Source organism: Phalangium opilio, unplaced genomic scaffold (assembly GCF_054372755.1).
Source record: "Phalangium opilio isolate 3A_F unplaced genomic scaffold, DU_Popi_V2 ptg000003l_1, whole genome shotgun sequence".
Classification (NCBI taxonomy): Eukaryota; Metazoa; Arthropoda; class Arachnida; order Opiliones; family Phalangiidae; genus Phalangium; species Phalangium opilio.
The window spans coordinates 432,627-567,236 of record NW_028324145.1 but is presented as its reverse complement, the minus strand read 5'-3'; the positions used below and the strand labels follow the sequence as shown (position 1 = coordinate 567,236).

The window sequence follows — 134,610 nt, the reverse complement described above, 5'->3', positions numbered from 1 at the left end:
TATTAAAAACATTGAGCTACAACAAACAAGGGCCGAGATATTAAGCAAAATGTTCGTCAACTTTGGTATCGTCTCACTTATTTTTATTATGTTACTTATGATTTTTGCACTAAACTTTGGAGGCTCATAACTCTTGTTCTACAAGAGATAGTGGGATCTCCTTAGGATATGTTATAGTACTCTTTGCTCCCCATACAAGGATACTTTAAACTTGAGGCTACCTCAATATCGTCGTCAACTTATTTTTTGTCTCACTTATTGTTAGAAGGTTACTTTTGATTTTTGAAAATAAACTTTGCAGGCTCGTAACTCTGGTTCTACCAGAGATACGGGGATGTAAATAATGTGACCTTGACACAAATGTTCGGATAATTATAAAGGTCTTTGCATGTTCCAAGCAAAAAAAAAACTTCGCGGTTTCAAACCTGTGGCCTTCCGGGAGTGAGGCGGATGCGATAACCGCTACACTAAAGATATGTTATTATTTTTAATTGAAAGAACAGGTTCAAGTAATTAAGCAATACATGAACAAACAAACCCCTCCTTGTTCACAGTGGCTGGTGCTCTGAAGTGTGAAAAATTGATATTCCAAATTTTTCGTCGGTTGCTGATAAAATAAGAGATATTCGATTTTATTTTTTATATAGCGGGCGTTGAATGTTTCACGAAAGTACGTTGGTCTTGAATTTACACGCCAGTTTTTTTAGGTTGCGACGCAATAACAGAAGATTTTTTAACACGGTTTGCTAGTTACTCTTTTTTGATGGGGCCGGATTTGGCAACAAAACTAATCGATCACGAGCGAAAGCGAACTGACTTCTCACAAGTAGGGCACAACAGAAAGATAGCAATAATCACGGTAGTGGGAGCGTCGAGAATGCAGTTAGATCTTGTTACCAGTGACTGAAGCTCCAAAGCGTTGAGGTCACAATTTAAATCCTCGGTTGTAGATGAGATAAGCGAGAGTAGTTCCTTTCTTTTTTTTTAGAAGCGGGCGTTGATTTTTTTAAGAAGACCGATGCTCTTGGCTTTGCACGCCAGGTCTTTTTTAAGTGACGCAAGAACGGATGTTTTTTGTTTCAGCACGGATTGTAAGTTATGCGTTAATGGTACTTATCACGAGGCAAATACGGGTCTTGGAGAAAGCTGTCCACCAGCAAAAGCGGGATGACTTACGACGATTTGCAAGTAGCTAAGCCGACGGTAGCGATCACAGTGGAAGGCGAGACGTTGAATACGTTAAAGGTGATCATTCATACCTGAAAGATAGAATACAGTTAGTACTTGTTCACAGTGGCTGGTGCTCTGAAGAGTGAAAAATTGAGATTCCAAATTTTTCGTCGGTTGCTGATAAAATAAGAGATATTCGATTTTATTTTTTATATAGCGGGCGTTGAATGTTTCACGAAAGTACGTTGGTCTTGAATTTACACGCCATTTTTTTTGGGTTGCGACGCAATAACAGAAGATTTTTTAACACGGTTTGCTAGTTACTCGTTTTTGATGGGGCCGGATTTGGCAACAAAACTAATCGATCACGAGCGAAAGCGAACTGACTTCTCACAAGTAGGGCACAACAGAAAGATAGCAATAATCACGGTAGTGGGAGCGTCGAGAATGCAGTTAGATCTTGTTACCAGTGACTGTAGTATTTCTTCACTATTTTCAAATATGTTCACTGAAACCATTATTTTTATACTTTTTGCTTTAATTCAAGCAAATGTAACGATATTCAATCAAAAAACTGTTAAAATTAAATTTTTCAATCAGAAATCGTTGTCACGGATTTTGTATCTTGAAGAAGAAAAACATGCGATTTTTTCGGTACTTTTTTGAATGCATTTTTTTCTGGAGAAATTTTTGACCCAATTCAGCTTAATTCCCTATAAAACACTCATTAAAAGTGATTTCATCTCGATTGAACAATAAATAAAAATGTACCTCGATTTTTAATAACATTTTCAAAATCGACGTTTCACGGCCAAAGAAGCATATTTTGAGTATTTCTTCACTATTTTCAAATATAACCACTGAAACCATTATTTTTATACTTTTTGCTTTAATTCAAGCAAATATAACGATATTCATTCAAAAAACTGTTAAAATTCAATTTTTCAATAAGAAATCGTTGTCACGGATTTTGTATCTTGAAGAAGAAAAACATGCGATTTTTTCGGTACACTTTTGAATGCATTTTTTTCTGGAGAAATGTTTGACCGAATTCAGCTTAATTCCCTATAAAACACTCAATAAAAGTGATTTCATCTCGATTGAACAATAAACAAAAATGTACCTCGATTTTTAATAACATTTTCAAAATCGACGTTTCACGGCCAAAGAATCATACTTTGAGTATTTCTTCACTATTTTCAAATATATTCATTGAAACCATTATTTTTATACTTTTTGCTTTAATTCAAGCAATGTAACGATATTCATTCAAAAAACTTAAAATTCAATTTTCAATAAGAAATCGTATTCACGGATTTTGTGTCTTGAAGAAGAAAAACCTGCGATTTTTTCGGTACTTTTTTGAATGCATTTTTTTTTTGGAGAAATTTTTGACCGAATTCAGCTTAATTCCCTATAAAACACTCATTGAAAGTGGTGGTTCGAGCCCACCCGGGACCGGTGTTGTGGGATCTCAAATGTAACGTAAAAACCAAAGTTTTTCCACAATACCTGACAACCATTTAATTTTTGGGTTTCCGTGCCGCATTGGTTAGCGCTTTCGGCTATGAACCGAAAGGTTGGTGGTTCGTGCCCATCCGGGAGCGGTGTTGTGAGGTCTCAGATGTGACGTAAAAAGTCAGAGTTTTTCCACAATACCTGACAAACATTTAATATTTGGCTTCCGTGGCGCAATGGTTAGCGCGCTCAACTGTTATTCAAAAGGTTGGTGGTTCGAGCGTACCCGGGAGTGGTGTTGTGATGTCTCAGATGTGACGTAAAAAGTCGAGGTTTTTCCACAATACCTGACGACCATTTAATATTTGGGCTTCCGTGGCGCAATGGTTAGCGCGTTCGGCTGTTAACCGAAAGGTTAGTGGTTCGAGCCCACCCGAAAGCGGTGTTGTGAGGTCTCAGATGTAACGTAAAATGTCATAGTTTTTCCACAATAACTGACGAACATTTAATATTTGGGCTTCCGTGGAGCAATGGTTAGCGCGTTCAGCAGTTAACCGAAAGGTTGGTGTTTCGAGCCCACCCAGGAGAGGCGTTGTGGGGTCTCAGATGTAGCGTAAAAAGTCAAAACTTTTCCACAATACGGGACAAACATTTAATTTCTGAATTTCTGTGGCTCAATGGTTAGCTCGTACAGCTGTTAACCGAAAGTTTGGTGGTTCGAGCCCTTCCGGGAGCGGTGTTGTGAGGTCTCAGATGTGGCGTAAAAAGTCAAGAGTTTTCCACAATACCTGACGACCATATAATATTTGGGCTTCCGTGGCGCAATGGTTAGCGCGTTCAGATGTTATTCAAAAGCTGGTGGTTTAAGCCCTCCCGGGAGCGGTGTTGTGAGGTCTCAGATGTGACGTAAAAAGTCAGAGTTTTTCCACAATACGAGACAACCATATAATTTCTGAACTTCCGTGGCTCAATGGTTAGCGCGTTCGGCTGTTAACCAGTAAGTTGGTGGTTCTAGCCCACCCGAAACCGGTGTTGTGAGGTCTCAGATGTGGCGTAAAAAGTCAAGGTTTTCCACAATACCTGACGACCATTCAATTTTTGGGCTTCCGTGTGGCAATGGTTAGCGCGTTCAGCTGTTATTCAAAAGAGTGGTGGTTTGAGCCCTCCCGGGAGCGGTGCTGTGAGGTCTCAGATGTAACGTAAAATGTCAGAGTTTTTCCACAATAACTGACGAACATTTAATTTTTGGGCTTCCGTGGAGCAATGGTTAGTGCGTTCAGCAGTTAACCGAAAGGTTGGTGGTTCGAGCCCACCCGGGAGAGGTGTTGTGGGGTCTCAGATGTAGCGTAAAAAGTCAAAACCTTTCCACAATACGGAACAACCATTTAATTCCTGAGCTTCCGTGGCTCAATGGTTAGCGCGTTCGGCTGTTAACCAATAGGTTGGTGGTTCGAGCCCACCCGGGAGCGGTGTTGTGGGGTCTCAGATGTAGCATAAAAATTCAAAACTTTTCCACAATACGTGATAACCATTTAATTTCTGAGCTTCCGTGGCTTAATTGTTAGCGCGTTCGGCTGTTAACCAATAGGTTGGTGGTTCGAGCCCACCCGGGACCGGTGTTGTGGGATCTCAAATGTAACGTAAAAACCAAAGTTTTTCCACAATACCTGACGACCATTCAATTTTTGGGTTTCCGTGGCGCATTGGTTAGCGCGTTCGGCTATGAAGCGAAAGGTTGGTGGTTCGTGCCCATCCGGGAGCGGTGTTGTGAGGTCTCAGATGTGACGTAAAAAGTCAGAGTTTTTCCACAATTCCTGACGAACATTTAATTTTTGGGCTTCCGTGGCGCAATGGTTAGCGCGCTCAACTGTTATTCAACAGGTTGGTGGTTCGAGCCCACCCGAAAGCGGTGTTGTGAGGTCTCAGATGTAACTTAAAATGTCATAGTTTTTCCACAATAACTGACGAACATTTAATTTCTGAACTTCCGTGGCTCAATGGTTAGCGCGTTCGGCTGTTAACCAATAGGTTGGTGGTTCGAGCCCATCTGGGAGCGGTGTTGTGAGGTCTCAGATGTAACGTAAAAAGTCAAACGTTTTCCACAATAACTGACGAACCGAAAGTTTGGTGGTTCGAGCCCATCCGGGAGCGTTTTGTGGTGTCTCAGATGTAACGTGAAAAGTCAGAGTTTTTCCACAATACCTGACGAACATTTAATTTTTGGGCTTCCGTGGCGCAATGGTTAGTGCGCTCAGCTGTTATTCAAAAGGTTGGTGGTTCGAGCCCCTCCGGGAGCGTTTTGTGGGGTCTCAGATGTAACATAAAAAGTCAGAGTTTTTCCACAATACGAGACAACCATATAATTTCTGAACTTCCGTGGCTCAATGGTTAGCGCGTTCGGCTGTTAACCAGTAAGTTGGTGGTTCGAGCCCACCCGAAACCGGTGTTGTGAGGTCTCAGATGTGGCGTTAAAAGTCAAGGTTTCTCCACAATACCTGACAACCATTTAATTACTGAGCTTCCGTGGCTCAATGGTTGGCGCGTTCGGCTGTTAACCGAAAGGTTGGTGGTTCGAGCCCATCCGGGAGCGGTGTTGTGAGGTCTCAGATGTGGCGTAAAAAGTCAAGGTTTGTCCACAATACCTGACGACCATTCAATTTTTGGGCTTCCGTGGCGCAATGGTTAGCGCGTTCAGCTGTTATTCAAAAGAGTGGTGGTTTGAGCCCTCCCGGGAGCGGTGCTGTGAGGTCTCAGATGTAACGTAAAATGTCAGAGTTTTCCACAATAACTGACGAACATTTAATTTTTGGGCTTCCGTGGCGCAATGGTTAGTGCGTTCAGCAGTTAACCGAAAGGTGGGTGGTTCGAGCCCAACCGGGAGAGGTGTTGTGGGGTCTCAGATGTAGCGTAAAAAGTCAAAACTTTTCCACAATACGGGACAACCATTTAATTCCTGAGCTTCCGTGGCTCAATGGTTAGCGCGTTCGGCTGTTAACCAATAGGTTGGTGGTTCGAGCCCACCCGGGAGCGGTGTTGTGGGGTCTCAGATGTAGCATAAAAATTCAAAACTTTTCCACAATACGTGATAACCATTTAATTTCTGAGCTTCCGTGGCTTAATTGTTAGCGCGTTCGGCTGTTAACCAATAGGTTGGTGGTTCGAGCCCACCCGGGACCGGTGTTGTGGGATCTCAAATGTAACGTAAAAACCAAAGTTTTTCCACAATACCTGACGACCATTGAATTTTTGGGTTTCCGTGGCGCATTGGTTAGCGCGTTTGGCTATGAAGCGAAAGGTTGGTGGTTCGTGCCCATCCGGGAGCGGTGTTGTGAGGTCTCAGATGTGACGTAAAAAGTCGAGGTTTTTCCACAATACCTGACGACCATTTAATATTTGGGCTTCCGTGGCGCAATGGTTAGCGCGTTCGGCTGTTAACCGAAAGGTTGGTGGTTCGAGCCCACCCGAAAGCGGTGTTGTGAGGTCTCAGATGTAACGTAAAATGTCATAGTTTTTCCACAATACCTGACGACCATTTAATATTTGGGCTTACGTGGCGCAATGGTTAGTGCGCTCAGCTGTTATTCAAAAGGTTGGTGGTTCGAGCCCCTCCGGGAGCGTTTTGTGGGGTCTCAGATGTGACGTAAAAAGTCGAGGTTTTTCCACAATACCTGACGACCATTTAATATTTGGGCTTCCGTGGCGCAATGGTTAGCGCGTTCGGCTGTCAACCGAAAGGTTGGTGGTTCGAGCCCACCCGAAAGCGGTGTTGTGAGGTCTCAGATGTAACGTAAAATGTCATAGTTTTTCCACAATACCTGACGACCATTTAATATTTGGGCTTACGTGGCGCAATGGTTAGTGCGCTCAGCTGTTATTCAAAAGGTTGGTGGTTCGAGCCCCTCCGGGAGCGTTTTGTGGGGTCTCAGATGTAACGTAAAAAGTCAGAGTTTCTCCACAATACCTGACAACCATTTAATTACTGAGCTTCCGGGCGGGCTCGAACCACCAACCTTTCGATTAACAGCTGAACGCGCTAACCATTGCGCCACGGAAGCCCAAAAGTTAAATGTTCGTCAGGTGTTTTGGAAAAACTCTGACATTTTACGTTACATCTGAGACGTCACAACACCGCTCCCGGGAGGGCTCAACCACCAACCTTTCGGTTAACAGCTGAACGCGCTGACCATTGCGCCACTGTAGCCCAAAAATTAAATTTTCGTCAGGTATTGAGGTAAAACCTTGACTTTTTACTTACCATCTGAGACCTCACAACACCGCTCCCGGATGGGCTCGAACCACCAACCTTTCGGTTAACAGCCGAACGCGCTAACCATTCGCCACTGAGGCCCAAAAATTAAATGGTCGTCAGGTATTGTGGAAAAACTTTGGCTATTTACGTTACATTTGAGATCCAAAAACACCTCTCCCGGGTGGGGTCGAACCACCAACCTATTGGTTAACAGCCGAACGCGCTAACCATTGAGCCACGGAAGATCAGAAATTAAATGGTTGTCACGTATTGTGGAAAAGTTTTGACTTTTAACGCTACATATGAGACCCAACAACACCTCTCCCGGGTGGGCTCGAACCACCAACCTTTCGATTAACAGCTGAACGCGCTAACCATTGCGCCACGCAAGCCCAAAAATTAAATGTTCGTCAGATATTGTGGAAAAACTCTGACATTTTACGTTACATCTGAGACGTCACAACACTTCTCCCGGATAGGCTCGAAAAACCAACCAATTGGTTAACAGCCGAACGCGCTAACCATTGAGCCACAGAAGCTCAGAAATTAAATGGTTGTTAGGTTTTGTGGATAAGTTATGACTTTTTACGTTACATCTGAGACCCTACAACACCTCTCCCAGGTGGGCTCGAACCACCATCCTTTCGGTTAACAGCCGAACGCGCTAACCATTGCGCCAAGGAAGCCCAAAAATGAAATGGTCGTCAGGTATTGTGGAAAAACTTTGGCCATTTACGTTACATTTGAGATCCCAAAACACCGCTCCCGGGTGGGCTCGAACCACCAACCTATTGCTTAACAGCCGAACGCGCTAACCATTGAGCCACGGAAGCTCAGAAAATAAATGGTTATCACGTATTATGGAAAAAGTTTGACTTTTCACGCTACATCTGAGACCTCACAACACCGCTCCCGGATGGGCTCGAACCACCAACCTTTCGATTAACAGCCGAACGCGCTAACATTGAGCCACGGAAGCCCAAAAATTAAATGTTCGTCAGGACAATAAATAAAAATGTACCTCGATTTTTAATAACATTTTCAAAATCGACGTTTCACGGCCAAAGAAGCATATTTTGAGTATTTCTTCACTATTTTCAAATATAACCACTGAAACCATTATTTTTATACTTTTTGCTTTAATTCAAGCAATGTAACGATATTCATTCAAAAAACTGTTAAAATTCAATTTTCAATAAGAAATCGTATTCACGGATTTTGTGTCTTGAAGAAGAAAAACCTGCGATTTTTCGGTACTTTTTTGAATGCATTTTTTTCTGGAGAAATTTTTGACCGAATTCAGCTTAATTCCCTATAAAACACGAATTAAAAGTGATTTCATCTCCAGAAAAAAAAATTTCTCCAGAAAAAAAAGAAGGTTGGTGGTTCGAGCCCACCCGGGAGCGGTGTTTTTGGATCTCAAATGTAACGTAAATAGCCAAAGTTTTTCCACAATACCTGACGACCATTTCATTTTTGGGCTTCCTTGGCGCAATGGTTAGCGCGTTCGGCTGTTAACCGAAAGGATGGTGGTTCGAGCCCACCTGGGAGAGGTGTTGTAGGGTCTCAGATGTAACGTAAAAAGTCATAACTTATCCACAAAACCTAACAACCATTTAATTTCTGAGCTTCTGTGGCTCAATGGTTAGCGCGTTCGGCTGTTAACCAATTGGTTGGTTTTTCGAGCCTATCCGGGAGAAGTGTTGTGACGTCTCAGATGTAACGTAAAATGTCAGAGTTTTTCCACAATATCTGACGAACATTTAATTTTTGGGCTTGCGTGGCGCAATGGTTAGCGCGTTCAGCTGTTAATCGAAAGGTTGGTGGTTCGAGCCCACCCGGGAGAGGTGTTGTTGGGTCTCATATGTAGCGTTAAAAGTCAAAACTTTTCCACAATACGTGACAACCATTTAATTTCTGATCTTCCGTGGCTCAATGGTTAGCGCGTTCGGCTGTTAACCAATAGGTTGGTGGTTCGAGCCCACCCGGGAGCGGTGTTTTTGGATCTCAAATGTAACGTAAATAGCCAAAGTTTTTCCACAATACCTGACGACCATTTAATTTTTGGGCCTCAGTGGCGAATGGTTAGCGCGTTCGGCTGTTAACCGAAAGGTTGGTGGTTCGAGCCCATCCGGGAGCGGTGTTGTGAGGTCTCAGATGGTAAGTAAAAAGTCAAGGTTTTACCTCAATACCTGACGAAAATTTAATTTTTGGGCTACAGTGGCGCAATGGTCAGCGCGTTCAGCTGTTAACCGAAAGGTTGGTGGTTGAGCCCTCCCGGGAGCGGTGTTGTGACGTCTCAGATGTAACGTAAAATGTCAGATTTTTTCCAAAACACCTGACGAACATTTAACTTTTGGGCTTCCGTGGCGCAATGGTTAGCGCGTTCAGCTGTTAATCGAAAGGTTGGTGGTTCGAGCCCGCCCGGAAGAGGTATTGTGAGGTCTCATATGTAGCGTGAAAAGTCAAACTTTTTCCATAATACGTGATAACCATTTATTTTCTGAGCTTCCGTGGCTCAATGGTTAGCGCGTTCGGCTGTTAACCAATAGGTTGGTGGTTCGAGCCCACCCGGGAGCGGTGTTTTGGGATCTCAAATGTAACGTAAATAGCCAAAGTTTTTCCACAATACCTGACGACCATTTAATTTTTGGGCCTCAGTGGCGCAATGGTTAGCGCGTTTAGCTGTTAACCGAAAGGTTGGTGGTTCCGCTCCCGGGTGGGCTCGAACCACCAACCTATTGGTTAACAGCCGAACGCGCTAACCATTGAGCCACGGAAGCTCAGGAATTAAATGGTTGTTCCGTATTGTGGAAAGGTTTTGACTTTTTACGCTACATCTGAGACCCCACAACACCTCTCCCGGGTGGGCTCGAACCACCAACCTTTCGGTTAACTGCTGAACGCACTAACCATTGCTCCACGGAAGCCCAAAAATTAAATGTTCGTCAGTTATTGTGGAAAAACTCTGACATTTTACGTTACATCTGAGACCTCACAGCACCGCTCCCGGGAGGGCTCAAACCACCACTCTTTTGAATAACAGCTGAACGCGCTAACCATTGCCACACGGAAGCCCAAAAATTGAATGGTCGTCAGGTATTGTGGAAAACCTTGACTTTTTACGCCACATCTGAGACCTCACAACACCGGTTTCGGGTGGGCTAGAACCACCAACTTACTGGTTAACAGCCGAACGCGCTAACCATTGCGCCATGGAGCTAGAAACTTATATGGTCGTCAGGTATTGTGGAAAAACTTTGACTTTTTACGTCACATCTGAGACCTCACAACACCTCTCCCGGGTGGGCTCGAACCACCAAACTTTCGGTTAACAGCTGTACGAGCTAACCATTGAGCCACAGAAATTCAGAAATTAAATGTTTGTCCCGTATTGTGGAAAAGTTTTGACTTTTTACGCTACATCTGAGACCCCACAACGCCTCTCCTGGGTGGGCTCGAAACACCAACCTTTCGGTTAACTGCTGAACGCGCTAACCATTGCTCCACGGAAGCCCAAATATTAAATGTTCGTCAGTTATTGTGGAAAAACTATGACATTTTACGTTACATCTGAGACCTCACAACACCGGTTTCGGGTGGTCTCGAACCACTAACCTTTCGGTTAACAGCCGAACGCGCTAACCATTGCGCCACGGAAGCCCAAATATTAAATGGTCGTCAGGTATTGTGGAAAAACCTCGACTTTTTACGTCACATCTGAGACATCACGACACCACTCCCGGGTACGCTCGAACCACCAACCTTTTGAATAACAGTTGAGCGCGCTAACCATTGCGCCACGGAAGCCAAATATTAAATGTTTGTCAGGTATTGTGGAAAAACTCTGACTTTTTACGTCACATCTGAGACCTCACAACACCGCTCCCGGATGGGCACGAACCACCAACCTTTCGGTTCATAGCGCTAACCAATGCGGCACGGAAACCCAAAAATTAAATGGTTGTCAGGTATTGTGGAAAAACTTTGGTTTTTACGTTACATTTGAGATCCCACAACACCGGTCCCGGGTGGGCTCGAACCACCACTTTCAATGAGTGTTTTATAGGGAATTAAGCTGAATTCGGTCAAAAATTTCTCCAAAAAAAAAATGCATTCAAAAAAGTACCGAAAAAATCGCAGGTTTTTCTTCTTCAAGACTCAAAATCCGTGAATACGATTTCTTATTGAAAATTGAATTTTAAGTTTTTTGAATGAATATCGTTACATTGCTTGAATTAAAGCAAAAAGTATAAAAATAATGGTTTCAATGAATATATTTGAAAATAGTGAAGAAATACTCAAAGTATGATTCTTTGGCCGTGAAACGTCGATTTTGAAAATGTTATTAAAAATCGAGGTACATTTTTGTTTATTGTTCAATCGAGATGAAATCACTTTTATTGAGTGTTTTATAGGGAATTAAGCTGAATTCGGTCAAACATTTCTCCAGAAAAAAATGCATTCAAAAGTGTACCGAAAAAATCGCATGTTTTTCTTCTTCAAGATACAAAATCCGTGACAACGATTTCTTATTGAAAAATTGAATTTTAACAGTTTTTTGAATGAATATCGTTATATTTGCTTGAATTAAAGCAAAAAGTATAAAAATAATGGTTTCAGTGGTTATATTTGAAAATAGTGAAGAAATACTCAAAATATGCTTCTTTGGCCGTGAAACGTCGATTTTGAAAATGTTATTAAAAATCGAGGTACATTTTTATTTATTGTTCAATCGAGATGAAATCACTTTTAATGAGTGTTTTATAGGGAATTAAGCTGAATTGGGTCAAAAATTACTCCAGAAAAAAATGCATTCAAAAAAGTACCAAAAAATCGCATGTTTTTCTTCTTCAAGATACAAAATCCGTGACAACGATTTCTGATTGAAAAATTTAATTTTAACAGTTTTTTGATTGAATATCGTTACATTTGCTTGAATTAAAGCAAAAAGTATAAAAATAATGCTTTCAGTGAACATATTTGAAAATAGTGAACAAATACTCAAAGTATGCTTCTTTGGCCGTGAAACGTCGATTTTGAAAATGTTATTAAAAATCGAGGTACATTTTTATTTATTGTTCAATCGAGATGAAATCACTTTAAATGAGTGTTTTATAGGGAATTAAGCTGAATTCGGTCCAAAATTTCTCCTGAAAAAAATGCATTCAAAAAAGTACCGAAAAAATCGCATGTTTTTCTTCTTCAAGATACAAAATCCGTGACAACGATTTCTTATTGAAAAATTTAATTTTAACAGTTTTTTGATTGAATATCGTTACATTTGCTTGAATTAAAGCAAAAAGTATAAAAATAATGGTTTCAGTGAACATATTTGAAAATAGTGAAGAAATACTCAAAGTAAGCTTCTTTGGCCGTGAAACGTCGATTTTGAAAATGTTATTAAAAATCGAGGTAAATTTTTAATTATTGTTCAATCGAGATGAAATCACTTTCAATGAGTGTTTTATAGGGAATTAAGCTGAACTCGGTCAAACATTTCTCCAGAAAAAAATGCATTCAAAAGTGTACCGAAAAAATCGCATGTTTTTTTTCTTCAAGATACAAAATCCGTGACAACGATTTCTTGTTGAAAATTTAATTTTAACAGTTTGTTGAATGAATATCGTTACATTTGCTTGAATTAACGCAAAAATTACAAAAATAATGGTTTCAGAGTTATATTTGAAAACAGTGAAAAAATACTCAAAATGTTTTTCTTAGGCCGAGTTACGTCGATTTTGAAAATGTTATTAAAAATCGAGGTAAATTTTTAATTATTGTTCAATCGAGATGAAATCACTTTTATTGAGTGTTTTATAGGGAATTAAGCTGAATTCGGTCAAACATTTCTCCAGAAAAAAATGCATTCAAAAGTGTACCGAAAAAATCGCATGTTTTTCTTCTTCAAGATACAAAATCCGTGACAACGATTTCTTATTGAAAAATTGAATTTTAACAGTTTTTTGAATGAATATCGTTACATTTGCTTGAATTAAAGCAAAAAGTATAAAAATAATGGTTTCAGTGGTTATATTTGAAAATAGTGAAGAAATACTCAAAATATGCTTCTTTGACCGTGAAACGTCGATTTTGAAAATGTTATTAAAAATCGAGGTACATTTTTATTTATTGTTCAATCGAGATGAAATCACTTTTATTGAGTGTTTTATAGGGAATTAAGCTGAATTCGGTCAAAAATTTCTCCAGAAAAAAATGAGTTCAAAAAAGTACCGAAAAAATCGCATGTTTTTCTTCTTCAAGATACAAAATCCGTGACAACGATTTCTTTAAGAAAATTGAATTTTAACAGTTTTTTGAATGAATATCGTTACATTGCTTGAATTAAAGCAAAAAGTATAAAAATAATGGTTTCAATGAATATATTTGAAAATAGTGAAGAAATACTCAAAGTATTCTTCTTTGGCCGTGAAACGTCGATTTTGAAAATGTTATTAAAAATCGAGGTACATTTTTATTTATTGTTCAATCGAGATGAAATCACTTTTAATGAGTGTTTTATAGGGAATTAAGCTGAATTGGGTCAAAAATTACTCCAGAAAAAAATGCATTCAAAAAAGTACCAAAAAATCGCATGTTTTTCTTCTTCAAGACACAAAATCCGTGAATACGATTTCTTATTGAAATTTGAATTTTAACAGTTTTTTGAATGAATATCGTTACACTTGCTTGAATTAAAGCAAAAAGTATAAAAATAATGGTTTCAGTGGTTATTTTTGAAAATAGTGAAGAAATACTCAAAATATGCTTCTTTGGCCGTGAAACGTCGATTTTGAAAATGTTATTAAAAATCGAGGTACACTTTATTTATTGTTCAATCGAGATGAAATCACTTTCAATGAGTGTTTTATTGGGAATTAAGCTGAATTCGGTCAAAACTTTCTCCAGAAAAAAATGCATTCAAAAAAGTACCGAAAAAATCCCAGGTTTTTCTTCTTCAAGACACAAAATCCGTGAATACGATTTCTTATTGAAAATTGAATTTTAACAGTTTTTTGAATGAATATCGTTACATTGCTTGAATTAAAGCAAAAAGTATAAAAATAATGGTTTCAATGAATATATTTGAAAATAGTGAAGAAATACTCAAAGTATGCTTCTTTGGCCGTAAAACGTCGATTTTGAAAATGTTATTAAAAATCGAGGTAAATTTTTAATTATTGGTCAATCGAGATGAAATCACTTTCAATGAGTGTTTTATAGGGAATTAAGCTGAATTCGGTCAAACATTTCTCCAGAAAAAAATGCATTCAAAAAAGTACCGAAAAAAATCGCTTGTTTTTCTTCTTCAAGATACAAAATCCGTGACAACGATTTCTTATTGAAAAATTGAATTTTAACAGTTTTTTGAATGAATATCGTTACATTTGCTTGAATTAAAGCAAAAAGTATAAAAATAATGGTTTCAGTGGTTATATTTGAAAATAGTGAAGAAATACTCAAAATATGCTTCTTTGACCGTGAAACGTCGATTTTGAAAATGTTATTAAAAATCGAGGTACATTTATATTTATTGTTCAATCGAGATGAAATCACTTTTATTGAGTGTTTTATAGGGAATTAAGCTGAATTCGGTCAAAAATTTCTCCAGAAAAAAATGAGTTCAAAAAAGTACCGAAAAAATCGCATGTTTTTCTTCTTCAAGATACAAAATCCGTGACAACGATTTCTTTAAGAAAATTGAATTTTAACAGTTTTTTGAATGAATATCGTTACATTGCTTGAATTAAAGCAAAAAGTATAAAAATAATGGTTTCAATGAATATATTTGAAAATAGTGAAGAAATACTCAAAGTATGCTTCTTTGGCCGTGAAACGTCGATTTTGAAAATGTTATTAAAAATCGAGGTAAATTTATATTTATTGTTCAATCGAGATGAAATCACTTTTATTGAGTGTTTTATAGGGAATTAAGCTGAATTCGGTCAAAAATTTCTCCAGAAAAAAATGAGTTCAAAAAAGTACCGAAAAAATCGCATGTTTTTCTTCTTCAAGATACAAAATCCGTGACAACGATTTCTTTAAGAAAATTGAATTTTAACAGTTTTTTGAATGAATATCGTTACATTGCTTGAATTAAAGCAAAAAGTATAAAAATAATGGTTTCAATGAATATATTTGAAAATAGTGAAGAAATACTCAAAGTATGCTTCTTTGGCCGTGAAACGTCGATTTTGAAAATGTTATTAAAAATCGAGGTAAATTTTTAATTATTGTTCAATCGAGGTGAAATCACTTTCAATGAGTGTTTTATAGGGAACTAAGCTGAATTCGGTCAAAAATTTCTCCAGAAAAAAATGCATTCAAAAAAGTACCGAAAAAATCGCATGTTTTTCTTCTTCAAGATACAAAATCAGTGACAACGATTTCTTATTGAAAAATTTAATTTTAACAGTTTTTTGATTGAATATCGTTACATTTGCTTGAATTAAAGCAAAAAGTATAAAAATAATGGTTTCAGTGAACATATTTGAAAATAGTGAAGAAATACTCAAAGTATGCATCTTTGGCCGTGAAACGTCGATTTTTAAAATGTTATTAAAAATCGAGGTAAATTTTTAATTATTGTTCAATCAAGATGAAATCACTTTCAATGAGTGTTTTATAGGGAATTAAGCTGAATTCGGTCAAACATTTCTCCAGAAAAAAATGCATTCAAAAGTGTACCGAAAAAATCGCATGTTTTTTTTCTTCAAGATACAAAATCCGTGACAACGATTTCTTATTTAAAATTGAATTTTAACAGTTTGTTGAATGAATATCGTTACATTTGCTTGAATTAAACAAAAAGTATAAAAATAATGGTTTCAGTGAATATATTTGTAAATAGTGAAGAAATACTCAAAATATGCTTCGTTGGCGGTGAAACGTCGATTTTTAAAATGTTATTAAAAATCGAGGTACATTTATAATTATTGTTCAATCGATTTGAAATCACTTTTAATGAGTGTTTTGTAGGGAACTAAGCTGAATTCGGTCAAAAATTTCTCCAGAAAAAAATGCATTCAAAAAAGTCCCGAATAAATCGCATGTTTTTTTTCTTCAAGATACAAAATCCGTGACAACGATTTCTTATTTAAAATTGAATTTTAACAGTTTGTTGAATGAATATCGTTACATTTGCTTGAATTAACGCAAAAAGTATAAAAATAATGGTTTCAGTGAACATATTTGAAAATAGTGAAGAAATACTCAAAGTATGCATCTTTGGCCGTGAAACGTCGATTTTGAAAATGTTATTAAAAATCGAGGTAAATTTTTAATTATTGTTCAATCGAGATGAAATCACTTTCAATGAGTGTTTTATAGGGAATTAAGCTGAATTCGGTCAAACATTTCTCCAGAAAAAAATGCATTCAAAAGTGTACCGAAAAAATCGCATGTTTTTTCTTCAAGATACAAAATCCGTGACAACGATTTCTTATTTAAAATTAAATTTTAACAGTTTGTTGAATGAATATCGTTACATTTGCTTGAATTAACGCAAAAATTACAAAAATAATGGTTTCATTGGTTATATTTGAAAACAGTGAACAAATACTCAAAATGTTTTTCTTAGGTCGAGTTACGTCGATTTTGAAAATGTTATTAAAAATCGAGGTACATTTTTATTTATTGTTCAATCGAGATGAAATCACTTTTATTGAGTGTTTTATTCGCAACGTAAAGTTACTATAGGGGGCGCCACTGAAAATTCCAATATGGCGCAAACTAACGGAAACAAACCATCTGTCGTGTACTAAGAACTCGATCTTTCGGGTGTGTTTTAATAGTGATTCATAGATTATACAAGCGAAATTAAACTATGGTTACTTACTGCTGCGTTTATGGATGTAAAAATAATGGAACAATGGAGAATATTCATTTCCATAGATTTCCGCGTGACGCGAAATTAGCAAAACAGTGGGATATAGCATTAAAAATGGGCAAACCAAACAGTAAAACTATGGTAGTCTGCTCCCATCATTTCGAGGGAAAAGATTACCGCCCTAAGCCAATTTTTCCAAATAAAGGTAAGATTTTGTACTCAAGTTGTATTGTGATAGTCTGTTAATTAATTTTATGCTATAATTATAGATCAGTCAACGTATCTACTAAGGTTACGCCCGTTGGCCGTTCCATCGGCTAACCTTCCTTTGAGGAAATTTGAAAAGAAAGCTATTAAAGTTAATGGAAGGTTAGAAAGATTGAAGAAGAGACAGTGATATCCGCTATCATTAATTTGTCAACACCAGTTTTGGCCAATGATAAGTTCTAAGATCAATGTAAATAGGCGAACGAAGAACTAGATAAGACATTGAGCTTGTAAAAATCACAACATTTTGAACTTTATTTTTTATCACTACTCTTTTTTGAGCTTAAAAAACATCAGAATATTTTAAATTTCATTGAATAAAGATCTTATCACAGTTTTAAGAAACCTAATTACAGCTATTTTTTAATTAATTTTGTACTTAATAAAAGATCTTAAAATCACACTTGGTAAATAGGAAATAAATTAATTACACCTTGCTTTCTTTACTCCATTTCAAAAATGATGGTAAATAATACTTGAAATATGTGATTTGCAGTCTAGTTAAAAGTGTGTCAATAAATTTTTGATCACGAAGAACCTCAATGATGGAACAGTCGTTTTCGAATTTGGAATAAATGGTAAAATGGCAATTATTGACGCCTAAAAGAATCATTTTGACCCTATGTTTTGATGGCTATGGCTACAGCTTTTTCAAAAGATAATGCTACTTCTTTATCATAAAATAACTTCTCCTCATCTGTCAATAACAGAAGACTAGATGATTTATTTTCTTCTAAATTTAAATGAGAGAAATCCACACGGTCGGTCATTATTGAAAAAAACTGCGTCATTGTTGCTCTTTTATTGTTCATAATGTTTCTATTCTTGGTCTGGCTTTCCACTAATTCACTTTCCTCGGGTCTCTCATTACACTGTCTTTTTTTGACAATATTTTTGAAGTTTTCGCTGGGTTTGATATGCTTTTGAAGAGCTGTCTCGTGACTAGAACTTGTTAAGAGGATTCCAAAATTGTCTTTTGTTTTGATTCTTCAAAGTGAACAACATTGAACTTGGGAGCAGAAATACAGCATAATGTATCTATTGGTACTCCCTTATGCATCTCTAGAATAGATTTTTTGAGCTTTCCCCAAGATTGTTTCACATCAGTACACGTTTCATCTAACCTAGGCAACTTTTCTTCTAGTAATATGGCAATGCAATGCTTGCAGTAACCTCCACCTCCAGCGGGGCAAGAGCAAGTTATAATGAAGTCACTATTGTCACTCAGATCCATCTTAAACTTATGAGGTTCGTTAGAAAGTCCTGATGTTTGCAAAACTAAAGCTTCGATGTAGCTTCCCGAAGCACGGCACATTTTATAATGTGGTTTTTCTTCAATTTTTGTTCATCCTGCTGCAAACAGTTCTTTCTTTCTCCAATATAGTCCATGATTTTAACCAAGGAGAGTGCAACAGGTAGTAAAAAACATTGAGCCATTTGCATTAGCATAACAGAATCCAAGCAACTTTGTCAACAGACAAGGCTTAACTTTATCGCGTTTTTAATAACAAATTAATGATCTAGGCTAAATTTATTTTAAACAGCGAAGAATAAATCACTTACCATTAACATCTGTTCACTCATGAATATCGTTCATCATAAATTTCAATTCTAAAAACTAATTTTCTCAAGAATCAGCCGCGAGACCGACGACAGACTCTGGCTGAAAGTTTGATTTGTTTCCTTGAGTTTGAGCTTCCAAAATCGCCCGCTAAGTGGCGCTAGTGAAACTTTACGGTACGAATAGGGAATTAAGCTGAATTCGGTCAAAAATTTCTCCAGAAAAAAATGCATTCAAAAAAGTACCGAAAAAATCGCATGTTTTTCTTCTTCAAGACACAAAATCCGTGACAACGATTTCTTATTGAAAAATTTAATTTTAACAGTTTTTTGATTGAATATCGTTACATTTGCTTGAATTAAAGCAAAAAGTATAAAAATAATGGTTTCAGTGAATATATTTGTAAATAGTGAAGAAATACTCAAAATATGCTTCGTTGGCGGTGAAACGTCGATTTTGAAAATGTTATTAAAAATCGAGGTACATTTTTATTTAATGTTCAATCGAGATGAAATCACTTTTATTGAGTGTTTTATAGGGAATTAAGCTGAATTCGGTCAAAAATTTCTCCAGAAAAAAATGAGTTCAAAAAAGTACCGAAAAAATCGCATGTTTTTCTTCTTCAAGATACAAAATCCGTGGCAACGATTTCTTATTGAAAATTGAATTTTAACAGTTTTTTGAATGAATATCGTTACATTGCTTGAATTAAAGCAAAAAGTATAAAAATAATGGTTTCAATGAATATATTTGAAAATAGTGAAGAAATACTCAAAGTATGCTTCTTTGGCCGTGAAACGTCGATTTTGAAAATGTTATTAAAAATCGAGGTAAATTTTTAATTATTGTTCAATCGAGATGAAATCACTTTCAATGAGTGTTTTATAGGGAATTAAGCTGAATTCGGTCAAAAATTTCTCCAGAAAAAAATGCATTCAAAAAAGTACCGAAAAAATCGCATGTTTTTCTTCTTCAAGATACAAAATCAGTGACAACGATTTCTTATTGAAAAATTGAATTTTAACAGTTTTTTGAATGAATATCGTTACATTTGCTTGAATTAAAGCAAAAAGTATAAAAATAATGGTTTCAGTGAACATATTTGAAAATAGTGAAGAAATACTCAAAGTATGCATCTTTGGCCGTGAAACGTCGATTTTGAAAATGTTATTAAAAATCGAGGTAAATTTTTAATTATTGTTCAATCGAGATGAAATCACTTTCAATGAGTGTTTTATAGGGAATTAAGCTGAATTCGGTCAAACATTTCTCCAGAAAAAAATGCATTCAAAAGTGTACCGAAAAAATCGCATGTTTTTTCTTCAAGATACAAAATCCGTGACAACGATTTCTTATTTAAAATTAAATTTTAACAGTTTGTTGAATGAATATCGTTACATTTGCTTGAATTAACGCAAAAATTACAAAAATAATGGTTTCATTGGTTATATTTGAAAACAGTGAACAAATACTCAAAATGTTTTTCTTAGGTCGAGTTACGTCGATTTTGAAAATGTTATTAAAAATCGAGGTACATTTTTATTTATTGTTCAATCGAGATGAAATCACTTTTATTGAGTGTTTTATTCGCAACGTAAAGTTACTATAGGGGGCGCCACTGAAAATTCCAATATGGCGCAAACTAAAGGAAACAAACCATCTGTCGTGTACTAAGAACTCGATCTTTCGGGTGTGTTTTAATAGTGATTCATAGATTATACAAGCGAAATTAAACTATGGTTACTTACTGCTGCGTTTATGGATGTAAAAATAATGGAACAATGGAGAATATTCATTTCCATAGATTTCCGCGTGACGCGAAATTAGCAAAACAGTGGGATATAGCATTAAAAATGGGCAAACCAAACAGTAAAACTATGGTAGTCTGCTCCCATCATTTCGAGGGAAAAGATTACCGCCCTAAGCCAATTTTTCCAAATAAAGGTAAGATTTTGTACTCAAGTTGTATTGTGATAGTCTGTTAATTAATTTTATGCTATAATTATAGATCAGTCAACGTATCTACTAAGGTTACGCCCGTTGGCCGTTCCATCGGCTAACCTTCCTTTGAGGAAATTTGAAAAGAAAGCTATTAAAGTTAATGGAAGGTTAGAAAGATTGAAGAAGAGACAGTGATATCCGCTATCATTAATTTGTCAACACCAGTTTTGGCCAATGATAAGTTCTAAGATCAATGTAAATAGGCGAACGAAGAACTAGATAAGACATTGAGCTTGTAAAAATCACAACATTTTGAACTTTATTTTTTATCACTACTCTTTTTTGAGCTTAAAAAACATCAGAATATTTTAAATTTCATTGAATAAAGATCTTATCACAGTTTTAAGAAACCTAATTACAGCTATTTTTTAATTAATTTTGTACTTAATAAAAGATCTTAAAATCACACTTGGTAAATAGGAAATAAATTAATTACACCTTGCTTTCTTTACTCCATTTCAAAAATGATGGTAAATAATACTTGAAATATGTGATTTGCAGTCTAGTTAAAAGTGTGTCAATAAATTTTTGATCACGAAGAACCTCAATGATGGAACAGTCGTTTTCGAATTTGGAATAAATGGTAAAATGGCAATTATTGACGCCTAAAAGAATCATTTTGACCCTATGTTTTGATGGCTATGGCTACAGCTTTTTCAAAAGATAATGCTACTTCTTTATCATAAAATAACTTCTCCTCATCTGTCAATAACAGAAGACTAGATGATTTATTTTCTTCTAAATTTAAATGAGAGAAATCCACACGGTCGGTCATTATTGAAAAAAACTGCGTCATTGTTGCTCTTTTATTGTTCATAATGTTTCTATTCTTGGTCTGGCTTTCCACTAATTCACTTTCCTCGGGTCTCTCATTACACTGTCTTTTTTTGACAATATTTTTGAAGTTTTCGCTGGGTTTGATATGCTTTTGAAGAGCTGTCTCGTGACTAGAACTTGTTAAGAGGATTCCAAAATTGTCTTTTGTTTTGATTCTTCAAAGTGAACAACATTGAACTTGGGAGCAGAAATACAGCATAATGTATCTATTGGTACTCCCTTATGCATCTCTAGAATAGATTTTTTGAGCTTTCCCCAAGATTGTTTCACATCAGTACACGTTTCATCTAACCTAGGCAACTTTTCTTCTAGTAATATGGCAATGCAATGCTTGCAGTAACCTCCACCTCCAGCGGGGCAAGAGCAAGTTATAATGAAGTCACTATTGTCACTCAGATCCATCTTAAACTTATGAGGTTCGTTAGAAAGTCCTGATGTTTGCAAAACTAAAGCTTCGATGTAGCTTCCCGAAGCACGGCACATTTTATAATGTGGTTTTTCTTCAATTTTTGTTCATCCTGCTGCAAACAGTTCTTTCTTTCTCCAATATAGTCCATGATTTTAACCAAGGAGAGTGCAACAGGTAGTAAAAAACATTGAGCCATTTGCATTAGCATAACAGAATCCAAGCAACTTTGTCAACAGACAAGGCTTAACTTTATCGCGTTTTTAATAACAAATTAATGATCTAGGCTAAATTTATTTTAAACAGCGAAGAATAAATCACTTACCATTAACATCTGTTCACTCATGAATATCGTTCATCATAAATTTCAATTCTAAAAACTAATTTTCTCAAGAATCAGCCGCGAGACCGACGACAGACTCTGGCTGAAAGTTTGATTTGTTTCCTTGAGTTTGAGCTTCCAAAATCGCCCGCTAAGTGGCGCTAGTGAAACTTTACGGTACGAATAGGGAATTAAGCTGAATTCGGTCAAAAATTTCTCCAGAAAAAAATGCATTCAAAAAAGTACCGAAAAAATCGCATGTTTTTCTTCTTCAAGACACAAAATCCGTGACAACGATTTCTTATTGAAAAATTTAATTTTAACAGTTTTTTGATTGAATATCGTTACATTTGCTTGAATTAAAGCAAAAAGTATAAAAATAATGGTTTCAGTGAATATATTTGTAAATAGTGAAGAAATACTCAAAATATGCTTCGTTGGCGGTGAAACGTCGATTTTGAAAATGTTATTAAAAATCGAGGTACATTTTTATTTAATGTTCAATCGAGATGAAATCACTTTTATTGAGTGTTTTATAGGGAATTAAGCTGAATTCGGTCAAAAATTTCTCCAGAAAAAAATGAGTTCAAAAAAGTACCGAAAAAATCGCATGTTTTTCTTCTTCAAGATACAAAATCCGTGACAACGATTTCTTATTGAAAATTGAATTTTAACAGTTTTTTGAATGAATATCGTTACATTGCTTGAATTAAAGCAAAAAGTATAAAAATAATGGTTTCAATGAATATATTTGAAAATAGTGAAGAAATACTCAAAGTATGCTTCTTTGGCCGTGAAACGTCGATTTTGAAAATGTTATTAAAAATCGAGGTAAATTTTTAATTATTGTTCAATCGAGATGAAATCACTTTCAATGAGTGTTTTATAGGGAATTAAGCTGAATTCGGTCAAAAATTTCTCCAGAAAAAAATGCATTCAAAAAAGTACCGAAAAAATCGCATGTTTTTCTTCTTCAAGATACAAAATCAGTGACAACGATTTCTTATTGAAAAATTGAATTTTAACAGTTTTTTGAATGAATATCGTTACATTTGCTTGAATTAAAGCAAAAAGTATAAAAATAATGGTTTCAGTGGTTATATTTGAAAATAGTGAAGAAATACTCAAAATATGCTTCTTTGGCCGTGAAACGTCGATTTTGAAAATGTTATTAAAAATCGAGGTACATTTTTATTTATTGTTGAATCGAGATGAAATCACTTTTAATGAGTGTTTTATAGGGAATTAAGCTGAATTCGGTCAAACATTTCTCCAGAAAAAAATGCATTCAAAAGTGTACCGAAAAAATCGCATGTTTTTTTTCTTCAAGATACAAAATCCGTGACAACGATTTCTTATTTAAAATTGAATTTTAACAGTTTGTTGAATGAATATCGTTACATTTGCTTGAATTAACGCAAAAATTACAAAAATAATGGTTTCATTGGTTATATTTGAAAACAGTGAACAAATACTCAAAATGTTTTTCTTAGGTCGAGTTACGTCGATTTTGAAAATGTTATTAAAAATCGAGGTACATTTTTATTTATTGTTCAATCGAGATGAAATCACTTTTATTGAGTGTTTTATTGCGAATTAAGCTGAATTCGGTCAAAAATTTCTCCAGAAAAAAATGCATTCAAAAAAGTACCGAAAAAATCGCATGTTTTTCTTCTTCAAGACACAAAATCCGTGACAACGATTTCTTATTGAAAAATTTCATTTTAACAGTTTTTTGATTTGAATATCGTTACATTTGCTTGAATTAAAGCTAAAAGTATAAAAATAATGGTTTCAGTGAATATATTTGTAAATAGTGAAGAAATACTCAAAATATGCTTCGTTGGCGGTGAAACGTCGATTTTTAAAATGTTATTAAAAATCGAGGTACATTTTTAATTATTGTTCAATCGAGATGAAATCACTTTTAATGAGTGTTTTATAGGGAATTAAGCTGAATTCGGTCAAACATTTCTCCAGAAAAAAATGCATTTAAAAGTGTACCGAAAAAATCGCATGTTTTTTTCTTCAAGATACAAAATCCGTGACAACGATTTCTTATTTAAAATTGAATTTTAACAGTTTGTTGAATGAATATCGTTACATTTGCTTGAATTAACGCAAAAATTACAAAAATAATGGTTTCAGTGGTTATATTTGAAAATAGTGAACAAATACTCAAAATGTTTTTCTTAGGCCGAGTTACGTCGATTTTGAAAATGTTATTAAAAATCGAGGTACATTTTTATTTATTGTTCAATCGAGATGAAATCACTTTTAATGAGTGTTTTATAGGGAATTAAGCTGAATTCGGTCAAAAATTTCTCCAGAATAAAATTCATTCAAAAAAGTACCGAAAAAATCGCAGGTTTTTCTTCTTCAAGACACAAAATCCGTGAATACGATTTCTTATTGAAAATTGAATTTTAACAGTTTTTGAATGAATATCGTTACATTGCTTGAATTAAAGCAAAAAGTATAAAAATAATGGTTTCAATGAATATATTTGAAAATAGTGAATTAAGCTGAATTCGGTCAAACATTTCTCCAGAAAAAAATGCATTCAAAAGTGTACCGAAAAAATCGCATGTTTTTTTTCTTCAAGATACAAAATCCGTGACAACGATTTCTTATTTAAAATTGAATTTTAACAGTTTGTTGAATGAATATCGTTACATTTGCTTGAATTAACGCAAAAATTACAAAAATAATGGTTTCATTGGTTATATTTGAAAACAGTGAACAAATACTCAAAATGTTTTTCTTAGGTCGAGTTACGTCGATTTTGAAAATGTTATTAAAAATCGAGGTACATTTTTATTTATTGTTCAATCGAGATGAAATCACTTTTATTGAGTGTTTTATAGGGAATTAAGCTGAATTCGGTCAAAAATTTCTCCAGAAAAAAATGAATTCAAAAAAGTACCGAAAAAATCGCATGTTTTTCTTCTTCAAGATACAAAATCCGTGACAACGATTTCTTATTGAAAATTGAATTTTAACAGTTTTTTGAATGAATATCGTTACATTGCTTGAATTAAAGCAAAAAGTATAAAAATAATGGTTTCAATGAATATATTTGAAAATAGTGAAGAAATACTCAAAGTATGCTTCTTTGGCCGTGAAACGTCGATTTTGAAAATGTTATTAAAAATCGAGGTAAATTTTTAATTATTGTTCAATCGAGATGAAATCACTTTCAATGAGTGTTTTATAGGGAATTAAGCTGAATTCGGTCAAAAATTTCTCCAGAAAAAAATGCATTCAAAAAAGTACCGAAAAAATCGCATGTTTTTCTTCTTTAAGATACAAAATCAGTGACAACGATTTCTTATTGAAAAATTGAATTTTAACAGTTTTTTGAATGAATATCGTTACATTTGCTTGAATTAAAGCAAAAAGTATAAAAATAGTGGTTTCAGTGAATATATTTGTAAATAGTGAAGAAATACTCAAAATATGCTTCGTTGGCGGTGAAACGTCGATTTTTAAAATGTGATTAAAAATCGAGGTACATTTTTAATTACTGTTCAATCGAGATGAAATCACTTTTAATGAGTGTTTTATAGGGAACTAAGCTGAATTCGGTCAAAAATTTCTCCAGAAAAAAATGCATTCAAAAAAGTACCGAAAAAATCGCATGTTTAACAGCCGAACGCGCTAACAATTGAGCCACGGAAGCTCAGAAAATAAATGGTTATCACGTATTATGGAAAAAGTTTGACTTTTCACGCTACATCTGAGACCTCACAACACCGCTCCCGGACGGGTTCGAACCACCAACCTTTCGATTAATAGCCGAACGCGCTAACCATTTAGCCACGGAAGCCCAAAAATTAAATGTTCGTCAGGTATTGTGGAAAAACTCTGACATTTTACGTTACATCTGAGACGTCACAACACCTCTCCCGGATGGGCTCGAACCACCAACCTATTGGTTAACAGCCGAACGCGCTAACCATTGCGCCACTGAAGCCCAAAAATTAAATTTTCGTCAGGTATTGAGGAAAAACTTTGACTTTTTACTTCACATCTGAGACCTCACAACACCGCTCCCGGATGGGCTCGAACCACCAACCTTTCGGTTAACAGCCGAACGCGCTAACCATTCGCCACGGACACCCAAAAATTAAATGGTCGTCAGGTATTGTGGAAAAACTTTGCCTATTTACGTTACATTTGAGATCCAAAAACACCGCTCCCGGGTGGGCTCGAACCACCAACCTTTCGGTTAACAGCTGAACGCGTTGACCATTGCGCCACTGAAGCCCAAAAATTAAATTTTCGTCAGGTACTGAGGTAAAACTTTGACTTTTTACTTCACATCTGAGACCACACAACACCGCTCCCGGATGGGCTCGAACCACCAACCTTTCGGTTAACAGCCGAACGCGCTAACAATTGAGCCACGGAAGCTCAGAAAATAAATGGTTATCACGTATTATGGAAAAAGTTTGACTTTTCACGCTACATCTGAGACCTCACAACACCGCTCCCGGATGGCCTCGAACCACCAACCTTTCGATTAACAGCCGAACGCGCTAACCATTGAGCCACGGAAGCCCAAAAATTAAATGTTCGTCAGGTATTGTGGAAAAACTCTGACATTTTACGTTACATCTGAGACGTCACAACACCGCTCCCGGGAGGGCCCGAACCACCAACCTATTGGTTAACAGCCGAACGCTCTAACCATTGAGCCACGGAAGCCCAAAAATTAAATGTTCGTCAGGTATTGTGGAAAAACTCTGACATTTTACGTTACATCTGAGACGTCACAACACCGCTCCCGGGAGGGCCCGAACCACCAACCTATTGTTTAACAGCCGAACGCTCTAACCATTGAGCCACGGAAGCCCAAAAATTAAATGTTCGTCAGGTATTGTAGAAAAACTCTGACATTTTACGTTACATCTGAGACGTCACAACACCGCTCCCGGGAGGGCCCGAACCACCAACCTATTGGTTAACAGCCGAACGCGCTAACCAGTGAGCCAAAGAAGCTCAGAAATTAAATGGTTGTTAGGTATTGTGGATAAGTTATGACTTTTTAAGTTACATCTGAGACCCTACAACACCTCTCCCAGGTGGGCTCGAACCACCAACCTTTCGGTCAACAGCCGAACGCGCTAACCATAGCGCAACGGAAGCCCAAATATTAAATGGTCGTCCGGTATTGAGGTAAAACTTTGACTTTTTACTTCACACCTGAGACCTCACAACACCGCTCCAGGATGGGCTCGAACCACCAACCTATTGGTTAACAGCCGAACGCTCTAACCATTGAGCCACGGAAGCCCAAAAATTAAATGTTCGTCAGGTATTGTGGAAAAACTCTGACATTTTACGTTACATCTGAGACGTCACAACACCGCTCCCGGGAGGGCCCGAACCACCAACCTATTGGTTAACAGCCGAACGCTCTAACCATTGAGCCACGGAAGCCCAAAAATTAAATGTTCGTCAGGTATTGTAGAAAAACTCTGACATTTTACGTTACATCTGAGACGTCACAACACCGCTCCCGGGAGGGCCCGAACCACCAACCTATTGGTTAACAGCCGAACGCTCTAACCATTGAGCCACGGAAGCCCAAAAATTAAATGTTCGTCAGGTATTGTAGAAAAACTCTGACATTTTACGTTACATCTGAGACGTCACAACACCGCTCCCGGGAGGGCTCGAACCACCAACCTTTCGGTTAACAGCTGAACGCGCTGACCATTGCGCCACTGAAGCCCAAAAATTAAATTTTCGTCAGGTACTGAGGTAAAACTTTGACTTTTTACTTCACATCTGAGACCACACAACACCGCTCCCGGATGGGCTCGAACCACCATAACTCTGTGTCTACTAGAGATACGGGGATGTCCTTACGATATGATATAGTCCAAATTGTCCCCCATCTTACCATACTAAAAACATTGAGCTACGACAAACAGGGGCCGAGATATTAAGCAAAATGTTCGTCAACTTTGGTATCGTCTCACTTATTTTTATTATGTTACTTATGATTTTTGCACTAAACTTTGGAGGCTCATAACTCTTGTTCTACAAGAGATACTGGGATATCCGTTGGATATGTTATAGTACTCTTTGCTCCCCATACAAGGATACTTTAAACTTGAGGCTACCTCAATATCGTCGTCAACTTACTTTTTGTCTCACTTATTGTTAGAAGGTTACTTTTGATTTTTGAAAATATACTTTGCAGGCTCGTAACTCTGTTTCTACTGGAGATACGGGGATGTCTTTTGAGTATGTTATAGACCAATTTGTCCCCCATCTAGCCATACTAAGAATTTGGGCTACGACAAACAGTAGTCGAGTAATTAAGCTAATCGTAAACAAACAAACCCCTCCATAGGAAATACATTAGACTAAATTCTGGAGGCTCGTAACTCTGGTTCTACCAGAGATACGGGGATGTAAATAATGTGACCTTGACACAAATGTTCGGATAATTATAAAGGTCTTTGCATGTTCCAAGCAAAAAAAAAAAACTTTGCGGTTTCGAACCTGTGGCCTTCCGAGAGTGAGGCGGATGCGATAACCGCTACACTAAAGATATGTTATTATTTTTAATCGAAAGAACAGGGTCAAGTAATTAAGCAATACGTGAACAAACAAACCCCTCCATAGAAAATGCATTAGACTATACTTTACAGGCTCGTAACTCTGTATCTACTGGAGATACGGGGATGTCCTTTGAGTATGTTATAGACCAATTTGTCCCCCATCTAGCCATACTAAGAATTAGGGCTACGACAAACAGTAGTCGAGTAATTAAGCTAATCGTAAAAAAACAAACCCCTCCATAGGAAATACATTAGACTAAATTCTGGAGGCTGGTAACTCTGGTTCTACCAGAGATACGGGGATGTAAATAATGTGACCTTGACACAAATGTTCGGATAATTATAAAAAAAAACTTCGCGGTTTCGAACCTGTGGCCTTCCGGGAGTGAGGCGGATGCGATAACCGCTACACTAAAGATATGTTATTATTTTTAATCGAAAGAACAGGGTCAAGTAATTAAGCAATACGTGAACAAACAAACCCCTCTATAGAAAATGCATTAGACTATACTTTTCAGGCTCGTAACTCTGTTTCTACTGTAAATACGGGGATGTCCTTTGAGTATGTTATAGTCCAATTTGTCCCCCATCTAACCATACTAAAAACATTGAGCTACGACAAACAATGGTCGAGTAATTAAGCTAATCGTAAACAAACAAACCCCTCCATAGGAAATCCATTAGACTAAATTCTGGAGGCTCGTAACTCTGGTTCTACCAGAGATACGGGGATGTAAATAATGTGACCTTGACACAAATGTTCGGATAATTATAAAAAAAAACTTCGCGGTTTCGAACCTGTGGCCTTCCGGGAGTGAGGCGGATGCGATAACCGCTACACTAAAGATATGTATTATTTTTAATCGAAAGAACAGGGTCAAGTAATTAAGCAATAAATGAACAAACAAACCCCTCCATAGAAAATGCATTATACTATACTTTGCAGGCTCGTAACTCTGTTTCTACTGGAGATACGGGGATGTCCTTTGAGTATGTTTTAGTCCAATTTGTCTCCCATCTAACCATACTAAAAACATTGATCTACGACAAACAGGGGCCGAGATATTAAGCAAAACGTAATGAAACAAACCCCCTCCATAGGAAATGCATTAGACTATACTTTTCCGGCTCGTAACTCTGTTTCTACTGGAGATACGGGGATGTCCTTTGAGTATGGTATTGTCCAATTTGTCCCCCATCAAACCATACTAAAATATTTGGGTTACGACAAACAGGGGCCGAGTAATTAAGTTAAACGTATACAAACAACCCCTCCATAGGAAATGCATTAGACTATGAAAAAAGCAAACATATCTTCATTTTTGTTATTGTTTTATAAAGATGAAAGTTAATTAAATTCAAATTATTAACTTGCACTCTCGGCAACGGCCATATCACGCTGAATACACCGGTTCTCGTCCGATAACCGAAGTTAAGCAGCGTCGAGCGCAGTCAGTACTTGGGAGGGAGACCACTTAGGAACACTGCGTGCCGTTTTTTCACTTTTTTTCCCTCTTATAAATTTTAATAGATATGAAAAAGCAAACATATCTTCTTTTTTGTTATTGTTTTATAAAGATGAAAGTTAATTAAATTCAAATTATTAACTAGCACTCTCGGCAACGGCCATATCACGCTGAATACACCGGTTCTCGTCCGATAACCGAAGTTAAGCAGCGTCGAGCGCATACAGTACTTGGGAATACTGCGTTCCGTTGGTTTTTCACATTTGTTTCCTCTTTTAAATTCCACCCAATATGAAAGAAGCAAACATATCTTCTTTTTGTTATTGTTTTATAAAGATGAAAGTTAATTAAATTCAAATTATTAACTAGCACACTCGGCAACGGCCATATCACGCTGAATACACCGGTTCTCGTCCGATCACCGAAGTTAAGAAGCGTCGAGCGCAGTCAGTACTTGGGAGGGCGACCACTTAGGAACACTGCGTGCCGTTAGCTTTTTCACTTTGTTTTCCTCTTTTAAATTCCAATAGATATAAAAAAGCAAACATATTTTCTTTTTGTTATTGTTTTAAAAAGATGAAGGTTAATTAGTCTCACTTAATTTAAGTTCGAATTATTATCTAGCACTCTCGGCAACGGCCATATCACGCTGAGAACACCGGTTCTCGTCCGATCGCCGACGTTAGCAGCGTCGAGCGCAGTCAGTACTTGGGAATACTGCGTGCCGTTGGCTTTTTCACTTTTGTTTCCTCTTTTAAATTCCACCCGATATGAAAAAAGCAAACATATCTTCTTTTTGTTATTGTTTTATAAAGATGAAAGTTGATTTAGTTCAAATTATTAACTAGCATTCTCGGCAACGGCCATAACACGCTGAATACACCGGTTCTCGTCCGATCACCGAAGTTAAGCAGCGTCGAGCGCAGTCAGTACTTGGGAGGGAGACCACTTAGGAACACTGCGTGCCGTTGGGTTTTTCACTTTTTTTCCTCTTTTAAATTTTAATAGATATGAAAAAAGCAAACATGTTTTTTTTGTTATTGTTTTAAAATTATGAAGGTTAATTTGTCTCACTTAATTTAAATTCGAATTATTAACTAGCACTCTCGGCAACGGCCATATCACGCTGAAAACACCGGTTCTCGTCCGATCACCGAAGTTAAGCAGCGTCGAGCGCATACAGTACTTGGGAATACTGCGTGCCGTTGGCTTTTTCACTTTTTTTTCCTCTTTTAAATTTTAATAGATATGAAAAAAGCAAACATATCTTCATTTTTGTTATTGTTTTATAAAGATGAAAGTTAATTAAATTCAAATTATTAACTTGCACTCTCGGCAACGGCCATATCACGCTGAATACACCGGTTCTCGTCCGATAACCGAAGTTAAGCAGCGTCGAGCGCAGTCAGTACTTGGGAGGGAGACCACTTAGGAACACTGCGTGCCGTTTTTTCACTTTTTTTCCCTCTTATAAATTTTAATAGATATGAAAAAGCAAACATATCTTCTTTTTTGTTATTGTTTTATAAAGATGAAAGTTAATTAAATTCAAATTATTAACTAGCACTCTCGGCAACGGCCATATCACGCTGAATACACCGGTTCTCGTCCGATAACCGAAGTTAAGCAGCGTCGAGCGCATACAGTACTTGGGAATAGTGCGTTCCGTTGGTTTTTCACTTTTGTTTCCTCTTTTAAATTCCACCCGATATGAAAGAAGCAAACATATCTTCTTTTTGTTATTGTTTTATAAAGATGAAAGTTAATTAAATTCAAATTATTAATAGCACTCTCGGCAACGGCCATATCACGCTGAATACACCGGTTCTCGTCCGATCACCGAAGTTAAGAAGCGTCGAGCGCAGTCAGTACTTATGAGGGCGACCACTTAGGAACACTGCGTGCCGTTAGCTTTTTCACTTTTTTTTCCTCTTTTAAATTCCAATAGATATAAAAAAGCAAACATATTTTCTTTTTGTTATTGTTTTAAAAAGATGAAGGTTAATTTGTCTCACTTAATTTAAGTTCGAATTATTATCTAGCACTCTCGGCAACGGCCATATCACGCTGAGAACACCGGTTCTCGTCCGATCGCCGACGTTAGCAGCGTCGAGCGCAGTCAGTACTTGGGAATACTGCGTGCCGTTGGCTTTTTCACTTTTGTTTCCTCTTTTAAATTCCACCCGATATGAAAAAAGCAAACATATCTTCTTTTTGTTATTGTTTTATAAAGATGAAAGTTGATTTAGTTCAAATTATTAACTAGCATTCTCGGCAACGGCCATAACACGCTGAATACACCGGTTCTCGTCCGATCACCGAAGTTAAGCAGCGTCGAGCGCAGTCAGTACTTGGGAGGGAGACCACTTAGGAACACTGCGTGCCGTTGGGTTTTTCACTTTTTTTCCTCATATAAATTTTAATAGATATGAAAAAAGCAAACATGTTTTTTTTGTTATTGTTTTAAAATTATGAAGGTTAATTTGTCTCACTTAATTTAAATTCGAATTATTATCTAGCACTCTCGGCAACGGCCATATCACGCTGAACACACCGGTTTTCGTCCGATCACCGAAGTTAAGCAGCGTCGAGCGCAGTCACTACTTGGGAGGGAGACCACTTAGGAACACTGCGTGCCGTTGGCTTTATCACTTTTTTTTCCTCTTTTAAATTTTAATAGATATGAAAAAAGCAAACATGTTTTCATTTTGTTATTGTTTTAAAATGATGAAGGTTAATTTGTCTCACTTAATTTAAATTCGAATTATTAACTAGCACTCTCGGCAACGGCCATATCACGCTGAGAACACCGGTTCTCGTCCGATCGCCGACGTTAGCAGCGTCGAGCGCAGTCAGTACTTGGGAATACTGCGTGCCGTTGGCTTTTTCACTTTTGTTTCCTCTTTTAAATTCCACCCGATATGAAAAAAGCAAACATATCTTCTTTTTGTTATTGTTTTATAAAGATGAAGGTTAATTTGTCTCACTTAATTTAAATTCGAATTTTTAACTAGCACTCTCGGCAACGGCCATATCACGCTGAGAACACCGGTTCTCGTCCGATCGCCGACGTTAGCAGCGTCGAGCGCAGTCAGTACTTGGGAATACTGCGTGCCGTTTGTTTTCCACTTTTGTTTCCTCTTTTAAATTCCACCCGATTTGAAAAAGCACAGATATCTTCTTTTTGTTATTGTTTTATAAAGATGAAAGTTAATTAAATTAAAATTATTAACTAGCACTCTCGGCAACGGCCATATCACGCTGAATACACCGGTTCTCGTCCGATAACTGAAGTTAAGCAGCGTCGAGCGCAGTCACTACTTGGGAGGGAGACCACATAGGAACACTGCGTGCCGTTGGCTTTTTCACTTTTTTTTCCTCTTTTAAATTTTAATAGATATGAAAAAAGCAAACATGTTTTCATTTTGTTATTGTTTTAAAATGATGAAGGTTAATTTGTCTCACTTAATTTAAATTCGAATTATTAACTAGCACTCTCGGCAACGAGCATATCACGCTGAATACAGCGGTTCTCGTCCGATCACCGAAGTTAAGCAGCGTCGAGCGCAGTCAGTACTTGGGATGGAGACCACTTAGGAACACTGCGTGCCGTTGGCTTTTTCACTTTTTTTTCCTCTTTTAAATTTTAATAGATATGAAAAAAGGAAACATATCTTCTTTTTTGTTATTGTTTTATAAAGATGAAAGTTAATTAAATTCAAATTATTAAATAGCACTCTCGGCAACGGCCATATCACGCTGAATACACCGGTTCTCGTCCGATCACCGAAGTTAAGCAGCGTCGAGCGCAGTCAGTACTTGGGAGGGCGACCACTTAGGAACACTGCGTGCCGTTAGCTTTTTCACTTTTTTTTCCTCTTTTAAATTCCAATAGATATGAAAAAAGCAAACATATTTTCTTTTTGTTATTGTTTTAAAAAGATGAAGGTTAATTTGTCTCACTTAATTTAAATTCGAATTATTATCTAGCACTCTCGGCAACGGCCATATCACGCTGAGAACACCGGTTCTCGTCCGATCGCCGACGTTAGCAGCGTCGAGCGCAGTCAGTACTTGGGAATACTGCGTGCCGTAGGCTTTTTCACTTTTGTTTCCTCTTTTAAATTCCACCCGATATGAAAAAAGCAAACATATCTTCTTTTTGTTATTGTTTTATAAAGATGAAGGTTAATTTGTCTAACTTAATTTAAATTCGAATTTTTAACTAGCACTCTCGGCAACGGCCATATCACGCTGAGAACACCGGTTCTCGTCCGATCACCGACGTTAGCAGCGTCGAGCGCAGTCAGTACTTGGGAATACTGCGTGCCGTTGGCTTTTTCACTTTTGTTTCCTCTTTTAAATTCCACCCGATATGAAAAAAGCAAACATATCTTCTTTTTGTTATTGTTTTATAAAGATGAAGGTTAATTTGTCTCACTTAATTTAAATTCGAATTTTTAACTAGCACTCTCGGCAACGGCCAAATCACGCTGAGAACACCGGTTCTCGTCCGATCGCCGACGATAGCAGCGTCGAGCGCAGTCAGTACTTGGGAATACTGCGTGCCGTTGGCTTTTTCACTTTTGTTTCCTCTTTTAAATTCCACCCGATATGAAAAAAGCAAACATATCTTCTTTTTGTTATTGTTTTATAAAGATGAAAGTTGATTTAGTTCAAATTATTAACTAGCATTCTCGGCAACGGCCATAACACGCTGAATACACCGGTTCTCGTCCGATCACCGAAGTTAAGCAGCGTCGAGCGCAGTCAGTACTTGGGAGGGAGACCACTTAGGAACACTGCGTGCCGTTGGGTTTTTCACTTTTTTTCCTCATATAAATTTTAATAGATATGAAAAAAGCAAACATGTTTTTTTTGTTATTGTTTTAAAATTATGAAGGTTAATTTGTCTCACTTAATTTAAATTCGAATTATTATCTAGCACTCTCGGCAACGGCCATATCACGCTGAACACACCGGTTTTCGTCCGATCACCGAAGTTAAGCAGCGTCGAGCGCAGTCACTACTTGGGAGGGAGACCACTTAGGAACACTGCGTGCCGTTGGCTTTATCACTTTTTTTTCCTCTTTTAAATTTTAATAGATATGAAAAAAGCAAACATGTTTTCATTTTGTTATTGTTTTAAAATGATGAAGGTTAATTTGTCTCACTTAATTTAAATTCGAATTATTAACTAGCACTCTCGGCAACGGCCATATCACGCTGAGAACACCGGTTCTCGTCCGATCGCCGACGTTAGCAGCGTCGAGCGCAGTCAGTACTTGGGAATACTGCGTGCCGTTGGCTTTTTCACTTTTGTTTCCTCTTTTAAATTCCACCCGATATGAAAAAAGCAAACATATCTTCTTTTTGTTATTGTTTTATAAAGATGAAGGTTAATTTGTCTCACTTAATTTAAATTCGAATTTTTAACTAGCACTCTCGGCAACGGCCATATCACGCTGAGAACACCGGTTCTCGTCCGATCGCCGACGTTAGCAGCGTCGAGCGCAGTCAGTACTTGGGAATACTGCGTGCCGTTTGTTTTCCACTTTTGTTTCCTCTTTTAAATTCCACCCGATTTGAAAAAGCACAGATATCTTCTTTTTGTTATTGTTTTATAAAGATGAAAGTTAATTAAATTAAAATTATTAACTAGCACTCTCGGCAACGGCCATATCACGCTGAATACACCGGTTCTCGTCCGATAACTGAAGTTAAGCAGCGTCGAGCGCAGTCACTACTTGGGAGGGAGACCACATAGGAACACTGCGTGCCGTTGGCTTTTTCACTTTTTTTTCCTCTTTTAAATTTTAATAGATATGAAAAAAGCAAACATGTTTTCATTTTGTTATTGTTTTAAAATGATGAAGGTTAATTTGTCTCACTTAATTTAAATTCGAATTATTAACTAGCACTCTCGGCAACGAGCATATCACGCTGAATACAGCGGTTCTCGTCCGATCACCGAAGTTAAGCAGCGTCGAGCGCAGTCAGTACTTGGGATGGAGACCACTTAGGAACACTGCGTGCCGTTGGCTTTTTCACTTTTTTTTCCTCTTTTAAATTTTAATAGATATGAAAAAAGGAAACATATCTTCTTTTTTGTTATTGTTTTATAAAGATGAAAGTTAATTAAATTCAAATTATTAAATAGCACTCTCGGCAACGGCCATATCACGCTGAATACACCGGTTCTCGTCCGATCACCGAAGTTAAGCAGCGTCGAGCGCAGTCAGTACTTGGGAGGGCGACCACTTAGGAACACTGCGTGCCGTTAGCTTTTTCACTTTTTTTTCCTCTTTTAAATTCCAATAGATATGAAAAAAGCAAACATATTTTCTTTTTGTTATTGTTTTAAAAAGATGAAGGTTAATTTGTCTCACTTAATTTAAATTCGAATTATTATCTAGCACTCTCGGCAACGGCCATATCACGCTGAGAACACCGGTTCTCGTCCGATCGCCGACGTTAGCAGCGTCGAGCGCAGTCAGTACTTGGGAATACTGCGTGCCGTAGGCTTTTTCACTTTTGTTTCCTCTTTTAAATTCCACCCGATATGAAAAAAGCAAACATATCTTCTTTTTGTTATTGTTTTATAAAGATGAAGGTTAATTTGTCTAACTTAATTTAAATTCGAATTTTTAACTAGCACTCTCGGCAACGGCCATATCACGCTGAGAACACCGGTTCTCGTCCGATCACCGACGTTAGCAGCGTCGAGCGCAGTCAGTACTTGGGAATACTGCGTGCCGTTGGCTTTTTCACTTTTGTTTCCTCTTTTAAATTCCACCCGATATGAAAAAAGCAAACATATCTTCTTTTTGTTATTGTTTTATAAAGATGAAGGTTAATTTGTCTCACTTAATTTAAATTCGAATTTTTAACTAGCACTCTCGGCAACGGCCAAATCACGCTGAGAACACCGGTTCTCGTCCGATCGCCGACGATAGCAGCGTCGAGCGCAGTCAGTACTTGGGAATACTGCGTGCCGTTGGTTTTTCACTTTTGTTTCCTCTTTTAAATTCCACCCGATTTGAAAAAAGCACACATATCTTCTTTTTGTTATTGTTTTATAAAGATGAAAGTTAATTAAATTCAAATTATTAACTAGCACTCTCGGCAACGGCCATATCACGCTGAATACACCGGGTTTCGTCCGAAAACCGAAGTTAAGCAGCGTCGAGCGCAGTCACTACTTGGGAGGGAGACCACTTAGGTACACTGCGTGCCGTTGGGTTTTTCACTTTTTTTCCTCATATAAATTTTAATAGATATGAAAAAAGCAAACATGTTTTTTTTGTTATTGTTTTAAAATTATGAAGGTTAATTTGTCTCACTTAATTTAAATTCGAATTATTATCTAGCACTCTCGGCAACGGCCATATCACGCTGAACACACCGGTTTTCGTCCGATCACCGAAGTTAAGCAGCGTCGAGCGCAGTCACTACTTGGGAGGGAGACCACTTAGGAACACTGCGTGCCGTTGGCTTTTTCACTTTTTTTTCCTCTTTTAAATTTTAATAGATATGATAAAAGCAAACATGTTTTCATTTTGTTATTGTTTTAAAATGATGAAGGTTAATTTGTCTCACTTAATTTAAATTCGAATTATTAACTAGCACTCTCGGCAACGGCCATATCACGCTGAGAACACCGGTTCTCGTCCGATCGCCGACGTTAGCAGCGTCGAGCGCAGTCAGTACTTGGGAATACTGCGTGCCGTTGGCTTTTTCACTTTTGTTTCCTCTTTTAAATTCCACCCGATATGAAAAAAGCAAACATATCTTCTTTTTGTTATTGTTTTATAAAGATGAAGGTTAATTTGTCTCACTTAATTTAAATTCGAATTTTTAACTAGCACTCTCGGCAACGGCCATATCACGCTGAGAACACCGGTTCTCGTCCGATCGCCGACGTTAGCAGCGTCGAGCGCAGTCAGTACTTGGGAATACTGCGTGCCGTTTGTTTTTCACTTTTGTTTCCTCTTTTAAATTCCACCCGATTTGAAAAAGCACAGATATCTTCTTTTTGTTATTGTTTTATAAAGATGAAAGTTAATTAAATTAAAATTATTAACTAGCACTCTCGGCAACGGCCATATCACGCTGAATACACCGGTTCTCGTCCGATAACTGAAGTTAAGCAGCGTCGAGCGCAGTCACTACTTGGGAGGGAGACCACTTAGGAACACTGCGTGCCGTTGGCTTTTTCACTTTTTTTTCCTCTTTTAAATTTTAATAGATATGAAAAAAGCAAACATGTTTTCATTTTGTTATTGTTTTAAAATGATGAAGGTTAATTTGTCTCACTTAATTTAAATTCGAATTATTAACTAGCACTCTCGGCAATGAGCATATCACGCTGAATACAGCGGTTCTCGTCCGATCACCGAAGTTAAGCAGCGTCGAGCGCAGTCAGTACTTGGGATGGAGACCACTTAGGAACACTGCGTGCCGTTGGCTTTTTCACTTTTTTTTCCTCTTTTAAATTTTAATAGATATGAAAAAAGGAAACATATCTTCTTTTTTGTTATTGTTTTATAAAGATGAAAGTTAATTAAATTCAAATTATTAAATAGCACTCTCGGCAACGGCCATATCACGCTGAATACACCGGTTCTCGTCCGATCACCGAAGTTAAGCAGCGTCGAGCGCAGTCAGTACTTGGGAGGGCGACCACTTAGGAACACTGCGTGCCGTTAGCTTTTTCACTTTTTTTTTCCTCTTTTAAATTCCACCCGATATGAAAAAAGCAAACATATCTTCTTTTTGTTATTGTTTTATAAAGATGAAGGTTAATTTGTCTAACTTAATTTAAATTCGAATTTTTAACTAGCACTCTCGGCAACGGCCATATCACGCTGAGAACACCGGTTCTCGTCCGATCGCCGACGTTAGCAGCGTCGAGCGCAGTCAGTACTTGGGAATACTGCGTGCCGTTGGCTTTTTCACTTTTGTTTCCTCTTTTAAATTCCACCCGATATGAAAAAAGCAAACATATCTTCTTTTTGTTATTGTTTTATAAAGATGAAGGTTAATTTGTCTCACTTAATTTAAATTCGAATTTTTAACTAGCACTCTCGGCAACGGCCAAATCACGCTGAGAACACCGCTTCTCGTCCGATCGCCGACGATAGCAGCGTCGAGCGCAGTCAGTACTTGGGATGGAGACCACTTAGGAACACTGCGTGCCGTTGGCTTTTTCACTTTTTTTTCCTCTTTTAAATTTTAATAGATATGAAAAAAGCAAACATATCTTCTTTTTTGTTATTGTTTTATAAAGATGAAAGTTAATTAAATTCAAATTATTAACTAGCACTCTCGGCAACGGCCATATCACGCTGAATACACCGGTTCTCGTCCGATAACTGAAGTTAAGCAGCGTCGAGCGCAGTCACTACTTGGGAGGGAGACCACTTAGGAACACTGCGTGCCGTTGGCTTTTTCACTTTTTTTTCCTCTTTTAAATTTTAATAGATATGAAAAAAGCAAACATGTTTTCATTTTGTTATTGTTTTAAAATGATGAAGGTTAATTTGTCTCACTTAATTTAAATTCGAATTATTAACTAGCACTCTCGGCAATGAGCATATCACGCTGAATACAGCGGTTCTCGTCCGATCACCGAAGTTAAGCAGCGTCGAGCGCAGTCAGTACTTGGGATGGAGACCACTTAGGAACACTGCGTGCCGTTGGCTTTTTCACTTTTTTTTCCTCTTTTAAATTTTAATAGATATGAAAAAAGGAAACATATCTTCTTTTTTGTTATTGTTTTATAAAGATGAAAGTTAATTAAATTCAAATTATTAAATAGCACTCTCGGCAACGGCCATATCACGCTGAATACACCGGTTCTCGTCCGATCACCGAAGTTAAGCAGCGTCGAGCGCAGTCAGTACTTGGGAGGGCGACCACTTAGGAACACTGCGTGCCGTTAGCTTTTTCACTTTTTTTTTCCTCTTTTAAATTCCACCCGATATGAAAAAAGCAAACATATCTTCTTTTTGTTATTGTTTTATAAAGATGAAGGTTAATTTGTCTAACTTAATTTAAATTCGAATTTTTAACTAGCACTCTCGGCAACGGCCATATCACGCTGAGAACACCGGTTCTCGTCCGATCGCCGACGTTAGCAGCGTCGAGCGCAGTCAGTACTTGGGAATACTGCGTGCCGTTGGCTTTTTCACTTTTGTTTCCTCTTTTAAATTCCACCCGATATGAAAAAAGCAAACATATCTTCTTTTTGTTATTGTTTTATAAAGATGAAGGTTAATTTGTCTCACTTAATTTAAATTCGAATTTTTAACTAGCACTCTCGGCAACGGCCAAATCACGCTGAGAACACCGCTTCTCGTCCGATCGCCGACGATAGCAGCGTCGAGCGCAGTCAGTACTTGGGATGGAGACCACTTAGGAACACTGCGTGCCGTTGGCTTTTTCACTTTTTTTTCCTCTTTTAAATTTTAATAGATATGAAAAAAGCAAACATATCTTCTTTTTTGTTATTGTTTTATAAAGATGAAAGTTAATTAAATTCAAATTATTAACTAGCACTCTCGGCAACGGCCATATCACGCTGAATACACCGGTTCTCGTCCGATAACTGAAGTTAAGCAGCGTCGAGCGCAGTCACTACTTGGGAGGGAGACCACTTAGGAACACTGCGTGCCGTTGGCTTTTTCACTTTTTTTTCCTCTTTTAAATTTTAATAGATATGAAAAAAGCAAACATGTTTTCATTTTGTTATTGTTTTAAAATGATGAAGGTTAATTTGTCTCACTTAATTTAAATTCGAATTATTAACTAGCACTCTCGGCAACGAGCATATCACGCTGAATACAGCGGTTCTCGTCCGATCACCGAAGTTAAGCAGCGTCGAGCGCAGTCAGTACTTGGGATGGAGACCACTTAGGAACACTGCGTGCCGTTGGCTTTTTCACTTTTTTTTCCTCTTTTAAATTTTAATAGATATGAAAAAAGGAAACATATCTTCTTTTTTGTTATTGTTTTATAAAGATGAAAGTTAATTAAATTCAAATTATTAAATAGCACTCTCGGCAACGGCCATATCACGCTGAATACACCGGTTCTCGTCCGATCACCGAAGTTAAGCAGCGTCGAGCGCAGTCAGTACTTGGGAGGGCGACCACTTAGGAACACTGCGTGCCGTTAGCTTTTTCACTTTTTTTTCCTCTTTTAAATTCCAATAGATATGAAAAAAGCAAACATATTTTCTTTTTGTTATTGTTTTAAAAAGATGAAGGTTAATTTGTCTCACTTAATTTAAATTCGAATTATTATCTAGCACTCTCGGCAACGGCCATATCACGCTGAGAACACCGGTTCTCGTCCGATCGCCGACGTTAGCAGCGTCGAGCGCAGTCAGTACTTGGGAATACTGCGTGCCGTTGGCTTTTTCACTTTTGTTTCCTCTTTTAAATTCCACCCGATATGAAAAAAGCAAACATATCTTCTTTTTGTTATTGTTTTATAAAGATGAAGGTTAATTTGTCTAACTTAATTTAAATTCGAATTTTTAACTAGCACTCTCGGCAACGGCCATATCACGCTGAGAACACCGGTTCTCGTCCGATCACCGACGTTAGCAGCGTCGAGCGCAGTCAGTACTTGGGAATACTGCGTGCCGTTGGCTTTTTCACTTTTGTTTCCTCTTTTAAATTCCACCCGATATGAAAAAAGCAAACATATCTTCTTTTTGTTATTGTTTTATAAAGATGAAGGTTAATTTGTCTCACTTAATTTAAATTCGAATTTTTAACTAGCACTCTCGGCAACGGCCAAATCACGCTGAGAACACCGGTTCTCGTCCGATCGCCGACGATAGCAGCGTCGAGCGCAGTCAGTACTTGGGAATACTGCGTGCCGTTGGTTTTTCACTTTTGTTTCCTCTTTTAAATTCCACCCGATTTGAAAAAAGCACACATATCTTCTTTTTGTTATTGTTTTATAAAGATGAAAGTTAATTAAATTCAAATTATTAACTAGCACTCTCGGCAACGGCCATATCACGCTGAATACACCGGGTTTCGTCCGAAAACCGAAGTTAAGCAGCGTCGAGCGCAGACACTACTTGGGAGGGAGACCACTTAGGTACACTGCGTGCCGTTGGCTTTTTCACTTTTTTTTCCTCTTTTAAATTCCAATAGATTTGAAAAAAGCAAACTTATTTTCTTTTTGTTTTTGTTTTAAAAAGATGATGGTTAATTTGTCTCACTTAATTTAAATTCGAATTATTACCTAGCACTCTTGGCAACGGCCATATCACGCTGAATACACCGGTTCTCGTCCGATAACCGAAGTTAAGCAGCGTCGAGCGCATACAGTACTTGGGAATACTGCGTGCCGTTTGCTTTTTCACTTTTGTTTCCTCTTTCAAATTCCACCAAATATGAAAAAAGCAAACATATCTGCTTTTTGTTATTGTTTTATAAAGATGAAAGTTAATTAAATTAAGATTATTAACTAGCACTCTCGGCAACGGCCATATCACGCTGAATACACCGGTTCTCGTCCGATAACTGAAGTTAAGCAGCGTCGAGCGCAGTCAGTACTTGGGAGGGCGACCACTTAGGAACACTGCGTGCCGTTAGCTTTTTCACTTTTTTTTTCCTCTTTTAAATTCCAATAGATATGAAAAAAGCAAACATATTTTCTTTTTGTTATTGTTTTAAAAAGATGAAGGTTAATTTGTCTCACTTAATTTAAATTCGAATTATTATCTAGCACTCTCGGCAACGGCCATATCACGCTGAGAACACCGGTTCTCGTCCGATCGCCGACGTTAGCAGCGTCGAGCGCTGTCAGTACTTGGGAATACTGCGTGCCGTTGGCTTTTTCACTTTTGTTTCCTCTTTTAAATTCCACCCGATATGAAAAAAGCAAACATATCTTCTTTTTGTTATTGTTTTATAAAGATGAAGGTTAATTTGTCTAACTTAATTTAAATTCGAATTTTTAACTAGCACTCTCGGCAACGGCCATATCACGCTGAGAACACCGGTTCTCGTCCGATCGCCGACGTTAGCAGCGTCGAGCGCAGTCAGTACTTGGGAATACTGCGTGCCGTTGGCTTTTTCACTTTTGTTTCCTCTTTTAAATTCCACCCGATATGAAAAAAGCAAACATATCTTCTTTTTGTTATTGTTTTATAAAGATGAAGGTTAATTTGTCTCACTTAATTTAAATTCGAATTTTTAACTAGCACTCTCGGCAACGGGCAAATCACGCTGAGAACACCGGTTCTCGTCCGATCGCCGACGATAGCAGCGTCGAGCGCAGTCAGTACTTGGGAATACTGCGTGCCGTTGGTTTTTCACTTTTGTTTCCTCTTTTAAATTCCACCCGATTTGAAAAAAGCACACATATCTTCTTTTTGTTATTGTTTTATAAAGATGAAAGTTAATTAAATTCAAATTATTAACTAGCACTCTCGGCAACGACCATATCACGCTGAATACAGCGGTTCTCGTCCGATCACCGAAGTTAAGCAGCGTCGAGCGCAGTCAGTACTTGGGATGGAGACCACTTAGGAACACTGCGTGCCGTTGGCTTTTTCACTTTTTTTTCCTCTTTTAAATTTTAATAGATATGAAAAAAGCAAACATATCTTCTTTTTTGTTATTGTTTTATAAAGATGAAAGTTAATTAAATTCAAATTATTAACTAGCACTCTCCGCAACGGCCATATCACGCTGAATACACCGGTTCTCGTCCGATAACCGAAGTTAAGCAGCGTTGAGCGCAGTCAGTACTTGGGAGGGAGACCACTTAGGAACACTGCGTGCCGTTTTTTCACTTTTTACCTCTCCGAGTGACGTATGTCACGGAGAGGTTCTAATTTCGACGTGTCTGTGTGTGTGTGTGTGTGTGTGTGTGTGGGTGTGTGTGTGTGTGTCTGTCTGTTGTTATACCCACGTGACCGCGTTCGCAGTTTGCAAATCGGAGCAAACGTGTTCTCAATTTCCGGAAATTTCGAAAATTGTATTACACTTACAGGCTATTACTCCATTGCCTGTCTAACATCACCAGCCTCTGGTCTTTGTCCATCCCACATGGACACCAGTCTGTACACACTGGCTTCTAATCACAATCGTCTGCTGCTCTTTGTCCATCCCACATGGACAACAGTCTGTACACACTGGCTTCTAATCCCCACCCTCTTGTGGTCTTTGTCCATCCCACATGGACACCAGTCTGTACACACTGGCTTCTAATCACCACCGTCATCTGCTCTTTGTCCATCCCACATGGACACCAGTCTGTAAACCTGGCTTCTAACACCACCATCTTCTGGTCTTTGTTTTTGTCCATCCCACATGGACACCAGTCTGTACACTTGGCTTCTAACACCACCATCTTCTGGTCTTTGTTTTTGTCCATCCCACATGGACACCAGTCTGTACACCTGGCTTCTACTCCATCATCATCGTTAAGGTTAAGACATACGCGGCGATCGGCCAGGGCTACGAGAAACGTCCGGCCTTCCTAAGGTGGGGCTTCCACCAAAGGTTCACGCAATTGCGCTGTTCTTATCCATAGCTGCGATTCGACACCCTTATATACTACCTATTTGAGTAAGGCGACGCAACCGGCGTATGCTTCATTTCAAACGCCAATATTAGTCAAGTCTCTCAAGAATGTTTAATTATTCTTTTTCAAAACGATGTAACGCTCAATAAGGCGAACAACTATCGAAGAAAATATTTAATATTAATTATATTTATTTTAATATTTAAGATAATCATGTCTCTAAACTCAAAATTAATACGGAAAGGGTAAAACAGTAGTCTATGTGTTTGTCTATATGTGTCCGTCCGTTGTTACCCTAGTGCGCTGCGTTAGAAGTTCGTTTTTGTTTTGATGTGTAAAGAAATCCTTCAGAACCTTAATATTCCCGTTTTCCATAATATAAAATGAATATGTGGAAATATTTTTCGTAATTATGATGCATTTAGTACTTTTGTAGCTTTAAAGCTCTATTTCATTTTGATATTCCAAAGATTTTTTTTAATATTATTATTTAAAATGGATGTTTATATATTACTTAAGCTATACTACATCTGTTTATAGCATAATCCTTCCTAAAGTGAATAAAGCGCAACGCTACAATGTTGGTCAAATGAACTTATATTTGTTAATAGGCCTAGTGAACCAAAAAGTAAACGCTTGGGTTTGGTTTTCGTTTCTGTAATGCAGAGACAATAACGGTTCAGAGTGAGCCGAAAGTTAAATACACTATTAAATAATTAGGCTTAGATTATATAATCATGGTGGAAATCTGGGCCGCGTTCAGCAGAGCCCAGCGCTGTTAGCAGTGTCCTACATAACGGGATTTTGTTTTTGAATTTTGACGTCACGGTGCTTAGCGCTGAGCTAGCGCGGTCTTCAAAGAAAATAGTCGGCTTTTTGGATAACGTGACGTAAAACGTGTAGTTCTCAGCTTGGCGAAAAAACCATGGATGAATCAATACAAATAGCTCTATGGGACTATAGCTATTTAATTGGCGTGAAACCAGTTGATCACGCGAGAATTTTAAGAGATATGTTAGTTTCTAATTTTAATTATAAAAGTTGTTATCTATCTCTATAAATATGTTATCATACAATTTTTGTTAAGCCTTGGTACCTTGCACGCTTTATTGTGCTAGCGTCATTTATAAAACGCCGATGACCGGAGAAAAGCTATGACGACAGAGCTCACCGGTAAACATTTCCAAAATCCGCTGTCTTTTTTGGTGAGCTCTGCTGAACGCAGCCCAGACCAGTGAAAGGTCTGATCGTAATCGGATAATAGCTTCGTGTTTTCATGCTTTTCATGGTACGCATTTACTTTCAGTGTGTGTAGCCACAAATAAGCTTTGGTGTTATGTAACGCTAACAGTCATGTTGACAAACTAAGAAAATCGTTGAGGTTAAACGAGAGGATAGTGTTTATATGGCAACCCTGTTGTGAATATGGCTTTGAACATAGAGGTAGAGGGTATACAGTTGAGGAGTAGAAAATTGGGCCTTTACAAACACGTAAAGGTAGTATCCCTCCAAAGTTGTATCTCTTCATTTCCCGTTTCTCCCCCATCGGATGATTTTAATGTGTACAAGTATATCATTATTGGATGTAAAATGTCGTCTGATTTACAGTATATTTGCTATGCTTTGTATACTGCTTTAATATTTCATAAATTTTAACTTAAGAAACATTTCCATATCTGGGTAAATAAGTTTGTAAGTAGTCGTCTTGACTCGGAGAGGTAATATTTTGGTTTTCCCAACTTGTTTTCCCTCTTATTAATTTTAATAGATATGAAAAAGCAAACATATCTTCTTTTTTGTTATTGTTTTATAAAGATGAAAGTTAATTAAATTCAAATTATTAACTAGCACTCTCGGCAACGGCCATATCACGCTGAATACACCGGTTCTCGTCCGATCACCGAAGTTAAGCAGCGTCGAGCGCAGTCAGTACTTGGGAGGGAGACCACTTAGGAACACTGCGTGCCGTTGGATTTTTCACTTTTTTTCCTCATTTAAATTTTAATAGATATGAAAAAAGCAAACATGTTTTTTTTTGTTATTGTTTTAAAATTATGAAGGTTAATTTGTCTCACTTAATTTAAATTCGAATTATTAACTAGCACTCTCGGCAACGGCCATATCACGCTGAAAACACCGGTTCTCGTCCGATCACCGAAGTTAAGCAGCGTCGAGCGCATACAGTACTTGGGAATACTGCGTGCCGTTGGCTTTTTCACTTTTGTTTCCTCTTTCAAATTCCACCAGATATGAAAAAAAGCAAACATATCTTCTTTCTGTTATTGTTTTATAAAGATGAAAGTTAATTTAAATCAAATTATTAACTAGCACTATCGGCAACGGCCATAACACGCTGAATACACCGGTTCTCGGACGATAACCGTAGTTAAGCAGCGTCGTGCGCAGTCAGTATTTGGGAGGGCGACCACTTAGGAACACTGCGTGCCGTTAGCTTTTTCACTTTTTTTTCCTCTTTTAAATTCCAATAGATATGAAAAAAGCAAACATATTTTCTTTTTGTTATTGTTTTAAAAAGATGAAGGTTAATTTGTCTCACTTAATTTAAATTCGAATTATTATCTAGCACTCTCGGCAACGGCCATATCACGCTGAGAACAACGGTTCTCGTCCGATCGCCGACGTTAGCAGCGTCGAGCGCAGTCAGTACTTGGGAATACTGCGTGCCGTTGGCTTTTTCACTTTTGTTTCCTCTTTTAAATTCCACCCGATATGAAAAAAGCAAACATTTCTTCTTTTTGTTATTGTTTTATAAAGATGAAATTTAATTAAATTAAAATTATTAACCAGCACTCTCGGCAACGGCCATATCACGCTGAATACACCGGTTCTCGTCCGATAACTGATGTTAAGCAGCGTTGAGCGCAGTCACTACTTGGGAGGGAGACCACTTAGGAACACTGCGTGCCGTTGGCTTTTTCACTTTTTTTTCCTCTTTTAAATTTTAATAGATATGAAAAAAGCAAACATGTTTTCATTTTGTTATTGTTTTAAAATGATGAAGGTTAATTTGTCTCACTTAATTTAAATTCGAATTATTAACTAGCACTCTCGGCAACGACCATATCACGCTGAATACAGCGGTTCTCGTCCGATCACCGAAGTTAAGCAGCGTCGAGCGCAGTCAGTACTTGGGAGGGAGAACACTTAGGAACACTGCGTGCCGTTGGCTTTTTCATTTTTTTTTCCTCTTTTAAATTTTAATAGATATGAAAAAAGCAAACATATCTTCATTTTTGTTATTGTTTTATAAAGATGAAAGTTAATTAAATTCAAATTATTAACTTGCACTCTCGGCAACGGCCATATCACGCTGAATACACCGGATCTCGTCCGATAACCGAAGTTAAGCAGCGTCGAGCGCAGTCAGTACTTGGGAGGGAGACCACTTAGGAACACTGCGTGCCGTTTTTTCACTTTTTTTCCCTCTTATAAATTTTAATAGATATGAAAAAGCAAACATATCTTCTTTTTTGTTATTGTTTTATAAAGATGAAAGTTAATTAAATTCAAATTATTAACTAGCACTCTCGGCAACGGCCATATCACGCTGAATACACCGGTTCTCGTCCGATAACCGAAGTTAAGCAGCGTCGAGCGCATACAGTACTTGGGAATACTGCGTTCCGTTGGTTTTTCACTTTTGTTTCCTCTTTTAAATTCCACCCGATATGAAAGAAGCAAACATATCTTCTTTTTGTTATTGTTTTATAAAGATGAAAGTTAATTAAATTCAAATTATTAACTTGCACTCTCGGCAACGGCCATATCACGCTGAATACACCGGTTCTCGTCCGATAACCGAAGTTAAGCAGCGTCGAGCGCAGTCAGTACTTGGGAGGGAGACCACTTAGGAACACTGCGTGCCGTTTTTTCACTTTTTTTCCCTCTTATAAATTTTAATAGATATGAAAAAGCAAACATATCTACTTTTTTGTTATTGTTTTATAAAGATGAAAGTTAATTAAATTCAAATTATTAACTAGCACTCTCGGCAACGGCCATATCACGCTGAATACACCGGTTCTCGTCCGATAACCGAAGTTAAGCAGCGTCGAGCGCATACAGTACTTGGGAATACTGCGTTCCGTTGGTTTTTCACTTTTGTTTCCTCTTTTAAATTCCACCCGATATGAAAGAAGCAAACATATCTTCTTTTTGTTATTGTTTTATAAAGATGAAAGTTAATTAAATTCAAATTATTAACTAGCACTCTCGGCAACGGCCATATCACGCTGAATACACCGGTTCTCGTCCGATCACCGAAGTTAAGCAGCGTCGAGCGCAGTCAGTACTTGGGAGGGAGACCACTTAGGAACACTGCGTGCCGTTGGATTTTTCACTTTTTTTCCTCATTTAAATTTTAATAGATATGAAAAAAGCAAACATGTTTTTTTTTGTTATTGTTTTAAAATTATGAAGGTTAATTTGTCTCACTTAATTTAAATTCGAATTATTAACTAGCACTCTCGGCAACGGCCATATCACGCTGAAAACACCGGTTCTCGTCCGATCACCGAAGTTAAGCAGCGTCGAGCGCATACAGTACTTGGGAATACTGCGTGCCGTTGGCTTTTTCACTTTTGTTTCCTCTTTCAAATTCCACCAGATATGAAAAAAAGCAAACATATCTTCTTTCTGTTATTGTTTTATAAAGATGAAAGTTAATTTAAATCAAATTATTAACTAGCACTATCGGCAACGGCCATAACACGCTGAATACACCGGTTCTCGTACGATAACCGTAGTTAAGCAGCGTCGTGCGCAGTCAGTATTTGGGAGGGCGACCACTTAGGAACACTGCGTGCCGTTAGCTTTTTCACTTTTTTTTCCTCTTTTAAATTCCAATAGATATGAAAAAAGCAAACATATTTTCTTTTTGTTATTGTTTTAAAAAGATGAAGGTTAATTTGTCTCACTTAATTTAAATTCGAATTATTATCTAGCACTCTCGGCAACGGCCATATCACGCTGAGAACAACGGTTCTCGTCCGATCGCCGACGTTAGCAGCGTCGAGCGCAGTCAGTACTTGGGAATACTGCGTGCCGTTGGCTTTTTCACTTTTGTTTCCTCTTTTAAATTCCACCCGATATGAAAAAAGCAAACATTTCTTCTTTTTGTTATTGTTTTATAAAGATGAAAGTTAATTAAATTAAAATTATTAACCAGCACTCTCGGCAACGGCCATATCACGCTGAATACACCGGTTCTCGTCCGATAACTGATGTTAAGCAGCGTTGAGCGCAGTCACTACTTGGGAGGGAGACCACTTAGGAACACTGCGTGCCGTTGGCTTTTTCACTTTTTTTTCCTCTTTTAAATTTTAATAGATATGAAAAAAGCAAACATGTTTTCATTTTGTTATTGTTTTAAAATGATGAAGGTTAATTTGTCTCACTTAATTTAAATTCGAATTATTAACTAGCACTCTCGGCAACGACCATATCACGCTGAATACAGCGGTTCTCGTCCGATCACCGAAGTTAAGCAGCGTCGAGCGCAGTCAGTACTTGGGAGGGAGAACACTTAGGAACACTGCGTGCCGTTGGCTTTTTCACTTTTTTTTCCTCTTTTAAATTTTAATAGATATGAAAAAAGCAAACATATCTTCATTTTTGTTATTGTTTTATAAAGATGAAAGTTAATTAAATTCAAATTATTAACTTGCACTCTCGGCAACGGCCATATCACGCTGAATACACCGGTTCTCGTCCGATAACCGAAGTTAAGCAGCGTCGAGCGCAGTCAGTACTTGGGAGGGAGACCACTTAGGAACACTGCGTGCCGTTTTTTCACTTTTTTTCCCTCTTATAAATTTTAATAGATATGAAAAAGCAAACATATCTTCTTTTTTGTTATTGTTTTATAAAGATGAAAGTTAATTAAATTCAAATTATTAACTAGCACTCTCGGCAACGGCCATATCACGCTGAATACACCGGTTCTCGTCCGATAACCGAAGTTAAGCAGCGTCGAGCGCATACAGTACTTGGGAATACTGCGTTCCGTTGGTTTTTCACTTTTGTTTCCTCTTTTAAATTCCACCCGATATGAAAGAAGCAAACATATCTTCTTTTTGTTATTGTTTTATAAAGATGAAAGTTAATTAAATTCAAATTATTAACTTGCACTCTCGGCAACGGCCATATCACGCTGAATACACCGGTTCTCGTCCGATAACCGAAGTTAAGCAGCGTCGAGCGCAGTCAGTACTTGGGAGGGAGACCACTTAGGAACACTGCGTGCCGTTTTTTCACTTTTTTTCCCTCTTATAAATTTTAATAGATATGAAAAAGCAAACATATCTACTTTTTTGTTATTGTTTTATAAAGATGAAAGTTAATTAAATTCAAATTATTAACTAGCACTCTCGGCAACGGCCATATCACGCTGAATACACCGGTTCTCGTCCGATAACCGAAGTTAAGCAGCGTCGAGCGCATACAGTACTTGGGAATACTGCGTTCCGTTGGTTTTTCACTTTTGTTTCCTCTTTTAAATTCCACCCGATATGAAAGAAGCAAACATATCTTCTTTTTGTTATTGTTTTATAAAGATGAAAGTTAATTAAATTCAAATTATTAACTAGCACTCTCGGCAACGGCCATATCACGCTGAATACACCGGTTCTCGTCCGATCACCGAAGTTAAGAAGCGTCGAGCGCGGTCAGTACTTGGGAGGGCGACCACTTAGGAACACTGCGTGCCGTTAGCTTTTTCCCTTTTTTTTCCTCTTTTAAATTCCAATAGATATAAAAAAGCAAACATATTTTCTTTTTGTTATTGTTTTAAAAAGATGAAGGTTAATTTGTCTCACTTAATTTAAGTTCGAATTATTATCTAGCACTCTCGGCAACGGCCATATCACGCTGAATACACCGGTTCTCGTCCGATCAGCGAAGTTAAGCAGCGTCGAGCGCAGTCAGTACTTGGGAGGGAGACCACTTAGGAACACTGCGTGCCGTTGGGTTTTTCACTTTTTTTCCTCTTTTAAATTTTAATAGATATGAAAAAAGCAAACATATTTTCTTTTTGTTATTGTTTTAAAAAGATGAAGGTTAATTTGTCTCACTTAATTTAAATTCGAATTATTATCTAGCACTCTCGGCAACGGCCATATCACGCTGAGAACAACGGTTCTCGTCCGATCGCCGACGTTAGCAGCGTCGAGCGCAGTCAGTACTTGGGAATACTGCGTGCCGTTGGCTTTTTCACTTTTGTTTCCTCTTTTAAATTCCACCCGATATGAAAAAAGCAAACATTTCTTCTTTTTGTTATTGTTTTATAAAGATGAAAGTTAATTAAATTAAAATTATTAACCAGCACTCTCGGCAACGGCCATATCACGCTGAATACACCGGTTCTCGTCCGATAACTGATGTTAAGCAGCGTTGAGCGCAGTCACTACTTGGGAGGGAGACCACTTAGGAACACTGCGTGCCGTTGGCTTTTTCACTTTTTTTTCCTCTTTTAAATTTTAATAGATATTAAAAAAGCAAACATGTTTTCATTTTGTTATTGTTTTAAAATGATGAAGGTTAATTTGTCTCACTTAATTTAAATTCGAATTATTAACTAGCACTCTCGGCAACGACCATATCACGCTGAATACAGCGGTTCTCGTCCGATCACCGAAGTTAAGCAGCGTCGAGCGCAGTCAGTACTTGGGAGGGAGAACACTTAGGAACACTGCGTGCCGTTGGCTTTTTCACTTTTTTTTCCTCTTTTAAATTTTAATAGATATGAAAAAAGCAAACATATCTTCATTTTTGTTATTGTTTTATAAAGATGAAAGTTAATTAAATTCAAATTATTAACTTGCACTCTCGGCAACGGCCATATCACGCTGAATACACCGGTTCTCGTCCGATAACCGAAGTTAAGCAGCGTCGAGCGCAGTCAGTACTTGGGAGGGAGACCACTTAGGAACACTGCGTGCCGTTTTTTCACTTTTTTTCCCTCTTATAAATTTTAATAGATATGAAAAAGCAAACATATCTTCTTTTTTGTTATTGTTTTATAAAGATGAAAGTTAATTAAATTCAAATTATTAACTAGCACTCTCGGCAACGGCCATATCACGCTGAATACACCGGTTCTCGTCCGATAACCGAAGTTAAGCAGCGTCGAGCGCATACAGTACTTGGGAATACTGCGTTCCGTTGGTTTTTCACTTTTGTTTCCTCTTTTAAATTCCACCCGATATGAAAGAAGCAAACATATCTTCTTTTTGTTATTGTTTTATAAAGATGAAAGTTAATTAAATTCAAATTATTAACTTGCACTCTCGGCAACGGCCATATCACGCTGAATACACCGGTTCTCGTCCGATAACCGAAGTTAAGCAGCGTCGAGCGCAGTCAGTACTTGGGAGGGAGACCACTTAGGAACACTGCGTGCCGTTTTTTCACTTTTTTTCCCTCTTATAAATTTTAATAGATATGAAAAAGCAAACATATCTACTTTTTTGTTATTGTTTTATAAAGATGAAAGTTAATTAAATTCAAATTATTAACTAGCACTCTCGGCAACGGCCATATCACGCTGAATACACCGGTTCTCGTCCGATAACCGAAGTTAAGCAGCGTCGAGCGCATACAGTACTTGGGAATACTGCGTTCCGTTGGTTTTTCACTTTTGTTTCCTCTTTTAAATTCCACCCGATATGAAAGAAGCAAACATATCTTCTTTTTGTTATTGTTTTATAAAGATGAAAGTTAATTAAATTCAAATTATTAACTAGCACTCTCGGCAACGGCCATATCACGCTGAATACACCGGTTCTCGTCCGATCACCGAAGTTAAGAAGCGTCGAGCGCAGTCAGTACTTGGGAGGGCGACCACTTAGGAACACTGCGTGCCGTTAGCTTTTTCCCTTTTTTTTCCTCTTTTAAATTCCAATAGATATAAAAAAGCAAACATATTTTCTTTTTGTTATTGTTTTAAAAAGATGAAGGTTAATTTGTCTCACTTAATTTAAGTTCGAATTATTATCTAGCACTCTCGGCAACGGCCATATCACGCTGAATACACCGGTTCTCGTCCGATCAGCGAAGTTAAGCAGCGTCGAGCGCAGTCAGTACTTGGGAGGGAGACCACTTAGGAACACTGCGTGCCGTTGGCTTTTTCACTTTTTTTTCCTCTTTTAAATTTTAATAGATATGAAAAAAGCAAACATATCTTCTTTTTTGTTATTGTTTTATAAAGATGAAAGTTAATTAAATTCAAATTATTAACTAGCACTCTCGGCAACGGCCATATCACGCTGAATACATCGGTTCTCGTCCGATAACCGAATTAAGCAGCGTTGAGCGCAGTCAGTACTTGGGAGGGAGACCACTTAGGAACACTGCGTGCCGTTTTTTCACTTTTTTTCCCTCTTATAAATTTTAATAGATATGAAAAAGCAAACATATCTTCTTTTTTGTTATTGTTTTATAAAGATGAAAGTTAATTAAATTCAAATTATTAACTAGCACTCTCGGCAACGGCCATATCACGCTGAATACACCGGTTCTCGTCCGATCACCGAAGTTAAGCAGCGTCGAGCGCAGTCAGTACTTGGGAGGGAGACCACTTAGGAACACTGCGTGCCGTTGGATTTTTCACTTTTTTTCCTCATTTAAATTTTAATAGATATGAAAAAAGCAAACATGTTTTTTTTTGTTATTGTTTTAAAATTATGAAGGTTAATTTGTCTCACTTAATTGAAATTCGAATTATTAACTAGCACTCTCGGCAACGGCCATATCACGCTGAAAACACCGGTTCTCGTCCGATCACCGAAGTTAAGCAGCGTCGAGCGCATACAGTACTTGGGAATACTGCGTGCCGTTGGCTTTTTCACTTTTGTTTCCTCTTTCAAATTCCACCAGATATGAAAAAAAGCAAACATATCTTCTTTCTGTTATTGTTTTATAAAGATGAAAGTTAATTTAAATCAAATTATTAACTAGCACTATCGGCAACGGCCATAACACGCTGAATACACCGGTTCTCGTACGATAACCGAAGTTAAGCAGCGTCGTGCGCAGTCAGTATTTGGGAGGGCGACCACTTAGGAACACTGCGTGCCGTTAGCTTTTTCACTTTTTTTTCCTCTTTTAAATTCCAATAGATATGAAAAAAGCAAACATATTTTCTTTTTGTTATTGTTTTAAAAAGATGAAGGTTAATTTGTCTCACTTAATTTAAATTCGAATTATTATCTAGCACTCTCGGTAACGGCCATATCACGCTGAGAACAACGGTTCTCGTCCGATCGCCGACGTTAGCAGCGTCGAGCGCAGTCAGTACTTGGGAATACTGCGTGTCGTTGGCTTTTTCACTTTTGTTTCCTCTTTTAAATTCCACCCGATATGAAAAAAGCAAACATATCTTCTTTTTGTTATTGTTTTATAAAGATGAAAGTTAATTAAATTAAAATTATTAACCAGCACTCTCAGCAACGGCCATATCACGCTGAATACACCGGTTCTCGTCCGATAACCGATGTTAAGCAGCGTCGAGCGCAGTCACTACTTGGGAGGGAGACCACTTAGGAACACTGCGTGCCGTTTGCTTTTTCACTTTTTTTTCCTCTTTTAAATTTTAATAGATATGAAAAAAGCAAACATGTTTTCATTTTGTTATTGTTTTAAAATGATGAAGGTTAATTTGTCTCACTTAATTTAAATTCGAATTATTAACTAGCACTCTCGGCAACGACCATATCACGCTGAATACAGCGGTTCTCGTCCGATCACCGAAGTTAAGCAGCGTCGAGCGCAGTCAGTACTTGGGAGGGAGAACACTTAGGAACACTGCGTGCCGTTGGCTTTTTCACTTTTTTTTCATCTTTTAAATTTTAATAGATATGAAAAAAGCAAACATGTTTTTTTGTTATTGTTTTAAAATGATGAAGGTTAATTTGTCTCACTTAATTTAAATTCGAATTATTAACTAGCACTCTCGGCAACGGCCATATCACGCTGAAAACACCGGTTCTCGTCCGATCATCGAAGTTAAGCAGCGTCGAGCGCATACAGTACTTGGGAATACTGCGTGCCGTTGGCTTTTTCACTTTTATTTCCTCTTTCAAATTCCACCCGAATTGAAAAAAGCACACATATCTTCTTTTTGTTATTGTTTTATAAAGATGAAAGTTAATTTAATTCAAATTATTAACTAGCACTATCGGCAACGGCCATAACACGCTGAATACACCGGTTCTCGTACGATAACCGAAGTTAAGCAGCGTCGAGCGCAGTCAGTATTTGGGAGGGCGACCACTTAGGAACACTGCGTGCCGTTAGCTTTTTCACTTTTTTTTCCTCTTTTAAATTCCAATAGATATGAAAAAAACAAACATATTTTCTTTTTGTTATTGTTTTAAAAAGATGAAGGTTAATTTGTCTCACTTAATTTAAATTCGAATTATTATCTAGCACTCTCGGCAACGGCCATATCACGCTGAGAACACCGGTTCTCGTCCGATCGCCGACGTTAGCAGCGTCGAGCGCAGTCAGTACTTGGGAATACTGCGAGCCGTTGGCTTTTTCACTTTTGTTTCCTCTTTTAAATTCCACCCGATATGAAAAAAGCAAACATATCTTCTTTTTGTTATTGTTTTAGAAAGATGAAGGTTAATTTGTCTCACTTAATTTAAATTCGAATTTTTAACTAGCACTCTCGGCAACGGCCATATCACGCTGAGAACACCGGTTCTCGTCCGATCGCCGACGTTAGCAGCGTCGAGCGCAGTCAGTACTTGGGAATATTGCGTGCCGTTGGTTTTTCACTTTTGTTTCCTCTTTTAAATTCCACCCGATTTGAAAAAAGCACACATATCTTCATTTTGTTATTGTTTTATAAAGATGAAAGTTAATTAAATTCAAATTATTAACTAGCACTCTCGGCAACGGCCATATCACTCTGAATACACCGGTTCTCGTCCGATAACTGAAGTTAAGCAGCGTCGAGCGCAGTCACTACTTGGGAGGGAGACCACTTAGGAACACTGCGTGCCGTTGGCTTTTTCACTTTTTTTTCCTCTTTTAAATTTTAATAGATATGAAAAAAGCAAACATGTTTTCATTTTGTTATTGTTTTAAAATGATGAAGGTTAATTTGTCTCACTTAATTTAAATTCGAATTATTACCTAGCACTCTCGGCAACGGACATATCACGCTGAATACACCGGTTCTCGTCCGATCACCGAAGTTAAGCAGCGTCGAGCGCAGTCAGTACTTGGGATGGAGACCACTTAGGAACACTGCGTGCCGTTGGCTTTTTCACTTTTTTTTCCTCTTTTAAATTTTAATAGATATGAAAAAAGGAAACATATCTTCTTTTTTGTTATTGTTTTATAAAGATGAAAGTTAATTAAATTCAAATTATTAAATAGCACTCTCGGCAACGGCCATATCACGCTGAATACACCGGTTCTCGTCCGATCACCGAAGTTAAGCAGCGTCGAGCGCAGTCAGTACTTGGGAGGGCGACCACTTAGGAACACTGCGTGCCGTTAGCTTTTTCACTTTTTTTTTCCTCTTTTAAATTCCACCCGATATGAAAAAAGCAAACATATCTTCTTTTTGTTATTGTTTTATAAAGATGAAGGTTAATTTGTCTAACTTAATTTAAATTCGAATTTTTAACTAGCACTCTCGGCAACGGCCATATCACGCTGAGAACACCGGTTCTCGTCCGATCGCCGACGTTAGCAGCGTCGAGCGCAGTCAGTACTTGGGAATACTGCGTGCCGTTGGCTTTTTCACTTTTGTTTCCTCTTTTAAATTCCACCCGATATGAAAAAAGCAAACATATCTTCTTTTTGTTATTGTTTTATAAAGATGAAGGTTAATTTGTCTCACTTAATTTAAATTCGAATTTTTAACTAGCACTCTCGGCAACGGCCAAATCACGCTGAGAACACCGCTTCTCGTCCGATCGCCGACGATAGCAGCGTCGAGCGCAGTCAGTACTTGGGATGGAGACCACTTAGGAACACTGCGTGCCGTTGGCTTTTTCACTTTTTTTTCCTCTTTTAAATTTTAATAGATATGAAAAAAGCAAACATATCTTCTTTTTTGTTATTGTTTTATAAAGATGAAAGTTAATTAAATTCAAATTATTAACTAGCACTCTCGGCAACGGCCATATCACGCTGAATACACCGGTTCTCGTCCGATAACTGAAGTTAAGCAGCGTCGAGCGCAGTCACTACTTGGGAGGGAGACCACTTAGGAACACTGCGTGCCGTTGGCTTTTTCACTTTTTTTTCCTCTTTTAAATTTTAATAGATATGAAAAAAGCAAACATGTTTTCATTTTGTTATTGTTTTAAAATGATGAAGGTTAATTTGTCTCACTTAATTTAAATTCGAATTATTAACTAGCACTCTCGGCAACGAGCATATCACGCTGAATACAGCGGTTCTCGTCCGATCACCGAAGTTAAGCAGCGTCGAGCGCAGTCAGTACTTGGGATGGAGACCACTTAGGAACACTGCGTGCCGTTGGCTTTTTCACTTTTTTTTCCTCTTTTAAATTTTAATAGATATGAAAAAAGGAAACATATCTTCTTTTTTGTTATTGTTTTATAAAGATGAAAGTTAATTAAATTCAAATTATTAAATAGCACTCTCGGCAACGGCCATATCACGCTGAATACACCGGTTCTCGTCCGATCACCGAAGTTAAGCAGCGTCGAGCGCAGTCAGTACTTGGGAGGGCGACCACTTAGGAACACTGCGTGCCGTTAGCTTTTTCACTTTTTTTTCCTCTTTTAAATTCCAATAGATATGAAAAAAGCAAACATATTTTCTTTTTGTTATTGTTTTAAAAAGATGAAGGTTAATTTGTCTCACTTAATTTAAATTCGAATTATTATCTAGCACTCTCGGCAACGGCCATATCACGCTGAGAACACCGGTTCTCGTCCGATCGCCGACGTTAGCAGCGTCGAGCGCAGTCAGTACTTGGGAATACTGCGTGCCGTTGGCTTTTTCACTTTTGTTTCCTCTTTTAAATTCCACCCGATATGAAAAAAGCAAACATATCTTCTTTTTGTTATTGTTTTATAAAGATGAAGGTTAATTTGTCTAACTTAATTTAAATTCGAATTTTTAACTAGCACTCTCGGCAACGGCCATATCACGCTGAGAACACCGGTTCTCGTCCGATCACCGACGTTAGCAGCGTCGAGCGCAGTCAGTACTTGGGAATACTGCGTGCCGTTGGCTTTTTCACTTTTGTTTCCTCTTTTAAATTCCACCCGATATGAAAAAAGCAAACATATCTTCTTTTTGTTATTGTTTTATAAAGATGAAGGTTAATTTGTCTCACTTAATTTAAATTCGAATTTTTAACTAGCACTCTCGGCAACGGCCAAATCACGCTGAGAACACCGGTTCTCGTCCGATCGCCGACGATAGCAGCGTCGAGCGCAGTCAGTACTTGGGAATACTGCGTGCCGTTGGTTTTTCACTTTTGTTTCCTCTTTTAAATTCCACCCGATTTGAAAAAAGCACACATATCTTCTTTTTGTTATTGTTTTATAAAGATGAAAGTTAATTAAATTCAAATTATTAACTAGCACTCTCGGCAACGGCCATATCACGCTGAATACACCGGGTTTCGTCCGAAAACCGAAGTTAAGCAGCGTCGAGCGCAGTCACTACTTGGGAGGGAGACCACTTAGGTACACTGCGTGCCGTTGGCTTTTTCACTTTTTTTTCCTCTTTTAAATTCCAATAGATTTGAAAAAAGCAAACTTATTTTCTTTTTGTTTTTGTTTTAAAAAGATGATGGTTAATTTGTCTCACTTAATTTAAATTCGAATTATTACCTAGCACTCTTGGCAACGGCCATATCACGCTGAATACACCGGTTCTCGTCCGATAACCGAAGTTAAGCAGCGTCGAGCGCATACAGTACTTGGGAATACTGCGTGCCGTTTGCTTTTTCACTTTTGTTTCCTCTTTCAAATTCCACCAAATATGAAAAAAGCAAACATATCTGCTTTTTGTTATTGTTTTATAAAGATGAAAGTTAATTAAATTAAGATTATTAACTAGCACTCTCGGCAACGGCCATATCACGCTGAATACACCGGTTCTCGTCCGATAACTGAAGTTAAGCAGCGTCGAGCGCAGTCAGTACTTGGGAGGGCGACCACTTAGGAACACTGCGTGCCGTTAGCTTTTTCACTTTTTTTTTCCTCTTTTAAATTCCAATAGATATGAAAAAAGCAAACATATTTTCTTTTTGTTATTGTTTTAAAAAGATGAAGGTTAATTTGTCTCACTTAATTTAAATTCGAATTATTATCTAGCACTCTCGGCAACGGCCATATCACGCTGAGAACACCGGTTCTCGTCCGATCGCCGACGTTAGCAGCGTCGAGCGCTGTCAGTACTTGGGAATACTGCGTGCCGTTGGCTTTTTCACTTTTGTTTCCTCTTTTAAATTCCACCCGATATGAAAAAAGCAAACATATCTTCTTTTTGTTATTGTTTTATAAAGATGAAGGTTAATTTGTCTAACTTAATTTAAATTCGAATTTTTAACTAGCACTCTCGGCAACGGCCATATCACGCTGAGAACACCGGTTCTCGTCCGATCGCCGACGTTAGCAGCGTCGAGCGCAGTCAGTACTTGGGAATACTGCGTGCCGTTGGCTTTTTCACTTTTGTTTCCTCTTTTAAATTCCACCCGATATGAAAAAAGCAAACATATCTTCTTTTTGTTATTGTTTTATAAAGATGAAGGTTAATTTGTCTCACTTAATTTAAATTCGAATTTTTAACTAGCACTCTCGGCAACGGGCAAATCACGCTGAGAACACCGGTTCTCGTCCGATCGCCGACGATAGCAGCGTCGAGCGCAGTCAGTACTTGGGAATACTGCGTGCCGTTGGTTTTTCACTTTTGTTTCCTCTTTTAAATTCCACCCGATTTGAAAAAAGCACACATATCTTCTTTTTGTTATTGTTTTATAAAGATGAAAGTTAATTAAATTCAAATTATTAACTAGCACTCTCGGCAACGACCATATCACGCTGAATACAGCGGTTCTCGTCCGATCACCGAAGTTAAGCAGCGTCGAGCGCAGTCAGTACTTGGGATGGAGACCACTTAGGAACACTGCGTGCCGTTGGCTTTTTCACTTTTTTTTCCTCTTTTAAATTTTAATAGATATGAAAAAAGCAAACATATCTTCTTTTTTGTTATTGTTTTATAAAGATGAAAGTTAATTAAATTCAAATTATTAACTAGCACTCTCCGCAACGGCCATATCACGCTGAATACACCGGTTCTCGTCCGATAACCGAAGTTAAGCAGCGTTGAGCGCAGTCAGTACTTGGGAGGGAGACCACTTAGGAACACTGCGTGCCGTTTTTTCACTTTTTACCTCTCCGAGTGACGTATGTCACGGAGAGGTTCTAATTTCGACGTGTCTGTGTGTGTGTGTGTGTGTGTGTGTGTGGGTGTGTGTGTGTGTGTCTGTCTGTTGTTATACCCACGTGACCGCGTTCGCAGTTTGCAAATCGGAGCAAACGTGTTCTCAATTTCCGGAAATTTCGAAAATTGTATTACACTTACAGGCTATTACTCCATTGCCTGTCTAACATCACCAGCCTCTGGTCTTTGTCCATCCCACATGGACACCAGTCTGTACACACTGGCTTCTAATCACAATCGTCTGCTGCTCTTTGTCCATCCCACATGGACAACAGTCTGTACACACTGGCTTCTAATCCCCACCCTCTTGTGGTCTTTGTCCATCCCACATGGACACCAGTCTGTACACACTGGCTTCTAATCACCACCGTCATCTGCTCTTTGTCCATCCCACATGGACACCAGTCTGTAAACCTGGCTTCTAACACCACCATCTTCTGGTCTTTGTTTTTGTCCATCCCACATGGACACCAGTCTGTACACTTGGCTTCTAACACCACCATCTTCTGGTCTTTGTTTTTGTCCATCCCACATGGACACCAGTCTGTACACCTGGCTTCTACTCCATCATCATCGTTAAGGTTAAGACATACGCGGCGATCGGCCAGGGCTACGAGAAACGTCCGGCCTTCCTAAGGTGGGGCTTCCACCAAAGGTTCACGCAATTGCGCTGTTCTTATCCATAGCTGCGATTCGACACCCTTATATACTACCTATTTGAGTAAGGCGACGCAACCGGCGTATGCTTCATTTCAAACGCCAATATTAGTCAAGTCTCTCAAGAATGTTTAATTATTCTTTTTCAAAACGATGTAACGCTCAATAAGGCGAACAACTATCGAAGAAAATATTTAATATTAATTATATTTATTTTAATATTTAAGATAATCATGTCTCTAAACTCAAAATTAATACGGAAAGGGTAAAACAGTAGTCTATGTGTTTGTCTATATGTGTCCGTCCGTTGTTACCCTAGTGCGCTGCGTTAGAAGTTCGTTTTTGTTTTGATGTGTAAAGAAATCCTTCAGAACCTTAATATTCCCGTTTTCCATAATATAAAATGAATATGTGGAAATATTTTTCGTAATTATGATGCATTTAGTACTTTTGTAGCTTTAAAGCTCTATTTCATTTTGATATTCCAAAGATTTTTTTTAATATTATTATTTAAAATGGATGTTTATATATTACTTAAGCTATACTACATCTGTTTATAGCATAATCCTTCCTAAAGTGAATAAAGCGCAACGCTACAATGTTGGTCAAATGAACTTATATTTGTTAATAGGCCTAGTGAACCAAAAAGTAAACGCTTGGGTTTGGTTTTCGTTTCTGTAATGCAGAGACAATAACGGTTCAGAGTGAGCCGAAAGTTAAATACACTATTAAATAATTAGGCTTAGATTATATAATCATGGTGGAAATCTGGGCCGCGTTCAGCAGAGCCCAGCGCTGTTAGCAGTGTCCTACATAACGGGATTTTGTTTTTGAATTTTGACGTCACGGTGCTTAGCGCTGAGCTAGCGCGGTCTTCAAAGAAAATAGTCGGCTTTTTGGATAACGTGACGTAAAACGTGTAGTTCTCAGCTTGGCGAAAAAACCATGGATGAATCAATACAAATAGCTCTATGGGACTATAGCTATTTAATTGGCGTGAAACCAGTTGATCACGCGAGAATTTTAAGAGATATGTTAGTTTCTAATTTTAATTATAAAAGTTGTTATCTATCTCTATAAATATGTTATCATACAATTTTTGTTAAGCCTTGGTACCTTGCACGCTTTATTGTGCTAGCGTCATTTATAAAACGCCGATGACCGGAGAAAAGCTATGACGACAGAGCTCACCGGTAAACATTTCCAAAATCCGCTGTCTTTTTTGGTGAGCTCTGCTGAACGCAGCCCAGACCAGTGAAAGGTCTGATCGTAATCGGATAATAGCTTCGTGTTTTCATGCTTTTCATGGTACGCATTTACTTTCAGTGTGTGTAGCCACAAATAAGCTTTGGTGTTATGTAACGCTAACAGTCATGTTGACAAACTAAGAAAATCGTTGAGGTTAAACGAGAGGATAGTGTTTATATGGCAACCCTGTTGTGAATATGGCTTTGAACATAGAGGTAGAGGGTATACAGTTGAGGAGTAGAAAATTGGGCCTTTACAAACACGTAAAGGTAGTATCCCTCCAAAGTTGTATCTCTTCATTTCCCGTTTCTCCCCCATCGGATGATTTTAATGTGTACAAGTATATCATTATTGGATGTAAAATGTCGTCTGATTTACAGTATATTTGCTATGCTTTGTATACTGCTTTAATATTTCATAAATTTTAACTTAAGAAACATTTCCATATCTGGGTAAATAAGTTTGTAAGTAGTCGTCTTGACTCGGAGAGGTAATATTTTGGTTTTCCCAACTTGTTTTCCCTCTTATTAATTTTAATAGATATGAAAAAGCAAACATATCTTCTTTTTTGTTATTGTTTTATAAAGATGAAAGTTAATTAAATTCAAATTATTAACTAGCACTCTCGGCAACGGCCATATCACGCTGAATACACCGGTTCTCGTCCGATCACCGAAGTTAAGCAGCGTCGAGCGCAGTCAGTACTTGGGAGGGAGACCACTTAGGAACACTGCGTGCCGTTGGATTTTTCACTTTTTTTCCTCATTTAAATTTTAATAGATATGAAAAAAGCAAACATGTTTTTTTTTGTTATTGTTTTAAAATTATGAAGGTTAATTTGTCTCACTTAATTTAAATTCGAATTATTAACTAGCACTCTCGGCAACGGCCATATCACGCTGAAAACACCGGTTCTCGTCCGATCACCGAAGTTAAGCAGCGTCGAGCGCATACAGTACTTGGGAATACTGCGTGCCGTTGGCTTTTTCACTTTTGTTTCCTCTTTCAAATTCCACCAGATATGAAAAAAAGCAAACATATCTTCTTTCTGTTATTGTTTTATAAAGATGAAAGTTAATTTAAATCAAATTATTAACTAGCACTATCGGCAACGGCCATAACACGCTGAATACACCGGTTCTCGGACGATAACCGTAGTTAAGCAGCGTCGTGCGCAGTCAGTATTTGGGAGGGCGACCACTTAGGAACACTGCGTGCCGTTAGCTTTTTCACTTTTTTTTCCTCTTTTAAATTCCAATAGATATGAAAAAAGCAAACATATTTTCTTTTTGTTATTGTTTTAAAAAGATGAAGGTTAATTTGTCTCACTTAATTTAAATTCGAATTATTATCTAGCACTCTCGGCAACGGCCATATCACGCTGAGAACAACGGTTCTCGTCCGATCGCCGACGTTAGCAGCGTCGAGCGCAGTCAGTACTTGGGAATACTGCGTGCCGTTGGCTTTTTCACTTTTGTTTCCTCTTTTAAATTCCACCCGATATGAAAAAAGCAAACATTTCTTCTTTTTGTTATTGTTTTATAAAGATGAAATTTAATTAAATTAAAATTATTAACCAGCACTCTCGGCAACGGCCATATCACGCTGAATACACCGGTTCTCGTCCGATAACTGATGTTAAGCAGCGTTGAGCGCAGTCACTACTTGGGAGGGAGACCACTTAGGAACACTGCGTGCCGTTGGCTTTTTCACTTTTTTTTCCTCTTTTAAATTTTAATAGATATGAAAAAAGCAAACATGTTTTCATTTTGTTATTGTTTTAAAATGATGAAGGTTAATTTGTCTCACTTAATTTAAATTCGAATTATTAACTAGCACTCTCGGCAACGACCATATCACGCTGAATACAGCGGTTCTCGTCCGATCACCGAAGTTAAGCAGCGTCGAGCGCAGTCAGTACTTGGGAGGGAGAACACTTAGGAACACTGCGTGCCGTTGGCTTTTTCATTTTTTTTTCCTCTTTTAAATTTTAATAGATATGAAAAAAGCAAACATATCTTCATTTTTGTTATTGTTTTATAAAGATGAAAGTTAATTAAATTCAAATTATTAACTTGCACTCTCGGCAACGGCCATATCACGCTGAATACACCGGATCTCGTCCGATAACCGAAGTTAAGCAGCGTCGAGCGCAGTCAGTACTTGGGAGGGAGACCACTTAGGAACACTGCGTGCCGTTTTTTCACTTTTTTTCCCTCTTATAAATTTTAATAGATATGAAAAAGCAAACATATCTTCTTTTTTGTTATTGTTTTATAAAGATGAAAGTTAATTAAATTCAAATTATTAACTAGCACTCTCGGCAACGGCCATATCACGCTGAATACACCGGTTCTCGTCCGATAACCGAAGTTAAGCAGCGTCGAGCGCATACAGTACTTGGGAATACTGCGTTCCGTTGGTTTTTCACTTTTGTTTCCTCTTTTAAATTCCACCCGATATGAAAGAAGCAAACATATCTTCTTTTTGTTATTGTTTTATAAAGATGAAAGTTAATTAAATTCAAATTATTAACTTGCACTCTCGGCAACGGCCATATCACGCTGAATACACCGGTTCTCGTCCGATAACCGAAGTTAAGCAGCGTCGAGCGCAGTCAGTACTTGGGAGGGAGACCACTTAGGAACACTGCGTGCCGTTTTTTCACTTTTTTTCCCTCTTATAAATTTTAATAGATATGAAAAAGCAAACATATCTACTTTTTTGTTATTGTTTTATAAAGATGAAAGTTAATTAAATTCAAATTATTAACTAGCACTCTCGGCAACGGCCATATCACGCTGAATACACCGGTTCTCGTCCGATAACCGAAGTTAAGCAGCGTCGAGCGCATACAGTACTTGGGAATACTGCGTTCCGTTGGTTTTTCACTTTTGTTTCCTCTTTTAAATTCCACCCGATATGAAAGAAGCAAACATATCTTCTTTTTGTTATTGTTTTATAAAGATGAAAGTTAATTAAATTCAAATTATTAACTAGCACTCTCGGCAACGGCCATATCACGCTGAATACACCGGTTCTCGTCCGATCACCGAAGTTAAGCAGCGTCGAGCGCAGTCAGTACTTGGGAGGGAGACCACTTAGGAACACTGCGTGCCGTTGGATTTTTCACTTTTTTTCCTCATTTAAATTTTAATAGATATGAAAAAAGCAAACATGTTTTTTTTTGTTATTGTTTTAAAATTATGAAGGTTAATTTGTCTCACTTAATTTAAATTCGAATTATTAACTAGCACTCTCGGCAACGGCCATATCACGCTGAAAACACCGGTTCTCGTCCGATCACCGAAGTTAAGCAGCGTCGAGCGCATACAGTACTTGGGAATACTGCGTGCCGTTGGCTTTTTCACTTTTGTTTCCTCTTTCAAATTCCACCAGATATGAAAAAAAGCAAACATATCTTCTTTCTGTTATTGTTTTATAAAGATGAAAGTTAATTTAAATCAAATTATTAACTAGCACTATCGGCAACGGCCATAACACGCTGAATACACCGGTTCTCGTACGATAACCGTAGTTAAGCAGCGTCGTGCGCAGTCAGTATTTGGGAGGGCGACCACTTAGGAACACTGCGTGCCGTTAGCTTTTTCACTTTTTTTTCCTCTTTTAAATTCCAATAGATATGAAAAAAGCAAACATATTTTCTTTTTGTTATTGTTTTAAAAAGATGAAGGTTAATTTGTCTCACTTAATTTAAATTCGAATTATTATCTAGCACTCTCGGCAACGGCCATATCACGCTGAGAACAACGGTTCTCGTCCGATCGCCGACGTTAGCAGCGTCGAGCGCAGTCAGTACTTGGGAATACTGCGTGCCGTTGGCTTTTTCACTTTTGTTTCCTCTTTTAAATTCCACCCGATATGAAAAAAGCAAACATTTCTTCTTTTTGTTATTGTTTTATAAAGATGAAAGTTAATTAAATTAAAATTATTAACCAGCACTCTCGGCAACGGCCATATCACGCTGAATACACCGGTTCTCGTCCGATAACTGATGTTAAGCAGCGTTGAGCGCAGTCACTACTTGGGAGGGAGACCACTTAGGAACACTGCGTGCCGTTGGCTTTTTCACTTTTTTTTCCTCTTTTAAATTTTAATAGATATGAAAAAAGCAAACATGTTTTCATTTTGTTATTGTTTTAAAATGATGAAGGTTAATTTGTCTCACTTAATTTAAATTCGAATTATTAACTAGCACTCTCGGCAACGACCATATCACGCTGAATACAGCGGTTCTCGTCCGATCACCGAAGTTAAGCAGCGTCGAGCGCAGTCAGTACTTGGGAGGGAGAACACTTAGGAACACTGCGTGCCGTTGGCTTTTTCACTTTTTTTTCCTCTTTTAAATTTTAATAGATATGAAAAAAGCAAACATATCTTCATTTTTGTTATTGTTTTATAAAGATGAAAGTTAATTAAATTCAAATTATTAACTTGCACTCTCGGCAACGGCCATATCACGCTGAATACACCGGTTCTCGTCCGATAACCGAAGTTAAGCAGCGTCGAGCGCAGTCAGTACTTGGGAGGGAGACCACTTAGGAACACTGCGTGCCGTTTTTTCACTTTTTTTCCCTCTTATAAATTTTAATAGATATGAAAAAGCAAACATATCTTCTTTTTTGTTATTGTTTTATAAAGATGAAAGTTAATTAAATTCAAATTATTAACTAGCACTCTCGGCAACGGCCATATCACGCTGAATACACCGGTTCTCGTCCGATAACCGAAGTTAAGCAGCGTCGAGCGCATACAGTACTTGGGAATACTGCGTTCCGTTGGTTTTTCACTTTTGTTTCCTCTTTTAAATTCCACCCGATATGAAAGAAGCAAACATATCTTCTTTTTGTTATTGTTTTATAAAGATGAAAGTTAATTAAATTCAAATTATTAACTTGCACTCTCGGCAACGGCCATATCACGCTGAATACACCGGTTCTCGTCCGATAACCGAAGTTAAGCAGCGTCGAGCGCAGTCAGTACTTGGGAGGGAGACCACTTAGGAACACTGCGTGCCGTTTTTTCACTTTTTTTCCCTCTTATAAATTTTAATAGATATGAAAAAGCAAACATATCTACTTTTTTGTTATTGTTTTATAAAGATGAAAGTTAATTAAATTCAAATTATTAACTAGCACTCTCGGCAACGGCCATATCACGCTGAATACACCGGTTCTCGTCCGATAACCGAAGTTAAGCAGCGTCGAGCGCATACAGTACTTGGGAATACTGCGTTCCGTTGGTTTTTCACTTTTGTTTCCTCTTTTAAATTCCACCCGATATGAAAGAAGCAAACATATCTTCTTTTTGTTATTGTTTTATAAAGATGAAAGTTAATTAAATTCAAATTATTAACTAGCACTCTCGGCAACGGCCATATCACGCTGAATACACCGGTTCTCGTCCGATCACCGAAGTTAAGAAGCGTCGAGCGCGGTCAGTACTTGGGAGGGCGACCACTTAGGAACACTGCGTGCCGTTAGCTTTTTCCCTTTTTTTTCCTCTTTTAAATTCCAATAGATATAAAAAAGCAAACATATTTTCTTTTTGTTATTGTTTTAAAAAGATGAAGGTTAATTTGTCTCACTTAATTTAAGTTCGAATTATTATCTAGCACTCTCGGCAACGGCCATATCACGCTGAATACACCGGTTCTCGTCCGATCAGCGAAGTTAAGCAGCGTCGAGCGCAGTCAGTACTTGGGAGGGAGACCACTTAGGAACACTGCGTGCCGTTGGGTTTTTCACTTTTTTTCCTCTTTTAAATTTTAATAGATATGAAAAAAGCAAACATATTTTCTTTTTGTTATTGTTTTAAAAAGATGAAGGTTAATTTGTCTCACTTAATTTAAATTCGAATTATTATCTAGCACTCTCGGCAACGGCCATATCACGCTGAGAACAACGGTTCTCGTCCGATCGCCGACGTTAGCAGCGTCGAGCGCAGTCAGTACTTGGGAATACTGCGTGCCGTTGGCTTTTTCACTTTTGTTTCCTCTTTTAAATTCCACCCGATATGAAAAAAGCAAACATTTCTTCTTTTTGTTATTGTTTTATAAAGATGAAAGTTAATTAAATTAAAATTATTAACCAGCACTCTCGGCAACGGCCATATCACGCTGAATACACCGGTTCTCGTCCGATAACTGATGTTAAGCAGCGTTGAGCGCAGTCACTACTTGGGAGGGAGACCACTTAGGAACACTGCGTGCCGTTGGCTTTTTCACTTTTTTTTCCTCTTTTAAATTTTAATAGATATGAAAAAAGCAAACATGTTTTCATTTTGTTATTGTTTTAAAATGATGAAGGTTAATTTGTCTCACTTAATTTAAATTCGAATTATTAACTAGCACTCTCGGCAACGACCATATCACGCTGAATACAGCGGTTCTCGTCCGATCACCGAAGTTAAGCAGCGTCGAGCGCAGTCAGTACTTGGGAGGGAGAACACTTAGGAACACTGCGTGCCGTTGGCTTTTTCACTTTTTTTTCCTCTTTTAAATTTTAATAGATATGAAAAAAGCAAACATATCTTCATTTTTGTTATTGTTTTATAAAGATGAAAGTTAATTAAATTCAAATTATTAACTTGCACTCTCGGCAACGGCCATATCACGCTGAATACACCGGTTCTCGTCCGATAACCGAAGTTAAGCAGCGTCGAGCGCAGTCAGTACTTGGGAGGGAGACCACTTAGGAACACTGCGTGCCGTTTTTTCACTTTTTTTCCCTCTTATAAATTTTAATAGATATGAAAAAGCAAACATATCTTCTTTTTTGTTATTGTTTTATAAAGATGAAAGTTAATTAAATTCAAATTATTAACTAGCACTCTCGGCAACGGCCATATCACGCTGAATACACCGGTTCTCGTCCGATAACCGAAGTTAAGCAGCGTCGAGCGCATACAGTACTTGGGAATACTGCGTTCCGTTGGTTTTTCACTTTTGTTTCCTCTTTTAAATTCCACCAGATATGAAAAAAAGCAAACATATCTTCTTTCTGTTATTGTTTTATAAAGATGAAAGTTAATTTAAATCAAATTATTAACTAGCACTATCGGCAACGGCCATAACACGCTGAATACACCGGTTCTCGTACGATAACCGTAGTTAAGCAGCGTCGTGCGCAGTCAGTATTTGGGAGGGCGACCACTTAGGAACACTGCGTGCCGTTAGCTTTTTCACTTTTTTTTCCTCTTTTAAATTCCAATAGATATGAAAAAAGCAAACATATTTTCTTTTTGTTATTGTTTTAAAAAGATGAAGGTTAATTTGTCTCACTTAATTTAAATTCGAATTATTATCTAGCACTCTCGGCAACGGCCATATCACGCTGAGAACAACGGTTCTCGTCCGATCGCCGACGTTAGCAGCGTCGAGCGCAGTCAGTACTTGGGAATACTGCGTGCCGTTGGCTTTTTCACTTTTGTTTCCTCTTTTAAATTCCACCCGATATGAAAAAAGCAAACATTTCTTCTTTTTGTTATTGTTTTATAAAGATGAAAGTTAATTAAATTAAAATTATTAACCAGCACTCTCGGCAACGGCCATATCACGCTGAATACACCGGTTCTCGTCCGATAACTGATGTTAAGCAGCGTTGAGCGCAGTCACTACTTGGGAGGGAGACCACTTAGGAACACTGCGTGCCGTTGGCTTTTTCACTTTTTTTTCCTCTTTTAAATTTTAATAGATATGAAAAAAGCAAACATGTTTTCATTTTGTTATTGTTTTAAAATGATGAAGGTTAATTTGTCTCACTTAATTTAAATTCGAATTATTAACTAGCACTCTCGGCAACGACCATATCACGCTGAATACACCGGTTCTCGTCCGATAACCGAAGTTAAGCAGCGTCGAGCGCAGTCAGTACTTGGGAGGGAGACCACTTAGGAACACTGCGTGCCGTTTTTTCACTTTTTTTCCCTCTTATAAATTTTAATAGATATGAAAAAGCAAACATATCTACTTTTTTGTTATTGTTTTATAAAGATGAAAGTTAATTAAATTCAAATTATTAACTAGCACTCTCGGCAACGGCCATATCACGCTGAATACACCGGTTCTCGTCCGATAACCGAAGTTAAGCAGCGTCGAGCGCATACAGTACTTGGGAATACTGCGTTCCGTTGGTTTTTCACTTTTGTTTCCTCTTTTAAATTCCACCCGATATGAAAGAAGCAAACATATCTTCTTTTTGTTATTGTTTTATAAAGATGAAAGTTAATTAAATTCAAATTATTAACTAGCACTCTCGGCAACGGCCATATCACGCTGAATACACCGGTTCTCGTCCGATCACCGAAGTTAAGAAGCGTCGAGCGCGGTCAGTACTTGGGAGGGCGACCACTTAGGAACACTGCGTGCCGTTAGCTTTTTCCCTTTTTTTTCCTCTTTTAAATTCCAATAGATATAAAAAAGCAAACATATTTTCTTTTTGTTATTGTTTTAAAAAGATGAAGGTTAATTTGTCTCACTTAATTTAAGTTCGAATTATTATCTAGCACTCTCGGCAACGGCCATATCACGCTGAATACACCGGTTCTCGTCCGATCAGCGAAGTTAAGCAGCGTCGAGCGCAGTCAGTACTTGGGAGGGAGACCACTTAGGAACACTGCGTGCCGTTGGGTTTTTCACTTTTTTTCCTCTTTTAAATTTTAATAGATATGAAAAAAGCAAACATATTTTCTTTTTGTTATTGTTTTAAAAAGATGAAGGTTAATTTGTCTCACTTAATTTAAATTCGAATTATTATCTAGCACTCTCGGCAACGGCCATATCACGCTGAGAACAACGGTTCTCGTCCGATCGCCGACGTTAGCAGCGTCGAGCGCAGTCAGTACTTGGGAATACTGCGTGCCGTTGGCTTTTTCACTTTTGTTTCCTCTTTTAAATTCCACCCGATATGAAAAAAGCAAACATTTCTTCTTTTTGTTATTGTTTTATAAAGATGAAAGTTAATTAAATTAAAATTATTAACCAGCACTCTCGGCAACGGCCATATCACGCTGAATACACCGGTTCTCGTCCGATAACTGATGTTAAGCAGCGTTGAGCGCAGTCACTACTTGGGAGGGAGACCACTTAGGAACACTGCGTGCCGTTGGCTTTTTCACTTTTTTTTCCTCTTTTAAATTTTAATAGATATTAAAAAAGCAAACATGTTTTCATTTTGTTATTGTTTTAAAATGATGAAGGTTAATTTGTCTCACTTAATTTAAATTCGAATTATTAACTAGCACTCTCGGCAACGACCATATCACGCTGAATACAGCGGTTCTCGTCCGATCACCGAAGTTAAGCAGCGTCGAGCGCAGTCAGTACTTGGGAGGGAGAACACTTAGGAACACTGCGTGCCGTTGGCTTTTTCACTTTTTTTTCCTCTTTTAAATTTTAATAGATATGAAAAAAGCAAACATATCTTCATTTTTGTTATTGTTTTATAAAGATGAAAGTTAATTAAATTCAAATTATTAACTTGCACTCTCGGCAACGGCCATATCACGCTGAATACACCGGTTCTCGTCCGATAACCGAAGTTAAGCAGCGTCGAGCGCAGTCAGTACTTGGGAGGGAGACCACTTAGGAACACTGCGTGCCGTTTTTTCACTTTTTTTCCCTCTTATAAATTTTAATAGATATGAAAAAGCAAACATATCTTCTTTTTTGTTATTGTTTTATAAAGATGAAAGTTAATTAAATTCAAATTATTAACTAGCACTCTCGGCAACGGCCATATCACGCTGAATACACCGGTTCTCGTCCGATAACCGAAGTTAAGCAGCGTCGAGCGCATACAGTACTTGGGAATACTGCGTTCCGTTGGTTTTTCACTTTTGTTTCCTCTTTTAAATTCCACCCGATATGAAAGAAGCAAACATATCTTCTTTTTGTTATTGTTTTATAAAGATGAAAGTTAATTAAATTCAAATTATTAACTTGCACTCTCGGCAACGGCCATATCACGCTGAATACACCGGTTCTCGTCCGATAACCGAAGTTAAGCAGCGTCGAGCGCAGTCAGTACTTGGGAGGGAGACCACTTAGGAACACTGCGTGCCGTTTTTTCACTTTTTTTCCCTCTTATAAATTTTAATAGATATGAAAAAGCAAACATATCTACTTTTTTGTTATTGTTTTATAAAGATGAAAGTTAATTAAATTCAAATTATTAACTAGCACTCTCGGCAACGGCCATATCACGCTGAATACACCGGTTCTCGTCCGATAACCGAAGTTAAGCAGCGTCGAGCGCATACAGTACTTGGGAATACTGCGTTCCGTTGGTTTTTCACTTTTGTTTCCTCTTTTAAATTCCACCCGATATGAAAGAAGCAAACATATCTTCTTTTTGTTATTGTTTTATAAAGATGAAAGTTAATTAAATTCAAATTATTAACTAGCACTCTCGGCAACGGCCATATCACGCTGAATACACCGGTTCTCGTCCGATCACCGAAGTTAAGAAGCGTCGAGCGCAGTCAGTACTTGGGAGGGCGACCACTTAGGAACACTGCGTGCCGTTAGCTTTTTCCCTTTTTTTTCCTCTTTTAAATTCCAATAGATATAAAAAAGCAAACATATTTTCTTTTTGTTATTGTTTTAAAAAGATGAAGGTTAATTTGTCTCACTTAATTTAAGTTCGAATTATTATCTAGCACTCTCGGCAACGGCCATATCACGCTGAATACACCGGTTCTCGTCCGATCAGCGAAGTTAAGCAGCGTCGAGCGCAGTCAGTACTTGGGAGGGAGACCACTTAGGAACACTGCGTGCCGTTGGCTTTTTCACTTTTTTTTCCTCTTTTAAATTTTAATAGATATGAAAAAAGCAAACATATCTTCTTTTTTGTTATTGTTTTATAAAGATGAAAGTTAATTAAATTCAAATTATTAACTAGCACTCTCGGCAACGGCCATATCACGCTGAATACATCGGTTCTCGTCCGATAACCGAATTAAGCAGCGTTGAGCGCAGTCAGTACTTGGGAGGGAGACCACTTAGGAACACTGCGTGCCGTTTTTTCACTTTTTTTCCCTCTTATAAATTTTAATAGATATGAAAAAGCAAACATATCTTCTTTTTTGTTATTGTTTTATAAAGATGAAAGTTAATTAAATTCAAATTATTAACTAGCACTCTCGGCAACGGCCATATCACGCTGAATACACCGGTTCTCGTCCGATCACCGAAGTTAAGCAGCGTCGAGCGCAGTCAGTACTTGGGAGGGAGACCACTTAGGAACACTGCGTGCCGTTGGATTTTTCACTTTTTTTCCTCATTTAAATTTTAATAGATATGAAAAAAGCAAACATGTTTTTTTTTGTTATTGTTTTAAAATTATGAAGGTTAATTTGTCTCACTTAATTGAAATTCGAATTATTAACTAGCACTCTCGGCAACGGCCATATCACGCTGAAAACACCGGTTCTCGTCCGATCACCGAAGTTAAGCAGCGTCGAGCGCATACAGTACTTGGGAATACTGCGTGCCGTTGGCTTTTTCACTTTTGTTTCCTCTTTCAAATTCCACCAGATATGAAAAAAAGCAAACATATCTTCTTTCTGTTATTGTTTTATAAAGATGAAAGTTAATTTAAATCAAATTATTAACTAGCACTATCGGCAACGGCCATAACACGCTGAATACACCGGTTCTCGTACGATAACCGAAGTTAAGCAGCGTCGTGCGCAGTCAGTATTTGGGAGGGCGACCACTTAGGAACACTGCGTGCCGTTAGCTTTTTCACTTTTTTTTCCTCTTTTAAATTCCAATAGATATGAAAAAAGCAAACATATTTTCTTTTTGTTATTGTTTTAAAAAGATGAAGGTTAATTTGTCTCACTTAATTTAAATTCGAATTATTATCTAGCACTCTCGGTAACGGCCATATCACGCTGAGAACAACGGTTCTCGTCCGATCGCCGACGTTAGCAGCGTCGAGCGCAGTCAGTACTTGGGAATACTGCGTGTCGTTGGCTTTTTCACTTTTGTTTCCTCTTTTAAATTCCACCCGATATGAAAAAAGCAAACATATCTTCTTTTTGTTATTGTTTTATAAAGATGAAAGTTAATTAAATTAAAATTATTAACCAGCACTCTCAGCAACGGCCATATCACGCTGAATACACCGGTTCTCGTCCGATAACCGATGTTAAGCAGCGTCGAGCGCAGTCACTACTTGGGAGGGAGACCACTTAGGAACACTGCGTGCCGTTTGCTTTTTCACTTTTTTTTCCTCTTTTAAATTTTAATAGATATGAAAAAAGCAAACATGTTTTCATTTTGTTATTGTTTTAAAATGATGAAGGTTAATTTGTCTCACTTAATTTAAATTCGAATTATTAACTAGCACTCTCGGCAACGACCATATCACGCTGAATACAGCGGTTCTCGTCCGATCACCGAAGTTAAGCAGCGTCGAGCGCAGTCAGTACTTGGGAGGGAGAACACTTAGGAACACTGCGTGCCGTTGGCTTTTTCACTTTTTTTTCATCTTTTAAATTTTAATAGATATGAAAAAAGCAAACATGTTTTTTTGTTATTGTTTTAAAATGATGAAGGTTAATTTGTCTCACTTAATTTAAATTCGAATTATTAACTAGCACTCTCGGCAACGGCCATATCACGCTGAAAACACCGGTTCTCGTCCGATCATCGAAGTTAAGCAGCGTCGAGCGCATACAGTACTTGGGAATACTGCGTGCCGTTGGCTTTTTCACTTTTATTTCCTCTTTCAAATTCCACCCGAATTGAAAAAAGCACACATATCTTCTTTTTGTTATTGTTTTATAAAGATGAAAGTTAATTTAATTCAAATTATTAACTAGCACTATCGGCAACGGCCATAACACGCTGAATACACCGGTTCTCGTACGATAACCGAAGTTAAGCAGCGTCGAGCGCAGTCAGTATTTGGGAGGGCGACCACTTAGGAACACTGCGTGCCGTTAGCTTTTTCACTTTTTTTTCCTCTTTTAAATTCCAATAGATATGAAAAAAACAAACATATTTTCTTTTTGTTATTGTTTTAAAAAGATGAAGGTTAATTTGTCTCACTTAATTTAAATTCGAATTATTATCTAGCACTCTCGGCAACGGCCATATCACGCTGAGAACACCGGTTCTCGTCCGATCGCCGACGTTAGCAGCGTCGAGCGCAGTCAGTACTTGGGAATACTGCGAGCCGTTGGCTTTTTCACTTTTGTTTCCTCTTTTAAATTCCACCCGATATGAAAAAAGCAAACATATCTTCTTTTTGTTATTGTTTTAGAAAGATGAAGGTTAATTTGTCTCACTTAATTTAAATTCGAATTTTTAACTAGCACTCTCGGCAACGGCCATATCACGCTGAGAACACCGGTTCTCGTCCGATCGCCGACGTTAGCAGCGTCGAGCGCAGTCAGTACTTGGGAATATTGCGTGCCGTTGGTTTTTCACTTTTGTTTCCTCTTTTAAATTCCACCCGATTTGAAAAAAGCACACATATCTTCATTTTGTTATTGTTTTATAAAGATGAAAGTTAATTAAATTCAAATTATTAACTAGCACTCTCGGCAACGGCCATATCACTCTGAATACACCGGTTCTCGTCCGATAACCGAAGTTAAGCAGCGTCGAGCGCAGTCACTACTTGGGAGGGAGACCACTTAGGAACACTGCGTGCCGTTGGCTTTTTCACTTTTTTTTCCTCTTTTAAATTCCAATAGATTTGAAAAAAGCAAACTTATTTTCTTTTTGTTATTGTTTTAAAAAGATGATGGTTAATTTGTCTCACTTAATTTAAATTCGAATTATTACCTAGCACTCTCGGCAACGGACATATCACGCTGAATACACCGGTTCTCGTCCGATAACCGAAGTTAAGCAGCGTCGAGCGCATACAGTACTTGGGAATACTGCGTGCCGTCGGTTTTTTCACTTTTGTTTCCTCTTTCAAATTCCACCAAATATGAAAAAAGCAAACATATCTTCTTTTTGTTATTGTTTTATAAAGATGAAAGTTAATTTAATTCAAATTATTAACTAGCACTCTCGAGAAACGGCCATAACAGGCTGAATACACCGGTTCTCGTCCGATAACCGAAGTTAAGAAGCGTCGAGCGCAGTCAGTACTTGGGAGGGAGACCACTTTGAGTATTTCTTCACTATTTTCAAATATGATCACTGAAACCACTATTTTTATACTTTTTGCTTTAATTCAAGCAAATGTAACGATATTCAATCAAAAAACTGTTAAAATTAAATTTTTCAATAAGAAATCGTTGTCACGGATTTTGTATCTTGAAGAAGAAAAACATGCGATTTTTTCGGTACTTTTTTGAATGCATTTTTTTCTGGAGAAATTTTTGACCGAATTCAGCTTAATTCCCTATGAAACACTCATTTAAAGTGATTTCATCTCGATTGAACAATAAATAAAAACGTACCTCGATTTTTAATAACATTTTCAAAATCGACGTTTCACGGCCAAAGAAGCATATTTTGAGTATTTCTTCACTATTTTCAAATATAACCACTGAAACCATTATTTTTATACTTTTTGCTTTAATTCAAGCAAATGTAACGATATTCATTCAAAAAACTGTTAAAATTCAATTTTTCAATAAGAAATCGTTGTCACGGAATTTGTATCTTGAAGAAGAAAAACAAGCGATTTTTTCGGTACACTTTTGAATGCATTTTTTTCTGGAGAAATGTTTGACCGAATTCAGCTTAATTCCCTATAAAACACTCATTGAAAGTGATTTCATCTCGATTGAACAATAATTTAAAATTTACCTCGATTTTTAATAACATTTTCAAAATCGACGTTTCACGGCCAAAGAAGCATATTTTGAGTATTTCTTCACTATTTTCAAATATGATCACTGAAACCATTATTTTTATACTTTTATAAAAAACTGTTAAAATTCAATTTTTCAATAAGAAATCGTTGTCACGGATTTTGTATCTTGAAGAAGAAAAACAAGCGATTTTTTCGGTACACTTTTGAATGCATTTTTTTCTGGAGAAATGTTTGACCGAATTCAGCTTAATTCCCTATAAAACACTCATTGAAAGTGATTTCATCTCGATTGAACAATAATTAAAAATTTACCTCGATTTTTAATAACATTTTCAAAATCGACGTTTCACGGCCAAAGAAGCATACTTTGAGTATTTCTTCACTATTTTCAAATATAATCACTGAAACCATTATTTTTATACTTTTATAAAAAAACTGTTAAAATTCAATTTTTCAATAAGAAATCGTTGTCACGGATTTTGTATCTTGAAGAAGAAAAACATGCGATTTTTTTGGTACGCTTTTGAATGCATTTTTTTCTGGAGAAATGTTTGACCGAATTCAGCTTAATTCCCCATAAAACACTCATTGAAAGTGATTTCATCTCGATTGAACAATAATTAAAAATTTACCTCGATTTTTAATAACATTTTCAAAATCGACGTTTCATGGCCAAAGAAGCATACTTTGAGTATTTCTTCACTATTTTCAAATATGATCACTGAAACCATTATTTTTATACTTTTTGCTTTAATTCAAGCAAATGTAACGATATTCAATCAAAGAACTGTTAAAATTAAATTTTTCAATAAGAAATCGTTGTCACGGATTTTGTATCTTGAAGAAGAAAAACATGCGATTTTTTCGGTACTTTTTTGAATGCATTTTTTTCTGGAGAAATTTTTGACCGAATTCAGCTTAATTCCCAATAAAACACTCATTAAAAGTGATTTCATCTCGATTGAACAATAAATAAAAATGTACCTCGATTTTTAATAACATTTTCAAAATCGACGTTTCACGGCCAAAGAAGCATATTTTGAGTATTTCTTCACTATTTTCAAATATAACCACTGAAACCATTATTTTTATACCTTTTGCTTTAATTCAAGCAAATGTAACGATATTCATTTAAAAAACTGTTAAAATTAAATTTTTCAATAAGAAATCGTTGTCACGGATTTTGTATCTTGAAGATGAAAAACATGCGATTTTTTCGGTACACTTTTGCTAGCATTTTTTTCTGGAGAAATGTTTGACCGAATTCAGCTTAATTCCCTATAAAACACCCATAAAAAGTGATTTCATCTCGATTGAACATAATTAAAAATTTACCTCGATTTTTAGTAACATTTTCAAAATCGGCGTTTCACGGCCAAAGAAGCATATTTTGAGTAGTTCTTCTCTATTTTCAAATATAACCACTGAAACCATTATTTTTGTAATTTTTTGCGTTAATTCAAGCAAATGTAACGATATTCATTCAACAACCTGTTAAAATTCAATTTTAAATAAGAAATCGTTGTCACGGATTTTGTATCTTGAAGAGAAAAAACATGCGATTTTTTCGGTACACTTTTAAATGCATTTTTTTCTGGAGAAATGTTTGACCGAATTCAGCTTAATTCCCTATAAAACACTCATTAAAAGTGATTTCATCTCGATTGAACAATAATTAAAAATGTACCTCGATTTTTAATAACATTTTCAAAATCGACGTTTCACCGCCAACGAAGCATATTTTGAGTATTTCTTCACTATTTACAAATATATTCACTGAAACCATTATTTTTATACTTTTTGCTTTAATTCAAGCAAATGTAACGATATTCAATCAAAAAACTGTTAAAATTAAATTTTTCAATAAGAAATCGTTGTCACGGATTTTGTATCTTGAAGAAGAAAAACATGCGATTTTTTCGGTACTTTTTTGAATGCATTTTTTTCTGGAGAAATTTTTGACCGAATTCTGTTTAATTCCCTATAAAACACTCATTGAAAGTGATTTCATCTCGATTGAACAATAATTAAAAATTTACCTCGATTTTTAATAACATTTTCAAAATCGACGTTTCACGGCCAAAGAAGCATACTTTGAGTATTTCTTCACTATTTTCAAATATGTTCACTGAAACCATTATTTTTATACTTTTTGCTTTAATTCAAGCAAATGTAACGATATTCAATCAAAAAACTGTTAAAATTAAATTTTTCAATAAGAAATCGTTGTCACGGATTTTGTATCTTGAAGAAGAAAAACATGCGATTTTTTCGGTACTTTTTTGAATGCATTTTTTTCTGGAGAAATGTTTGACCGAATTCAGCTTAATTCCCTATAAAACACTCATTAAAAGTGATTTCATCTCGATTGAACAATAAATAAAAATGTACCTCGATTTTTAATAACATTTTCAAAATCGACGTTTCACGGCCAAAGAAGCATATTTTGAGTATTTCTTCACTATTTTCAAATATAACCACTGAAACCATTATTTTTATACTTTTTGCTTTAATTCAAGCAAATGTAACGATATTCATTCAAAAAACTGTTAAAATTCAATTTTTCAATAAGAAATCGTTGTCACGGATTTTGTATCTTGAAGAAGAAAACATGCGATTTTTTCGGTACACTTTTGAATGCATTTTTTTCTGGAGCAATGTTTGACCGAATTCAGCTTAATCCCCTATAAAACACTCATTGAAAGTGATTTCATCTCGATTGAACAATAATTAAAAATGTACCTCGATTTTTAATAACATTTTCAAAATCGTTGAGCCCTCCCGGGAGCGGTGTTGTGACGTCTCAGATGTAACGTAAAATATCAGAGTTTTTCCACAATACCTGACGAACATTTAATTTTTGGGCTTCCGTGGCGCAATGGTTAGCGCGTTCAGTTGTTAATCGAAAGATTGGTGGTTCGAGCACACCCGGGAGAGGTGTTGTGTGGTCTCAGATGTAGCGTAAAAAGTCAAAACTTTTCCACAATACGTGACAACCATTTAATTTCTGAGCTTCCGTGGCTCAATGGTTAGCGCGTTCGGCTGTTAACAAATAGGTTGGTGGTTCGAGCCCATCCGGGAGCGGTGTTGTGACGTCTCAAGATGACGTCAAAAGTCAAGGTTTTTCCACAATACCTGACGACCAATTAATTTTTGGGCTTCCGTGGCGCAATGGTTAGCGCGTTCAGCTGCTATTCAAAAGACTGGTGGTTTGAGCCCTCCCGGGAGCGTTGTTGTGACGTCTCAGATGTAACGTAAAATGTCAGAGTTTTTCCACAATCCCTGACGAACATTTAATTTTTTGGCTTCCGGGGCGCAATGGTTAGCGCGTTCAGCTGTTAATCGAAAGGTTGGTGGTTCGAGCCCACCCGGGAGAGGTGTTGTACGGTCTCAGATGTAGCGGAAAAAGTCAAAACATTTCCACAATACGTGACAACCATTTAATTTCAGAGCTTCCGTGGCTCAATGGTTAGCGCGTTCGGCTGTAAACAAATAGGTTGGTGGTTCGAGCCCATCCGGGAGCGGTGTTGTGACGTCTCAAGATGACGTCAAAAGTCAAGGTTTTTCCACAATACCTGACGACCAATTAATTTTTGGGCTTCCGTGGCGCAATGGTTAGCGCGTTCAGCTGCTATTCAAAAGACTGGTGGTTTGAGCCCACCCGGGAGCGGTGTTGTGACGTCTCAGATGTAACGTAAAATGTTAGAGTTTTTCCAAAATACCTGACGAACATTTAATTTTTGGGCGTCCGTGGCGCAATTGGTTAGCGCGTTCAGCTGTTAATCGAAAGGTTGGTGGTTCGAGCCCATCCGGGAGAGGTGTTGTGTGGTCTCAGATGTAGCGTAAAAAGTCAAAACTTTTCCACAATACTTGACAACCATTTAATTTCAGAGATTCCGTGGCTCAATGGTTAGCGCGTTCGGCTGTTAACAAATAGGTTGGTGGTTCGAGACCATCCGGGAGCGGTGTTGTGACGTCTCAAGACGACGTCAAAAGTCAAGGTTTTTCCACAATACCTGACGACCATTTAATTTTTGGGCTTCCGTGGCGCAATGGTTAGCAAGTTCAGCTGCTATTCAAAAGACTGGTGGTTTGAGCCCACCCGGGAGCGGTGTTGTGACGTCTCAGATGTAACGTAAAATGTTAGAGTTTTTCCAAAATACCTGACGAACATTTAATTTTTGGGCGTCCGTGGCTCAATGGTTAGCGCGTTCGGCTGTTAACCGAAAGATTGGTGGTTCGAGCCCATCCGGGAGAGGTGTTGTGACGTCTCAAGATGACGTCAAAAGTCAAGGTTTTTCCACAATACCTGACGACCAATTAATTTTTGGGCTTCCGTGGCGCAATGGTTAGCGCGTTCAGCTGCTATCTGGGTGCACGGCAGTGCACCCGCCAAGTTGTCGTGCACTACCAGCAATCCTTTACCCGAAACATTTCAGCCTCATTTTGACCCCCTCTTAACTCGGTACTGGGGAATAGTACACCACTCATATTTGCACCTCAAGGGCACAGTGTTAATCCTAGGAAGTCCTCCAACTTCCAGTTTTCTAACTCATTTGGGTTCTGTGATAATCCTATGTGAAAATGACACATTATGAGACTGACTGACTGACTGACTGACTGACACATCATCAAAACCTCTAGGGCATTTCCGGTGGTGCTAGAATGATGAAATTTGGCATACCTGTACCACTAAGCATACAAGCAAAGGGAAAAGTCCCAAAAGCGGGAGTTTCCCCCTTTTAGCCCCTGAAATGGGGGTTTAAAATTAGATTCATCATCTAAACCTCTAGGGCATTTCCGGTGGTGCTAGAATGATGAAATTTGGCATACTTTTACCACTAAGCATACAAGCAAAGGGAAAAGTCCCAAAAGCGGGAGTTTCCCCCTTTTAGCCCCTGAAATGGGGGTTTAAAATTAGAGTCATCATCTAAACCTCTAGGGCATTTCCGGTGGTGCTAGAATGATGAAATTTGGCATACTTGTACCACTAAGCATACAAGCAAAGGGAAAAGTCCCAAAAGCGGGAGTTTCCCCCTTTTAGCCCCTGAAATGGGGGTTTAAAATTAGAGTCATCATCTAAACCTCTACGGCATTTCCGGTGGTGCTAGAATGATGAAATTTGGCATACTTGTACCACTAAGCATACAAGCAAGGGGAAAAGTCCCAAAAGCGGGAGTTTCCCCCTTTTAGCCCCTGAAATGGGGGTTTAAAATTAGAGTCATCATCTAAACCTCTAGGGCATTTCCGGTGGTGCTAGAATGATGAAATTTGGCATACTTGTACCACTAAGCATACAAGCAAAGGGAAAAGTCCCAAAAGCGGGAGTTTCCCCCTTTTAGCCCCTGAAATGGGGGTTTAAAATTAGAGTCATCATCTAAACCTCTAGGGCATTTCCGGTGGTGCTAGAATGATGAAATTTGGCATACTTGTACCACTAAGCATACAAGCAAAGGGAAAAGTCCCAAAAGCGGGAGTTTCCCCCTTTTAGCCCCTGAAATGGGGGATTAAATTTAGAGTCATCATCTAAACCTCTAGGGCACTTCCGGTGTTGCGGGAATGATAAAATTTGGCATACAAGTAGGACTTAGCATACAAAGAAAGGAAAAAGTCCCAAAAGCGGGAATTTTCCCCTGTTAGCCCCTGAAATGGGGGTTTTATAATTTATATCCCCTCGTAATAGGACATTATAATTTAATTTTTTCGTCTTTTAATATTAATATTTTTTACTAATATGATTCTTTCGTATTATTGCAAAATTTATGTTTTTTACATAATGTTTTAGTAATTAAATTTTTTACTCACTTCCTTTTCATTTCGTCTGAAATGGTTCTAAGCGTGTTTTGATTCATTTAGTTTTTCTTAAATCTATTCTGTTGATTAAAAGTGTTACTTGCCACAATATTGTGTTCTTCGAATAGAAATACGGTTAACAATTATCACAGCTTGAGAAAAAAAAAGAAAGTTGAATGCAAAAAAGTTGAAAAAGGCAAAGCCAAGTAAAACTCTTGGAAAGAACAAATAAAAATCTAAAAGTACAAATGTTTATTTCACTTCATAATCCTACTTCTATAAATCTACAAGAACATGCACGTACAAAAAGGAGTGAAATCTCACCAAAAACATCGTACGAGAACCGGTGTATTCAGCGTGTTATGGCCGTTGCCGATAGTGCTAGTTAATAATTTGATTTAAATTAACTTTCATCTTTATAAAACAATAACAGAAAGAAGATATGTTTGCTTTTTTTCATATCTGGTGGAATTTGAAAGAGGAAACAAAAGTGAAAAAGCCAACGGCACGCAGTATTCCCAAGTACTGTATGCGCTCGACGCTGCTTAACTTCGGTGATCGGACGAGAACCGGTGTATTCAGCGTGATATGGCCGTTGCCGAGAGTGCTAGTTAATAATTTGAATTTAATTAACTTTCATCTTTATAAAACAATAACAAAAAAGAAGATATGTTTGCTTTTTCATATCTATTAAAATTAATAAGAGGGAAAACAAGTTGGGAAAACCAAAATATTACCTCTCCGAGTCAAGACGACTACTTACAAACTTATTTACCCAGGTATGGAAATGTTTCTTAAGTTAAAATTTATGAAATATTAAAGCAGTATACAAAGCATAGCAAATATACTGTAAATCAGACGACATTTTACATCCAATAATGATATACTTGTACACATTAAAATCATCCGATGGGGGAGAAACGGGAAATGAAGAGATACAACTTTGGAGGGATACTACCTTTACGTGTTTGTAAAGGCCCAATTTTCTACTCCTCAACTGTATACCCTCTACCTCTATGTTCAAAGCCATATTCACAACAGGGTTGCCATATAAACACTATCCTCTCGTTTAACCTCAACGATTTTCTTAGTTTGTCAACATGACTGTTAACGTTACATAACACCAAAGCTTATTTGTGGCTACACACACTGAAAGTAAATGCGTACCATGAAAAGCATGAAAACACGAAGCTATTATCCGATTACGATCAGACCTTTCACTGGTCTGGGCTGCGTTCAGCAGAGCTCACCAAAAAAGACAGCGGATTTTGGAAATGTTTACCGGTGAGCTCTGTCGTCATAGCTTTTCTCCGGTCATCGGCGTTTTATAAATGACGCTAGCGCAATAAAGCGTGCAAGGTACCAAGGCTTAACAAAAATTGTATGATAACATATTTATAGAGATAGATAACAACTTTTATAATTAAAATTAGAAACTAACATATCTCTTAAAATTCTCGCGTGATCAACTGGTTTCACGCCAATTAAATAGCTATAGTCCCATAGAGCTATTTGTATTGATTCATCCATGGTTTTTTCGCCAAGCTGAGAACTACACGTTTTACGTCACGTTATCCAAAAAGCCGACTATTTTCTTTGAAGACCGCGCTAGCTCAGCGCTAAGCACCGTGACGTCAAAATTCAAAAACAAAATCCCGTTATGTAGGACACTGCTAACAGCGCTGGGCTCTGCTGAACGCGGCCCAGATTTCCACCATGATTATATAATCTAAGCCTAATTATTTAATAGTGTATTTAACTTTCGGCTCACTCTGAACCGTTATTGTCTCTGCATTACAGAAACGAAAACCAAACCCAAGCGTTTACTTTTTGGTTCACTAGGCCTATTAACAAATATAAGTTCATTTGACCAACATTGTAGCGTTGCGCTTTATTCACTTTAGGAAGGATTATGCTATAAACAGATGTAGTATAGCTTAAGTAATATATAAACATCCATTTTAAATAATAATATTAAAAAAAATCTTTGGAATATCAAAATGAAATAGAGCTTTAAAGCTACAAAAGTACTAAATGCATCATAATTACGAAAAATATTTCCACATATTCATTTTATATTATGGAAAACGGGAATATTAAGGTTCTGAAGGATTTCTTTACACATCAAAACAAAAACGAACTTCTAACGCAGCGCACTAGGGTAACAACGGACGGACACATATAGACAAACACATAGACTACTGTTTTACCCTTTCCGTATTAATTTTGAGTTTAGAGACATGATTATCTTAAATATTAAAATAAATATAATTAATATTAAATATTTTCTTCGATAGTTGTTCGCCTTATTGAGCGTTACATCGTTTTGAAAAAGAATAATTAAACATTCTTGAGAGACTTGACTAATATTGGCGTTTGAAATGAAGCATACGCCGGTTGCGTCGCCTTACTCAAATAGGTAGTATATAAGGGTGTCGAATCGCAGCTATGGATAAGAACAGCGCAATTGCGTGAACCTTTGGTGGAAGCCCCACCTTAGGAAGGCCGGACGTTTCTCGTAGCCCTGGCCGATCGCCGCGTATGTCTTAACCTTAACGATGATGATGGAGTAGAAGCCAGGTGTACAGACTGGTGTCCATGTGGGATGGACAAAAACAAAGACCAGAAGATGGTGGTGTTAGAAGCCAAGTGTACAGACTGGTGTCCATGTGGGATGGACAAAAACAAAGACCAGAAGATGGTGGTGTTAGAAGCCAGGTGTACAGACTGGTGTCCATGTGGGATGGACAAAGAGCAGATTAACCGAAAGGTTGGTGGTTCGAGCCCACCCGGGAGCGGTGTTGTGAGATCTCAAATGTAACGTAAAAAGCCAAAGTTTTTCCACAATACATGACAATATTTTATATTCTAAGCTTCCGTGGCGCAATGCTTAGTGTGTTCGGCTGTTAACCGAAAGGTTGGTGGTTCGAGCCCATCCGGTAGCGGTGTTGTGAGGTCTCAGATGTGACGAAAAAAGTCAAAGTTTTTGCACAATACCTGAAGACCATTTAATTTTTGGGCTTCCGTTGCGCAATGTTATCGCGTTCATCTGTTAACCGAAAGGTTGGTGGTTCGAGCCCACCCGGGAGCGGTGTTGTGAGGTCGCAGATGTAACGTAAAAATTCAGAGTTTTTCCATAATACCTGACGATAATTTAATTGTTGGGCTTCCGTGGCGCAATGGTTAGCGCGTTCGGCTGTTAACCGAAAGGTTGGTGGTTCGAGCCCACCCGGGAGCGGTGTTGTGTGATATCAAATGTAACGTAAAAAGCTAAAGTTTTTCCACAATACCTGACAACATTTTATATTCTAAGCTTCCGTGGCGCAATGCTTAGTGTGTTCGGCTGTTAACCGAAAGGTTGGTGGTTCGAGCCCATCCGGTGGCGGTGTTGTGAGGTCTCAGATGTGACGTAAAAAGTCAAAGTTTTTGCACAATACCTGAAGACCATTTAATTTTTGGGCTTCCGTTGCGCAATGTTATCGCGTTCATCTATTAACCGTAAGGTTGGTGGTTCGAGCCCACCCGGGAGCGGTGTTGTGAGATCTCAAATGTAACGTAAAAAGCCATAGTTTTTCCAGAATACCTGACGACCATTTAATTTTTGGGCTTCCGTGGCGCAATGGTTAGCGCGTTCGGCTGTTAACCGAAAGGTTGGTGGTTCGAGCCCATCCGGGAGCGGTGTTGTGAGGTGGCAGATGTAACGTAAAAATTCAGAGTTTTTCCATAATACCTGACGATAATTTAATTGTTGGGCTTCCGTGGCGCAATGGTTAGCGCGTTCGGCTGTTAACCGAAAGGTTGGTGGTTCGAGCCCACCCGGGAGCGGTGTTGTGTGATATCAAATGTAACGTAAAAAGCTAAAGTTTTTCCACAATACCTGACAACATTTTATATTCTAAGCTTCCGTGGCGCAATGCTTAGTGTGTTCGGCTGTTAACCGAAAGGTTGGTGGTTCGAGCCCATCCGGTGGCGGTGTTGTGAGGTCTCAGATGTGACGTAAAAAGTCAAAGTTTTTGCACAATACCTGAAGACCATTTAATTTTTGGGCTTCCGTTGCGCAATGTTATCGCGTTCATCTATTAACCGTAAGGTTGGTGGTTCGAGCCCACCCGGGAGCGGTGTTGTGAGATCTCAAATGTAACGTAAAAAGCCATAGTTTTTCCAGAATACCTGACGACCATTTAATTTTTGGGCTTCCGTGGCGCAATGGTTAGCGCGTTCGGCTGTTAACCGAAAGGTTGGTGGTTCGAGCCCATCCGGGAGCGGTGTTGTGAGGTGGCAGATGTAACGTAAAAATTCAGAGTTTTTCCACAATACCTGACGAACATTTAATTTTTGGGCTTCCGTGGCTCAGTGAAATTCGCGTTCGGATTTAACCGATAGTTTGGTGGTTCAAGCCCATCCGTGAGCGGTGTTGTGAGATCTCAAATGTAACGTAAAAAGTTAGAGTTTTTCCACAATACCTGACGAATCTTTTAATTTTTGGGCTTCCGTGGCTCAAAGAAATTCGCGTTCGGCTTTTAACCGATAGTTTGGTGGTTCAAGCCAATCCGGGAGCGGTGTCGTGAGATCTCAAATGTAACGTAAAAAGCTAAAGTTTTTCCACAATACCTGACGACCATTTAATTTTTGGGCTTTCGTGGTTCAATGAAATTCGCGTTCGGCTTTCAACCGATAGTTTGTTGGTTCAAGCCCATCCGGGAGCGATATTGTGAGGTCTCAGATGTAACGTTAAAATCAGAGTTTTTCCAAAATACCTGACGAACATTTAATTTTTGGGCATCCGTGGCTCAATGGTTAGCACGTTCGGCTGTTAACCGAATGGTTGGTGGTTCGAGCCAACCCGGGAGCGGTGTTTTGAAATCTCAAATGTAACGTAAAAAGCCAAAGTTTTTCCAACATGACTGACGACCATTTAATTTTCGGGCTTCCGTGGCGCAATGGTTAGCGCGTTCGGCTGTTACCCGAAAGGTTGGTGGTTCGAGCCCACCCGGGAACGTTGGTGTTAAGTTTTATAAGTGACGTAAAAAGTCAAAAATTTTCCAGAATACCTGAAGACCATTTAATTTTTGGGCTTCCGTGGCTCAATGGTTATCGCGTTCATCTGTTAACCGAAAGGTTGGTGGTTCGAGCCCACCCGGGAGCGGTGTTGTGAGATCTCAAATGTAACGTAAAAAGCCAAAGTGTTTCCACAATACCTGACGCCCATTTAATTTTTGGGCTTCCATGGCGTAATGGTTAGCGCGTTCGGCTGTTAACCGAAAGGTTGGTGGTTAGGGCCAACCCGGGAGCGGTGTTGTGAGGTCGCAGATGTAACGTAAAAATTCAGAGTTTTTCCACAATACCTCACGACCATTTAATTTTTGGGCGTCCGTGGCGCAATGGTTAGCGCGTTCGGCTGTTAACCGAAAGGTTGGTGGTTCGAGCCCATCCGGGAGCGGTGTTGTGAGGTCGCAGATGTAACGTAAAAATTCAGAGTTTTTCCACAATACCTGACGATAATTTAATTGTTGGGCTTCCGTGGCGCAATGGTTAGCGCGTTCGGCTGTTAACCGAAAGGTTGGTGGTTCGAGCCCACCCGGGAGCGGTGTTGTGTGATATCAAATGTAACGTAAAAAGCTAAAGTTTTTCCACAATACCTGACAACATTTTATATTCTAAGCTTCCGTGGCGCAATGCTTAGTGTGTTCGGCTGTTAACCGAAAGGTTGGTGGTTCGAGCCCATCCGGTGGCGGTGTTGTGAGGTCTCAGATGTGACGTAAAAAGTCAAAGTTTTTGCACAATACCTGAAGACCATTTAATTTTTGGGCTTCCGTTGCGCAATGTTATCGCGTTCATCTATTAACCGAAAGGTTGGTGGTTCGAGCCCACCCGGGAGCGGTGTTGTGAGATCTCAAATGTAACGTAAAAAGCCATAGTTTTTCCAGAATACCTGACGACCATTTAATTTTTGGGCTTCCGTGGCGCAATGGTTAGCGCGTTCGGCTGTTAACCGAAAGGTTGGTGGTTCGAGCCCATCCGGGAGCGGTGTTGTGAGGTCGCAGATGTAACGTAAAAATTCAGAGTTTTTCCACAATACCTGACGAACATTTAATTTTTGGGCTTCCGTGGCTCAGTGAAATTCGCGTTCGGATTTAACCGATAGTTTGGTGGTTCAAGCCCATCCGTGAGCGGTGTTGTGAGATCTCAAATGTAACGTAAAAAGTTAGAGTTTTTCCACAATACCTGACGAATCTTTTAATTTTTGGGCTTCCGTGGCTCAAAGAAATTCGCGTTCGGCTTTTAACCGATAGTTTGGTGGTTCAAGCCAATCCGGGAGCGGTGTCGTGAGATCTCAAATGTAACGTAAAAAGCTAAAGTTTTTCCACAATACCTGACGACCATTTAATTTTTGGGCTTTCGTGGTTCAATGAAATTCGCGTTCGGCTTTCAACCGATAGTTTGTTGGTTCAAGCCCATCCGGGAGCGGTATTGTGAGGTCTCAGATGTAACGTTAAAATCAGAGTTTTTCCAAAATACCTGACGAACATTTAATTTTTGGGCATCCGTGGCTCAATGGTTAGCACGTTCGGCTGTTAACCGAATGGTTGGTGGTTCGAGCCAACCCGGGAGCGGTGTTTTGAAATCTCAAATGTAACGTAAAAAGCCAAAGTTTTTCCAACATGACTGACGACCATTTAATTTTCGGGCTTCCGTGGCGCAATGGTTAGCGCGTTCGGCTGTTACCCGAAAGGTTGGTGGTTCGAGCCCACCCGGGAACGTTGGTGTTAAGTTTTATAAGTAACGTAAAAAGTCAAAAATTTTCCAGAATACCTGAAGACCATTTAATTTTTGGGCTTCCGTGGCTCAATGGTTATCGCGTTCATCTGTTAACCGAAAGGTTGGTGGTTCGAGCCCACCCGGGAGCGGTGTTGTGAGATCTCAAATGTAACGTAAAAAGCCAAAGTGTTTCCACAATACCTGACGCCCATTTAATTTTTGGGCTTCCATGGCGTAATGGTTAGCGCGTTCGGCTGTTAACCGAAAGGTTGGTGGTTAGGGCCAATCCGGGAGCGGTGTTGTGAGGTCTCAGATGTAACGTAAAAAGTCAGAGTTTTTCCACAATAGCTGACGAACATTTAATTTTTGGGCTTCCGTGGCTCAATGAAATTCGCGTTCGGCTTTAAACCGATAGTTTGGTGGTTCAAGCCCATCCGGGAGCGGTATTGTGAGGTCTCAGATGTAACGTAAAAAGTCAGAGTTTTTCCACAATACCTGACGAACATTTAATTTTTGGGCTTCCTAGGCTCAGTGAAAATCGCGTTCAGCTTTTAACCGATAGTTTGGTGGTTCAAGCCCATCCGGGAGAGGTGTTGTAAGATCTCAAATGTAACGTAAAAAGGTAAAGTTTTTCCACAATACGTGACGACCATTTAATTTTTGGGCTTCCGTGGTTCAATGAAATTCGCGTTCGGCTTTTAACCGATAGTTTGTTGGTTCAAGCCCATCCGGGAGCGGTATTGTGAGGTCTCAGATGTAACGTAAAAATCAGAGTTTTTCCAAAATACCTGACGAACATTTAATTTTTGGGCTTCCGTGGCTCAATGGTTAGCACGTCCGGCTGTTAACCGAATAGTTGGTGGTTCGAGCCAACCCGGGAGCGGTGTTTTGAGGTCTCAGATGTGACGTAAAAAGTAAAGTTTTTCCAACATACCTGACGACCATTAAAACTTAACATCAACGTTCCCGGGTGGGCTTGAGCCACCAACCTTTCGGATAAAAGCCGATTGCGCTAACCATTGAGCCACGGAAGCTCAGAAACCTAATTGTTGTCAGGTATTTTGGAAAAACTTTGACTTTTTACGTCACATCTGCGACCTCACAACAACGCTCGCGGATGGGCTCGAACCACCAACCTTTCGGTTAAAAGCCGAACGCACTAAGCATTGCGCCACGGAGGCTTAGAATTTAAAATGTTGTCAGGTATTGTGGAAAAACTTTGACTTTTTACATTACTTATAAAACTTAACACCAACGTTCCCGCGTGGGCTTGAGCCACCAACCTTTAAGATAACAGCCGAATGCGCTAACCATTGCACCACAAAAGCCCAAAAATTAAATTGTCGTCAGGTATTGTGGAAAAACTTTTATATTTTGGGTTACATCTGACACCTCACAACACCGCTTCCGGTTCGGCTCGAACCACCAACCTTTCAGTTAACAGATGAACGCGCAAACCATTGCGCCACGGAAGCCCAAAAATTAAATAGTCTTCAGGTATTGTGGAAAAACTCTGACTTTTTACGTAACATCTGAAACCTCGCAGCACCACTCCCGGGTGCGCTCGAACAAACAACCTTTCGGTTAACAGATGAACGCGATAACCATTGCGCAACGGAAGCCCAAAAATTAAATGGTCTTCAGGTATTGTGGAAAAACTTTGACTTTTTACGTTACTTATAAAACTAAACACCAACGTTCCCGGGTGGGCTTGAGCCAACAACCTTTCGGATAACAGCCGAACGCGCTAACCATTGCGCAACGGAAGCCCAAAATTTAAATGTTCGTCAAGTATTGTGGAAAAACTCTGACTTTTTACGTAACATCTGAGACATCACAAGACCACTCCCGGATGGGCTCGAACCACCAAACTATCGGTTAAAAGCCGAATGCGAATTTCATTGAGCCACGGAAGCTCTGAAATTAAATGTTCGTCAGGTATTGTGGAAAAACTTTGACTTTTTACGTAACATCTGAAACCTCACAGCACCGCTCCCGGGTGCGCTCGAACCACCAACCTTTCGGTTAACAGATGAACGCAATAACCATTGCGCAACGGAAGCCCAAAAATTAAGTGGTCTTCAGGTATTATGGAAAAACTTTGACTTTTTACGTTACTTATAAAACTTAACACCAACGTTCCCGGGTGGGCTTGAGCCACCAACCTTTCGGATAACAGCCGAACGCGCTAACCATTGCACCATGGAATCCCAAAAATTAAATGGTCTTCAGGTATGGTGGAAAAACTTTTATATTCTAGGTTACAGCTGACACCTCACAACAGCGCTCCCGCATGGGCTCGAACCACCAACCTTTCGGTTAAAAGCCGAACGCACTAAGCATTGCGCCACGGAAGCTTAGAATTTAAAATGTTGTCGGTTAGATTGGAAAAACTTTGGCTTTTTACGTTACATTTGAGGCCTCACAACACCGCTCCCGGATTGGCTCGAACCACCAACGTTTCGGTTAACAGATGAACGCGATAACCATTGCGCAAAGGAAGCACAAAAATTAAATGGTCTTCAGGTATTGTGAAAAAACTTTTTTATTCTGGGTTACAGCTGACACCTCACAACACCGCTCCCGGATGGGCTCGAACCACCAACCTTTCGGTTAAAAGCCGAACGCACTAAGCATTGCGCCACGGAAGCTTAGAATTTAAAATGTTGTCAGGTATTGTGGAAAACTTTGACTTTTTACGTTACTTATAAAACTTAACACCAACGTTCCCGGGTGGGCTTGAGCCACCAACCTTTAAGATAACAGCCGAACGCGCTAACCATTGCACCACGGAAGCCCAAAAATTAAACTGTCGTCAGGTATTGTTGAAAAACTTTGTCTATTTACGTTACATTTGAGACCTCCCAACACCGCTCCCGGATGGGCTCAAACCATTAACCTTTCGGTTAACAGCCGAACGCGCTAACCATTGAGCCATTGAAGCTCAGAAATTAAATGGTTGTCAGGTATTGTGGAAAACTTATAACTTTTTACGCTACATCTGAGACCCCACAACACCTCTCCCGGGTGGGCTGCAAACACCAACCTTTCGGTTAACAGCCGAACGCGCTAACCATTGCGCAACGGAAGCCCAAAATTTAAATGTTCGTCAGGTATTGTGGAAAAACTCTGACTTTTTACGTTACATCTGAGACCTTAAAACACCGCTCCCGGATGGGCTCGAACCACCAACCTTTCGGTTAACAGCCGAACGCGCTAACCATTGCGCCACTCAAGGCCAAAAATTAAACGGTCGTCAGGTATTGTGGAAACACTTTGGCTTTTTACGTTACATTTTAGATCTCACAACACCGCTCCCGGGTGGGCTCGAACCACCAACCTTTCGGTTAACAGATGAACGCGATAACATTGCGCAACGGAAGCCCAAAAATTAAATGGTCTTCAGGTATTGTGGAAAAACTTTGACTTTTTACGTCACGTCTGACACCTCACAACACCGCTACCGGATGGGCTCGAACCACCAACCTTTCGGTTAACAGCCGAACACACTAAGCATTGCGGCACGGAAGCTTAGAATATAAAATATATATTAAATTAATATATTAAACGATTTAACTATTTTTAAAGTTATTTACTGGCGATTAAAATAATTAAAAATAATTATATTTATTTAAATATTAAAGATAAACCCAAGTACTGAAGTCGTTAAATCATTGCCTCCTATATCTATCAAGGCCCGTGCATTGCGTTATATTTCGTACATTGTCTCTTATATCTTTTTAGGCCCGTGCATTGCGTTATATTTCCTACATTGTCTCCTGTATCTATCAAGGCCCACGCATTGTGATATATTTCCTTCATTGCCTCCAATATCTATCGAGGCCCGTGCATTGCGATATATTTTTGAGAACAACAACCAAAATGGGAAGCTCCTCTCAGAACCATAATAATTTGTTTTCTCAGTTATATGAAATGAAAATATGGATAATATTTTCGGCAATTCGATTTGAATGGCTCTTTCTGATGTATCATTCTCTCAGCACTGTTCATAATGGACAGGAACGTAGAGATTCGAGACACTAGGAATTACGATAGTGTTTCAAATCCTCTGTATTGAGGGCTTAAAGGCTTGGAGTGAGTCGAAAGATAAATACACATCCTATTTTTTAGTTGTACCATGCGTACCACAATGTTGCCAGGCGTTTATTGAAGGATGCTTGGGTACTTGGTACAGACTGTTACGTCTACCAAGTTTCCTAGCATCCAAGAATAAATAGGATTCATAGAAGCCAGTGTTATGGGCATGTCATGGGTCAAGTCGTTAAATATATCGACGCAGTTAAATAGCTGATGGCATTATTTTATCCACTTTCCCATTGCCTTTCGAGTGGAAGTTCAACTTTGGCACGGACGACAGATGGCGCTCTTAAATTTCTACCGCCAAAAATCGTTGTTGTCTGCTCGTTTTCCCCTTCCGCGTTTTTTCGTTATAAACTTATGATTTAACGAACTGTTAAGATAAAATTTCATATTTCCTAAGACAGATAAGCTTCTACTCCTTTCATCTTACTCCCAGTTAGATTACCTCAACCGTATTCTTAGTCTACCAGTATGATTTGTAACATTTGTCCATATCAAAGCTGAATCATACCTCGCCACACAAAAAGCAAATGTCCCCAAAACATGGAAGCCACAACCCAATCACACATAAGCTAGGCTCGTACTTGTTCATCGCCTTCGATTATTTCACTAATATTAGCATTATCATTTTGTACATTATTGGGTTCCTCATTAATAGATATGCCTACGCTTACGGTACTTTCATTAGAGCTTTTATTTAATGCGTCATCTTTCGCAGAATCATGGCCAACTGGCCTCGCGGTAGGACCAACATTGGGTGTGCTAGAACCTGTTCCCGAAACAGCCTTTTTTTCAGCTGCTAACACTCTTCTCCTTTCATTTTCTCGTTTCCTAAATTCAGGATCTAACCTTTTTGCCCTCATTCTTTCCCTTGCTTTACGTTTCCTGATTTCCTCTTTACTTAAATTATTATCCTCCTCCATTTTATTATTCAGTTAAATACTCACAAAAATCCGCAAAAGCAATCCCCTTGCAAGACTCTGTAACGTTTGAAATATTATTTTCCGAAGAAAGTTATTACAGAAGATTGAATTATGAAGCACTACCTTTCAAATTCAAATAAAGAATGATAAAAGTGCGAAAATAAGGTCTTTCACAAATAGGGGGCGTATAATGTAAACATTTTTTTTTATATTTAAAAAATATTCTTAGATAAGATTGTCAAATACTTTTTTCGCCGTTGAATTTTTTTTAACACCAGCTTGTAATCTAACTGGGAGTAAGATGAAAGGAGTAGAAGCTTATCTGTCTTAGGAAATATGAAATTTTATCTTAACAGTTCGTTAAATCATAAGTTTATAACGAAAAAACGCGGAAGGGGAAAACGAGCAGACAACAACGATTTTTGGCGGTAGAAATTTAAGAGCGCCATCTGTCGTCCGTGCCAAAGTTGAACTTCCACTCGAAAGGCAATGGGAAAGTGGATAAAATAATGCCATCAGCTATTTAACTGCGTCGATATATTTAACGACTTGACCCATGACATGCCCATAACACTGGCTTCTATGAATCCTATTTATTCTTGGATGCTAGGAAACTTGGTAGACGTAACAGTCTGTACCAAGTACCCAAGCATCCTTCAATAAACGCCTGGCAACATTGTGGTACGCATGGTACAACTAAAAAATAGGATGTGTATTTATCTTTCGACTCACTCCAAGCCTTTAAGCCCTCAATACAGAGGATTTGAAACACTATCGTAATTCCTAGTGTCTCGAATCTCTACGTTCCTGTCCATAAAAAAGTGACATAAAAAAAACCAATTGCCAATATTTATTTATTTTTTATGTTATATTCTTTATGAAAATACTTTAAGCCAGCAGTATTACTTTACTTGAAGTGTATAACCGCCCCAATGAGGAAGAGACGTACTTCTTACCAAGCCAAACCAAACCTAACCGAACAGTAACGTTTTGGAATAGGAATATTATTTGAGAAGTCAATGAAGATAAACATCAATATTTTGGAAAAGGCGTAACAATGTTAAATGATTTATAAAATATTACTAACCTAACCCGGTTTTGAACGAAAACGTTTTTTTTTGGAAGAAATTGTTTTTGTTAAATGCTTAACCCGAGTCCAATTTTCGCTTTTTCTGTATACTATTATATTATATATTTTGAAAACACGGTGTTGAAAACTTCCTGAGGTCGTTTTTTATTATCATCTTGTTACATAGTTGTCAAATATAGTGGCGCTTCCTAGGCAGTACGAATGTATTGAAAACGTTAGGACTTTTGAGGTCGCTTAATTCGATAAATAGCTTCGTTTGAATTGTAAATACGAAACCCGCGGTTGGGCTAAATTCATTAGAAACTTTGGCGGGATTCGGTCTAACGGAATTCTACGCAATGGAAATATACCTATTTAAACAAATCTAGCCGACCTGTTGGAAATGTTCTATTATTAAAGCCAAGAAAGCTTATTTATTTTTCATGTCGTACCATCACTTTAAACATATATTTTGCTCAAAATTTGAGTAAAGAAGTCCTTTTCTCAATATAAAATGAAAACCATTATGGGTTTCATTATGAATAAACCACCTTGTGGTAAAATATACCTCCACTTTTTAATTGTTTTTCTAAAATATAATTCTTCATAAAATAATGATTTAAAAAATTGAAACCTCATACCAAAGTATTAAAAACATGTTACATTAAATAACACCCGGCAAACGTTGATGTTTAGCTTAGTGTTAAGATTATTCTGTGTTTACCTCTTAAACGTGATAAAATAAGAAGTGTTTCTATTTGCAACACATTTTAAGGATCCTTATAGAGAAACAGAGATGTAATTAGACATCTACATTGAAGCAATAAACATTACCTCACACCAATGTTTAACTTTATAACATGTTCATATGTTGCAAACTTAAACACTTTTTTTCTGTGTAAGAAAGAAATTCTTTCTAATTATGTTTAAGTGATAAAATAATGACTACTTCATAATAATAACCATGTGAAATGCTTTAAGATTACAAATTTTCTGAGTCATGGACAATCGTCAATAAGCTCAAGAACCAAAAAACGAGTACTATCAGATTGCTCTAAAATGGTTACAATGGACATTCGACCCTTCAGATCAATCCAAGGTGAAGGTTTTCGCATATTAGCAAATTCACTAATATCTGTTGGTGCTCAGCATGGAAATATCGACGCGTCGTTAGTACTTCCAAACCTACCTACAGTTAGCAGAAACTGCGAGGATCTCTACCGTAAAGTGAAGAAGAAACTAATTATGGATTTGGATTCAGTTAAATCTATAGCACTCACAACAGACGGCTGGACAGACAGTTTCAGAATGGTGTAGTACATTTCTGTAACGGTTCATTTTTACCAGGAAGACTTTAGACTTTAGTGCAAAGTTTTAGGTACAAGAGAAATTGATAAAAAAAATCAGGCGATAATATCCGTGAGCTTGTTTTATTAGAGGTATTGAAAGAATTTGAATTAGAGAACAAAGATATTTATTTTGTTTCCGACGGTGCTGCCAATATGGTGTCAGATTTGAGAAAGTATCCATGGTTTTGGTGCGCCGCACACCAATTAAACCTGATTTTGGACCACGTAACCTACTTCAAAAAGTCTGGATTGCAAAGAAAGTTGGTGAAAACTCTGAAACAAGAAGTGTGTACTCGATGGAATTCGCGGTTGGAAATGATTGAGTCCGTGTACGAGGCAAAAGACCAAATTAGAAAATTATTGTCAGAACGAGGAGAGGAGAGACTTTTTTTCCAAATAGACATGGAAATGTTAAAATCCACCATCAAGATACTGGAATGTTACAGATCTTGCAGTAATGATCTTTGTCAGGAAAAAAAACCTACTTTGCACCTTGTTATTCCATGGCTGGACAGACTCAAAAAAGAAGATGATCATCCAGAAATTAAAAAGGTATAGTTCTTTTCCAAAAATTGGTGTTTTAAGAACTTCACGTACAGTAAAACGAAACACTTGTTATAATTGTATTTCGTAGTGCAAAGAGCTACTCTTTGCAGAGCTTCAAAAGTTCACGATCAACAAGTACCATAAAATGGCAGTTTTCTTAAACCCTAAAATGAAACTAATGAAATCAATTCCTGAAGAGCAGCGATCTAGTGTGATCAGTTATATTCGTGGTGAACTGGAGCAGGATACTACACTTAATGAAGATGATGATGATGATTGCTCTGACTCGCAGCCACTTTCAAAAATAGCAACTAACAATCATTTAATTTCTGAGCTTCCGTGGCTCAGTGGATAGTGCGTTCGGCTGTTAACCGAAAGGTTGGTGGTTCGAGTCCACCCGGGAGCGGTGTTGTGAGATCTCAAATGTAACGTAAAAAGCCAAAGTTTTTCCACAATACCTGAAGACCATTTAATTTTTGGGTTTCCGTTGCGCAATGGTTTTCGCGTTCACCTGTTAACCGAAAGGTTGGTGGTTCGAGCCCATCCGGGAGCGGTGTTGTGAGATCTCAAATGTAACGTAAAAAGCCGAAGTGTTTCCACAATACCTGACGACCATTTAATTTTTGGGCTTCCGTGGCGCAATGGTTAGCGCGTTCGGCTGTTAACCGAAAGGTTGGTGGTTCGAGCCCATCCGGGAGCGGTGTTGTGAGGTGTCAGATGTAACGTAAAAAGCTAAAGTTTTTCCACAATACCTGACGTCCATTTAATTTCTGGGCTTCCGTGGCTCAATGAAATTCGCGTTCGGCTTTTAACCGATAGTTTGGTGGTTCAAGCCCATCCGGGAGCGGTGTTGTGAGATCTCAAATGTAACGTTAAAAGCCAATGTTTTTCCACAATACCTGACGACCATTTAATTTGTGGGCTTCTGTGGCGCAAGGTTTAGCACGTTCGGCTTTTAACCGAAAGGTTGGTGGTGCGAGCCCATCCGGGAGCGGTGTTGTGAGGTCTCATATGTGACGTAAAAAGTCAAAGTTTTTCCAAAATACAATTAGACCATTTAATTTTTGGGCTTCCGTGGCGCAATGTTTAGCGCGATCGGCTGTTACCCGAAAGGTTGGTGGTTCGAGCCCATCCGGGAGCGGTGTTGTGAGGTGTTGTGAGGTGTCAGCTGTAACCCAAAATATAAAAGTTTTTCCACAGTATATGACGACCATTTAATTTTTGGGATTCTGTGGTGCAATGGTTAGCGCGTTCGGCTGTTATCCGAAAGGCTGGTGGTTCGAGCCCATCCGGGAGCGGTGTTGTGAGGTGTTGTGAGGTGTCAGCTGTAACCCAAAATATAAAAGTTTTTCCACAGTATATGACGACATTTAATTTTTGGGCTTCCGTGGCGCATTGGTTAGCGCGTTCGGCTGTTACCCGAAAGGTTGGTGGTTCGAGCCCATCCGGGAGCGGTGTTGTGAGGTGTCAGCTGTAACCCAAAATATAAAAGTTTTTCCACAGTACCTGACGACCATTTAATTTTTGGGCTTCCGTGGCTCAATGAAATTCGCGTTCGGCTTTTAACCGATAGTTTGGTGGTTCAAACCCATCCGGGAGCGGTGTTGTGAGATCTCAAATGTAACGTAAAAAGCCAATGTTTTTCCACAATACCTGACGACCATTTAATTTGTGGGCTTCTGTGGCGCAAGGTTTAGCACAATCGGCTGTTAACCGAAAGGTTGGTGGTGCGAGCCCATCCGGGAGCGGTGTTGTGAGGTCTCATATGTGACGTAAAAAGTCAAAGTTTTTCCAAAATACCTGACGACCATTTAATTTTTGGGCTTCCGTGGCGCAATGGTTAGCGCGATCGGCTGTTACCCGAAAGGTTGGTGGTTCGAGCCCATCCGGGAGCGGTGTTGTGAGGTGTTGTGAGGTGTCAGCTGTAACCCAAAATATAAAATTTTTTCCACAGTATATGACGACATTTAATTTTTGGGCTTCCGTGGCGCAATGGTTAGCGCGTTCGGCTGTTACCCGAAAGGTTGGTGGTTCGAGCCCATCCGGGAGCGGTGTTGTGAGGTGTCAGCTGTAACCCAAAATATAAAAGTTTTACCACAGTACCTGACGACCATTTAATTTTTGGGCTTCCGTGGCTCAATGAAATTCGCCTTCGGCTTTTAACCGATAGTTTGGTGGTTCAAGCCCATCCGGGAGCGGTGTTGTGAGATCTCAAATGTAACGTAAAAAGCTAAAGTTTTTCCACAATACCTGACGACCATTTAAGTTGTGGGCTTCTGTGGCGCAATGCTTAGTGCGTTCGGCTTTTAACCGAAAGGTTGGTGGTTCGAGCCCATCCGGGAGCGGTGTTGTGAGGTGTCAGCTGTAACCTAGAATATAAAAGTTTTTCCACAAAACCTGAAGACCATTTAATTTCTGGGATTCCGTGGTGCAATGGTTAGCGCGTTCGGCTGTTATCCGAAAGGTTGGTGGCTCAAGCCCACCCGGGAACGTTGGTGTTAAGTTTTATAAGTAACGTAAAAAGTGAAAGTTTTTCCACAATACCTGAAGACCATTTAATTTTTGGGCTTCCGTTGCGCAATGGTTATTGCGTTCATCTGTTAACCGAAAGGTTGGTGGTTCGAGCCCATCCGGGAGTGGTGTTGTGATGTCTCAGATGTTACGTAAAAAGTCAGAGTTTTTCCACAATACGTGACGAACATTTAAATTTTGGGCTTCCGTTGCGCAATGGTTAGCGCGTTCGGCTGTTAACCGAAAGGTTGGTGTTTGCAGCCCACCCGGGAGAGGTGTTGTGGGGTCTCAGATGTAGCGTAAAAAGTTATAAGTTTTCCACAATACCTGACAACCATTTAATTTCTGAGCTTCAATGGCTCAATGGTTAGCGCGTTCGGCTGTTAACCGAAAGGTTAATGGTTTGAGCCCATCCGGGAGCGGTGTTGGGAGGTCTCAAATGTAACGTAAATAGACAAAGTTTTTCAACAATACCTGACGACAGTTTAATTTTTGGGCTTCCGTGGTGCAATGGTTAGCGCGTTCGGCTGTTATCTTAAAGGTTGGTGGCTCAAGCCCACCCGGGAACGTTGGTGTTAAGTTTTATAAGTAACGTAAAAAGTCAAAGTTTTCCACAATACCTGACAACATTTTAAATTCTAAGCTTCCGTGGCGCAATGCTTAGTGCGTTCGGCTTTTAACCGAAAGGTTGGTGGTTCGAGCCCATCCGGGAGCGGTGTTGTGAGGTGTCAGCTGTAACCCAGAATAAAAAAGTTTTTTCACAATACCTGAAGACCATTTAATTTTTGTGCTTCCTTTGCGCAATGGTTATCGCGTTCATCTGTTAACCGAAACGTTGGTGGTTCGAGCCAATCCGGGAGCGGTGTTGTGAGGCCTCAAATGTAACGTAAAAAGCCAAAGTTTTTCCAATCTACCTGACAACATTTTAAATTCTAAGCTTCCGTGGCGCAATGCTTAGTGCGTTCGGCTTTTAACCGAAAGGTTGGTGGTTCGAGCCCATGCGGGAGCGCTGTTGTGAGGTGTCAGCTGTAACCTAGAATATAAAAGTTTTTCCACCATACCTGAAGACTATTTAATTTTTGGGCTTCCGTTGCGCAATGGTTATTGCGTTCATCTGTTAACCGAAAGGTTGGTGGTTCGAGCGCACCCGGGAGCGGTGCTGTGAGGTTTCAGATGTTACGTAAAAAGTCAAAGTTTTTCCACAATACCTGACGAACATTTAATTTCAGAGCTTCCGTGGCTCAATGAAATTCGCATTCGGCTTTTAACCGATAGTTTGGTGGTTCGAGCCCATCCGGGAGTGGTCTTGTGATGTCTCAGATGTTACGTAAAAAGTCAGAGTTTTTCCACAATACTTGACGAACATTTAAATTTTGGGCTTCCGTTGCGCAATGGTTAGCGCGTTCATCTGTTAACCGAAAGGTTGTTTGTTCGAGCGCACCCGGGAGTGGTGCTGTGAGGTTTCAGATGTTACGTAAAAAGTCAGAGTTTTTCCACAATACCTGAAGACTATTTAATTTTTGGGCTTCCGTGGCGCAATGGTTTGCGCGTTCATCTGTTAACTGAAAGGTTGGTGGTTCGAGCCGAACCGGAAGCGGTGTTGTGAGGTGTCAGATGTAACCCAAAATATAAAAGTTTTTCCACAATACCTGACGACAATTTAATTTTTGGGCTTTTGTGGTGCAATGGTTAGCGCATTCGGCTGTTATCTTAAAGGTTGGTGGCTCAAGCCCACGCGGGAACGTTGGTGTTAAGTTTTATAAGTAATGTAAAAAGTCAAAGTTTTTCCACAATACCTGACAACATTTTAAATTCTAAGCCTCCGTGGCGCAATGCTTAGTGCGTTCGGCTTTTAACCGAAAGGTTGGTGGTTCGAGCCCATCCGGGAACGTTGATGTTAAGTTTTAATGGTCGTCAGGTATGTTGGAAAAACTTTGACTTTTTACGTCACATCTGAGACCTCAAAACACCGCTCCCGGGTTGGCTCGAACCACCAACTATTCGGTTAACAGCCGGACGTGCTAACCATTGAGCCACGGAAGCCCAAAAATTAAATGTTCGTCAGGTATTTTGGAAAAACTCTGATTTTTAGGTTACATCTGAGACCTCACAATACCGCTCCCGGATGGGCTTGAACCAACAAACTATCGGTTAAAAGCCGAACGCGAATTTCATTGAACCACGGAAGCCCAAAAATTAAATGGTCGTCACGTATTGTGGAAAAACTTTACCTTTTTACGTTACATTTGAGATCTTACAACACCTCTTCCGGATGGGCTTGAACCACCAAACCATCGGTTAAAAGCCGAACGCGAATTTCTTTGAGCCACGGAAGCCCAAAAATTAAAAGATTCGTCAGGTATTGTGGAAAAACTCTAACTTTTTACGTTACATTTGAGATCTCACAACACCGCTCACGGATGGGCTTGAACCACCAAACTATCGGTTAAATCCGAACGCGAATTTCACTGAGCCACGGAAGCCCAAAAATTAAATGTTCGTCAGGTATTGTGGAAAAACTCTGAATTTTTACGTTACATCTGCGACCTCACAACACCGCTCCCGGATGGGCTCGAACCACCAACCTTTCGGTTAACAGCCGAACGCGCTAACCATTGCGCCACGGAAGCCCAAAAATTAAATGGTCGTCAGGTATTCTGGAAAAACTATGGCTTTTTACGTTACATTTGAGATCTCACAACACCGCTCCCGGGTGGGCTCGAACCACCAACCTTTCGGTTAATAGATGAACGCGATAACATTGCGCAACGGAAGCCCAAAAATTAAATGGTCTTCAGGTATTGTGCAAAAACTTTGACTTTTTACGTCACATCTGAGACCTCACAACACCGCCACCGGATGGGCTCGAACCACCAACCTTTCGGTTAACAGCCGAACACACTAAGCATTGCGCCACGGAAGCTTAGAATATAAAATGTTGTCAGGTATTGTGGAAAAACTTTAGCTTTTTACGTTACATTTGATATCACACAACACCGCTCCCGGGTGGGCTCGAACCACCAACCTTTCGGTTAACAGCCGAACGCGCTAACCATTGCGCCACGGAAGCCCAACAATTAAATTATCGTCAGGTATTGTGGAAAAACTCTGAATTTTTACGTTACATCTGCGACCTCACAACACCGCTCCCGGATGGGCTCGAACCACCAACCTTTCGGTTAACAGCCGAACGCGCTAACCATTGCGCCACGGACGCCCAAAAATTAAATGGTCGTCAGGTATTGTGGAAAAACTCTGAATTTTTACGTTACATCTGCGACCTCACAACACCGCTCCCGGGTGGGCTCGAACCACCAACCTTTCGGTTAACAGATGAACGCGATAACATTGCGCAACGGAAGCCCAAAAATTAAATGGTCTTCAGGTATTGTGCAAAAACTTTGACTTTTTTCGTCACATCTGAGACCTCACAACACCGCTACCGGATGGGCTCGAACCACCAACCTTTCGGTTAACAGCCGAACACACTAAGCATTGCGCCACGGAAGCTTAGAATATAAAATATTGTCATGTATTGTGGAAAAACTTTGGCTTTTTACGTTACATTTGAGATCTCACAACACCGCTCCCGGGTGGGCTCGAACCACCAACCTTTCGGTTAACAGATGAACGCGATAACCATTGAGCCACGGAAGCCCAAAAATTAAATGGTCTTCAGGTATTCTGGAAAATTTTTGACTTTTTACGTTACTTATAAAACTTAACACCAAAGTTCCCGGGTGGGCTCGAACCACCAACCTTTCGGGTAACAGCCGAACGCGCTAACCATTGCGCCACGGAAGCCCGAAAATTAAATGGTCGTCAGGTATGTAGGAAAACTTTGGCTTTTTACGTTACATTTGAGATTTCAAAACACCGCTCCCGGGTTGGCTCGAACCACCAACCATTCGGTTAACAGCCGAACGTGCTAACCATTGAGCCACGGATGCCCAAAAATTAAATGTTCGTCAGGTATTTTGGAAAAACTCTGATTTTAACGTTACATCTGAGACCTCACAATACCGCTCCCGGATGGGCTTGAACCAACAAACTATCGGTTAAAAGCCGAACGCGAATTTCATTGAACCACGAAAGCCCAAAAATTAAATGGTCGTCAGGTATTGTGGAAAAACTTTAGCTTTTTACGTTACATTTGAGATCTCACGACACCGCTCCCGGATGGGCTTGAACCACCAAACTATCGGTTAAAAGCCGAACGCGAATTTCTTTGAGCCACGGAAGCCCAAAAATTAAAAGATTCGTCAGGTATTGTGGAAAAACTCTAACTTTTTACGTTACATTTGAGATCTCACAACACCGCTCACGGATGGGCTTGAACCACCAAACTATCGGTTAAATCCGAACGCGAATTTCACTGAGCCACGGAAGCCCAAAAATTAAATGTTCGTCAGGTATTGTGGAAAAACTCTGAATTTTTACGTTACATCTGCGACCTCACAACACCGCTCCCGGATGGGCTCGAACCAACAACCTTTCGGTTAACAGCCGAACACACTAAGCATTGCGCCACGGAAGCTTAGAATATAAAATATTGTCATGTATTGTGGAAAAACTTTGGCTTTTTAAATAACATTTGATATCACACAACACCGCTCCCGGGTGGGCTCGAACCACCAACCTTTCGGTTAAAAGATGAACGCGATAACCATTGCGCAACGGAAGCCCAAAAATTAAATGGTCTTCAGGTATTGTGGAAAAACTTTGACTTTTTACGTCACATCTGAGACCTCACAACACCGCCACCGGATGGGCTCGAACCACCAACCTTTCGGTTAACAGCCGAACACACTAAGCATTGCGCCACGGAAGCTTAGAATATAAAATGTTGTCAGGTATTGTGGAAAAACTTTAGCTTTTTACGTTACATTTGATATCACACAACACCGCTCCCGGGTGGGCTCGAACCACCAACCTTTCGGTTAACAGCCGAACGCGCTAACCATTGCGCCACGGAAGCCCAAAAATTAAATGGGCGTCAGGTATTGTGGAAACACTTTGGCTTTTTACGTTACATTTGAGATCTCACAACACCGCTCCCGGGTGGGCTCGAACCACCAACCTTTCGGTTAACAGATGAACGCGATAACCATTGAGCCACGGAAGCCCAAAAATTAAATGGTCTTCAGGTATTCTGGAAAATTTTTGACTTTTTACGTTACTTATAAAACTTAACACCAAAGTTCCCGGGTGGGCTCGAACCACCAACCTTTCGGGTAACAGCCGAACGCGCTAACCATTGCGCCACGGAAGCCCGAAAATTAAATGGTCGTCAGGTATGTTGGAAAAACTTTGGCTTTTTACGTTACATTTGAGATTTCAAAACACCGCTCCCGGGTTGGCTCGAACCACCAACCATTCGGTTAACAGCCGAACGTGCTAACCATTGAGCCACGGATGCCCAAAAATTAAATGTTCGTCAGGTATTTTGGAAAAACTCTGATTTTAACGTTACATCTGAGACCTCACAATACCGCTCCCGGATGGGCTTGAACCAACAAACTATCGGTTAAAAGCCGAACGCGAATTTCATTGAACCACGAAAGCCCAAAAATTAAATGGTCGTCAGGTATTGTGGAAAAACTTTAGCTTTTTACGTTACATTTGAGATCTCACGACACCGCTCCCGGATGGGCTTGAACCACCAAACTATCGGTTAAAAGCCGAACGCGAATTTCTTTGAGCCACGGAAGCCCAAAAATTAAAAGATTCGTCAGGTATTGTGGAAAAACTCTAACTTTTTAAGTTACATTTGAGATCTCACAACACCGCTCACGGATGGGCTTGAACCACCAAACTATCGGTTAAATCCGAACGCGAATTTCACTGAGCCACGGAAGCCCAAAAATTAAATGTTCGTCAGGTATTGTGGAAAAACTCTGAATTTTTACGTTACATCTGCGACCTCACAACACCGCCACCGGATGGGCTCGAACCACCAACCTTTCGGTTAACAGCCGAACACACTAAGCATTGCGCCACGGAAGCTTAGAATATAAAATATTGTCATGTATTGTGGAAAAACTTTGGCTTTTTAAATTACATTTGATATCACACAACACCGCTCCCGGGTGGGCTCGAACCACCAACCTTTCGGTTAAAAGATGAACGCGATAACCATTGCGCAACGGAAGCCCAAAAATTAAATGGTCTTCAGGTATTGTGGAAAAACTTTGACTTTTTACGTCACATCTGAGACCTCACAACACCGCCACCGGATGGGCTCGAACCACCAACCTTTCGGTTAACAGCCGAACACACTAAGCATTGCGCCACGGAAGCTTAGAATATAAAATGTTGTCAGGTATTGTGGAAAAACTTTAGCTTTTTACGTTACATTTGATATCACACAACACCGCTCCCGGGTGGGCTCGAACCACCAACCTTTCGGTTAACAGCCGAACGCGCTAACCATTGCCCCACGGAAGCCCAAAAATTAAATGGTCGTCAGGTATTGTGGAAAAACTCTGAGTTTTTACGTTACATCTGCGATCTCACAACACCGCTCCCGGATGGGCTCGAACCACCAACCTTTCGGTTAACAGCCGAACGCGCTAACCATTGCGCCACGGACGCCCAAAAATTAAATGGTCGTCAGGTATTGTGGAAAAACTCTGAATTTTTACGTTACATCTGCGACCTCACAACACCGCTCCCGGGTGGGCTCGAACCACCAACCTTTCGGTTAACACATGAACGCGATAACATTGCGCAACGGAAGCCCAAAAATTAAATGGTCTTCAGGTATTGTGCAAAAACTTTGACTTTTTACGTCACATCTGAGACCTCACAACACCGCCACCGGATGGGCTCGAACCACCAACCTTTCATTAACAGCCAAACACACTAAGCACTGCGCCACGGAAGATTAGAATATAAAATATTGTCATGTATTGTGGAAAAACTTTGGCTTTTTACGTTACATTTGATATCACACAACACCGCTCCCGTGTGGGCTCGAACCACCAACCTTTCGGTTAACAGATGAACGCGATAACCATTGCGCAACGGAAGCCCAAAAATTAAATGGTCTTCAGGTATTGTGGAAAAACTTTGACTTTTTACGTTACTTATAAAAATTAACACCAACGTTCCCTGGTGGGCATGAGCCACCAACCTTTCGAATAACAGCCGAACGCGCTAACCATTCAGCCACGGAAGCCCAAAAATTAAATGTTCGTCAGATATTTTGGAAAAACTCTGTTTTTTACGTTACATTTGATATCTCACAACACTGCTCCCGGGTGGGCTCGAACCACCAACATTTCGGTTAACAGCGGAAGGCGCTAACCATTGCGCCACGGAAGCCCAAAAATTAAATGGTCGTCAGGTGGAAAAACTTTTATATTTGGGTTACAGCTGAGACCTCACAACACCGTTCCCGGATGGGCTGAACCACCAACCTTTCGAGTAACAGCCGAACGCGCTAACCATTGCGCCACGGAAGGCCAAAAACTAAATGGTCGTCAGGTATTGTGGAAAAACTTTGGCTTTTTACGTTACATTTGAGATCTCACAACACCGCTCCCGGGTGGGCTCGAACCACCAACCATTCGGTTAAGAGCCGAACGTGCTAACCATTGAGCCACGGAAGCCCAAAAATGAAATGTTCGTCAGGTATTTTGGAAAAACTCTGACTTTTTACATTACATCTGAGAACTCACAATACCGCTCCCGGATGGGCTTGAACCCTAAAACTATCGGTTGAAAGCTGAACGCGAATTTCATTGAGCCACGGAAGCCCAAAAACTAAATGGTCGTCAGGTATTGTGGAAAAACTTTAGCTTTTTACTTTACATTTGAGATCTCACAACACCGCTCCCGGATGGGCTTGAACCACCAAACTACCGGTTAAAAGCCGAACGCGAATTTCTTTGAGCCACGGTAGCCCAAAAATTAAATGTTCGTCAGGTATTGTGGAAAAACTTTGACTTTTTACGTCACATCTGAGACCTCACAACACCGCTACCGGATGGGCTCGAACCATCAACCTTTCGGTTAACAGCCGAACACACTAAGCATTGCGCCACGAAAGCTTAGAATATAAAATGTTGTCAGGTATTGTGGAAAAACTTTAGCTTTTTACTTTACATTTGAGATCTCACAACACCGCTCCCGGATGGGCTTGAACCACCAAACTACCGGTTAAAAGCCGAACGCGAATTTCTTTGAGCCACGGAAGCCCAAAAATTAAATGTTCGTCAGCTATTGTGGAAAAACTCTGACTTTTCACGTTACATCTGAGACCTCAGAATACCGCTCCCGGATGGGCTTGAACCACCAAACTATCGGTTTAAAGCCGAACGCGAATTTCATTGAGCCACGGAAGCCCAAAATTTAAATGTTCGTCAGCTATTGTGGAAAAACTCTGACTTTTTACGTTACATCTGAGACCTCACAACACCGCTCCCGGATGGGCCCTAACCAGCAACCTTTCGGTTAACAGCCGAACGCGCTAACCATTACGCCATGGAAGCCCAAAAATTAAATGGGCGTCAGGTATTGTGGAAACACTTTGGCTTTTTACGTTACATTTGAGATCTCACAACACCGCTCCCGGGTGGGCTCGAACCACCAACCTTTCGGTTAACAGATGAACGCGATAACCATTGAGCCACGGAAGCCCAAAAATTCAATGGTCTTCAGGTATTCTGGAAAATTTTTGACTTTTTACGTTACTTATAAAACTTAACACCAACGTTCCCGGGTGGGCTCGAACCACCAACCTTTCGGGTAACAGCCGAACGCGCTAACCATTGCGCCACGGAAGCCCGAAAATTAAATGGTCGTCAGGTATTTTGGAAAAACTCTGATTTTTACGTTACATCTGAGACCTCACAATACCGCTCCCGGATGGGCTTGAACCAACAAACTATCGGTTAAAAGCCGAACGCGAATTTCATTGAACCACGAAAGCCCACAAATTAAATGGTCGTCAGGTATTGTGGAAAAACTTTAGCTTTTTACGTTACATTTGAGATCTCACGACACCGCTCCCGGGTGGGCTCGAACCACCAACCTTTCGGTTAAAAGATGAACGCGATAACCATTGCGCAACGGAAGCCCAAAAATTAAATGGTCTTCAGGTATTGTGGAAAAACTTTGACTTTTTACGTCACATCTGAGACCTCACAACACCGCCACCGGATGGGCTCGAACCACCAACCTTTCGGTTAACAGCCGAACACACTAAGCATTGCGCCACGGAAGCTTAGAATATAAAATGTTGTCAGGTATTGTGGAAAAACTTTAGCTTTTTACGTTACATTTGATATCACACAACACCGCTCCCGGGTGGGCTCGAACCACCAACCTTTCGGTTAACAGCCGAACGCGCTAACCATTGCGCCACGGAAGCCCAAAAATTAAATGGGCGTCAGGTATTGTGGAAACACTTTGGCTTTTTACGTTACATTTGAGATCTCACAACACCGCTCCCGGGTGGGCTCGAACCACCAACCTTTCGGTTAACAGATGAACGCGATAACCATTGAGCCACGGAAGCCCAAAAATTAAATGGTCTTCAGGTATTCTGGAAAATTTTTGACTTTTTACGTTACTTATAAAACTTAACACCAAAGTTCCCGGGTGGGCTCGAACCACCAACCTTTCGGGTAACAGCCGAACGCGCTAACCATTGCGCCACGGAAGCCCGAAAATTAAATGGTCGTCAGGTATGTTGGAAAAACTTTGGCTTTTTACGTTACATTTGAGATTTCAAAACACCGCTCCCGGGTTGGCTCGAACCACCAACCATTCGGTTAACAGCCGAACGTGCTAACCATTGAGCCACGGATGCCCAAAAATTAAATGTTCGTCAGGTATTTTGGAAAAACTCTGATTTTAACGTTACATCTGAGACCTCACAATACCGCTCCCGGATGGGCTTGAACCAACAAACTATCGGTTAAAAGCCGAACGCGAATTTCATTGAACCACGAAAGCCCAAAAATTAAATGGTCGTCAGGTATTGTGGAAAAACTTTAGCTTTTTACGTTACATTTGAGATCTCACGACACCGCTCCCGGATGGGCTTGAACCACCAAACTATCGGTTAAAAGCCGAACGCGAATTTCTTTGAGCCACGGAAGCCCAAAAATTAAAAGATTCGTCAGGTATTGTGGAAAAACTCTAACTTTTTAAGTTACATTTGAGATCTCACAACACCGCTCACGGATGGGCTTGAACCACCAAACTATCGGTTAAATCCGAACGCGAATTTCACTGAGCCACGGAAGCCCAAAAATTAAATGTTCGTCAGGTATTGTGGAAAAACTCTGAATTTTTACGTTACATCTGCGACCTCACAACACCGCCACCGGATGGGCTCGAACCACCAACCTTTCGGTTAACAGCCGAACACACTAAGCATTGCGCCACGGAAGCTTAGAATATAAAATATTGTCATGTATTGTGGAAAAACTTTGGCTTTTTAAATTACATTTGATATCACACAACACCGCTCCCGGGTGGGCTCGAACCACCAACCTTTCGGTTAAAAGATGAACGCGATAACCATTGCGCAACGGAAGCCCAAAAATTAAATGGTCTTCAGGTATTGTGGAAAAACTTTGACTTTTTACGTCACATCTGAGACCTCACAACACCGCCACCGGATGGGCTCGAACCACCAACCTTTCGGTTAACAGCCGAACACACTAAGCATTGCGCCACGGAAGCTTAGAATATAAAATGTTGTCAGGTATTGTGGAAAAACTTTAGCTTTTTACGTTACATTTGATATCACACAACACCGCTCCCGGGTGGGCTCGAACCACCAACCTTTCGGTTAACAGCCGAACGCGCTAACCATTGCCCCACGGAAGCCCAAAAATTAAATGGTCGTCATGTATTGTGGAAAAACTCTGAGTTTTTACGTTACATCTGCGATCTCACAACACCGCTCCCGGATGGGCTCGAACCACCAACCTTTCGGTTAACAGCCGAACGCGCTAACCATTGCGCCACGGACGCCCAAAAATTAAATGGTCGTCAGGTATTGTGGAAAAACTCTGAATTTTTACGTTACATCTGCGACCTCACAACACCGCTCCCGGGTGGGCTCGAACCACCAACCTTTCGGTTAACACATGAACGCGATAACATTGCGCAACGGAAGCCCAAAAATTAAATGGTCTTCAGGTATTGTGCAAAAACTTTGACTTTTTACGTCACATCTGAGACCTCACAACACCGCCACCGGATGGGCTCGAACCACCAACCTTTCATTAACAGCCAAACACACTAAGCACTGCGCCACGGAAGATTAGAATATAAAATATTGTCATGTATTGTGGAAAAACTTTGGCTTTTTACGTTACATTTGATATCACACAACACCGCTCCCGTGTGGGCTCGAACCACCAACCTTTCGGTTAACAGATGAACGCGATAACCATTGCGCAACGGAAGCCCAAAAATTAAATGGTCTTCAGGTATTGTGGAAAAACTTTGACTTTTTACGTTACTTATAAAAATTAACACCAACGTTCCCTGGTGGGCATGAGCCACCAACCTTTCGAATAACAGCCGAACGCGCTAACCATTCAGCCACGGAAGCCCAAAAATTAAATGTTCGTCAGATATTTTGGAAAAACTCTGTTTTTTACGTTACATTTGATATCTCACAACACTGCTCCCGGGTGGGCTCGAACCACCAACATTTCGGTTAACAGCGGAAGGCGCTAACCATTGCGCCACGGAAGCCCAAAAATTAAATGGTCGTCAGGTGGAAAAACTTTTATATTTGGGTTACAGCTGAGACCTCACAACACCGTTCCCGGATGGGCTGAACCACCAACCTTTCGAGTAACAGCCGAACGCGCTAACCATTGCGCCACGGAAGGCCAAAAACTAAATGGTCGTCAGGTATTGTGGAAAAACTTTGGCTTTTTACGTTACATTTGAGATCTCACAACACCGCTCCCGGGTGGGCTCGAACCACCAACCATTCGGTTAAGAGCCGAACGTGCTAACCATTGAGCCACGGAAGCCCAAAAATGAAATGTTCGTCAGGTATTTTGGAAAAACTCTGACTTTTTACATTACATCTGAGAACTCACAATACCGCTCCCGGATGGGCTTGAACCCTAAAACTATCGGTTGAAAGCTGAACGCGAATTTCATTGAGCCACGGAAGCCCAAAAATTAAATGGTCGTCAGGTATTGTGGAAAAACTTTAGCTTTTTACTTTACATTTGAGATCTCACAACACCGCTCCCGGATGGGCTTGAACCACCAAACTACCGGTTAAAAGCCGAACGCGAATTTCTTTGAGCCACGGTAGCCCAAAAATTAAATGTTCGTCAGGTATTGTGGAAAAACTTTGACTTTTTACGTCACATCTGAGACCTCACAACACCGCTACCGGATGGGCTCGAACCATCAACCTTTCGGTTAACAGCCGAACACACTAAGCATTGCGCCACGAAAGCTTAGAATATAAAATGTTGTCAGGTATTGTGGAAAAACTTTAGCTTTTTACTTTACATTTGAGATCTCACAACACCGCTCCCGGATGGGCTTGAACCACCAAACTACCGGTTAAAAGCCGAACGCGAATTTCTTTGAGCCACGGAAGCCCAAAAATTAAATGTTCGTCAGCTATTGTGGAAAAACTCTGACTTTTCACGTTACATCTGAGACCTCAGAATACCGCTCCCGGATGGGCTTGAACCACCAAACTATCGGTTTAAAGCCGAACGCGAATTTCATTGAGCCACGGAAGCCCAAAATTTAAATGTTCGTCAGCTATTGTGGAAAAACTCTGACTTTTTACGTTACATCTGAGACCTCACAACACCGCTCCCGGATGGGCCCTAACCAGCAACCTTTCGGTTAACAGCCGAACGCGCTAACCATTACGCCATGGAAGCCCAAAAATTAAATGGGCGTCAGGTATTGTGGAAACACTTTGGCTTTTTACGTTACATTTGAGATCTCACAACACCGCTCCCGGGTGGGCTCGAACCACCAACCTTTCGGTTAACAGATGAACGCGATAACCATTGAGCCACGGAAGCCCAAAAATTCAATGGTCTTCAGGTATTCTGGAAAATTTTTGACTTTTTACGTTACTTATAAAACTTAACACCAACGTTCCCGGGTGGGCTCGAACCACCAACCTTTCGGGTAACAGCCGAACGCGCTAACCATTGCGCCACGGAAGCCCGAAAATTAAATGGTCGTCAGGTATTTTGGAAAAACTCTGATTTTTACGTTACATCTGAGACCTCACAATACCGCTCCCGGATGGGCTTGAACCAACAAACTATCGGTTAAAAGCCGAACGCGAATTTCATTGAACCACGAAAGCCCACAAATTAAATGGTCGTCAGGTATTGTGGAAAAACTTTAGCTTTTTACGTTACATTTGAGATCTCACGACACCGCTCCCGGGTGGGCTTGAACCACCAAACTATCGGTTAAAAGCCGAACGCGAATTTCATTGAGCCACGGAAGCCCAAAAATTAAAAGATTCGTCAGGTATTGTGGAAAAACTCTAACTTTTTACGTTACATCTGAGACCTCACAATACCTCTCCCGGATGGGCTTGAACCACCAACCTTTCGGATAACAGCCGAACACGCTAACCATTGCGCCACGGAAGCCCAAAAATTAAATGGTCGTCAGGTATTGTGGAAAAACTTTGGCTTTTTACGTCACATCTGAGACCTCACAACACCGCCACCGGATGGGCTCGAACCACCAACCTTTCGGTTAACAGCCGAACACACTAAGCATTGCGCCACGGAAGCTTAGAATATAAAATGTTGTCAGGTATTGTGGAAAAACTTTAGCTTTTTACGTTACATTTGATATCACACAACACCGTTCCTGGGTGGGCTCGAACCACCAACCTTTCGGTTAACAGCCGAACGCGCTAACCATTGCGCAACGGAAGCCCAAAAATTAAATGGTCGTCAGGTATTGTGCAAAAACTTTGACTTTTTACGTCACATCTGAGACCTCACAACACCGCCACCGGATGGGCTCGAACCATCAACCTTTCGGTTAACAGCCGAACACACTAAGCATTGCGCCACGGAAGCTTAGAATATAAAATGTTGTCAGGTATTGTGGAAAAACTTTAGCTTTTTACGTTACATTTGATATCACACAACACCGCTACCGGGTGGGCTCGAACCACCAACCTTTCGGTTAACAGCCGAACGCGCTAACCATTGCGCCACGGAAGCCCAACAATTAAATTATCGTCAGGTATTGTGGAAAAACTCTGAATTTTTACGTTACATCTGCGACCTCACAACACCGCTCCCGGATGGGCTCGAACCACCAACCTTTCGGTTAACAGCCGAACGCGCTAACCATTGCGCCACGGACGCCCAAAAATTAAATGGTCGTCAGGTATTGTGGAAAAACTCTGAATTTTTACGTCACATCTACGACCTCACAACAACGCTCCCGGATGGGCTCGAACCACCAACCTTTCGGTTAAAAGCCGAACGCACTAAGCATTGCGCCACGGAGGCTTAGAATTTAAAATGTTGTCAGGTATTGTGGAAAAACTTTGACTTTTTACATTACTTATAAAACTTAACACCAACGTTCCCGCGTGGGCTTGAGCCACCAACCTTTAAGATAACAGCCGAATGCGCTAACCATTGCACCACAAAAGCCCAAAAATTAAATTGTCGTCAGGTATTGTGGAAAAACTTTTATATTTTGGGTTACATCTGACACCTCACAACACCGCTTCCGGTTCGGCTCGAACCACCAACCTTTCAGTTAACAGATGAACGCGCAAACCATTGCGCCACGGAAGCCCAAAAATTAAATAGTCTTCAGGTATTGTGGAAAAACTTTGACTTTTTACGTTACTTATAAAACTAAACACCAACGTTCCCGGGTGGGCTTGAGCCAACAACCTTTCGGATAACAGCCGAACGCGCTAACCATTGCGCAACGGAAGCCCAAAATTTAAATGTTCGTCAAGTATTGTGGAAAAACTCTGACTTTTTACGTAACATCTGAGACATCACAAGACCACTCCCGGATGGGCTCGAACCACCAAACTATCGGTTAAAAGCCGAATGCGAATTTCATTGAGCCACGGAAGCTCTGAAATTAAATGTTCGTCAGGTATTGTGGAAAAACTTTGACTTTTTACGTAACATCTGAAACCTCACAGCACCGCTCCCGGGTGCGCTCGAACCACCAACCTTTCGGTTAACAGATGAACGCAATAACCATTGCGCAACGGAAGCCCAAAAATTAAGTGGTCTTCAGGTATTATGGAAAAACTTTGACTTTTTACGTTACTTATAAAACTTAACACCAACGTTCCCGGGTGGGCTTGAGCCACCAACCTTTCGGATAACAGCCGAACGCGCTAACCATTGCACCATGGAATCCCAAAAATTAAATGGTCTTCAGGTATGGTGGAAAAACTTTTATATTCTAGGTTACAGCTGACACCTCACAACAGCGCTCCCGCATGGGCTCGAACCACCAACCTTTCGGTTAAAAGCCGAACGCACTAAGCATTGCGCCACGGAAGCTTAGAATTTAAAATGTTGTCAGGTAGATTGGAAAAACTTTGGCTTTTTACGTTACATTTGAGGCCTCACAACACCGCTCCCGGATTGGCTCGAACCACCAACGTTTCGGTTAACAGATGAACGCGATAACCATTGCGCAAAGGAAGCACAAAAATTAAATGGTCTTCAGGTATTGTGAAAAAACTTTTTTATTCTGGGTTACAGCTGACACCTCACAACACCGCTCCCGGATGGGCTCGAACCACCAACCTTTCGGTTAAAAGCCGAACGCACTAAGCATTGCGCCACGGAAGCTTAGAATTTAAAATGTTGTCAGGTATTGTGGAAAACTTTGACTTTTTACGTTACTTATAAAACTTAACACCAACGTTCCCGGGTGGGCTTGAGCCACCAACCTTTAAGATAACAGCCGAACGCGCTAACCATTGCACCACGGAAGCCCAAAAATTAAACTGTCGTCAGGTATTGTTGAAAAACTTTGTCTATTTACGTTACATTTGAGACCTCCCAACACCGCTCCCGGATGGGCTCAAACCATTAAACTTTCGGTTAACAGCCGAACGCGCTAACCATTGAGCCATTGAAGCTCAGAAATTAAATGGTTGTCAGGTATTGTGGAAAACTTATAACTTTTTACGCTACATCTGAGACCCCACAACACCTCTCCCGGGTGGGCTGCAAACACCAACCTTTCGGTTAACAGCCGAACGCGCTAACCATTGCGCAACGGAAGCCCAAAATTTAAATGTTCGTCACGTATTGTGGAAAAACTCTGACTTTTTACGTAACATCTGAGACATCACAACACCACTCCCGGATGGGCTCGAACCACCAACCTTTCGGTTAACAGATGAACGCAATAACCATTGCGCAACGGAAGCCCAAAAATTAAATGGTCTTCAGGTATTGTGGAAAAACTTTCACTTTTTACGTTACTTATAAAACTTAACACCAACGTTCCCGGGTGGGCTTGAGCCACCAACCTTTCGGATAACAGCCGAACGCGCTAACCATTGCACCACGGAATCCCAGAAACTAAATGGTCTTCAGGTTTTGTGGAAAAACTTTTATATTCTAGGTTACAGCTGACACCTCACAACACCGCTCCCGGATGGGCTCGAACCACCAACCTTTCGGTTAAAAGCCGAACGCACTAAGCATTGCGCCACAGAAGCCCACAACTTAAATGGTCGTCAGGTATTGTGGAAAAACTTTAGCTTTTTACGTTACATTGGAGATCTCACAACACCGCTCCCGGATGGGCTTGAACCACCAAACTATCGGTTAAAAGCCGAAGGCGAATTTCATTGAGCCACGGAAGCCCAAAAATTAAATGGTCGTCAGGTACTGTGGAAAAACTTTTATATTTTGGGTTACAGCTGACACCTCACAACACCGCTCCCGGATGGGCTCGAACCACCAACCTTTCGGGTAACAGCCGAACGCGCTAACCATTGCGCCACGGAAGCCCAAAAATTAAATGTCGTCATATACTGTGGAAAAAATTTTATATTTTGGGTTACAGCTGACACCTCACAACACCTCACAACACCGCTCCCGGATGGGCTCGAACCACCAACCTTTCGGGTAACAGCCGATCGCGCTAACCATTGCGCCACGGAAGCCCAAAAATTAAATGGTCGTCAGGTATTTTGGAAAAACTTTGACTTTTTACGTCACATATGAGACCTCACAACACCGCTCCCGGATGGGCTCGCACCACCAACCTTTCGGTTAACAGCCGAACGTGCTAAACCTTGCGCCACAGAAGCCCACAAATTAAATGGTCGTCAGGTATTGTGGAAAAACATTGGCTTTTTACGTTACATTTGAGATCTCACAACACCGCTCCCGGATGGGTTTGAACCACCAAACTATCGGTTAAAAGCCGAACGCGAATTTCATTGAGCCACGGAAGCCCAAAAATTAAATGGTCGTCAGGTACTGTGGAAAAACTTTTATATTTTGGGTTACAGCTGACACCTCACAACACCGCTCCCGGATGGGCTCGAACCACCAACCTTTCGGGTAACAGCCGAACGCGCTAACCATTGCGCCACGGAAGCCCAAAAATTAAATGTCGTCATATACTGTGGAAAAACTTTTATATTTTGGGTTACAGCTGACACCTCACAACACCTCACAACACCGCTCCCGGATGGGCTCGAACCACCAGCCTTTCGGATAACAGCCGAACGCGCTAACCATTGCACCACAGAATCCCAAAAATTAAATGGTCGTCATATACTGTGGAAAAACTTTTATATTTTGGGTTACAGCTGACACCTCACAACACCGCTCCCGGATGGGCTCGAACCACCAACCTTTCGGGTAACAGCCGATCGCGCTAAACATTGCGCCACGGAAGCCCAAAAATTAAATGGTCTACATGTATTTTGGAAAAACTTTGACTTTTTACGTCACATATGAGACCTCACAACACCGCTCCCGGATGGGCTCGCACCACCAACCTTTCGGTTAAAAGCCGAACGTGCTAAACCTTGCGCCACAGAAGCCCACAAATTAAATGGTCGTCAGGTATTGTGGAAAAACATTGGCTTTTAACGTTACATTTGAGATCTCACAACACCGCTCCCGGATGGGCTTGAACCACCAAACTATCGGTTAAAAGCCGAACGCGAATTTCATTGAGCCACGGAAGCCCAGAAATTAAATGGACGTCAGGTGTTGTGGAAAAACTTAAGCTTTTTACGTTACATCTGACACCTCACAACACCGCTCCCGGATGGGCTCAACCACCAACCTTTCGGTTAACAGCCGAACGCGCTAACCATTGCGCCACGGAAGCCCAAAAATTAAATGGTCGTCAGGTATTGTGGAAACACTTCGGCTTTTTACGTTACATTTGAGATCTCACAACACCGCTCCCGGATGGGCTCGAACCACCAACCTTTCGGTTAACAGGTGAACGCGAAAACCATTGCGCAACGGAAACCCAAAAATTAAATGGTCTTCAGGTATTGTGGAAAAACTTTGGCTTTTTACGTTACATTTGAGATCTCACAACACCGCTCCCGGGTGGACTCGAACCACCAACCTTTCGGTTAACAGCCGAACGCACTATCCACTGAGCCACGGAAGCTCAGAAATTAAATGATTGTTAGTTGCTATTTTTGAAAGTGGCTGCGAGTCAGAGCAATCATCATCATCATCTTCATTAAGTGTAGTATCCTGCTCCAGTTCACCACGAATATAACTGATCACACTAGATCGCTGCTCTTCAGGAATTGATTTCATTAGTTTCATTTTAGGGTTTAAGAAAACTGCCATTTTATGGTACTTGTTGATCGTGAACTTTTGAAGCTCTGCAAAGAGTAGCTCTTTGCACTACGAAATACAATTATAACAAGTGTTTCGTTTTACTGTACGTGAAGTTCTTAAAACACCAATTTTTGGAAAAGAACTATACCTTTTTAATTTCTGGATGATCATCTTCTTTTTTGAGTCTGTCCAGCCATGGAATAACAAGGTGCAAAGTAGGTTTTTTTTCCTGACAAAGATCATTACTGCAAGATCTGTAACATTCCAGTATCTTGATGGTGGATTTTAACATTTCCATGTCTATTTGGAAAAAAAGTCTCTCCTCTCCTCGTTCTGACAATAATTTTCTAATTTGGTCTTTCGCCTCGTACACGGACTCAATCATTTCCAACCGCGAATTCCATCGAGTACACACTTCTTGTTTCAGAGTTTTCACCAACTTTCTTTGCAATCCAGACTTTTTGAAGTAGGTTACGTGGTCCAAAATCAGGTTTAATTGGTGTGCGGCGCACCAAAACCATGGATACTTTCTCAAATCTGACACCATATTGGCAGCACCGTCGGAAACAAAATAAATATCCTTGTTCTCTAATTCAAATTCTTTCAATACCTCTAATAAAACAAGCTCACGGATATTATCGCCTGATTTTTTTTATCAATTTCTCTTGTACCTAAAACTTTGCACTAAAGTCTAAAGTCTTCCTGGTAAAAATGAACCGTTACAGAAATGTACTACACCATTCTGAAACTGTCTGTCCAGCCGTCTGTTGTGAGTGCTATAGATTTAACTGAATCCAAATCCATAATTAGTTTCTTCTTCACTTTACGGTAGAGATCCTCGCAGTTTCTGCTAACTGTAGGTAGGTTTGGAAGTACTAACGACGCGTCGATATTTCCATGCTGAGCACCAACAGATATTAGTGAATTTGCTAATATGCGAAAACCTTCACCTTGGATTGATCTGAAGGGTCGAATGTCCATTGTAACCATTTTAGAGCAATCTGATAGTACTCGTTTTTTGGTTCTTGAGCTTATTGACGATTGTCCATGACTCAGAAAATTTGTAATCTTAAAGCATTTCACATGGTTATTATTATGAAGTAGTCATTATTTTATCACTTAAACATAATTAGAAAGAATTTCTTTCTTACACAGAAAAAAAGTGTTTAAGTTTGCAACATATGAACATGTTATAAAGTTAAACATTGGTGTGAGGTAATGTTTATTGCTTCAATGTAGATGTCTAATTACATCTCTGTTTCTCTATAAGGATCCTTAAAATGTGTTGCAAATAGAAACACTTCTTATTTTATCACGTTTAAGAGGTAAACACAGAATAATCTTAACACTAAGCTAAACATCAACGTTTGCCGGGTGTTATTTAATGTAACATGTTTTTAATACTTTGGTATGAGGTTTCAATTTTTTAAATCATTATTTTATGAAGAATTATATTTTAGAAAAACAATTAAAAAGTGGAGGTATATTTTACCACAAGGTGGTTTATTCATAATGAAACCCATAATGGTTTTCATTTTATATTGAGAAAAGGACTTCTTTACTCAAATTTTGAGCAAAATATATGTTTAAAGTGATGGTACGACATGAAAAATAAATAAGCTCTCTTGGCTTTAATAATAGAACATTTCCAACAGGTCGGCTAGATTTGTTTAAATAGGTATATTTCCATTGCGTAGAATTCCGTTAGACCGAATCCCGCCAAAGTTTCTAATGAATTTAGCCCAACCGCGGGTTTCGTATTTACAATTCAAACGAAGCTATTTATCGAATTAAGCGACCTCAAAAGTCCTAACGTTTTCAATACATTCGTACTGCCTAGGAAGCGCCACTATATTTGACAACTATGTAACAAGATGATAATAAAAAACGACCTCAGGAAGTTTTCAACACCGTGTTTTCAAAATATATAATATAATAGTATACAGAAAAAGCGAAAATTGGACTCGGGTTAAGCATTTAACAAAAACAATTTCTTCCAAAAAAAACGTTTTCGTTCAAAACCGGGTTAGGTTAGTAATATTTTATAAATCATTTAACATTGTTACGCCTTTTCCAAAATATTGATGTTTATCTTCATTGACTTCTCAAATAATATTCCTATTCCAAAACGTTACTGTTCGGTTAGGTTTGGTTTGGCTTGGTAAGAAGTACGTCTCTTCCTCATTGGGGCGGTTATACACTTCAAGTAAAGTAATACTGCTGGCTTAAAGTATTTTCATAAAGAATATAACATAAAAAATAAATAAATATTGGCAATTGGTTTTTTTTATGTCACTTTTTTATGGACAGGAACGTAGAGATTCGAGACACTAGGAATTACGATAGTGTTTCAAATCCTCTGTATTGAGGGCTTAAAGGCTTGGAGTGAGTCGAAAGATAAATACACATCCTATTTTTTAGTTGTACCATGCGTACCACAATGTTGCCAGGCGTTTATTGAAGGATGCTTGGGTACTTGGTACAGACTGTTACGTCTACCAAGTTTCCTAGCATCCAAGAATAAATAGGATTCATAGAAGCCAGTGTTATGGGCATGTCATGGGTCAAGTCGTTAAATATATCGACGCAGTTAAATAGCTGATGGCATTATTTTATCCACTTTCCCATTGCCTTTCGAGTGGAAGTTCAACTTTGGCACGGACGACAGATGGCGCTCTTAAATTTCTACCGCCAAAAATCGTTGTTGTCTGCTCGTTTTCCCCTTCCGCGTTTTTTCGTTATAAACTTATGATTTAACGAACTGTTAAGATAAAATTTCATATTTCCTAAGACAGATAAGCTTCTACTCCTTTCATCTTACTCCCAGTTAGATTACAAGCTGGTGTTAAAAAAAATTCAACGGCGAAAAAAGTATTTGACAATCTTATCTAAGAATATTTTTTAAATATAAAAAAAAATGTTTACATTATACGCCCCCTATTTGTGAAAGACCTTATTTTCGCACTTTTATCATTCTTTATTTGAATTTGAAAGGTAGTGCTTCATAATTCAATCTTCTGTAATAACTTTCTTCGGAAAATAATATTTCAAACGTTACAGAGTCTTGCAAGGGGATTGCTTTTGCGGATTTTTGTGAGTATTTAACTGAATAATAAAATGGAGGAGGATAATAATTTAAGTAAAGAGGAAATCAGGAAACGTAAAGCAAGGGAAAGAATGAGGGCAAAAAGGTTAGATCCTGAATTTAGGAAACGAGAAAATGAAAGGAGAAGAGTGTTAGCAGCTGAAAAAAAGGCTGTTTCGGGAACAGGTTCTAGCACACCCAATGTTGGTCCTACCGCGAGGCCAGTTGGCCATGATTCTGCGAAAGATGACGCATTAAATAAAAGCTCTATTGAAAGTACCGTAAGCGTAGGCATATCTATTAATGAGGAACCCAATAATGTACAAAATGATAATGCTAATATTAGTGAAATAATCGAAGGCGATGAACAAGTACGAGCCTAGCTTATGTGTGATTGGGTTGTGGCTTCCATGTTTTGGGGACATTTGCTTTTTGTGTGGCGAGGTATGATTCAGCTTTGATATGGACAAATGTTACAAATCATACTGGTAGACTAAGAATACGGTTGAGGTAATCTAACTGGGAGTAAGATGAAAGGAGTAGAAGCTTATCTGTCTTAGGAAATATGAAATTTTATCTTAACAGTTCGTTAAATCATAAGTTTATAACGAAAAAACGCGGAAGGGGAAAACGAGCAGACAACAACGATTTTTGGCGGTAGAAATTTAAGAGCGCCATCTGTCGTCCGTGCCAAAGTTGAACTTCCACTCGAAAGGCAATGGGAATGTGGATAAAATAATGCCATCAGCTATTTAACTGCGTCGATATATTTAACGACTTGACCCATGACATGCCCATAACACTGGCTTCTATGAATCCTATTTATTCTTGAATGCTAGGAAACTTGGTAGACGTAACAGTCTGTACCAAGTACCCAAGCATCCTTCAATAAACGCCTGGCAACATTGTGGTACGCATGGTACAACTAAAAAATAGGATGTGTATTTATCTTTCGACTCACTCCAAGCCTTTAAGCCCTCAATACAGAGGATTTGAAACACTATCGTAATTCCTAGTGTCTCGAATCTCTACGTTCCTGTCCATTATGAACAGTGCTGAGAGAATGATACATCAGAAAGAGCCATTCAAATCGAATTGCCGAAAATATTATCCATATTTTCATTTCATATAACTGAGAAAACAAATTATTATGGTTCTGAGAGGAGCTTCCCATTTTGGTTGTTGTTCTCAAAAATATATCGCAATGCACGGGCCTCGATAGATATTGGAGGCAATGAAGGAAATATATCACAATGCGTGGGCCTTGATAGATACAGGAGACAATGTAGGAAATATAACGCAATGCACGGGCCTAAAAAGATATAAGAGACAATGTACGAAATATAACGCAATGCACGGGCCTTGATAGATATAGGAGGCAATGATTTAACGACTTCGGTACTTGGGTTTATCTTTAATATTTAAATAAATATAATTATTTTTAATTATTTTAATCGCCAGTAAATAACTTTAAAAATAGTTAAATCGTTTAATATATTAATTTAATATATATTTTATATTCTAAGCTTCCGTGCCGCAATGCTTAGTGTGTTCGGCTGTTAACCGAAAGGTTGGTGGTTCGAGCCCATCCGGTAGCGGTGTTGTGAGGTGTCAGACGTGACGTAAAAAGTCAAAGTTTTTCCACAATACCTGAAGACCATTTAATTTTTGGGCTTCCGTTGCGCAATGTTATCGCGTTCATCTGTTAACCGAAAGGTTGGTGGTTCGAGCCCACCCGGGAGCGGTGTTGTGAGATCTAAAATGTAACGTAAAAAGCCAAAGTGTTTCCACAATACCTGACGACCGTTTAATTTTTGGCCTTGAGTGGCGCAATGGTTAGCGCGTTCGGCTGTTAACCGAAAGGTTGGTGGTTCGAGCCCATCCGGGAGCGGTGTTTTAAGGTCTCAGATGTAACGTAAAAAGTCAGAGTTTTTCCACAATACCTGACGAACATTTAATTTTTGGGCTTCCGTGGCTCAATGAAATTCGCGTTCGGCTTTTAGCCGATAGTTTGGTGGTTCAAGCCCATCCGGGAGCGGTGCTGTGAGATCGCAAATGTAACGTAAAAAGCTAAAGTTTTTCCACAGTACCTGACGACCATCTAATTTTTGGGCTTCCGTGGCTCAATGAAATTCGCGTTCGGCTTTTAACCGATAGTTTGTTGGTTCGCGCCCATCCGGTAGCGGTGTTGTGAGGTCTCAGACGTGACGTAAAAAGTCAAAGTTTTTCCACAACACCTGAAGACCATTTAATTTTTGGGCTTCCGTTGCGCAATGTTATCGCGTTCATCTGTTAACCGAAAGGTTGGTGGTTCGAGACCACCCGGGAGCGGTGTTGTGAGATCTAAAATGTAACGTAAAAAGCCAAAGTGTTTCCACAATACCTAACGACCATTTAATTTATGGCCTTCCGTGGCGCAATGGTTAGCGCGTTCAGCTGTTAACCGAAAGGTTGGTGGTTCGAGCCCATCTGGGAGCGGTGTTTTGAGGTCTCAGATGTAACGTAAAAATCAGAGTTTTTCCAAAATACCTGACGAACATTTAATTTTTGGGCTTCCGTGGCTCAATGGTTAGCACGTTCGGCTGTTAACCGAATGGTTGGTGGTTCGAGCCCACCCGGGAACGGTGTTGTGAGATCTCAAATGTAACGTAAAAGCCAAAGTTTTTCCACAATACCTGACGACCATTTAATTTGTGGGCTTCCGTTGCGCAATGGTTAGCGCGTTCGGCTGTTAACCGAAAGGTTGGTGGTTCGAGCCCACCCGGGAACGTTGGTGTTAAGTTTTATAAGTAACGTAAAAGGTCAAAGTTTTTCCACAATTCCTGAAGACCATTTAATTTTTGGGCTTCCGTTGCGCAATGGTTATCGCGTTCATCTGTTAACCGAAAGGTTGGTGGTTCGAGCCCACCCGGGAGCGGTGTTGTGAAATATCAAATGTAACGTAAAAAGCCAAAGTTTTTCAGCAATACCTGACAACATTTTATATTCTAAGCTTCCGTGCCGCAATGCTTAGTGTGTTCGGCTGTTAACCGAAAGGTTGGTGGTTCGAGCCCATCCGGTAGCGGTGTTGTGAGGTGTCAGACGTGACGTAAAAAGTCAAAGTTTTTCCACAATACCTGAAGACCATTTAATTTTTGGGCTTCCGTTGCGCAATGTTATCGCGTTCATCTGTTAACCGAAAGGTTGGTGGTTCGAGCCCACCCGGGAGCGGTGTTGTGAGATCTAAAATGTAACGTAAAAAGCCAAAGTGTTTCCACAATACCTGACGACCGTTTAATTTTTGGCCTTGCGTGGCGCAATGGTTAGCGCGTTCGGCTGTTAACCGAAAGGTTGGTGGTTCGAGCCCATCCGGGAGCGGTGTTTTAAGGTCTCGGATGTAACGTAAAAAGTCAGAGTTTTTCCACAATACCTGACGAACATTTAATTTTTGGGCTTCCGTGGCTCAATGAAATTCGCGTTCGGCTTTTAGCCGATAGTTTGGTGGTTCAAGCCCATCCGGGAGCGGTGTTGTGAGATCTCAAATGTAACGTAAAAAGCTAAAGTTTTTCCACAGTACCTGACGACCATCTAATTTTTGGGCTTCCGTGGCTCAATGAAATTCGCGTTCGGCTTTTAACCGATAGTTTGTTGGTTCGCGCCCATCCGGTAGCGGTGTTGTGAGGTCTCAGACGTGACGTAAAAAGTCAAAGTTTTTCCACAATACCTGAAGACCATTTAATTTTTGGGCTTCCGTTGCGCAATGTTATCGCGTTCATCTGTTAACCGAAAGGTTGGTGGTTCGAGACCACCCGGGAGCGGTGTTGTGAGATCTAAATTGTAACGTAAAAAGCCAAAGTGTTTCCACAATACCTAACGACCATTTAATTTATGGCCTTCCGTGGCGCAATGGTTAGCGCGTTCAGCTGTTAACCGAAAGGTTGGTGGTTCGAGCCCATCCGGGAGCGGTGTTTTGAGGTCTCAGATGTAACGTAAAAAGTCAGAGTTTTTCCACAATACCTGACGAACATTTAATTTTTGGGCTTCCGTGGCTCAATGAAATTCGCGTTCGGCTATGAACCGATAGTTTGGTGGTTCAAGCCCATCCGGGAGCGGTGTTGTGAGATCTCAAATGTAACGTAAAAGCTAAAGTTTTTCCACAGTACCTGACGACCATTTAATTCTTGGGCTTCCGTGGCTCAATGAAACTCGCGTTCGGCTTTTAACCGATAGTTTGTTGGTTCAAGCCCATCCGGGAGCGGTATTGTGAGGTCTCAGATGTAACGTAAAAATCCGAGTTTTTCCAATATACCTGACGAACATTTAATTTTTGGGCTTCCGTGGCTCAATGGTTAGCACGTTCGGCTGTTAACCGAATGGTTGGTGGTTCGAGCCCACCCGGGAACGGTGATGTGAGATCTCAATTGTAACGTAAAAGCCAAAGTTTTTCCACAATACCTGACGACCATTTAATTTGTGGGCTTCCGTTGCGCAATGGTTAGCGCGTTCGGCTGTTAACCGAAAGGTTGGTGGTTCGAGCCCACCCGGGAACGTTGGTGTTAAGTTTTATAAGTAACGCAAAAAGTCAAAGTTTTTCCACAATACCTGTAGACCATTTAATTTTTGGGCTTCCGTTGCGCAATGGTTATCGCGTGCATCTGTTAACCGAAAGGTTGGTGGTTCGAGCCCACCCGGGAGCGGTGTTGTGAAATATCAAATGTAACGTAAAAAGCCAAAGTTTTTCCACAATACCTGACAACATTTTATATTCTAAGCTTCCGTGGCGCAATGCTTAGTGTGTTCGGCTGTTAACCGAAATGTTGGTGGTTCGTGCCCATCCGGTAGCGGTGTTGTGAGGTGTCAGACGTGACGTAAAAAGTCAAAGTTTTTCCACAATACCTGAAGACCATTTAATTTTTGGGCTTCCGTTGCGCAATGTTATCGCGTTCATCTGTTAACCGAAAGGTTGGTGGCTCGAGCCCACCTGGGAGTGGTGTTGTGAGATCTCAAATGTAGCGTAAAAAGCCAAAGTTTTTCCACAATACCTGACGACCATTTAATTTTTGGGCTTCCGTGGCTCAATGGTTAGCACGTTCGGCTGCTAACCGAAAGGTTGGTGGTTCGAGCCCATCCGGGAGCGGTGTTGTGAGGTGTCAGCTGTAACCCAAAATATAAAAGATTTTCCACAGTACCTGACGACCATTTAATTTTTGGGCTTCCTTGGCGCAATGCTTAGCGCGTTCGGCTGTTATCCGAAAGGTGTTATTTTATATCGTTTGGGTATCATTTGTGCGCCTTTTAATGAATGAGGCTTTTTCAACCCTCTTTCTCACCGTTTATTTAAGCGAATGGTGTATAAAAAATATCGCACTAATTCTATGCCATTTGAGCACCATTTAATGGGGTATTCCATGGGGTTATTTTATATAATTAAGTTATCATTTGCAAACCTTTTCTTTATAAACCCATTTCTTCACCATTCGTTTAAGCTAATGGTGTTTTTAAAATATCGAACCATTTTCGTACTATTTCCGCACCATGTCAAGGTGCTCAAATAGTGCACATTGTTTTAACACCATTATGGCGCTATTTAGACACCACAACTTTTTACAGTGTGGAGCAGGTAACTACACTTAATGAAGATGATGATGATGATTGCTCTGTCTCGCAGCCACTTTCAAAAATAGCCAAAACTAACATGGTTAGCACCTTAATTACTTGGCTCCAGTTTTTCGTCGCCCTAAGTTTTTAGTATCATTGGATGGGGAACAAATTGGACTATAACATCCCCGTATCTCTAGTAGAACCTGAGTTATGGCATGTTTTTGAACTTTTCGCTTAATTACTCGGCCCATGCTTGTGGTGTAAATAGTATGGTAGGATGGGCGGACAAATTGGACTATAACACACTCAAAGTTCATCCCTGTATCTCTTGTAGAACCAGAGGGTAAACGAGTGCAACAGGGTGGGTTAGCTAAACGAAAGCGACAGGGTGGGTTAGCTAAACGAGTGCGACAGGGTGGGTTAGCTAAACGAGTGCGACAGGGTGGGTTAGCTAAACGAGTGCGACAGGGTGGGTTAGCTAAACGAGTGCGACAGGGTGGGTTAGCTTAACGAGTGCGACAGGGTGGGTTAGCTAAACGAGTGCGACAGGGTGGGTTAGCTAAACGAGTGCGACAGGGTGGGTTAGCTAAACGAGTGCGACAGGGTGGGTTAGCTAAACGAGTGCGACAGGGTGGGTTAGCTAAACGAGTGCGACAGGGTGGGTTAGCTAAACGAGTGCGACAGGGTGGGTTAACTAAACGAGTGCGACAGGGTGGGTTAGCTAAACGAGTGCTACAGGATGGGTTAGCTAAACGAGTGCGACAGGGTGGGTTAGCTAAACGAGTGCGACAGGGTGGGTTAGCTAAACGAGTGCGACAGGGTGGGTTAGATAAACGAGTGCGACAGGGTGGATTAGCTAAACGAGTGCGACAGGGTGGGTTAGCTAAACGAGGGCGACAGGATGAGTTTAGCCAAATGAGAGAGCCATGTTTGTCGTAGCCCTAAGCTTTTAGTATGGGTGGATGGGGGACAAATTGGACTATAACATACTCAAATGACATCCCCGTATGTCTAGTAAAACCAGAGTTACGAGCCTCCAAAGTATAGTGTAATGTTAATCCTTTGGAGTGTATGTTCACGAACATTTTGCTTAATTGCTAGGCCCTTATGTCCATGAAGTTTCCCTGAGGTTTTTGTCAACTATTTATTTCCCTGATTTTTCCAGATTTTCCCAGTTTTCCAGGTTTGTATGAACCCTGATTCGAAACAAATTTATATTTTTGTTGTGGCTCATTTTGTGAAGGAAAAATAGGGCAGATTTCAAAAGAATGCTTCGACTAGTGTAGAAGTTGCAGGTGAGTTCTCCTTGTTTGTCATTCAATGGTACAAATTACGTTGTTCATTTATAATATTGAATATCGGTAATGGTATGGAAATGGTTCTCTGCTATATTTGATTTCGGTAATGGTTCGAAATGAGATAACGTTTCTTAATCGGGAATGGGAAGGGTTGGTATTTGGAAACCACGGATCGGTAACGTATGGGGAGGTTGATGAAATCTATGGGTGGAATTGGTAAACAAAAATTTGAAAAAGAGTGGTATGGAAATGGTAACGTTTGGAACAGAAATGCAGCTCTCTAAACCTTACAGTATATCGTAGTGGTATCTCTGCTCCTTGGTTTTCCGTTCCAAAACTTCCGTTGGCTGGGATCTCCGTCGAAAAGAAAAATGGCGATATGGTGGACGTAGAAACACGTTGCAATTCTTATATTAAAGATACTGGGAATAAATTTGTCCAAACTGTTTTAATTTAACCACGGAATTCTCACTCACACATATCACAACAAAACATCATTGACGATCGTTTAAATGTTTAGTAGAAACAAGGCTTAATTTACACCATTCCGGCAGAATCAGACGTGAGCCGTTTTCGCTCCCAAAATCACAAGATAAAAATAGTTCTAAACCGGATGTGTGTAAGTTAATGCGCGTGGGCGCAAAAAAATGTGGTAACTATTTCTTTGGGAGCTAAGCGGTGTATGAATCCGCTGAAACTTTGTTGTTACGGGCTTTTTAACCAGTTTCGTATTTCGGGTTATTATGAACTCCTGGTGGGACTAAGTTCGACTCCGGTACTAGCAAACGCAAAAACTAAACGCTAGTTCAGCATAACCAAAAACTAAACAGAAATTCGTTCACTGATCATAAACAAAACTACTAAAACATAGCACCAGCGATAGCGATTAAATGAAATCCAAAACATATTTACTTGAAAAGTATTAATGTTCATCAAAATAACATCAAAAATAAACATAAGCAAATTATCATCTTAAAAACAGATCAAGAGCAGCGCTATCCAGTTAACTGTAACCTAAACAAAAGTCCACACGAATGATCAATCATTATATGGACTAACAACATTATGATACTTTACGAAATCATTTTAAAAAAAAATAGACTCTAGTCTTTAAACATATTAACCACAATACATAATAAGAATAAAACAAAACACAAAATTTACAGAGCGCTCTAAATTAACTTCGAAGTGAATCACATTAATTTATAGAGAATTCAAAAATAATTTATGGACTTCAATCGTGATTTCAAAAATTTTGTACACCTGATTTCACAAGTGGTTTCCCCCTCGCTGACGACCAATTAATTTGTGGGCTTCAGTGGCGCAATGGTTAGCGCGCTCGGCTGCTAACCGAAAGATTGGTGGTTCGAGCCCACCCGGGAGCGGTGTTGTGGGATCTCAGATGTAACGTATAAAGTCAGAGTTTTTCCACAATACCTGACGACCATTTAATATTTGGGCTTCCGTGGCTCAATGAAATTCGCGTTCGGCTTTTAACCGATAGTTTGGTTCAAGCCCATCCGGGAGCGGTATTGTGAGGTCTCAGATGTAACGTAAAAATCAGAGTTTTTCCAAAATACCTAACGAACATTTAATTTTTGGGCTTCCGTGGCTCAATGAAATTCGCGTTCGGCTTTTAACCGATAGTTTGGTGGTTCAAGCACATCCGGGAGCGTGTTGTGAGATCTCTAATGTAACGAAAAAGCTAAAGTTTTTCCACAATTCCTGACGACCATTTAATTTGTGGGCTTCCGTGGCGCAATGGTTAGCGCATTCGGCTGTTAACCGAAAGGTTGTTGGTTCGAGCCCAACCGGTAGCGGTGTTGTGATGTCTCAGATGTGACGTAAAAAGTCAAAGTTTTTCCACAATACCTGAAGAACATTTAATTTTTGGGCTTCCGTTGCGCAATGGTTATCGCGTTCATCTGTTAACCGAATGGTTGGTGCTTCGAGCCCACCCGGGAGCGGTGATGTGAGATCTCAAATATAACGTAAAAAGCCAAAGTTTTTCCACAATACCTGACGACCATTTAATTTTTGGGCTTCCGTGGCGCAATAGTTAGCGCGTTCGGCTGTTACCCGAAAGGTTGGTGGTTCAGCCCATCCGGGAACGATGTTGTGAGGTCTCAGCTGTAACCCAAAATATAATGGTTTTTCCACCTGACGACCATTTAATTTTTGGGCTTCCGTGGCGCAATGGTTAGCGCGTTCGGCTGTTATCCGAAATGTTGGTGGCTCAAGCCCACCCGGGAACGTTGGTGTTAATTTTTATAAGTACCGTAAAAGGTCAAAGTTTTTCCACAATACCTGAAGACCATTTAATTTTTGGGCCTCCGTTGCGCAATGGTTATTGCGTTCATCTGTTAACCGAAAGGTTGGTGGTTCGAGCCCACCCGGGAGCGGTGTTGTGAGATCTCAAATGTAACGTAAAAAGCTAAAGTTTTTCCACAATACCTGACGATCATTTAATATTTGGGCTTCCGTGGCTCAATAAAATTCGCGTTCGGCTTTTAACCGATAGTTTGGTGGTTCAAGCCCATCCGGGAGCGGTATTGTGAGGTCTGAGATGTAACGTAAAAAGTCAGAGTTTTTCCACAATACCTGACGAACATTTAATTTTTGGGCTTCCTTGGCTCAATGAAATTCGCGTTCGGCTTTTAACCGATAGCGGGAGCGGTGTTGTGAGATCTCAAATGTAACGTAAAAAGCTAAAGTTTTTCCACAATACCTGACGACAATTTAATTTTTGGGCTTCCGTGGCTCAATGAAATTCGCGTTCGGCTTTTAACCGATAGTTTGGTGGTTCAAGCCCATCCGGGAGCGGTACTGTGTGGTCTCAGATGTAATGTAAAAAGTCAGAGTTTTTCCAAAATATTTGACGAATATTTCATTTTTGGGCTTCCGTGGCTGAATGGTTAGCACGTTCGGCTGTTGACCGAGTGGTTGGTGGTTCGAGCCCACCCGGGAGCTGTGTTGTGAGATCTCTAATGTAACGTAAAAAGCCAAAGTTTTTCCACAATACCTGACGACCATTTAAGTTTTGGGCTTCGGTGGCGCAATGGTTAGCCCGTTCAACTGTTACCCGAAAGGTTGGTGGTTCAGCCCATCCGGGAACGGTGTTGTGAGGTCTGAGCTGTAACCCAAAATATAAAATTTTTTTCACCTGACGACCATTTAATTTTTGGGCTTCCGTGGCGCAATGGTTAGCGCGTTCGGTTGTTATCCGAAAGGTTGGTGGCTCAAGCCCACCCGGGAACGTTGGTGTTAATTTTTATAAGTAACGTAAAAAGTCAAAGTTTTTCCACCATACCTGAAGACCATTTAATTTTTGGGCTTCCGTTGCGCAATGGTTATCGCGTTCATCTGTTAACCGAAAGGTTGGTGGTTCGAGCCCACCCGGGAGCGGTGTTGTGTGATCTCAAGTGTAACGTAAAAAGCCAAAGTGTTTCCACAATACCTGAGGACCATATAATTTTTGGGCTTCCGTTGCGCAATGGTTATCGCGTTCATCTGTTAACCGAAAGGTTGGTGGTTCGAGCCCACCCGGGAGCCGTGTTGTGAGATATCAAATGTAACGTAAAAAGCCAAAGTGTTTCCACAATACCTGACGACCATTTAATTTTCGTGCTTCCGTGGCGCAATGGCTAGCGCGTTCGGCTGTTAACCGAAAGGCTGGTGGTTCGAGCCGATCCGGGAGCGGTGTTGTGACTTGTGAGGTCTCAGATTTAACGTAAAAAGTCAAAGTTTTTCCACAATACCTGAAGACCATTTAATTTTTGGGCTTCCGTTTTGCAATGGTTATCGCGTTCATCTGTTAACCGAATGGTTGGTGGTTCGAGCCCACCCGGGAGCTGTGTTGTGAGATCTCAAATGTAACGTAAAAAGCCAAAGTTTTTCCACAATACCTGACGACCATTTAATTTTTGGGCTTCCGTGGCGCAATGGTTAGCGCGTTCGGCTGTTACCCGAAAGGTTGGTGGTTCAGCCCATCCGGGAACGGTGTTGTGAGGTCTCAGCTGTAACCCAAAATATAAAATTTTTTCCACCTGACGACCATTTAATTTTTGGGCTTCCGTTGCGCATTGGTTAGCGCGTTCGGCTGTTATCCGAAAGGTTGGTGGCTCAAGCCCACCCGGGAACGTTGGTGTTAATTTTTATAAGCAACGTAAAAAGTCAAAATTTTTCCACAATACCTGAAGACCATTTAATTTTTGGGCTTCCGTTTTGCAATGGTTATCGCGTTCATCTGTTAACCGAAAGGTTGGTGGTTCGAGCCCACCCGGGAGCTGTGTTGTGAGATCTCAAATGTAACGTTAAAAGCTAAAGTTTTTCCAAAAGACCTGACGAACATTTCATTTTTGGGCTTCCGTGGCTGAATGGTTATCGCGTTCATCTGTTAACCGAAAGGTTGGTGGTTCGAGCCCACCCGGGAGCGGTGTTGTGAGATATCAAATGTAACGTAAAAAGCCAAAAGTGTTTCCACAATACCTGACGACCATTTAATTTTCGGGCTTCCGTGGCGCAATGGTTATCGTGTTCATCTGTTAACCGAAAGGTTGGTGGTTCGAGCCCACCCGGGAGCGGTGTTGTGTGATCTCAAGTGTAACGTAAAAAGCCAAAGTGTTTCCACAGTACCTGACGAACATTTAATTTTTGGGCTTCAGTGGCGCAATGGTTAGCGCGTTCAGCTGTTAAACGAAATGTTGGTGGTTCCAGCCCACCCGGGAGTGGTGTTGTGAGGTCTCAGATGTAAAGTAAAAAGGCAGTGTTTTTCCTCAATACCTGACGACTATTTAATTTTTGGGCTTCCGTGGCGCAATAGTTAGCGCGTTCGGCTGTTACCCGAAAGGTTGGTGGTTCAGCCCATCCGGGAACGGTGTTGTGAGGTCTCAGCTG

General features: G+C 39.5%; 2 protein-coding genes, 25 non-coding genes and 98 pseudogenes across 27 annotated transcripts; 118 read left to right on the top strand and 7 right to left on the bottom strand.

Moving 5' to 3' along the window:
• The first annotated feature begins 6,318 nt into the window (after positions 1 to 6,318).
• TRNAD-GUC (transfer RNA aspartic acid (anticodon GUC)) lies at positions 6,319 to 6,391 on the top strand. The gene has a single exon. It is a non-coding gene; the product is annotated as a tRNA-Asp (tRNA).
• Positions 6,392 to 16,620: 10,229 nt separating this feature from the next.
• On the top strand, positions 16,621 to 17,120 carry LOC149716812 (uncharacterized). Its single transcript, XM_089834750.1, has 2 exons — positions 16,621 to 16,911; positions 16,976 to 17,120. The coding sequence occupies exons 1-2, from the start codon at positions 16,704 to 16,706 to the stop codon at positions 17,101 to 17,103; spliced, it is 336 nt and encodes a 111-aa protein (XP_089690876.1). The 5' UTR covers positions 16,621 to 16,703; the 3' UTR covers positions 17,104 to 17,120.
• A 3,001-nt stretch (positions 17,121 to 20,121) lies between these two features.
• LOC149716811 (uncharacterized) lies at positions 20,122 to 20,687 on the top strand. The gene is made up of 2 exons (XM_089834749.1): positions 20,122 to 20,478; positions 20,543 to 20,687. Exons 1-2 carry the CDS (start codon positions 20,271 to 20,273, stop codon positions 20,668 to 20,670), a joined length of 336 nt encoding a protein of 111 aa, XP_089690875.1. The 5' UTR covers positions 20,122 to 20,270; the 3' UTR covers positions 20,671 to 20,687.
• A 5,169-nt stretch (positions 20,688 to 25,856) lies between these two features.
• On the bottom strand, positions 25,857 to 25,929 carry TRNAN-AUU (transfer RNA asparagine (anticodon AUU)). Its single transcript has one exon. It is a non-coding gene; the product is annotated as a tRNA-Asn (tRNA).
• Positions 25,930 to 30,059: 4,130 nt separating this feature from the next.
• LOC149716809 (5S ribosomal RNA) lies at positions 30,060 to 30,178 on the top strand (annotated as a pseudogene).
• Positions 30,179 to 30,520: 342 nt separating this feature from the next.
• Positions 30,521 to 30,639, top strand: LOC149716808 (5S ribosomal RNA; annotated as a pseudogene).
• A 360-nt stretch (positions 30,640 to 30,999) lies between these two features.
• LOC149716807 (5S ribosomal RNA) lies at positions 31,000 to 31,118 on the top strand (annotated as a pseudogene).
• Positions 31,119 to 31,252: 134 nt separating this feature from the next.
• Positions 31,253 to 31,355, top strand: LOC149716806 (5S ribosomal RNA; annotated as a pseudogene).
• A 123-nt stretch (positions 31,356 to 31,478) lies between these two features.
• On the top strand, positions 31,479 to 31,597 carry LOC149716805 (5S ribosomal RNA; annotated as a pseudogene).
• Positions 31,598 to 31,938: 341 nt separating this feature from the next.
• On the top strand, positions 31,939 to 32,057 carry LOC149716804 (5S ribosomal RNA; annotated as a pseudogene).
• A 360-nt stretch (positions 32,058 to 32,417) lies between these two features.
• Positions 32,418 to 32,536, top strand: LOC149716803 (5S ribosomal RNA; annotated as a pseudogene).
• A 134-nt stretch (positions 32,537 to 32,670) lies between these two features.
• Positions 32,671 to 32,789, top strand: LOC149716802 (5S ribosomal RNA; annotated as a pseudogene).
• A 598-nt stretch (positions 32,790 to 33,387) lies between these two features.
• Positions 33,388 to 33,506, top strand: LOC149716801 (5S ribosomal RNA; annotated as a pseudogene).
• Positions 33,507 to 33,643: 137 nt separating this feature from the next.
• Positions 33,644 to 33,762, top strand: LOC149716800 (5S ribosomal RNA; annotated as a pseudogene).
• A 123-nt stretch (positions 33,763 to 33,885) lies between these two features.
• Positions 33,886 to 34,004, top strand: LOC149716799 (5S ribosomal RNA). The gene has a single exon (XR_016368639.1). It is a non-coding gene; the product is annotated as a 5S ribosomal RNA (ribosomal RNA).
• Positions 34,005 to 34,843: 839 nt separating this feature from the next.
• On the top strand, positions 34,844 to 34,962 carry LOC149716798 (5S ribosomal RNA; annotated as a pseudogene).
• Positions 34,963 to 35,096: 134 nt separating this feature from the next.
• LOC149716797 (5S ribosomal RNA) lies at positions 35,097 to 35,215 on the top strand (annotated as a pseudogene).
• A 598-nt stretch (positions 35,216 to 35,813) lies between these two features.
• Positions 35,814 to 35,932, top strand: LOC149716796 (5S ribosomal RNA; annotated as a pseudogene).
• Positions 35,933 to 36,069: 137 nt separating this feature from the next.
• Positions 36,070 to 36,188, top strand: LOC149716795 (5S ribosomal RNA; annotated as a pseudogene).
• Positions 36,189 to 36,311: 123 nt separating this feature from the next.
• LOC149716794 (5S ribosomal RNA) lies at positions 36,312 to 36,430 on the top strand. The gene has a single exon (XR_016368630.1). It is a non-coding gene; the product is annotated as a 5S ribosomal RNA (ribosomal RNA).
• An 838-nt stretch (positions 36,431 to 37,268) lies between these two features.
• Positions 37,269 to 37,387, top strand: LOC149716793 (5S ribosomal RNA; annotated as a pseudogene).
• Positions 37,388 to 37,521: 134 nt separating this feature from the next.
• On the top strand, positions 37,522 to 37,640 carry LOC149716792 (5S ribosomal RNA; annotated as a pseudogene).
• Positions 37,641 to 38,238: 598 nt separating this feature from the next.
• LOC149716791 (5S ribosomal RNA) lies at positions 38,239 to 38,357 on the top strand (annotated as a pseudogene).
• Positions 38,358 to 38,494: 137 nt separating this feature from the next.
• Positions 38,495 to 38,613, top strand: LOC149716790 (5S ribosomal RNA; annotated as a pseudogene).
• Positions 38,614 to 38,736: 123 nt separating this feature from the next.
• LOC149716789 (5S ribosomal RNA) lies at positions 38,737 to 38,855 on the top strand. The gene has a single exon (XR_016368566.1). It is a non-coding gene; the product is annotated as a 5S ribosomal RNA (ribosomal RNA).
• A 618-nt stretch (positions 38,856 to 39,473) lies between these two features.
• Positions 39,474 to 39,592, top strand: LOC149716788 (5S ribosomal RNA; annotated as a pseudogene).
• A 137-nt stretch (positions 39,593 to 39,729) lies between these two features.
• Positions 39,730 to 39,848, top strand: LOC149716787 (5S ribosomal RNA; annotated as a pseudogene).
• A 123-nt stretch (positions 39,849 to 39,971) lies between these two features.
• On the top strand, positions 39,972 to 40,090 carry LOC149716786 (5S ribosomal RNA). The gene has a single exon (XR_016368543.1). It is a non-coding gene; the product is annotated as a 5S ribosomal RNA (ribosomal RNA).
• A 618-nt stretch (positions 40,091 to 40,708) lies between these two features.
• Positions 40,709 to 40,827, top strand: LOC149716785 (5S ribosomal RNA; annotated as a pseudogene).
• A 137-nt stretch (positions 40,828 to 40,964) lies between these two features.
• Positions 40,965 to 41,083, top strand: LOC149716784 (5S ribosomal RNA; annotated as a pseudogene).
• Positions 41,084 to 41,206: 123 nt separating this feature from the next.
• Positions 41,207 to 41,325, top strand: LOC149716783 (5S ribosomal RNA). The gene has a single exon (XR_016368506.1). It is a non-coding gene; the product is annotated as a 5S ribosomal RNA (ribosomal RNA).
• Positions 41,326 to 42,163: 838 nt separating this feature from the next.
• Positions 42,164 to 42,282, top strand: LOC149716782 (5S ribosomal RNA; annotated as a pseudogene).
• A 362-nt stretch (positions 42,283 to 42,644) lies between these two features.
• LOC149716781 (5S ribosomal RNA) lies at positions 42,645 to 42,763 on the top strand (annotated as a pseudogene).
• Positions 42,764 to 43,602: 839 nt separating this feature from the next.
• LOC149716780 (5S ribosomal RNA) lies at positions 43,603 to 43,721 on the top strand (annotated as a pseudogene).
• A 123-nt stretch (positions 43,722 to 43,844) lies between these two features.
• On the top strand, positions 43,845 to 43,963 carry LOC149716779 (5S ribosomal RNA; annotated as a pseudogene).
• A 2,592-nt stretch (positions 43,964 to 46,555) lies between these two features.
• On the top strand, positions 46,556 to 46,674 carry LOC149716778 (5S ribosomal RNA). The gene has a single exon (XR_016368498.1). It is a non-coding gene; the product is annotated as a 5S ribosomal RNA (ribosomal RNA).
• A 135-nt stretch (positions 46,675 to 46,809) lies between these two features.
• LOC149716777 (5S ribosomal RNA) lies at positions 46,810 to 46,912 on the top strand (annotated as a pseudogene).
• A 123-nt stretch (positions 46,913 to 47,035) lies between these two features.
• LOC149716776 (5S ribosomal RNA) lies at positions 47,036 to 47,154 on the top strand (annotated as a pseudogene).
• A 361-nt stretch (positions 47,155 to 47,515) lies between these two features.
• LOC149716775 (5S ribosomal RNA) lies at positions 47,516 to 47,634 on the top strand (annotated as a pseudogene).
• A 137-nt stretch (positions 47,635 to 47,771) lies between these two features.
• On the top strand, positions 47,772 to 47,890 carry LOC149716774 (5S ribosomal RNA; annotated as a pseudogene).
• Positions 47,891 to 48,013: 123 nt separating this feature from the next.
• On the top strand, positions 48,014 to 48,132 carry LOC149716773 (5S ribosomal RNA; annotated as a pseudogene).
• Positions 48,133 to 48,474: 342 nt separating this feature from the next.
• LOC149716772 (5S ribosomal RNA) lies at positions 48,475 to 48,593 on the top strand (annotated as a pseudogene).
• A 342-nt stretch (positions 48,594 to 48,935) lies between these two features.
• On the top strand, positions 48,936 to 49,054 carry LOC149716771 (5S ribosomal RNA). The gene has a single exon (XR_016368497.1). It is a non-coding gene; the product is annotated as a 5S ribosomal RNA (ribosomal RNA).
• Positions 49,055 to 49,189: 135 nt separating this feature from the next.
• Positions 49,190 to 49,292, top strand: LOC149716770 (5S ribosomal RNA; annotated as a pseudogene).
• Positions 49,293 to 49,415: 123 nt separating this feature from the next.
• Positions 49,416 to 49,534, top strand: LOC149716769 (5S ribosomal RNA; annotated as a pseudogene).
• Positions 49,535 to 49,895: 361 nt separating this feature from the next.
• LOC149716768 (5S ribosomal RNA) lies at positions 49,896 to 50,014 on the top strand (annotated as a pseudogene).
• Positions 50,015 to 50,151: 137 nt separating this feature from the next.
• Positions 50,152 to 50,270, top strand: LOC149716767 (5S ribosomal RNA; annotated as a pseudogene).
• Positions 50,271 to 50,393: 123 nt separating this feature from the next.
• LOC149716766 (5S ribosomal RNA) lies at positions 50,394 to 50,512 on the top strand (annotated as a pseudogene).
• A 342-nt stretch (positions 50,513 to 50,854) lies between these two features.
• LOC149716765 (5S ribosomal RNA) lies at positions 50,855 to 50,973 on the top strand (annotated as a pseudogene).
• A 342-nt stretch (positions 50,974 to 51,315) lies between these two features.
• On the top strand, positions 51,316 to 51,434 carry LOC149716764 (5S ribosomal RNA; annotated as a pseudogene).
• Positions 51,435 to 51,570: 136 nt separating this feature from the next.
• LOC149716763 (5S ribosomal RNA) lies at positions 51,571 to 51,689 on the top strand (annotated as a pseudogene).
• A 360-nt stretch (positions 51,690 to 52,049) lies between these two features.
• LOC149716762 (5S ribosomal RNA) lies at positions 52,050 to 52,168 on the top strand (annotated as a pseudogene).
• Positions 52,169 to 52,305: 137 nt separating this feature from the next.
• Positions 52,306 to 52,424, top strand: LOC149716761 (5S ribosomal RNA; annotated as a pseudogene).
• A 123-nt stretch (positions 52,425 to 52,547) lies between these two features.
• Positions 52,548 to 52,666, top strand: LOC149716760 (5S ribosomal RNA; annotated as a pseudogene).
• Positions 52,667 to 53,008: 342 nt separating this feature from the next.
• Positions 53,009 to 53,127, top strand: LOC149716759 (5S ribosomal RNA; annotated as a pseudogene).
• Positions 53,128 to 53,469: 342 nt separating this feature from the next.
• LOC149716758 (5S ribosomal RNA) lies at positions 53,470 to 53,588 on the top strand (annotated as a pseudogene).
• Positions 53,589 to 53,724: 136 nt separating this feature from the next.
• LOC149716757 (5S ribosomal RNA) lies at positions 53,725 to 53,843 on the top strand (annotated as a pseudogene).
• Positions 53,844 to 53,966: 123 nt separating this feature from the next.
• LOC149716756 (5S ribosomal RNA) lies at positions 53,967 to 54,084 on the top strand (annotated as a pseudogene).
• A 118-nt stretch (positions 54,085 to 54,202) lies between these two features.
• LOC149716755 (5S ribosomal RNA) lies at positions 54,203 to 54,321 on the top strand. The gene has a single exon (XR_016368496.1). It is a non-coding gene; the product is annotated as a 5S ribosomal RNA (ribosomal RNA).
• Positions 54,322 to 54,456: 135 nt separating this feature from the next.
• Positions 54,457 to 54,559, top strand: LOC149716754 (5S ribosomal RNA; annotated as a pseudogene).
• Positions 54,560 to 54,682: 123 nt separating this feature from the next.
• Positions 54,683 to 54,801, top strand: LOC149716753 (5S ribosomal RNA; annotated as a pseudogene).
• Positions 54,802 to 55,163: 362 nt separating this feature from the next.
• Positions 55,164 to 55,281, top strand: LOC149716752 (5S ribosomal RNA; annotated as a pseudogene).
• Positions 55,282 to 55,418: 137 nt separating this feature from the next.
• LOC149716751 (5S ribosomal RNA) lies at positions 55,419 to 55,537 on the top strand (annotated as a pseudogene).
• Positions 55,538 to 55,671: 134 nt separating this feature from the next.
• Positions 55,672 to 55,774, top strand: LOC149716750 (5S ribosomal RNA; annotated as a pseudogene).
• Positions 55,775 to 55,896: 122 nt separating this feature from the next.
• Positions 55,897 to 56,015, top strand: LOC149716749 (5S ribosomal RNA; annotated as a pseudogene).
• Positions 56,016 to 56,614: 599 nt separating this feature from the next.
• On the top strand, positions 56,615 to 56,733 carry LOC149716748 (5S ribosomal RNA; annotated as a pseudogene).
• Positions 56,734 to 56,870: 137 nt separating this feature from the next.
• On the top strand, positions 56,871 to 56,989 carry LOC149716747 (5S ribosomal RNA; annotated as a pseudogene).
• Positions 56,990 to 57,112: 123 nt separating this feature from the next.
• On the top strand, positions 57,113 to 57,231 carry LOC149716746 (5S ribosomal RNA). The gene has a single exon (XR_016368505.1). It is a non-coding gene; the product is annotated as a 5S ribosomal RNA (ribosomal RNA).
• Positions 57,232 to 57,849: 618 nt separating this feature from the next.
• Positions 57,850 to 57,968, top strand: LOC149716745 (5S ribosomal RNA; annotated as a pseudogene).
• A 137-nt stretch (positions 57,969 to 58,105) lies between these two features.
• LOC149716744 (5S ribosomal RNA) lies at positions 58,106 to 58,224 on the top strand (annotated as a pseudogene).
• A 123-nt stretch (positions 58,225 to 58,347) lies between these two features.
• Positions 58,348 to 58,466, top strand: LOC149716743 (5S ribosomal RNA). Its single transcript, XR_016368504.1, has one exon. It is a non-coding gene; the product is annotated as a 5S ribosomal RNA (ribosomal RNA).
• Positions 58,467 to 59,304: 838 nt separating this feature from the next.
• Positions 59,305 to 59,423, top strand: LOC149716742 (5S ribosomal RNA; annotated as a pseudogene).
• A 362-nt stretch (positions 59,424 to 59,785) lies between these two features.
• LOC149716741 (5S ribosomal RNA) lies at positions 59,786 to 59,904 on the top strand (annotated as a pseudogene).
• An 839-nt stretch (positions 59,905 to 60,743) lies between these two features.
• LOC149716740 (5S ribosomal RNA) lies at positions 60,744 to 60,862 on the top strand (annotated as a pseudogene).
• A 123-nt stretch (positions 60,863 to 60,985) lies between these two features.
• Positions 60,986 to 61,104, top strand: LOC149716739 (5S ribosomal RNA; annotated as a pseudogene).
• A 2,592-nt stretch (positions 61,105 to 63,696) lies between these two features.
• LOC149716738 (5S ribosomal RNA) lies at positions 63,697 to 63,815 on the top strand. Its single transcript, XR_016368495.1, has one exon. It is a non-coding gene; the product is annotated as a 5S ribosomal RNA (ribosomal RNA).
• Positions 63,816 to 63,950: 135 nt separating this feature from the next.
• LOC149716737 (5S ribosomal RNA) lies at positions 63,951 to 64,053 on the top strand (annotated as a pseudogene).
• Positions 64,054 to 64,176: 123 nt separating this feature from the next.
• On the top strand, positions 64,177 to 64,295 carry LOC149716736 (5S ribosomal RNA; annotated as a pseudogene).
• A 361-nt stretch (positions 64,296 to 64,656) lies between these two features.
• Positions 64,657 to 64,775, top strand: LOC149716735 (5S ribosomal RNA; annotated as a pseudogene).
• Positions 64,776 to 64,912: 137 nt separating this feature from the next.
• LOC149716734 (5S ribosomal RNA) lies at positions 64,913 to 65,031 on the top strand (annotated as a pseudogene).
• A 123-nt stretch (positions 65,032 to 65,154) lies between these two features.
• On the top strand, positions 65,155 to 65,273 carry LOC149716733 (5S ribosomal RNA; annotated as a pseudogene).
• A 342-nt stretch (positions 65,274 to 65,615) lies between these two features.
• Positions 65,616 to 65,734, top strand: LOC149716732 (5S ribosomal RNA; annotated as a pseudogene).
• Positions 65,735 to 66,076: 342 nt separating this feature from the next.
• Positions 66,077 to 66,195, top strand: LOC149716731 (5S ribosomal RNA). The gene has a single exon (XR_016368494.1). It is a non-coding gene; the product is annotated as a 5S ribosomal RNA (ribosomal RNA).
• Positions 66,196 to 66,330: 135 nt separating this feature from the next.
• LOC149716730 (5S ribosomal RNA) lies at positions 66,331 to 66,433 on the top strand (annotated as a pseudogene).
• A 123-nt stretch (positions 66,434 to 66,556) lies between these two features.
• LOC149716729 (5S ribosomal RNA) lies at positions 66,557 to 66,675 on the top strand (annotated as a pseudogene).
• Positions 66,676 to 67,036: 361 nt separating this feature from the next.
• On the top strand, positions 67,037 to 67,155 carry LOC149716728 (5S ribosomal RNA; annotated as a pseudogene).
• Positions 67,156 to 67,292: 137 nt separating this feature from the next.
• On the top strand, positions 67,293 to 67,411 carry LOC149716727 (5S ribosomal RNA; annotated as a pseudogene).
• Positions 67,412 to 67,534: 123 nt separating this feature from the next.
• On the top strand, positions 67,535 to 67,653 carry LOC149716726 (5S ribosomal RNA; annotated as a pseudogene).
• A 342-nt stretch (positions 67,654 to 67,995) lies between these two features.
• On the top strand, positions 67,996 to 68,114 carry LOC149716725 (5S ribosomal RNA; annotated as a pseudogene).
• A 342-nt stretch (positions 68,115 to 68,456) lies between these two features.
• LOC149716724 (5S ribosomal RNA) lies at positions 68,457 to 68,575 on the top strand (annotated as a pseudogene).
• Positions 68,576 to 68,711: 136 nt separating this feature from the next.
• LOC149716723 (5S ribosomal RNA) lies at positions 68,712 to 68,830 on the top strand (annotated as a pseudogene).
• A 360-nt stretch (positions 68,831 to 69,190) lies between these two features.
• On the top strand, positions 69,191 to 69,309 carry LOC149716722 (5S ribosomal RNA; annotated as a pseudogene).
• A 137-nt stretch (positions 69,310 to 69,446) lies between these two features.
• LOC149716721 (5S ribosomal RNA) lies at positions 69,447 to 69,565 on the top strand (annotated as a pseudogene).
• Positions 69,566 to 69,688: 123 nt separating this feature from the next.
• Positions 69,689 to 69,807, top strand: LOC149716720 (5S ribosomal RNA; annotated as a pseudogene).
• Positions 69,808 to 70,150: 343 nt separating this feature from the next.
• LOC149716719 (5S ribosomal RNA) lies at positions 70,151 to 70,269 on the top strand (annotated as a pseudogene).
• Positions 70,270 to 70,630: 361 nt separating this feature from the next.
• LOC149716718 (5S ribosomal RNA) lies at positions 70,631 to 70,749 on the top strand (annotated as a pseudogene).
• A 137-nt stretch (positions 70,750 to 70,886) lies between these two features.
• On the top strand, positions 70,887 to 71,005 carry LOC149716717 (5S ribosomal RNA; annotated as a pseudogene).
• A 342-nt stretch (positions 71,006 to 71,347) lies between these two features.
• Positions 71,348 to 71,466, top strand: LOC149716716 (5S ribosomal RNA; annotated as a pseudogene).
• Positions 71,467 to 71,602: 136 nt separating this feature from the next.
• LOC149716715 (5S ribosomal RNA) lies at positions 71,603 to 71,721 on the top strand (annotated as a pseudogene).
• Positions 71,722 to 72,081: 360 nt separating this feature from the next.
• LOC149716714 (5S ribosomal RNA) lies at positions 72,082 to 72,200 on the top strand (annotated as a pseudogene).
• A 137-nt stretch (positions 72,201 to 72,337) lies between these two features.
• On the top strand, positions 72,338 to 72,456 carry LOC149716713 (5S ribosomal RNA; annotated as a pseudogene).
• Positions 72,457 to 72,579: 123 nt separating this feature from the next.
• LOC149716712 (5S ribosomal RNA) lies at positions 72,580 to 72,698 on the top strand (annotated as a pseudogene).
• Positions 72,699 to 73,040: 342 nt separating this feature from the next.
• LOC149716711 (5S ribosomal RNA) lies at positions 73,041 to 73,159 on the top strand (annotated as a pseudogene).
• Positions 73,160 to 73,501: 342 nt separating this feature from the next.
• Positions 73,502 to 73,620, top strand: LOC149716710 (5S ribosomal RNA; annotated as a pseudogene).
• A 136-nt stretch (positions 73,621 to 73,756) lies between these two features.
• Positions 73,757 to 73,875, top strand: LOC149716709 (5S ribosomal RNA; annotated as a pseudogene).
• A 123-nt stretch (positions 73,876 to 73,998) lies between these two features.
• On the top strand, positions 73,999 to 74,116 carry LOC149716708 (5S ribosomal RNA; annotated as a pseudogene).
• A 118-nt stretch (positions 74,117 to 74,234) lies between these two features.
• On the top strand, positions 74,235 to 74,353 carry LOC149716707 (5S ribosomal RNA). The gene has a single exon (XR_016368493.1). It is a non-coding gene; the product is annotated as a 5S ribosomal RNA (ribosomal RNA).
• A 135-nt stretch (positions 74,354 to 74,488) lies between these two features.
• On the top strand, positions 74,489 to 74,591 carry LOC149716706 (5S ribosomal RNA; annotated as a pseudogene).
• A 123-nt stretch (positions 74,592 to 74,714) lies between these two features.
• LOC149716705 (5S ribosomal RNA) lies at positions 74,715 to 74,833 on the top strand (annotated as a pseudogene).
• Positions 74,834 to 75,195: 362 nt separating this feature from the next.
• LOC149716704 (5S ribosomal RNA) lies at positions 75,196 to 75,313 on the top strand (annotated as a pseudogene).
• A 137-nt stretch (positions 75,314 to 75,450) lies between these two features.
• On the top strand, positions 75,451 to 75,569 carry LOC149716703 (5S ribosomal RNA; annotated as a pseudogene).
• A 134-nt stretch (positions 75,570 to 75,703) lies between these two features.
• LOC149716702 (5S ribosomal RNA) lies at positions 75,704 to 75,806 on the top strand (annotated as a pseudogene).
• A 122-nt stretch (positions 75,807 to 75,928) lies between these two features.
• On the top strand, positions 75,929 to 76,047 carry LOC149716701 (5S ribosomal RNA; annotated as a pseudogene).
• Positions 76,048 to 76,646: 599 nt separating this feature from the next.
• Positions 76,647 to 76,765, top strand: LOC149716700 (5S ribosomal RNA; annotated as a pseudogene).
• Positions 76,766 to 84,169: 7,404 nt separating this feature from the next.
• Positions 84,170 to 84,272, bottom strand: LOC149716699 (5S ribosomal RNA; annotated as a pseudogene).
• Positions 84,273 to 86,837: 2,565 nt separating this feature from the next.
• TRNAN-GUU (transfer RNA asparagine (anticodon GUU)) lies at positions 86,838 to 86,910 on the top strand. Its single transcript has one exon. It is a non-coding gene; the product is annotated as a tRNA-Asn (tRNA).
• A 514-nt stretch (positions 86,911 to 87,424) lies between these two features.
• TRNAN-GUU (transfer RNA asparagine (anticodon GUU)) lies at positions 87,425 to 87,497 on the top strand. Its single transcript has one exon. It is a non-coding gene; the product is annotated as a tRNA-Asn (tRNA).
• Positions 87,498 to 89,186: 1,689 nt separating this feature from the next.
• On the top strand, positions 89,187 to 89,259 carry TRNAN-GUU (transfer RNA asparagine (anticodon GUU)). The gene has a single exon. It is a non-coding gene; the product is annotated as a tRNA-Asn (tRNA).
• A 14,668-nt stretch (positions 89,260 to 103,927) lies between these two features.
• On the bottom strand, positions 103,928 to 104,000 carry TRNAN-GUU (transfer RNA asparagine (anticodon GUU)). Its single transcript has one exon. It is a non-coding gene; the product is annotated as a tRNA-Asn (tRNA).
• Positions 104,001 to 105,835: 1,835 nt separating this feature from the next.
• Positions 105,836 to 105,908, bottom strand: TRNAN-GUU (transfer RNA asparagine (anticodon GUU)). Its single transcript has one exon. It is a non-coding gene; the product is annotated as a tRNA-Asn (tRNA).
• A 2,562-nt stretch (positions 105,909 to 108,470) lies between these two features.
• TRNAK-CUU (transfer RNA lysine (anticodon CUU)) lies at positions 108,471 to 108,543 on the bottom strand. The gene has a single exon. It is a non-coding gene; the product is annotated as a tRNA-Lys (tRNA).
• Positions 108,544 to 110,233: 1,690 nt separating this feature from the next.
• TRNAN-GUU (transfer RNA asparagine (anticodon GUU)) lies at positions 110,234 to 110,306 on the bottom strand. The gene has a single exon. It is a non-coding gene; the product is annotated as a tRNA-Asn (tRNA).
• Positions 110,307 to 112,868: 2,562 nt separating this feature from the next.
• On the bottom strand, positions 112,869 to 112,941 carry TRNAK-CUU (transfer RNA lysine (anticodon CUU)). The gene has a single exon. It is a non-coding gene; the product is annotated as a tRNA-Lys (tRNA).
• Positions 112,942 to 127,879: 14,938 nt separating this feature from the next.
• Positions 127,880 to 127,952, top strand: TRNAS-GCU (transfer RNA serine (anticodon GCU)). The gene has a single exon. It is a non-coding gene; the product is annotated as a tRNA-Ser (tRNA).
• A 3,074-nt stretch (positions 127,953 to 131,026) lies between these two features.
• On the top strand, positions 131,027 to 131,099 carry TRNAS-GCU (transfer RNA serine (anticodon GCU)). The gene has a single exon. It is a non-coding gene; the product is annotated as a tRNA-Ser (tRNA).
• Positions 131,100 to 134,610: the final 3,511 nt, after the last annotated feature.

Excerpts from the sequence above, each read along its gene's own strand:
- LOC149716812 (XM_089834750.1), top strand. The coding sequence starts at position 16,704 with ATGGTTACTTACTGCTGCGTTTATGGATGTAAAAATAATGGAACAATG. Across the intron at positions 16,912-16,975 it reads GCCAATTTTTCCAAATAAAG|ATCAGTCAACGTATCTACTA; the intron begins GTAAGATTTTGT and ends CTATAATTATAG.
- LOC149716811 (XM_089834749.1), top strand. The coding sequence starts at position 20,271 with ATGGTTACTTACTGCTGCGTTTATGGATGTAAAAATAATGGAACAATG. Across the intron at positions 20,479-20,542 it reads GCCAATTTTTCCAAATAAAG|ATCAGTCAACGTATCTACTA; the intron begins GTAAGATTTTGT and ends CTATAATTATAG.